Source organism: Prionailurus viverrinus, chromosome B3 (genome assembly GCF_022837055.1).
Source record: "Prionailurus viverrinus isolate Anna chromosome B3, UM_Priviv_1.0, whole genome shotgun sequence".
In the NCBI taxonomy this organism is placed as follows: Eukaryota; Metazoa; Chordata; class Mammalia; order Carnivora; family Felidae; genus Prionailurus; species Prionailurus viverrinus.
In genome coordinates, this window is record NC_062566.1 from 84,117,207 (window position 1) to 84,261,385 (window position 144,179).

At 38.8% G+C, this 144,179-nt stretch overlaps 2 pseudogenes; both read right to left on the bottom strand.

Moving 5' to 3' along the window:
* Nucleotides 1-49,704: 49,704 nt before the first annotated feature.
* On the bottom strand, nucleotides 49,705-80,907 carry LOC125168112 (ferritin light chain-like; annotated as a pseudogene).
* A 9,772-nt stretch (nucleotides 80,908-90,679) lies between these two features.
* Nucleotides 90,680-109,409, bottom strand: LOC125168113 (heterogeneous nuclear ribonucleoprotein A1-like; annotated as a pseudogene).
* Nucleotides 109,410-144,179: the final 34,770 nt, after the last annotated feature.

A 144,179-nucleotide genomic window follows, 5' to 3' on the forward strand; every position in this document is an offset into this window, starting at 1 on the left:
CAAGATGTCTGCCTGATAGATGGCACCTCCCTCCAGAGTTTTATCTCAAATAGGGTTGTATTTCAAAAACCCACACTTCAGAAACCCCTGCGGCTTGGACACCTGCTATCTGGGAGGTCCTGCTGAGCAATGGCCCCATGCCGGCTTGCCCCAGAAAATGTTCATGGGATCGTGCAGTGGCAGAGGTTCAGAGATTATGGCAAATCACAACACATGCCCAGCACCAGTTTTCTCTGCGCTCACATCTTGGTCCCAATACCAGCAAATGTGGCTTCTCCCTGAGGTCTGCTGGGACCTTTGCCTGTGAGGCTATATGGCCTCTACCAAATGCACTCCAAGCAGGGGAACAGCTTCTCCCTGTGTGGCACATGGACCTCTTAGACCCCACTGCCTACTCCTGGGGATTCACCCTGCTTCTTCACCAGAACACGCTGGGCACTAAGCTCCAAAACTTCAGGCTGCATTTCACTGTTTATAAAATCCTGGTGTTATTGAAATCCTCTCCTTTCTTCTCATCAATGGTTTCAGGAAACAGATTTCTTGTTAAGACCCCTGTGAGTTTTTTCGTTCTTTTTCTCTCTTTATCTCCTGCTACTTTCAGAAGGAGTGCTTTTCATGCATGATCCCAATGTACCACACTATCCTTTCTCTGCCCTCTCTCTGCAGAAACAGTTCCCCACCCTCTGCAGCTTTTCTCTCCTTCACATTGTGTACTGAGTTGTATGGCTCAAGTTATGCAGATTATTGTGTTAATCCTCAGATCAACTTACTAGGTGTTCAAAATGGTCTGGTGCTGATCTAGCTGCATTTCAGGGATGAGACAAGCTCATGGTCTCCATGCTTCTCTGCCATCTTAACTCCTCCCTTGCCTATATTATTTTTAATGTTCAGATAATTATATTTGAATATTTTTTTACTTTGCTTTAATGTACCTGGATAAATGTTATTTTATTTTATTTTAATTTTTTAAAGAAAAGTTTCAATACCTTTCCTTCATGCATATTTAGGAATTCCCTGGACATGTCTTATAAATGCTCCCTAAGTCAATATTCCCAGGATCCTGCTGAAACTGCATCTTCTGCTAGTCTACCACTATTCTGTCAGGTCCGTGCTTCTGCCAGGTGTTACTACTTCTTAGTAGAAACCATGGCGTCATGGTATTGGACAGGTAGTGGGGTTCTGTAGCACAGACTAGGCTGCTGGTTGGCAGTCCCCAGTGGCCCCCATAAGTTTGATGGTTTCCTTTGTCATGACCATCACAAAGCTGACCCTCAGGTCAGAGGAAAAGTGGGAGAGATATGTTCTGTCTCCTTTGTCTTATGCTTTCTTAGAGAGTCTTAAAGCAGGGTGGCTTGTGCTTCATTGATTTACAGGGGTTTTAGTGAATTCACTTTTTAAGTTTTTGTTTGGTGTCTGTTCCTAGAATGTGTCTAAGGACTTTCACGGGGCAGAGTACGCCACAGTGTACCCACAGTTACCACTTCCTTCTGGCATTCAGAGTCAGTCTTCCTTTCAATTTGTTCCCTCCCAGGAGACCCTTCTGGTCCCCTAAAAAAAAATGCTTGTCAAGCCATCACTTTAAGTTTACCAGACATTTCCAGATATGTCTCAGACTTATCAGTGTTACAACTTGAGTTGTTTCCCAGGAGACTCCTGGTTCCCTTGCAAATAGGCTTCTCTCAAACCTGTCTTAACAACTAAAGTCTGAATTCCCACAGTGGGCACAGCCCAGACTCAAGTTGAAAGTTCCATTATATAATGAACTTCACAAGTAACAAAATGTTTAGAGCAGTTCTTTACCTTGAGGGCATTCAACAAATATCTATCAAGTATCTACAATAGGGCAGACATAGTGTTCATTGTCAGGTATATAAAGATATATAAGTTAAAGTACTCATGTTCAAGGAATCCAGTTTAGCAGATGGATACATATTAACACATAATTATAATACACTGTGATAAGTTATGTAATAGCAAGATATATGAAACACAGTGATAACATTATAACACAGAGGGGGGTATGCCTATGCACAAAGAGATGAATATATGAAGGTTTCAGGAATGCGGAGGTATGTTTATGGTTGGGGGAGGTGGAGCAGAAGGGTTGAAAGTAATGGTGTAGAATGTAGGTTGAAGGGTGGATATAAGCAAAATGTAAATACTATATTCCATGCTAAAAAACTTCAACAATTTAGAATCACTAGATTTTAAACATGGCAGAGACTTGATCATATGTGTTTTAGAGAAATGACTTATTGTAGGGGTCATGTATGGATTAGATTGCACTTCCTACTTGATTGAATGGAGACAGAAAGATAAATGAAGAGAGTATTTCAATTGTCTAGACAAGAGTTGATTAATAATGCACAATGGAGATAGAGAGGATATTTCAGGAGGATATTTCCATTATTTAGGAGGCAGAATAAAGAGGACTCAGTAACTGGACCTGGGCATTGTGTGTGAGAGAGGTAGTAGTCTGTGAAGACTCCTGAGTTTCTGTTGTGGATGTCCATATGATGACTTACATAAAACTACTTGAAACAGGGAATATAGGATAGGAAGAATTTTAGGGAGAGAAATAATGCATTCTCTGTTATAAATAACTCATTAAAGGAGAGGGCATGGATAGCAAAAGGAGATAAAAATTCAGTGAAAGAAAATGGAAGAGACAGGAGAAGTAAACATGGGCAGAGACAGGTAAAAACAAAACAAAGCAAAAAAGTAAGAGAAAATCATGAACAGTTGCAGAGTGATACCTAGGTTTGTATTTGAGAAGTGATTCTATTTTCAGTTCTTTGTAGTATGCTATCTAAAATCAATGCTTCTTTTAGTTTTGCAACTATAAGCAATGCTGTTGTTTTTCTTATTCATGATTATAAGTTGAATAAGGTAAATATTTGGTCTCTGAATTGGATAAAAGTGAAAAATGGTGTGGGAAAGGAAGAGAAAAGAAAACAGAGACCACAACCGGTTGTCCTTCAGTAAAATCTTTGTCTATCAAGGATGTCAGCTCTTGCAAAGGAATTTGTATCTTTAAGATTAGTAGTCTAGAAAAACCAACAGTTTTTTCAGTGGATTTGTATTCAGTTAAGTAATTGGAAACCAAGGAGCTGGAAGATGAGATACATCTTATGGCTGTTTTTTTAGTTTCTTTCAGGGACTGAATGGGTAGCCAAAGCTACTTATACAGGCAAAAATAAGACATAGAATCATGGAGCTGGAAAGAACTCACATAGGCTGTTTTCCAGCCTCTGCTTCCATAATTGTTTCCACATGAAAATAATCACACACACTTACCTGGCCAAGTGTTCTTACATTAACAGAATTGTTTGGTGGGATGATAAGGTTGATTTTGGAGTGAATATAACAAATCTAAATCAACAAAACAATAAATATTTATGAAGAACTGGGTCTTCCTTTGTTCAGGGAATACATACATTGTCAAACTACTTACCTTACTAAAATAAGAATTTTAAAACTGTCCAAGAAAAGTAAAAATTGGATTTTGGCCTCATAAGATCACACGATGTACCAAAAGTATTCTCTATGAATTTTGTTTTGCAATTACCAAGGGCAGATATATTTTGAAATATGATTTATGTTAGAATATCCAATCAACATCCAATTGATTCTCAGTTTCTGAAATTGTGGCTTCAAATTTGATCAATGCAGAGTAAAGAATCAGTAATTAAACAGTAATGATTTTTTTCAAGTGGAGGTAGTTAATATTATTGTAAATTGCTGTGCTGTGAGTAGGTTCGGGCTCTTAATGATTTTTTAAGTGATTTGGGAACAAAACCAAGCTTTCAATTACATTATTATTTCAGGTCTTAGTATATGGACTTTAGACAAAGGTATATAAACCTATCACAGAAAAGGTGTGTGACAACCTAAGAATTACTTTACTAACTTACAAGATAGCCTCTTCAGATACATAAGGACCCTTCAATTGTTTTGATCATTCACCTGCCAATTTTTATGAGATGTACACAGAAGGCAGACAGTGTGCTGGCCAGAAGAATAAAATCAGACAAGAAATGAGCAAGCCTTCAACCACATTACTCTTCAATACAGTAAATACTGTGGATTTTTATTCTAGAAGCTTGGAAACGCTAGGGAACTATATCCTTAGTTAGAGTCACCGTGGGTAGGGATGGCTTTCTTCATTTTTTAGCTATCCTGGGGTGTTGGCTTGAAATGTATAGCCTATGGTGCTATGAGAAAGGCCTTAATGGTTTGGTGATGGTCAATTTTCTCTTGTGAAAAGACTGAATTAATCAGCTAGTGACACAATATTTTTTCTCACTATGATCCATATACTCTCTGAACCTTGTGTGGGGAAAATTTAAACAAGTCTTGACAATTCAGCACCACTGAACTCTGTTGACCACAAAGACTGATGTGGTGACTAATGGGAAAATCAGTGAAAGGTATGTTCCAGTAGCCTAAACAGAGTATCTCCATGGTCTACACCATGTTTTCAGCCTGCCATTTACAAAGAAAGGATGGGTGCAGTGTGGTAGTTCAGAAGGTTTTCATGCACAAATTTCATGAACTTAACAATTCAGACATATTGGTGTCTGGTATGCCATGTATTATACACAACTAGTGCAGAGCTAGTTATAGCCAGCTGAAATTTAGTGTGAAACATGGAATACCATGAAACGCTTATTTTACCACTGTTCTTTTTCTTGAGTGGTGCTATAAAATCGATATGAATTTTCAAATTCTACTTACTTTGTAATGTAATTTAATATATAAGTAGTGTCTGGATACATCTGGAGGATTTTGTAGAAAATCCCAGACATCAAATAATTTCACATATAAATACTTAAGTATGCTTCTCTAATACATGATACGTTTTAAAAAAAGTAACCACAATAACGTTAACATACCCAACATATTGAACATTTATTTCTCAATATTGTTGAATAACCAGTTCATGTTCTATTTTCCCTTATTATCTCAAAAATATCTTTTTGTATTTTGTTGCAGTCAGGATCTCACATTTGTTTGTTATATCTCCTAAGTTCCCTTAGGGGATCTATATCTATATCTATATCTATATCTATATCTATATCTATATCTATATCATCTATATCATCTATCTATATCTGTCTATATCATACATCTATCTATATAATCTATCTATATCATCTATCTCTATCTATCTCTATCTCTATCTCTATATCTATATCTATATCTATCATCTATCTATATCTATCTGTTGTTTTTTAATTACAAGATTGATAAGTAGGTTGAGGTGGTATCAACCTGATCCCTCCATTACAATCCCCCAAATATCTTTCACCTAATATATTTAGTGACTATTGGTGATTGTTACTAAAATGCATCATCTCATTAGGGCTTAAATTCTAACACTACCATTTCCTCTTGAAACTATTAGTTCTTTTTTTAAATGTTTATTTTTGAGAGAGGGAAAGACAGAGTGTGAGCCAGGGAGGAGCAGAGAGGGAGACAGAATCCAAAGCAGGCTCAGGCTCTGAGCTGTCAGCATGGAACCTGATGTGGGGTTTGAACCCATGAACTGTGAAATCATAACCTGAGCCGAAGTTGGATGCTTAACTGACTGAGCCACCCAAGCACCCCATGAAATTATTAATTCTGATTCTTCTCTAAGGAAGATTTTTACCTAATAGCCATTTGATTACCCTGAAATATGATCCATGTGGGAAGATGGGATAGTGACAGATTGTTTTCATTAATTTATTAATTATCAGCATAAAAAGTTGATGCCCTAGCAACATTTAAAGGTGACTAATTAACTTTTATTATAGTATATCTTATTTATTGTGTATGTATTTATGAACTAATATATAAATATATAAACAAATATAATATTTATAAATATAAATATATAAAATGTTTGATATACTTCAGTCTACTAGAGTCATTATTCTTTTTTGGCTGCTCAAATTGTCCCCATCTTTGGCCAGTGGGAATGATTGCCTATGTTGTTTTAACATGACCCCTGTTGTTTTTCATAGTGTCTTTACTTTCAGGTCCAAACAAGATATTATAGGCTTTTTTTGACATTTTTTTTCCATACGTGAAATTAGCTATTGCTCCAAATTCTCTGGTTTATTTCACTGGTCATGGTATTTAGAAACCACAATTTGGACACTGAAGGTTTTCATTGCCACTGGGTTGTCATTGTTTTTAGGCCTCTTTAGTGGAAAGAGTTAGGAAATAGAAATATTTTGTAAAGAGAAAAATTATGAGTAAACTAATATTAAATTCAAATCTATTTATTTAACATTATTTTTAGTTTGGATGCTTAACCTGTTGAGCCACACAGGTATCCCTCAGCCAATGAGCTCTAAATTATGGTTACTGTATTTTTCAGTTCTAAAATTGCCATGTGGTTATTTACATTTTCATTTGGTTCTTCTTCATATATTCTACTTCTTTGCTGAGAATTTTTATTTTAACATATATTACAAAGAATGTTTGCAGTTGCTTGTATCAGTGTACAATAGCTACTGAAAATATTTGTCAGATAATTCCAGCATTTGTGTTAATAGTGTGGATGTTGCTATCTATTAATGACCTTTCTCTACGTGACTTGAAATTTTGTAGTTCTTCATATGCTGAGTGGTTTTGGATTGCATCCTAAATATTTTGGACCTTATAGTATGAGACTGTGTCTTTTTTAAATTTTATGGAGAATGTTTATATTTTTGTTTTAGTAGGCAACAGACCTGGGTGGGTTTAGACTGCAAGGTCCAATCTGAATTTTATGGGTGGTAATTCCAATGTCAGTTTTCAAAGTCTTTATAGTGTCTTTATATCTGCCTTGGTATGTGCCACTCAGCAGTCAGTCTGTAATCTGGGCATTGGTATATCTTTTAGTTTCCTTGCCAGCATCACTGGTATAATAATTAGTATTAGACCCATGCATCTTTAATCTCCCTCCAGACCTTTCTGATTTCTGAGGCTCCCCCTTTTGTTCTCTTGTCACAAATTTGGGGCTCTAGTTACCGTACCTTGTTGTGTTGTGTTGCTCACTTCTGTAATTGAGTTGGTGTCTTGGTCCAAGCAGAGGTAAGACACACAGAGAAAGGCAGAATGAGACAGGGAAGTGAGAAGCGATTTGGTCTTGCCTTGTGCTTTGAGAATGGCAGCAATACCTGAGAGGAGGAATTGCCTTCTTAGCCCTGTGAATGCTTGTGGTGCTTATGGGTTTTCATAGCTGTTGCTGACTCCCTACTATAGGATTGCCTCAAACAGGGGTGCTAGAGAAGGAGAAAAGGGAAAAACCCGGGGAAGGGGGATTCCACATTTCCTTTAAGGTTAGGAGTACCTTTTCCTGACCCTCAAACTAGAGTTGGTGGGCCTTTTCTGTCTGCATCATAGTGCTCACTTCTGGATTTCTGGACATGGTCGGTTCAAATACAGGGATACCAAAGGGGAAAAATGCTAAACTCACCACTGATTTAGTGATACTTTGAATTCTTGTAACACCTGCTGTTATTTATAAAGTCTTCAAACAGGTGCTTCTGCATTCTGTCCAGGTTTTATAGTTGTATTCAGTGGAAGTAAAAGGATGAAGCCTGCTTATTCTATTTTAGCTGGAACCTGAATCTTTAAAATTTTATATTGTTTTTAGTTGTGTAAAACATTATGTGGTTCCAAATCCAAAACTATGAAGAAAATACACCTAACAGCAGTCAAGCTTTTTTCCTGTTCTTTTTCTCCCTCCAGAGATAACCATATTTTTAAGGTTTTTGATTATCTTTTCATTTTTTAATGTTAAAAGTAAGCATTTATATTTGTATTCTGTCTTCCCCACTTCTTACACAAGTGAAAACATACCACATTTTTCTGTATTCTGTTGGTGTCAACAACAGCTATGGAAACCCATAAGCAACACAAGAACTCACAGGGCTAAGAAGGCAATTCCTCCTCTCAGGTGTTGCTGCCGTTCTGAAAGCAAAAGGCTTTCTACTAGTATTGTCGGAGAGGCAAAGAACTATCAGCTTTTTAGCACTGAACTGGTAACAGAAAAATAGGAAATAGGGCATTTAAGAAATCAAATCCCAGAAGTAATGGTGATTATTAGTAGCAGTGAGGTTGCTCCACAAACTGAGTTTAGTAATATGGATATTGGATGGAAAGAAAACTGAGATCCGTTGAAGAAGTCCCTACATCCAAGAGGCAACATACAGCAGAGGATAGGAAACTAGAAAGTAGACCCTCTGCTGCCATAGTGCCTTTTCAAAAGTCTTTGATCCCACCCCCATGGGCATATTTCAGTTGGTGTTAAAGGGGACAGCCCAACATTTGGTGTTTCCCACCTATGTATCTCTAATTTGAATGCAAGCTGATTTGGAAAATAGATTAATTTTTCTATTTCATCAGTCTGAAGGTGTGGATCAAAAGATAACCCCCTCCAACCCCTTTCTTTTATAACATCAGTGCCTCTAATATAGGAAACTGTATAATCTGGGATTTTCAGGGGCATATGGCTCAGGGTTTTTACATTTCGTGTTGGCCTCTTAAGGTGTTAGACAACATGTAGGAATAATATTTGTACATGACTCAAGCATAACTTACATAATGACATAATTAAGAATGTCATAAGACATCATGAGAAAGAAGGCCCCTAAGAAATTTGTGATCAGCACAAATTTTAAGTACTTAGCAACAGAAGTAGTTATGGGACATCTTGACTCCTATAGTAACTGAAGAGATTCAATGGTCAATTTCTGCTAGATTCTGATCCTTAGGTGACATTATTTTTGAGCAATGTCTATGCCCCTACATTTTGGATGTTTATAGTTAAGAACAATTTTAACCTTAAACTTGATTTTGGGCTTTTACAGTTAGGAACAATTCTAAGCATAAACTTGAAATATTTCTGATAAGATTCTGATTTGTATTAATCATAATGTATCTTGAAAACTAACATCTTTAACTCCTTTCCTTTTTGGAAATGTCTAATGATTTTATTTTCTAGCATAAAGTAATTCAGCCCCTTCTGCCTTTTGCTAAAACAAAGATAATGATAACTTAAGCAGTCTAAGGAAAGCCTGAAATTCCTGCTTTGTTGTTAGAGTATATTATAGATGCATGAATGAAATCTTACTTGGATAAATACTGGTAGTACTAATATGGTGGCACTGACATGTCAAGCTGGTATTTTGCTTTTATTCTGTGGATACATGAATGTTGTTTTTCTGGAAGTTGTCCTCAATTCATCTACTGTTGATCCTATGGTGCCATATTTGTATTCTTAGAAATTCAGGTTATTTTGAAGTGCTGAGAAGTTTAGAGGTGCAGAGAATGTCCAAATTGAAGGTGGTCAACTTGACTAAATGTTAAAATGTGATGATCCTTTGGTAATATCTTTAAGCACCTGGTGTTGGTGGAAGGGTTGGATATTTACTTAACATTCTCTATATGACAGGTAATCTGTTAAGTGCTTCATATACATATCTTATATAATAGAGCTTTATGGGTAGATATTACTATATTAGTTTGTAAACCAGGAAAGGGGAATTCCAAAAGTCTAAATAACTTAGTTTGGATCACACAGACTGTAAGTGGTAGAACAAGTGTTCGAACTCAGGTCTATTGACTTGGGCTTCTCCCACCATTCTTCACCAGATCCCTTACTTACTCAGATAGGATTAATATTTAAAAGACGTTGGCCCCCAGTAGGAATGGTAAGATGCTAATTAATAAGTGCTGGATATGAGTCTTGTGTAAGGGACTTATTAATGTATTTATAGGCGCACTCCTAATATCTATAAATCTCACATTAACCAACACATTTGATGTGTTTATTCAGTACATGTGGCTGATTGAAATACTACGTTTGCTAAAATACTCACTGTTTTTCTTAGAGCAAAATACATAATTTAATTTTCTAGCGAGTTATTACAGTAGCTACATATAGACAGAATAACCCTGGTTTCTTTTCACAAATTGAAATCTTAAGATGTTTTTAATGTAAGCAGAAACTGAGAAATTTTAGAACTCTAATCATGGCATCCTTATGACTTTGATTATCCTATGAGAGAAAAATGTGTCCAAGGGTCCCTTGCTAATCAGACATCAGGAGATTGTGTGGTGGGGAAAGGGCAGGCTTTATGTTAGGTGATAGAATTCTCCAACCCTGGACTAGGGTTTAAATAAGACAAACTACAGGGTGCCTGGGTGGCTCAGTTGGTTAAGCTCCTGGCTTCAGCTCAGGTCATGATCTCACGGTTTGTGGGTTGGAGCCCCACATCAGGCTCCATGCTGACAGCTCAGAGCCTGGAGCCTTCAGATTCTGTGTCTCCTTCTGTCTCTGCCTCTCCCCTGCTTGTGCTCTCTCTCTCAAAACTGAATACATATAAAAAATTAAATAAGACAAACTTGAAGTAGAGGGTTCACGTGATTTATAGATATTAACTCTTCCTAACTCAGGAACTTTTTGTCATCTCTGAACAACAAGAAATAGAGCTTCAAAGCTTAGAGCTCAATGGGAAGCCAGGCAGGTGGAGCTGCTGTGATGGGTTCTTCTGAGATTGCTTTAATATGCCTCAAGTGAATAAATAACTGGACACCCAGGATGCCCAAGTGGCTAAAATTTATATTAAAAGAATTAATTTTATTATATCTTCTCATTCTGAGTCAAGGATGAGGCACCAAAAATACGTAAGACCTAGGAGTGCAAGGAAAGGTCTGAAAGAGGATTATTTATTTTATTCTAAAATATAGATATCTGTCTTCTCTTAAGCACCTGGATGTGCAGAACTTAATGTAATTGACCTCATGCATGTTGTAAAGAAAATTAAAACCCTATATCATGCTGGGGGCTATAAATTTCATCAACAACTTGAACTTGGCCTGAGGGTTAGTTCTTACCACCTGAAAACAGATCTATTTATTTCCCAAAGTGCTACTTAGGACACTAGTCCAATAAGACTTCTGTAGAAAAAAATGTTCCATAGTTAAATTGGAGTTTGGGAAACACTGTATGATATATTTACCTATTAGATAATTATAATGCATATTAGTGTATTAAATAAGGTTTCTGATAATTCAAATAGTAAATGAGAAATAAAAACTATGAAAACTGTGTAACTTAAAAAAATTTCCTATGTTCATTTATTTTTGAGAGAAAGAGTGTGAGCAGGGGAGCAGAGAGAGAGGGAGACACAATCTGAAGCAGGTTCCATGCTCTGAGGTGTCAGCACAGAGCCCACCTCGGGGCTCAAATTCACAAACCATGAGATCATGACCTGAGCTGAAGTTAGACACTCAACTGACTGAGCCACCCAGGCGACCCTGTTTAACTTTTTTAAATAGTTGTTTTAATTGGTATCTCTTCCTATCAAGGTTTCACAGAACTTGTGATTAAAGTAGTGTGTTTTTGTCCTAAGAATAGGCAAATAGACCAGTAGAATAGAATAGAGTCCAGTAATAGACCCTCATTATAACTTATAACAGATGACACTGCAGGGCAGTGGACAAAGTACAATCTTTTCAATAAAAGGTACTGGGTCAATTAGATATGCGTAGGAGGAAAAAAATGAACCTTACTTCACATTTGCATATGAAAGATCAAACAATTTGGCTTTTGGGGGAAAAGGTAGGAGATTATCTTCATGACATGAAGGAAAAGTTTTCTCAGCAGGACACATGAGAAAGAATAGTAAAATGTCCAAATTTAAATTGAGGACTCTCTTCATGAAAAGACACCATTAAGAAACTGAAGAGGAAAGATGGAAACTAGGGCAAGGTATTTGTACTATATATATCTGACAAAAGATTCATGTATGGAATATGTAAAAAAAAATTAAAAAACTGGTACTAATCCCTATCAAAAAGCTGGAATCGAATAGAAAAAATGGACAAAAGATTTGAACAGTCATGTCAGAGGAAAGGGTGTTTAAATGGCCAATAGAGATGACAATATGCTCAAATTCATTAGTTATCAGGAAAATACAAATTAAAACCACAGAGTGATTATAAAGGAATGGCTAAAATAAAAACAGGAAATGCCAAGTGTGTCAAGGATGTAGAGCTGTGGCAAGGGTCAGACACTGTTGGTGGGAGTGTGAATTAGGATGACCACTTGGGAAACCTGGTTGGCAGTAATTACTAAAGCTGAATATATATACTTATCTTATGACCCAGCATTTCCACTCCTAGATTATATATACAACAAAAATTCATATATATGTTCACCAAAAGACATGTACTATATAATGTCTATAGCAGCATTGTTTGTTAGGACCCCTAAACTGGGAACAACTCAAAGTTTACCAATAGTAGAATGAATAAAGTGTGATAAATTCACACAATGGACTATACTCCAGCAATGAGAATAAACAAGCTATAAATACACAGAATAACATGGATAAATCTCACAAATATAATTTTGAGCTATAACAGACACACACAAAAGAGAATGTACTAGATAACCCCATTTATATAAAGGTTTTAAATAGGCAAACTAATCTCTGCTGTTAGATATCAGAACAGTGGTTACTCTGGAAGGGGGCTCAGAAGAATGTGGGGATGCTAATTGTATTTTGATCCCGGTGTTTGTTTCACTTTGTGAAAATTCATTGAGTGGTGTATTTATGATTTGTATATTTTCTTGAATATTTGACATACTAAAGTTAAAAAGGATGCTAAAAATTCAGACCTCTAAAAACACAAATTTACTGAATAAAAGATTCTTAGCTTTAGGCTTCCAAGGAACACACTTTGGGAAATGCTGACCTATCCACACATTGCTATTAATAGATATTGTTCAAGTCTTATTTTTTTATTGAAATAAGATGAGATGAAATGATATTCAAGGGAAAACATAAATGGACATTTTCCTCAATTAATATTCAATTTGTCATTATTTTTGTATTGAAGACAGTGAAGCACTGAGGAGTAGTGTTAAATGATTAAAGAAATCATTTAATGAGTCTCTGAAAAGTAATGAGAGAAATAGATACATTTTATTCTATTTTTTTTAACATTTATTTTTATTTTTGAGACAGAGAGAGACACAGCATGAACGGGGGAGGGGCAGAAAAAGAGGGAGACACAGAATCGGAAGCAGGCTCCAGACTCTGAGCCATCAGCCCACAGCCTGAGGCGGGGCTCGAACTCATGGACCGCGAGATTGTGACCTGAGCTGAAGTCATATGCTTAACCGACTGAGCCACCCAGGTGCCCTGAGAAATAGATACATTTTAGTTATATAATTATTAAAACAAGATTAAACTGAGATTGCTTTTTAGTTTGGAGGAATAGAAAATATAAACTTTAATAAAAAAAAGAAAGTATAAACTTTTAATGACTTCACAAGAAATATATAAAAAGGTTTCCTTCAGCAAACAGCAATTTTGTGGATTTTTTTATAATTAAGTAATTTTTATACTTTAGGTTTCCATTTGTCATTGAAATGTAAGGGTTAATTTGCACTCATACTACTTTATACAATATTATCCCTTTTCCCAGTTCCTTAATATATGTTTTACCATTTCAGAGACACTTTTGATGACAGACTGTGTGCCTGGATCTTTGTATAAATGCTTTTCTCTTACGCTAATTAAATAATTAAATCACTTGCTCCAGAATGTTGAAATGCCAAATGTCCAGTTTCTCTGCCTCCACAGACTTCATACTCTGACAGCCAACAATTGCTTTAAGTGTTTGACATTCAGAAATTGGAGAGAATAGGTCAGGACTGTGGCAAGTTGGTTTGCATTTTAAGCAAGCTGTGAGTTAAGAGAGAGGAAAGAAATGTGTCTAATGGTAATTTCTTTTAGTTATTTTCTGTCGTTGTCTTAAGCTTTTACTTGTTTGTTTTTCAAGAGAAAATAAAAACTTGACTGGTTGTTCTTATCCCAATTTTACTTTTTTTTTTTGGTATTAATCCCTCTGGAAAATGATAGGAATCTGAAAGTCTGGCTATTCAGAAATTAGGTATCATATTTATAGTCAAATGAGATCATTATGCCTATTACTATGATGCACATTTTTAGAGAATTAGACTCACTGAGTATGACATTGAATTTTTCTTTTTTTGTGGCAACAGCTTTACAATAACCTGGTTTAGATTGCTTTTTATACAGCAGACTTATGCTTTGAAAATTTGTTTCACATAAAAAAGTGATATTTATAGTTAGTTCTTTTTAGTCAGGTTTGCAAGAGAAGGATTTCTTAGAATATTCAGATTATTAATCCGATCACAAATCTTATGTTAGCCAATGGTTTTAATTTTTTCTTCAATAGAAATGTTTGACTTATATTTTGATGAATGTATTGGCTGAAGTTTCACCACATGGATTTTCTTCTCTTTACCTGCTGTGGAAAGTGCAAGTGATGCCAATAAAATGACCAAAAGGGAGAGAAGGAAGGAGGAGCAGCAGCAATAATAGTAACAGCAGCAAAGGATTAGGCAAAATTAGCAAATTCCGTCATTTGTGTCCAAATAACCAAGCCACAGGTCAAATCTGATAAGGGACCTCCATGGGAAATTACAGTTTTGTTGCTGTTCTGAAATTTTATGGTAATAAATATTGTTTAAGAAGGGGAAGTTTCTGTCCCTTGCCATTGACTTCCTGAACCAGCAGTAGGTAACTGGTGGAGTCTGAATCTACATGCTGGCAACCTCCTGCAGCACACATGAAAATGTTGTGAAGTGACTACAGAGTAATGTGCATGAGCTGGTCCCATCAGGGGTGCTTAATGGTGCCACCAATTTGGGGTATCATGACAATGTGCAATGGAGGAGGCTGTCTAGGGCTTTTAGGAGGGATGTTGTTTGAGCTTAAATGGCTAAGATTCCTAACAATTTCATAGTACATTTGGATCTTGAAATCAGAACTTTATTTTGGAATGTCATTTAGGGTTATGTATGTATTTGTACTCAGTTAAAACCATTGTCTTAGGAATATACAATATACTTTAAAAGAGATTTGCAAGCAAGCATGTTTGTCATTTTCATAAAGAGGGTTCATAAAGGAGCCCTCTAAGCATTGTTATTTATTTATGAATGATTTGAGTAGACCCTGTTAGAATATTACAATCAAAATTCTAATGTGTGGAATGGGAAAAGTCAGTTAAGTAATTTTTCTTAAGAAACTCCTTTAATGGGGACATCCCTTCTGGCTGAATCTTTGTCACATCATTTTAGTCTATTTGGTAATCTCAAAAGCACAGAGCTTCAAGACCTTGAATCAATGTGAAAAATCTTTATAATCAATTTTTCATAAATAAAAATTTTTAAAAATATATTGTATAAGTTTTCACATCTCAGACTTTTTCTTGGTATTTTGGTTTACATTATACACTGACAATCTGTTAGGCTAATGTATAATATGAACTGGCTCATTGTCAACATTATTTCATTGCTAAAAATAGGTAGATTTTAATATGATATTATAGCCAGCCTTGTCTATGTTAGCCTGTTGTTGGTCATGGTGGGAGTATTTACACCTTGGAATTGCCAGTGTCACAAATCAGGCCTCCCTTGCCCCCAACTCATTGTTAAACATTTATCAGTGCACCATTGGGTACAATAGAGCATGGCTTTGAGGTTGGTTAGACCTAGGATAAAATTCTATTTCTCCCTCTCTCATTCTGGAAAATTATTAAGCTTTCTTAAATTTCCTATTTTCTTAATACAACAACAATAATGTAGTATTGCAAAAATTAAGTTAGCTAATGCACAACACACTTGGCACAGGCTTTTAATGTATTTTAGAATTCTTTTACTTTCTTCACTCTCCTGATAGGATTGGTCCTAGAATCTGGGGTGAGAATGAATTATAATGGAGGTCAAGATTCTACAACTGTGGACAGAAAAGAAGGACCAGAATTTGGGCATCAGGAAAGAAGTTCTATATTAGGGATGGCATATCCAAAATAGTTACTCTCAAGATGTGTCCAGAAGTGAAGAAAAAATCCTTGACAGTAGAAGCCCTTTCATAGTGTTATAATACCTCTGCAGAGGCAGGGATAGCCCCAAGTCTTTCCATTTTAGAGAGCTGTGCTGAGTTGTAGTAATAAGCCTAAGCCTGGTGAAGGGGAAACCCTTGGGTGGTGGACTGAGCCCTGGTACTAGATATTAGAGTGATCAGAGCCTGCGGTCTTCTAGCAAAGATTGCACTTGGTCCTGGTCAAGACAATTCATCCTCCAGTTCCGTGATTTTAGGCAGTAGAGAAGTGGACGGAGCCTGCAAAACACACTGTCTCAGATTTGGTAGGAGATAAATCAGGAAAGTTTCCAAACACATAATGTCAGAGCAAATGGGGTCTGCAAAGAGCTTCTCACATTAAGCAAAATCAAAATAAACACAAAAAGAATTCTAACTATGGCAAACAACCAAAGTCAAACATACAAAAATACATGCATAACAAGGGGAAAGAGAGAAGGAAACTAGTATATAAAACACTAGAAACACTGGAAAGGACCCAGTCTAAAAGAAAATATAACACAGAAAGCACATTCCTGTTAATTTACTCTGTAGAGAAGCTTACTGAAAACAAGAATATATTAAGAGCACAGCTCAGAGATAAGATGATTAAAGAACAGAACGGGATCAAAAGGGAAATTGCTGAAATAAGAATACAAGTTGAGAACCAAAACAGCACTATTGCAGACCTAACACATACAAAGATTTTTCAAAGAAGAGTTCATATTTTTTGAGTTCATGTTTTCCTTCCAAGGAGGAGGCTGATTCCATAGTCACATCATCATTTTCATTTGCCTTTACAAAGACTTGAACAAAATGGAAAAGATGAGGTTGTAGCTCTTCACCAAAGTGACTCCTAACTGCTAATGGCCTCTAGAAATGTCTTTTTCAATGCAGCAGTGAGATTGTTTTATAAATCTCCTGCTTTTATAAAGGAAAATAGTAATTCCGGGATTAGTGCAGCTTGAAAAAAATTCTCATCTTCCTCAAATTTTGGTTAACAGTGTGTAACAGGATGGTGAATGAGACTTTTCTTATTTTGGCATTTTTGCTGAAACTCCAAAATGGAAAACTAATGAGTGCTTCTTTATTCTACAGAGAGCCATCAGTAAGCCCTGAGATCTCTCCTTTGTATTCTATTAAGAGATAACATAGACTAGAAAACAATTTTTAAAGGTACAAAAAATAATTTTAAAACAAATTACATGAAATCACATAAAATGGAGGAAGGAGGTCAAAAGGTACAAACTTCCAGTTTTAAAATCAATAAGTCATGGGGATATGATGTACAATGTGGGGACTATAGTGAATAATACTGCACTGCATGTTTGAAAGTTGCTAAAAGGGCAGATTTTAAAAGTTCTTATCACAAGAAAAAATTTTTAACTGTATGGTGATAAATGTTAACTGGACTGATTATGGTGATCATTTCATGATACAAACAAATATTGAATTATTATTTTGCACACCTGAAATTAATACAATGTTATATGCCAATTATACCTCAATTAAAAAAAGAAAAACAAATCACATGAAAGGAGACAGCTGAATTGGCTCTGCTCCTCCAACCATCACCCCCAGTGGATATCAGCAAAAGTTTTGGGCTTCAAGGATATTCACTGTGGTTTTGAGTTCTTGCTCAGGCAAGGGGTACTGTGGCCTTTCACTCCTCTTTGCCATCCCCCCACAAACCAAGAAAAGTGGCATTAAAGAGAATACCTCACAGGAATTGGAGGCGTCTGGAAGAGGATGACACTGGTAACTCAGTCCTAGAGTAGATGTCTGTTCCTATGGCAGCCTCACGCTGTGCTTGATCATGGGTGTTGGCATTGGAGGCAGGGTTGCAAGCACTGAGCCAGAGCCAGGTGTTCCCCATCAGAAGGCTGCAGGGTGGGGAGGTATCCTCACAGAGACACCAACTGAATTCACCTGTGCTCTCCTCAATAAAACCAGGGGTTCAACACTCACCGCACGGTATGTTTTTCGCTGAGAGGGGACCAGCGTTGCACAAGGTAGGAAACAGTTTTGGGCGGTTTTCTCCATGCTCCACTTTCTGTTTCAACAAAACAAAAGCTAGAACTAGAAAAGGGAGGGGGAAAGAAGTGCAAGGAGGCTGAATTAGGAGAGGGAGATGTTTATTTGATATGAAACTGAAGTCTTAATTTGGGCAGGCTCTGGCTGAGTTTTTTTTTTTTTTTTTTTTTTTTTTTAGGTAGGAAAAGCGATTCAAAGTGTGGTTTTTAAATGCAAGTAAAACGTTCCATGTTTGGACTTCACTGAATTCAGGCTCTTGACATCAACACTTGTTATGCCATGAAATGCTACTCTGGGCTGCTAATTTTATCTTTTGGTATGGTTGATATATTTATGGTTAGAAACCATATGAAGTTTTTAGTAGTCTTAAGTTAAACCTTGGGCCAGAGATGATTGACTATATAATTCTAATGACCCAAGAAAGCATTTAACAATGTCTTTAGTACTAATGACTGTCTTTGAAATGAAAAGTACAAACTTTACTCATAATTCTTTGAGAATTATCACATTATTCATGTTTTTAAATCAAGTTAACTCTGATGTTAAGCCCCCACTTTTCGGGAAAGTATCAGCCATATTTTGGGATTTTTTTAAATGTTTATTTTTGAGAGAGAGGGAGAGACAGAGCGTGAATAGGAGAGGAGCAGAGAGATAGGGAGACAGAATCAGAAGCAGGCTCCAGGCTCCAAGCTCTCAGCACAGAGCACAATGCAGGGCTTTGGCTTACAAGCTGCAGAGATCATGACCTGGGCTGAAGTTGGATGCTTACCTACTGAGCCACTCAGGTGCCCCTGGGATTTTAAAAAATCTACATACCTAGAATTTCCAAAATTCCTATAAAATGTGTCACTGTTCCTCCAAGCACTGTCCTCTCCCCAGAGCCACAGAGTACTTTTGGGTCCTGGGTTTTTGTTTGCTTTAAGCAAGGGGAGACCACTAAAATGTTCGTGTGATTTTTGCTTGATCATGCAGTAGGGCTCGGGCTGTTTAATGGATTACTGGCCTTGTAACTTTTACTGATTTTTTTTTTTCCCCCTCTTTTTAGCTTTGCTGGTAGAAGTGGAGAGTCTGACCCATACACCCCATTTCTTCCGCCACCCCCTTAAGGCTTCTTTTCCATATCCTCTCTTTGTGGGGAAGATTCCACATGTTCCCTCCTAAATAGGCCTTCTTTCCTGTTATAATGAAGGGGATGTGGACACTATCAAATGTTGACAATTGAAATGTTGGGCACTTTTTCTTGTTAACTCACCATGTTACACGAGCAGTGCTTCTGGAATCCTTGACTGATAGAATGAATAGGTAATAGGGAGAAGAAAACAAAGTGGGGGGAAAAAGGATGGCAGTAGAAGTAGAATGAAAAAGGAAAAATAAAACGGGTAAGATAAAAACGGCAAATGAGTGGTAGAGTGATATCGAAGTGCTTTTAATTTCTCTCTGTGGAACTGGCATTTCTGGGCCACCCCACTCTGTGGTTTTCTGGTTTGCATAATTGAATGGATATTACTGAAAGCATATATGAATGGTGTTAGTATGATTATATAACCGAGTCTAAGCAGCTCACTGTTGTGTGAAAGTGAATGAGCACTGCATTTTACTAAACTGTTACCCTGCTTTGACAGCTGTTACACTGTGATAAATGATTGCAGAATTAATTGAAGAGTTTAATATACTATTAAAACCTATTTCCACTGAGCAGTAATAATGAGAATTCATTGTTAGTCAGTGAGTGTCCACCATTTAGTGACGGGAAATTTCTCTTCTAGTGTTCTATGTATTGTTTTTGAACTACATCTTTATTAAACCTCCTATTAGAAGTTAATTTTTGAAGAGGTGCTAACTTTTAAAATGTCCATTGAAGGACCAGATTATCATGAAAGTGTCAAGATCTCCCCATTTTGAGTTTTCCTTTCCTTTCAGTACTCCTATACTATCTCCTTTCCCCCCAGTAAGTTGTCAGCTGATTGAGTTACAGCTGAGTTGAATCTTCCAATTCCTTGCTGGTAAACTTCTTCAGGTATATAGAACAGTTCCTTGTAAAAACCCCATCAGAAACCAATTTCTATTGACAGGAAAGATAATGCCTTCTTTTCTGTAGTTGTTAAAGGAGTAAGTGTTCCTATTAAATGCTGTTCCATCAAGTATGTTTTAAAGATTCACAGGAGCTCACCTCTATTGCAAAATATCTGGAAATTGTAGGAGGAAAACTTTACCTTTGTCTTTGACATATATTCCTTAAATAAGGGAAATTGTGATATGACCAGTGAAATTCATAATGACCCTCGGAACTCCTTTTGAGTAGACAATGAACCAGATTCCTCCACCACCCAATAGGAAGGACTACACCTAAACTTAATATCCCTTGGTATTATTATATAGGCATATTATATATATGTATACATAGGTATATTATTATAGGGTCTGTATCTGAAAACAGTCTCCAGGTGGTGGGTAGCTTGCTTTCCTCAGATAACTCCTGTTAAATAGCTGGCACTCCAAATAGTTTTACTCTATGAGAGATCATATGTACTTGAAACTAATGAAACACTGTCGACTATATTCAAATAAAAAAAAATTAAAAAGATCATAATGGAGTGTAAGGTGTCCTTCCCCTGGAATATGAATGCATTTTACATGTGCAGCAGAGCATGCTGGTTCGTGTTCACTTTTCTGTGGGATGGCAGGATGAGGGAGTGGGGTCTTCTCTTTTTTCGACCGAAGTTTCTCTAGTAAAGCCTGTGTGGTGTTGTAGTATCAAGGGATCTACCTTACAGTGCATAAATCCACTGTATATTGGTTCTTGTGAATTATGTGAGGTACTATTTTACTCTTCTGGTTTCTCAGAGGAGGAATTTCCCCTAAGCATGCCTGGTCTTTTACTCCACTCCTTGCTCTTTCCAGTCATTGTTGATTTACTTGTCTGGCTGACAGGAAACCACATTGATCCAAGTTTATCAGTTGTCAGCAGTGAACCTATCAATAGTCCTAAATGAAAGGAATTGGGACTTTTTTTGACCATTCTCTATCCACTCTGGAAGAGAGGAAATGATGACGTGTGCAAATGTTTTGCTCTACAGACTCAAAATTTCCTTTGGGTAGTCTGTCCCTAGGGCTGGATTTGGAGGGCACGAGATTTTCAGTCCTGGTCAGTTTTCACATTAAACTGTATCTTGCGACTTTGCTTTTGCCAGCAAGGAGCTATTGAAGGATTGAAGCGTCTCATAGAGTGCGGCTCTATTGCCCAGGTGTTCTTTCCAGTGATTGATTGATTTACTCTTAAAGTGTGCCATAGGGAGAGTTCAAATTCCAAATGTTTGCAACTGAGCATTTGGATCTGGTGAATTTGTAGATGATACTCCACTAGAGAAACTTTCCTTCCAGCTCAATAAGCAAACTGATAGATCTTTGCTTACAGCCCAAATGCTTTTTTCAGCCACATTCTCATTGTGGCATAGGTGTCTAACTAGAAACGGAGTAATATTTTCTTTGAAGGACACAGTCCTAGATATTTCATAGTCTGTCATCTTAACTTTATCCTGGCTGTTGAGGAGTGCTTAAATGGCTTTAGAAGGATCTATGAAGATTAACTGTATTTTAAAGAAGCAATCAAGCATGAAAATTCTAGTACTTAAAAGTCTAAGTCAAAATTCTATTACACTATATTCATGCCAAAAATATATGGTATAAGTTGGTTTCCTGGGTGTCGGGAGTTTCGGTAGAAGAATCTTTATAGTTCCCTGAAAGATAGGATGAATTCTAGTTAATATAACTTGATGTTGGAAATAGCCTCACAAGGGCTTTAAATCTAGAGCAGCTATGCCTGTACTAGTCTGGACACAGCTAATTTGTGCGTTATTAGTCTTCAATGGATGATTGTTTACACTCTGATACTTGGGAAATGCATTCTGTTGTTAGAAATAGTGAATAAGCAGGAGCTTAAGTTTTTTGTTCACATTCCAGTAGAACTAGCATACTGTTTATTAGTTTCAAGTGTACAATATAGCGATTCAACAATTGTATACATTACTTCAAGCTCATCATGAGAAGTGTACTCTTAAATTGTTATCACTTACTTCATCCATCCTCCCACCCACCTCCCCTCTGGTAACCACCAGTTCTCTACAGTTAAGAGTCTGTTTCTTGGGTTTTGTTCCTTTGCTTTGTTTTCTTTCTTAAATTCACATTTGAGTGAAATCATAGGAGATTTGTCTTTTTTTCTGACTTATTTCACTTAGCTTTATACACTGTAGTTCCATCCAAGTCATTGCAAATGGCAAGATTTCATTTTCTTTTTTTGTAAGGCTGAATAATAATCCTCTGTGTATGTGTGCGCATGCGCGCGCACACCTTTTATCCATTCATCTATTGATGGATACTTGGATTGCTTCCATAATTTGGCTATTGTCAATGCTGCAATAAACACAGGGGTACCTATAGCCTTTGAAATTAATGTCTTGTATTCTCTGGTAGTGTAATTACTGGATTATAGGGTAGTTCTATTTTTAATTTTTTGAGGAATGTCTGTACTGTTTTCCAGTGGCTGCACCAATTTGCATTCCTACCCATAATGCAAGAGGATTCCTTTTTCTCCACATCTTTTCCAGCCCTTGTTTCTTAGGTTTTTGATTTTAGCCAAAATACCTCATTGTGTGAGGCATTCTCTGTGAGGTGATATCTTATTATAGTTTTGATTTGCGTTTCTCTGACAAATGTTGAGCATTTTTTTTTCATGGGTCTGTTGGCCATTTATGTCATCTTTGGAGGGATGTTCATGTTTTCTGCCCATTAAAAAATATTTTTTGACATTTATTCTTTTTTCTTTTTTAAGCAAGAGAGGGAGCAGAGGAGGGGCAGACACACACACACACACACACACACACACACACACACACACACAGTCCGAAACAGGCTCCAGGCTCTGAGCTATTGGCACAGAGCCCAATATGGGGCTTGAACTCCCGAACTGTAAGATGATGACCTGAGCTGAAGTCAGCCTCTTAACCAACTGAGCTACCCAGGCGCCCCTATTCTGTCCACTTTTAATTGGATTATTTTTTAGGTATTGAGTTGTATTCTTTATATATTTTGGATACTAACCCTTTATCAGATCATTTGCAAATATCTTCTCCCAACAGGAACTTCTTTTTTAAAATTAGAGCAAAGTGTACAATATGTGAATTTAAGCTTAATCAAACTGTTTTGGTGACTGAATTCTGAGTTCATTTTACTGGAATGCTTTTCAGGTAAAAGTAAAATCTTTTTACGACAAACTGTTGGTTTTCTGTGTGAGTTGTTACTATATTTGAATATATTTCTAGAAATCATATTTCCTGTCTAAAGGAAGTGTAGATGGATTAAATTTGTCTGGGCTCTCTCTAGAGGATTAAACAAATTTGAGAAAATGACCTGAGAATAGTAAGAGGAAAGAATCTTCCTCGCGAATTCAGTTCTTATGCCTTGAGATATCTCAAGTTTGCATTACATATTTATGCTTTTCTTCCCTTTTTACCTTTATTATTATACTCCTTTCTTTATTTTACTATTAATGATTTTTATTCTTAACTCTGTTGTGCCACTTTTTTTTCTAGACTGTGACTCCTTGAGGAATTAGAGTAATCCTTGTATCCACTGAACAGTGCCTTCACAAGATAGTACCTAATCTGTATTTATTAACTAAATGAGCTACTAGTACATGATTACATAGTAATTTTGTCCTGTAGATCCTCCTTTGTATTGTTGTGATTTTACATTACAGAAGACTCACATTTATTCTAAAACAGAACAACTTTATCCTGATGTTTCTTCTTCAACAAGATAGGTTTAATTTCAAAATATGCTTTTTTGCAAAGTTCAGTGACAATTCATTGTTCGTTATTCACTGGCATCTAACTGCACACAGTCTGTTGCCCATGCCATCACTACTAATGAAGTACTTTCAAACAGTGGGGTCCTGGACCATGTGTTGTATCTTTTCATCCTAACTGGAGACTGCTAGAAGAAGAGTGACTAGCTATTTCCTGGAAGTTTAGTAGAACTACTTTTTTTTTTCTTGTACCTGGGTATAAATATGGATATGTCTGCTTATCCTTTTAAGGTTCTGGATAAGTGTCTTCCATAAGGAATACAATTTCCATGTCTTGGAAGTGATTCAGCCTAGTATCTATTGAAAGGATTCAGATATATCTGTTGAACAAATAAATGAAACCTCAATCATAGGATTGGTCACAACCAGATAGAAAAGTGGCTTATAATTCCTAGGAGCTGTGGAATCAGGATGTCTGACAAGAATGACAAAGACGCAACTCCAGCATGGACAGATGTCCCTTTGTTAAGCATCCTCTAGGGGTTGATCTGTGCACACCACGTTCTTTGAAAATTCTGTTTTCTAGAATTTTATTACCGTAACCTTGTTTGTGAGAAGACTAAATGATCTGAGAAAGACCTAAGGAGTATATTTGAGTTAAGAGAAAGCTAGATTACCAAAGGTTTTCATTTGGTACATAAATATAACAATTGTATATACATACAGTTCTCAGGAGAATTGATGGACTTTCTTGCTTTGCTTCCTTTTATGTGCTGCCTCATGCAAACTTCCAGTAGTCTGCCTTCCTGGTGTGAGGAAGGCTTAATAAAGATGTGGGAAGAAATATTTTGACATTTAGTATTTTCCATTATTAGCAAACTGACATTTTGGTTTATAAATAAACGGGGTTTTCAACTATCTGATTTTTAACTGGAAAAAACATATTTAAGATTTCTGTTAGGAAAGTATATTGAGAGAATGCCAGATGTATAAATGTCTGTTTTCCCCATTAAGTATATCATTACTGTGATACTCTCTGACCTGCGTGTAAGTATTTCTGCTCGTTCTCAAGGTCTGAAAATGTTACAAAGAGGCTGCCACGGGGCTAAGAGCCTTTGAGTCTTAAGATGCCTCTGTGGAGAAATGCATACCAAGCAGTCTGGCCATGAGGAGTCATGCAGAAATGCTGAATAATTTGTTACTACATATGCATAATTTGGGGCATTGCTATTCTTTGCCCAATGTTTACATTGCTGCTGCTTCTAATGATATTTTAGGTAAGGACTATTTGGAAACTTAAAAAGCTTGGCCACTTTAATCGATAACTTAAAGAATTGGTCCTAAAATTCCTTAGAGAAATGTAAAATTTGTCAGCATGAAATTTACATTCTTTTTGTGAACAGGCCCTTTTTCTGGTAAATGTAGTCAATAAATTTATCTCTGAAAGCACAAATGTGTATGCAAGAACCTTCAAACATCTGGTGAAGTGGTTTCTTTTGAGAAAAGCCAAAATCTAGTGCTTTGAGGTTGGCAAACTATGAGAAATCCTTTGAAATGGAATTGTTTTTTGTCACAGGGGAAAAAAACCCTACCAAACTTTGTTCTTGAAGAACCCAGTATTTCAATAAATCTGCAAAATGGTTCCTTTTTAAACTGGTTAAGTCCATTGCAATTCCTATGTTAAAAGCTGTATAAAGGAAGGATTACATATAATCTAACTAATAAATGTGACAGATTATGGTCCTTAAGATTTTAAGATTAGAGGCAAATGGGAGTTTTTGAATATTACATGTTAGGACTTCTATCAATTTAAGGAGGAAAAATGTCATCAATAAATGTTGCTTGGTAAATGTGTACATACTTTGTCAATAGATGTTAACTATATCTGTATTGAATATTTTTAATAGCCTTTGGTATCTAAAATCGACCCCTTTGCATTTTCTAATCAAACTTTTTGGAGAATTCTGATTAAGTAAAAATTTTTGTGCTACCAAATGAACTATGCTCTGAAGCAAAACAAATTCTTTGCTCCTTTCCCCACCCCTGACCCCCTGCCTTGGTCCTTTTGCACTGCTTTTACCCCTCCTCCCATTCTTTGTCCTTCTTTTTTCCATTTGGCACATAATTTCCACATTTATCATTTGTTAGGCACTGGGGACACACAAGTGAATGTCTTCGGGGAACTTAGACTTCAGCAAGGAAATAACTAATCAAGTATTCACAAATCAGGGTGATAAGTAACCTAATAGTGCATGAAAATCAGAGGGAGAGATAGTGGTGAGTATTAAGACATTTCTCATACTTGGGACAACACAACCTGAAGCTGGAGCACTTTGAGAGATGGAAATTTGTCAGTGACCTGGGGAGGGACAAGAGGCCTTTGGGGGGAAAAGAGCACCAAATATAAAAATTTGGAAACCATAAAGGGAACTTGGAATAGTTCCTTTAGATTCAAACACAGGTGGTGGAGCATGGGGGATTAGGCTGGATATGTAGGCATGAATTAGATTTGAAAGCGTCTTTTTGCATAGTAAGGGATTTAGACTTTATCCTATAGTACAGGGGTTAGCATACTTTCTCCAGGTAGCAATAATCCAGGTAGTAAATACTTCAGACTTCGTGGAATATAAATCTCTGTAGCATGAAAGCAGCTACAGACCATATATGAACAAGCATGGTTGTATTCTAATAAAACTATTGATGAACATGTAAATTTGACTGTTACATCTCCATGTTATAAAATTTTTCTTAATATTGGGGGGGGGGAAATAATTATTAGCTTGCAGACTCTACAAAAACAGACTGCAAGGCTGGATTTGGCCCATGGGTGGTACTTAGTTCATCATCTACCAGTATGAGCAGCAATCTATCTAATCTATATTAGAAGAGTTCTAATCAGGAAGGATATAGGATCTTCTATGCATTCTAGAAAGGTCTCTCCAGTGTAGCATTTTCTAAACCATGCTGTGAGAAACCATATAAGTCCCTCTGGGCAAAATAATCCCAAAAGCAGGTCTTAGGAAATGCTCTGTTACATCGTTCTCTTTCAGATCCACAAAGCATTGGTGTATTAAAGGCTCTGAGAAGGGTTGCAGAGGACCACTGGTTTAATTTTGTTACTGACTCAGTGTTCATTACATTTATTTATGGAAACCTCATTGAAACATTTAGGAAGTGTTATTTTAATGGCCATTATATTAATGAAATGCAACAAAGATCAAGCTCAACTAAACAGGAATCTGTTGTAATACTCCTGGATAAAATGGAACAAACCAGTAAGTAAGGACTGTGTAAAAACTTCACAGGAAACATGGGAAACACAATTTCTAGGGGAGAAAAGGAGTAATTTTAAGTATTTTTCTTTTAAATAGGAAACAACTGAAAAAACAAGTTTCTTACAGTATAAAAACTCATTTTAGAAAACACCAACAAATAAAATGAAGAATATGTGAATACTTAGAAAATCCAGAGCTTGAAATTTATGCAACCAAGGCCAATGGGGTAGAGGCTGTAATTCCCACATGATTAAATTAAGATGCTTGGGGATTGCCTTAATATTACTCCAATGTCCAAGAAAGACCTTATGGAAGGATTTTTAAAAATCATTTTCTAAGACTATGTCAACTAGGGTTCTTGGTTCCCAGTAACAGAAATTGACTGGATAACTTGAAGCTGAAAGGATAATTATTTGAAATATATTAGGAAGCTCAGACTTCAAAGGACGGTGGAGAGCCTAACTCCAGAAAACAGCCTGGGTGGCTCAATTGGTTAAGTGTCTGGACTTCAGCTCAGGTCATGATCTCCTGGGCTCGTGTTTTTGAGCCCCATGTCAGGCTCTGTGCTGACAGCTCAGAGCCTGGAGCCTGCTTTGGATTCTGTGTCTCCCTCCTTGCGTTTATTCTCTCTCTCTGTCTCTCTCTCAAAAATAAATATTAAAAACATTAAAAAAAAACCAGGCAGTGACTACAGACAACAGAAACCAAACCTGGTTCACATTATGCCACTAGTATAGTCGTGTTAAATGATACATACAGCTGGGAGCATGTTCGCTGAAGGACCTCCATGGCTGGGCCCCACTTGTAATGGCCCCTTGCTATGGCAGGCTCCTCTTGACTTGTTTCTGATTTGTCCTGGGTCTTCACGTACCTTCTGCAGGTTCTAATGCCTTGAAAGAGTATCTGATAATCCAGTTGGCTGAGCCTACTTTCCATATCTGTATCCTAGATCCCAAGGATAAATATGTTCTTCTTCCTTAAACTTCCTTGGTTAGAGGTGGAGTACTCTATCCTCAGTATTATAACCACTTGAAAATCCAATACAGATTGGAGTTTGTGTTGCCTATCCCCCAAAATGATAAATATCTATCCCAAAGACCAAGAAAGGGAATCATTTGTAATATCTTAATCTGAAATATAGTACTTGCATTACTATGCTGACTACCTGTATAAGCTGGATTATAGCAGTAAATTAGAGGATAAATAAGCCAACATTAAATGAAACCTCCAGATGTAAATGTGATTTGGTGAACTTGAGCCTTTGGGATGCAGTGGGGTTAGAACTGTTTTAGTTTTTAATGAATAAGGTACAGTGACCTTCTAAATCCCGGAGAATTCAAACGGTGACTATCTAAAATCTTTCTGATCTTAGAATTTTTCTTAAACTTAAGAGTTAAAAGCTAAATGCTACATATTTTTCTGTGGATTAAAAAATGTCTTGTGTTTTAAAGACTTAGGGATTTTGGCAAAATATTATTTGAGATACATTTAAACTATGTGTGTATGTCCATTTGGATCAGATATTGTTTAAGAATAAAGTATTAAGGTTTCAGCCTGTTCACTGGAAATTGTAAGTTAATATTTTTCATTGCTTGCTTAGGGTTTCTTTATTCCCCTCTGGAATCCTGGGGAATTTGGCTATAAAATACCCAAACTGGTAATAAATAATAGGTATATGATATTGAAACGGACTTAGATGAATGAGCTATCTTCCCTAGAGATTTACTTGAGGATGTAATAATGCAAAATCTAGTAATTATTTTTTTCCCTTGACTTTGGATGGTGATAACCATCTGTTTCTATTTGTTGTAAAATAGATTACAGAAGAGGAGATACTTGGTACTTTATAAAACAAATACAGACAGAATTGTCTCAGAGAAGAGGTATATGGATATGCTTCTGTCTTTTCCCACTTGCCGTGACATAGCAAGTTAGAAATATGTGAAGCAGCTAATTTCACACCTATAAGCTTAGTGTATTTCAATAGAGGAATCATTACCTTGGTTAATCAATCCCTGTTGAACATGACATCTGTTACTCACTGATTCTTTAATGCACAGCTCTGATATCTAGAAACTATGTAACAGAAGTTATATGTAATTTTTGAGGGTAGCTTGGTACGCCTGAATTACTTTTAGGATCTGTTATAACCAAATGCTCAGATGACTCACTAACTTATCTGAGTGATTTGCTAGAGCAGAAGAAAGAACCCAAGTTTGAGAAGACTTTAAAAAATTTTTTTTTAAATGTTTATTTACTTGAGAGAGCAGAGGAGGGGCAGAGATAGGGACATACACAGAATCAGAAGCAGGCTCCAGGCTCTGAGCTGTCAGCACAGAGCCTGACGTGGGGCTTGAACTCACCGTGAGATCATGACCTGAACTGAAGTCCCATGCTCAACCCACTGAGCCATCCAGGCACCCCAGATAGGACTTTTAAAGGGGTTTCATGCCATCTTCTAACTGATGAGCTAAAGATAAAAAAAATCATAAAATGTAAGATGTCTGCTTATTAGAATGCATTTGCTGCATAGCTGATGATAGTTTTAGAGACTGTAAATATACATTTCTAGGGTTACATTTTAAGTCATGCAGATATTTAGTATAGAGTATTTGCAGAGCATGTTGCTGGTGTAGATAGATCAGTGTGAATTAGTAGGTACATACTTTGTTCTCAAAAGTCTTATTTGAATGAATAGTGTGTTCAAAAGATAAGCTATCTCACACAGTAGAGTATAAATAATGACTACCTCCCTCTCTCTCTCCCTTCATTCCTCCCTTACGCCTCCCTACTTCCTTGATTTCCTTGTACCAGGCTCTGGAACTAAATCTGTTAGCTCATCATCTAATCCCCAGGTTTCCCTCTCCTGTTCTGCTATTCCCTCTGCTTTAAGAAAGCAGGCCATGAACAATATAAATGTTAGGGAGAAGTGAGAAATGTTCCAGAATGTTTCAAAATCCTTACAAATTCCATTATAAAAGAATAACTAGAAATCTTATTAAATGACTGTTCTTTATTTATATTTCTGAGGAAGGGGACTAAATAGCCCTTATTTCCTTTCTCCCAATTTAGATAACATGTTTCATGACATGTTGTTTAGCTTCCATGTATTTGTTATTTCTAGATTTTTTTTTTCTTGTGATGGACTTCCAGTTATATGCCACTGTGGTCAGAAAGGATACATGACATGACTTCCATCTCTTTGAGTTTGAGACTTGTGGCCTAATATGTGATCTATGCTGGATAATGTTCCATGTACACTATAAAATGTTTATTCTGTTTTTTGATGGAATGCTCTGAATACATTTTTTAGATCCATCTGGCCCAGTGTCTCATTCAAAACTGTGGTCTCCTTGTTGATTTTTTTTTTTGTCTGATTGATTTATTGATGAAAGTGGGGTGCTGGGGCGGCTGGGTGGCTCAGTCGGTTGAGCGTCCGACTTCAGCTCAGGTCACAATCTCACGGTTCGTGAGTTCGAGCCCTGTGTTGGGCTCTGGGCTGATGGCTCAGAGCCTGGAGCCTGCTTCCGATTCTGTGTCTCCCTCTCTCTCTGCCCCTCCCCCATTCATGCTCTGTCTCTCTCTGTCTCAAAAATAAATAAACATTAAAAAAAAATTAAAAAAAAAAGTGGGGTGTTAAAGTCCCCTACTATTGTACTACTGGTAATTTCTTTGTCTTAATAGCTTCATGTATTTAGGAGCTACAATACTGAGCGTGTAAATATTTACGTTTGTTATATTCTCTTGTTCCCTGTATCATTATGTAGTGTCCTTTGTCTGTTGTGATAGTCTTTGTCCAATATAAGGTTTAGTGTTCTAGCTCTTTTTCACTTCCACTTGTATGTTAAGTGTTTTCCTAACCCTTCACTTTCATTCAGTATGTGTCTTTAGGTCTGCAGTGAGTCCTCTGTAGGCAGCAGGACTCTGTTGGGAGTCCGTTTACACGCAAAATATTGGTTTTTTTTTTAAAGTTTGTTTTTGAGAGCGTGCAAGTGGGGGAGGGGCAGAGAGGGAGCGAATCCCAAGAAGTCTCTGCACTGTCAGTACAGAGCTTGATGTGGTGTTCCATGAGATCATGACCTGAGCCAAGATCAAGAGTTGGACACTTAAACTGAGCCACCCAGGTGCCCCCAAATATTGATAGTAGTACTAACTGCTATTTGTTGTTTTTTTTTTAAATTTTTTTAATGCTTATTTATTTTTGAGGGAGGGAGGGAGGGGGAGAGGGAGAGAGGCAGAGCACAAGCAGGAGAGGAGCAGAGAGAGAGAGAGGGAGGGAGGGAGACACAAAATCCAAAGCAGGCTCCAGGCTCTGAGCTGTTGGCAGAGAGCCTGACGCAAGGCTTGAACTCCTAGACCACGAGATCGTGACCTGAGCTGAAGTCAATGCTTAACCTACTGAACCACCCAGGCCCCCCCTGTCTTATGGTTGTTTTTATAGTTCCGTTCTTTCTCTTGTTTGCTCCCCTTGTGGTTTGATAGCTTTCTTTAGTGATATGCTTGGATTCCTTCTCTTTATTTTATCTTTTTCTTGTGTATCTATTACTGGTTTATTTGTGGTTACCATTAGTTTCAAATTATCTTCTCATATAGCATTCTATGTTGATTAAGTTTGAACCCATTCTGAAAGCACAATATTTTTACTCTGCACCCCCTGCTGAAGTTTGATGTATATGATGCCATGCTTTTATTTTGTGTGTCCCTTGACTGATTTTTATAGATATAATTGATTTTACTACCTTTTGTGGTTTAATTTTCATACTGGTTTTATAAGTGATTAATTTGTTTGCATTTATCTGAATTTTTTTCTTTCCTAATTTTTTTTCTTGATTATGGCCTCCCCCCGCCTTCCCCCCAAAGAATTCCCTTTTAACCTCTCTTGCAAGGCTGAGAGGCTCTTAACTTTTGGTGTTCTGGGAAGCGTTTTATCTCTCCTATCCTGAATGCAAATCTTGCTGGGTAGAGTATTCTTGGTTGCAGAACTTTTTCCTTGTAGCACTATGAATATATCCTACCTTCCCTTCTGCCTGCAAAATTTCTGCTTAAAGGACCTTATGGATTTCTCTTGTATATAATGTTTTTTTCTTTTCTCTTGCTTTTAAAATTTTCATACTACTTTTTGCCATTTTAATTATGTGTCTTGGTTTGAACCTCCTTGGTTTCTTGTTTGTTGCTGGGAGTCGGGGGACTCTCTGTCTCTTTGGTCTGGATTTGTTTCCTTCCCTAGATTCTGGAAGTTTTCAGCTATTTTTTTTTTTCAGTAAGTTTTCTGCCCTCCTTGTTTCTTCTGGGATGTTTATAATATGAATGTTATTACACTTGATGTTGTAAAGTTCCCTTAACCTAGTCTCATTTTTATTTTTTTTGCTGTTGAGCTTGGTTGCTTTCCATTACCTTGTCTTCCAGCTCACCAATCCATCTTTATGCCTCTTCTAATATGCTATTGATTACCTCTAGTGTAGTTTTAAATGCAGTTATCCTTTATCTCTGGTTATTTTAAAAATATTTTCTGTCTCTTGAAGTTCTCAGATCCTCCACCCTTTTCTCAAGTCCATCTTTATGACCATTACTTTGAGCTCTCAGGAATATTGCTTATCTATTTCATTTAGCTCCTTTGCTGTGGTTTTGCCCTTTTTTCTTCATTTGGGACCTATAACTGTCTCATCATTTTGTCTGTTTCTAATAGGAAAGTCAGCTACGTCTCCTGATCTTGAAAGTAGTGGCCTTATGCAGAGGAGGACCTGTGATGCCTTGTAGTGCAATGTTCCCTGTTCACCAGAGCCAGGTGCTTCAGGGGTGTCCCCTATATCGGCCGTGTATGCCCTACTATTGTAGCTGAGCCTAGTTTGCTTTCAGTCCAGTTGGATGCAATAGCCCACTTTGCCTATTGTGGGTAGGGTTTGGTCATCAAGCTGTTAAGGTGCAAGTGTGGGGCCACTGTAAGCTTATAGTTGGGCAGTGTCCGCTGTTTGACCCGATAACTTCCTTTAGCCTGTTTTCTGGGGCTGTTGTCAAATGGAACTACAGGGCACTCTTCCTATGTTGTCCCCTGAGAGGCTTTCATTGGTGGGTATAGTCTGTAGTCAAACCAGAGACCATCCCCAGTCTGTCTGGGGCTGCAGTAGTATTGACCTCCAGGGTGCTCTTTGTGCCTTGTCCCCTGAGTTGCTTTTATTGGTAGGTGGGGCTGGCAGTCCAGTCAGATGTCTCCTCCAGCGCATTTCTGGATCAGCAGTGGAACTGGTGTTTGTGGCTCCTCTCCCTAGGGAGGAGTCACTTTGGAGTGGTGCTGGTCCCCACCAGGGTTGTTTGGAGGATGTGCTGCAGCAGGAGCTGTTGTGGAGGCACTCATGCAGAGTGGGGTGGGTTGGAAGGGGTGGATTTATAGGAGAATGTGGGGGCAGAGAGGAGGCAGGGTGCATAGTACTAGCAAAGTTGGTGAAGGATATTTGCACTGGTTGCCACAAAATGTCTCGTGATCTTGGTTGGGTGTGGGGAGGTGGGGGTGATGGCACATGCCAAATCTTCTTTCTTGGAGAAGTCTGAAGATCCCTGCCTCTCTAGTGCATGTTTTGAGATGAGTAAGTAAAATTCCTTCACACCTTGGGAACTTCTCAAACTGCCTTTTTTTTTTTTTTTTTTTTTTTTTTTTTTTTTTCTGTATCTTAGTAGGGTTGCTATGCTGGCTTTTTAAGGATGAGGACTCTGTTTCTTCTCACCCTTTAGCTCTCCCATACTAAAGTCTCGCTGATCATAAAAACATGCCAAAGTTAAGCCCCAGTGGTTTTCAAAGCCACATGTTATGAGCACTTGTCTTTCCAGTGCAGGTCCCAGTATCTGGGGTGAGGTCTGCTCCTTTACCTTCTCTGTGCTTGTGTTCCTCCTGTCTGTGGTTATTCTAACTGGGAGTTGGTTCCCATTCTTCTTGCCCTTTTTGATGTGGCTTCCTCTCTGATTTAACTGTGGAAAGTCTGTTCTGCCGCTTCTTGGGTGTTCAGGGTTGCATCAATGTGACTGTTATCTAGAGGTGTCTGTGAGAAGGAGTAAGCTTAGGATCCTCCTTCTATTCCATCTTCCCAGAAGTCCAGGGAAACACTTCTGGGATGAGGGTAGTGCCTAGGAAAAGTCTCAGCTGTGAGGTATGAGCAGTCAACAGATGAAACTTCCAGCAGCTGGGTAAATAAGTGCCTTGGGTGAGAATGGAGGGATTTGTATAGCCTAGCATGTGCTTCAGCCTTCAAAGACAGGTGGGCGATACTAATTTTTTTTACAAGCAAAATCTGATATAGTATGTCTAGGGCATGGAGAACACAGGCTACTGGAGGTGTTTAGCACCAAGAGACCATTTAATATAATAAATTCTTGTATTATCTCTTGAAAACCTAATTAAAGCCCAAACCTAATTGTCTTGTGTACAACTGAAGTCAGAAAATGCAGCAGTTTGAAATAAAGGATAATTATTAAAAACTTAACCACTGAACTGAGAGTTTACTTGTCCACCATATTGGATAACACTGGTTAAAATGAGTTTAAACAAACTAACTTCAATGTGGAATATAGTTTAGTGAGATGTTTGCAAAAAGGTCAGGTGAAAAAAATCAATAGTCTAGGAGATACACATATTAGTCCTTTACTATTCAGTGAGCTACAAAGTTGAACAGTTCATGCTTACTTTCTTTCTATGAGTTAGAGGGGAAGGAATAAGAATAATGGCTAGGGAAAAGGATGTATTGCTTGCAGGATATTTGGTATGGTGACCTTTGACTTTTTGGGGGGGGATGGGAAGCAAGTGATTCATTAGGTTTTTTAAAAAAAAAACTTAATGTTTTTATTTATTTTTGAAACCGAGAGAGACCGAGCATGAGCAGGGGAGTGGCAGAGAGAGAGGGAGACACAGAATCCAAAGCAGGCTCTAGGCTCTGAGCTGTCAGCACAGAGCCTGATGCGGGGCTGGAACTCACGGACTGTGAGATCATGACCTGAGCCGAAGTCAGACACTTAACTGATTGAGCCACCCAGGTGCCCCAATTCATTAGTTAAACATGTTTTTTGGTCAGAAATACTTTTTGTTCCTGCCAGTGTTTTGAGTCTCTAGCATTTCTTCAGATAGGTGAATCTCTTCTGAACATTCCTGTTTGCCAAGTTTTTCTTGCTGCTACCAAGAAAGGATTATTGGTTATCTCTGCCCTGGGATTCCTAAAATTAGGGTCTCACTGATTGAAGTTTAACTAGTAAAGTAATGTGAGAAAAATATATGGACTCACAAAAACAAGGTCCTGAGATTAACTTGAAAGGGATTCAATTCCAAATACTTGGAAGTGTTTTGCTTCTGAGAGCATACCAATCTGACTTAAGTCATGACATTTTTGTGCTATTATTAATTCAACAAATATTGAAATATTAACCACTGGAGATGTGCATGACAAAGTATTTTTTTTATATTCCCATTTGACCTAAAGTGGACAAAATTTGAAAATCTCAGCATAGATAGATTTATTTTATAACTTTAGAAGTGCATACATGCCTCCAAATATTCTGGTATTAACTCTAGGAGCTAACTTTTGACAGTATTTCCTACCCTATCCAACTTGATGGTTTTTTTGTGAGGCAGCTGACCTTTTTTCATAGCTCTTGTTTAGAACTGACACTGTGCTTTTAATTATTGGAGAAGCCATAGGCAATGAAATGTAATTACAATGAAATGAATTATAGACCCCACGACCATTTTACCTTTTGCCTTCTGGTGAAGATTGTGTAGTCTCCGCATTAAAACATATGATGTTTATTTTTAATGTCCCTATTTGCATGAGGTGAGGAGAAGATCTGATTAAGAAATTATCTGTGCTACCACAAAATGCGTTTTTGAGACTGACCCTGTGTATGCAAGATGTAGTGTGATGTGTTATTTTGCTTCAAAGTGCAGATACCTGCAGAAAAAGAATAGTTCTGCCTGGATTTTAAAGTAGTAATATGGTCTTACTTTTTTGTTATTAAAGAAAATTTAAGAAGAAAGATGTAAATGCCTATATTCTAGTACATAGTTCTGAGTAAATTTATTCCAGCAAACAGTTTTGGAAATTAGCAGTTGATAGTAATGATAAACATTTGGCTGCTACAACATAATTAAGTTTGAAATTTCACGGAATCATCTGGACAAAAATGCAAGTTAAAGGACTAATACATAAAAAATTCTTACTATAAAGAACATTTACCAACTGTTGAAGTAAGTTTGCTTCTTGGGTGAGGGAATTCTGAAAATCCTGCAACTTTCTAGCTTCTTTACAAAATTCTCATACTGCAGGTTTTGGTGAGTGGAATTAGGCAGATGTCCAGCTAATTAACTGCCAAGTCATTTAATAGAACCAATTTGTTCTCCTGATTATTCTTATAGTCACTAATCCATTCTTGAAGGATTAAATTTCATGGCCTCATTTTTTTGGAGGAGCTGTTTAAAAGGTCTTGTCTTGCAAGGACATTGGTGTTCATATACTTAAAATACTTAGGTCTTAGCATTTTACTTTCTCCTTTTGGGATGTATCTCCTGTAATTAAAACACATCAGCAAAGTCAAAAACTTTGTGAGAAGAGACTCCAAGGATGTTGGTGAGGTTTCTCAACTGATGAGATGACAAAATCTCTTACTCCATTGACGGTTTTGGTGAGGAAAATAAGGAAGGTAGGCAAAATGAGGTGTTTTTTTTTTTCTTTTTTAAATCAAAATGAGTAGGAGAAATTAGAGTAGAAAAGGAAAGATGGTCTCTAGGGAGAATGGGAGATGAAGGACATGAAGTTGGAAAAGGAGAAGAGGAGGAGCACAGAAACAGAACAATCACATAAAAGCTATTTCTGGGGTCTTTGAATATTTTGCTTGCTTACCTCTTAAGAAAATTTAAATAGTTTTTTTAATGTTGAGAGACTGAGAGATGGAGAGTGGGAGTACGAGCGAGGGAGGGGCAGAGAGAGAGAAGGAAACACAGAATCCAAAGCAGTCTCCAGGCTCTGAGCTGTCAGCACAGAGTTTGACACAGGGCTCAAACTTCCGAATTGCAAGATCATGACCTGAGCCGAAGTCAGACACTTAACAGACTGAGCCACCCAGGTGTCCCCCTTTTAAGGAAATTTAAAAACAGAAAACTATACTCTCACATATTTTTAGACTTACATCTAAATATTTTACAGTTTTATGTAGCTGCAAATTTAATTCAGAATATTATAAATATTGACTAGTCAAAATTTACATGTATCCAATACACATTTTAAGAGTATCTAAGAAATATAATAACATTGATAGGTCATAATCTGAAAATATGTAAGTGGTTATGTTTTTACTTTGGTAGTCAAAAGTTTTTCATCATTTCCTTTTTTGAACTTGTATTCCATTCATTTTTCCTAGGTGGTGGGATGGTGTTATTATCATTTGTTAAGGTAATGTACTTTTATGCTTGGAAGTCTTTCATTGATATTTTGTTTGCAGTGAATTCCTAAGGAATATACAATTAAAATGAAATTTTCAGTCGTAATAGGATTCTAAATGTTAAATTTTCTTCTTGTCACCATTATTCACAATTGATCAAAGCAGCATAAATAAATGACCAATCTGGTAAATAATGGTTATTCAGAATTTTATTGGAAATGCATCTTCAGGAGTTAATTTCTTTAATTAGTTAATATACCTGTAAATGAATATAACTTAGAGAAAAAAGAATACTAACTTCTGTTTCTATAGGTGTGACACATGGAAACCTTGCTCATATAAAGTAGAATAGTTTTGTTATAGAGTTTACTTACAGCAGCATGTGCTCTTTACGTTCTATTTCTTATTCCTAAACTCACTCTCCTCTTTTTCTGGAGGATCCAAGGGCTGGGGTTCAGAATAGTGAATTTCCCAGACCCCTCTGCCAGCTGGTTTCTAGCCCAATACTAGATGGTAGGAAGAGGGACAAAAGGGGAATTGCCGATTTCTCTGTACTTGTTGGTGTCACCCTAAATGTAATTGCCAGTCTAGTTTTGTTTTTGTTTTTGTTTTGTTTTGTTACTCCAGAACCAGCCCTGCCATGGTTGGTTCCTCCTCAGAGGTACCAACTGGTTGCAGAGTACCCCCTCTTCCCTGAAGATCTATGCACCAGTCCAGTGAGGCCCTTCTTCTGAACCTCTAGGTTTTGGCAAATTCACCTCTTCCCTTTGGTAAATCTACTCTTGAGGTTGTAGCAGCTTCCTGCAGTTTTCTGAGTTATATTAAGTTCTTTTGCTCTAATAGCTTTAATAACAGTGAAACCAATTCCCTATATGAAATAACCTGTTTAAAATAGCTAGTTTGATTTCTGCTTTTTGACTGGCCTCTAGCTGATGTAGAAATTAAAAAAATCAAATGACCTACTTCCAAGTTACATGCTAAAAATCACACTGTGATCCATCATTACAAGTTCCTTCTAAATCAGCAATAGGCTGACAACTGATTTAGGTTTGCTTCAGTTTTTTTTTCTCCCCCATTTTGAGAACCAAGAATGGAGGGGGAGGGAGAAAACCTCAATTCATAAAATTTGTTATTCAGTCATTAGGACTATTCACTTTCCTCAATTTCTGGAAGGTTTTCCAAATATAATTTATCAATACAACATATGTAATTGTGCCTTGTTTGTTATACACCTTAAGAAAGGACTGAGAACTATTGCTAATTTCAATACATCTTTGCCACTACCATATTTTTGATAAAAAGATTTCATCATATGTACTTCATAATTTGACTAGGATGAACAAAATTATAAACCTATAGGAAAATGTTTGCCATTAACCTAATTGAAAAAGTCAAATATATTTATTTTATAATTTTTGGTGAAAAACTTGTTTTCAAAATTTTTTTCTAATAACAGGAAATGCTTGTTTTCTCTATGTGGAATATTTGCTTATTTCCTGTATGTGGAATATTTACTATGGTTTGTTAGGGAAAATTTCCAAAGAACTATAGTGAAAAATAAGTATCTGTTCTATCTTTTTATGTCCCAATTCTTAGATTGGCCCCTAAAAATGTCATGGATGGTAGAAGGAGAAGAAGCAGGAAAACTATTTCAGGTTTTTAAAAATTTATTAAAAAGAGCAAAAATATTCTACATTTTTATGCTTCTAAAATACTTACTGGGAAGAGATTTGTCCTTGAATGGAAGGGTATTTAAAAAATTCTCAAAATAGATTTTCATTTTCCAGTGGTATCCAAGTACCTTATTTAAGAGGAGAAATATACTTAATGAATTTTAAAGTGTGGAAATATAACATGAAGTATGACGGTACAGGTAAAATGTTGCTGCAGTACTAGCTTCTAAAATGTAGCATGGTATCCTGGGAGATAGTGTTGAAATCAGAATCACTGGGTCTACATGGTGATAGCACTATTTGATGAATTCCATAAGTAGTTAAAATTTCAGTGTCTTCATAAAATGAGCTAATAATATCTAAGTTGTAGGGTAGTTTGGAAAAACAAATGAAAAAATGTATATAAAGCACATCAGACTATGTCTGGCATGTGGTAGGCATTCACCAGATGGTGGCTGTTAAAGCCTGCTCCCTACTTGATCTTTCACACTGTGGACTTAGAGTATGGATCACCGTAGTATGGATCACATTCATCTTGACTTTAGGCTGATCAGCTTCTTGGTGTCCCTACTGTTTTTGTCCTGAGCCATTCTCCTTTGGGACATAATTCACTTCCGTTTTACCAGAACAATCTTTATACCATTGATTTTTGTTAGAAGTTTCATTTCTCTCCAACACATCTGCAAATTATCTTTGTCATCCCCCCTGTTATGTGCTTCTGCATGCCTCTCCTGTGACTGTGTTTCTCCCCGGATGCTGTTGTACTTCCTGTGTCTTACAGTTTATCAATTTCAAACCCACTAACCACTATGAAGTCAGAATATCATTTGATTCTCTAATTTTAGGACATGATAGAATGGAGCACAGGTTATGACCTTGATCTAACCATGTTCTTTCCCTTTTAAGTGACTTGTTCATGGTCTCTTCGGTAATAAAACATCAGGATGTTCTATCCGTAGCTTGCCCACATCATCATTCTTTCCAAGCGGACAGAAGGAAAAAAAAAATTAAAGATGTTAACTTGAATATGGAGTGTCTAAAGCTAATTATATTATTTTAGAACAGTTGAAAAATGACAATTTATCAACTCTAGTGGCTTTCCTGTGCCCAGGGCATAGGGTGGTATTGAGCTCCCTTTTAACTGCATCTCAAAAGTTCGTATTTTGAGGGGACCTGGGTGGCTCAGTCAGTTGTGTCCGACTTCAGCTCAGGTCAAGATCTTGCAATTCGTGAGTTCAAGCTCTGTTTCTGGCTCTGTGCTGACAGCTTAGAGCCTGGGGCCTGCTTCAGTTTCTGTGTCTCCTTCTCTCTCTCTGCCCGTCCCCTGCTTATGCTGTCTCCCTCAAAAGTAAACATAAAAAAAATTTAGTGGTTTTCCTGTCTCACATTTAAATCTTTCATCCATTTTCAGTTTATTTTTGTATATGGTATAAGAAAGTGGTCTAGTTTCATTCTTCATGTTGCTGTCCAGTTTTCCCAGCACCATTTGCTAAAGAGACTTTTTTCCATTGGATACTCTTTCCTGCTTTGTCGAAGATTAGTTGGCCATACTTCTGTGGGTCCAGTTCTGGGTTCTCTATTCCATTGGTCTGTGTGTCTGTTTTTATGCCATACCGTATTGTTCTGATGATGACAGCTTTGTAGTGGAGGCTAAAGTCTGGGATTGTGATGCCTCCCATTTTGGTTTTCTTTAAGATTGCTTTGGCTATTTGGGGTCTTCTGTGGTTCCAAACAAATTTTATGACTTTGTTCTAGCTTTGAGAAGAATGCTGGTGCAATTTTGATTGGGATTGCATTGAATGTGTATATTGCTTTGGGTAGTACTGACATTTTAACAACATTTATTCTTCCAATCAATGAGCATGGAAGTTTTTCCATTTCTTTGTGTCTTCTTCAATATCCTTCATAAGTTCAAGAAATTAAAAAAAAGTTGGTATTTTGGGAACTTAAAAAATTAATACACTACTTTCAATCTCTTGACATTAGAGTCACAGGTAACTTTCAATCTCTTGACATTAGAGTCACAGATGAAATTATTCTTTTCCCTCACAGGTACCATTTGTACTCTCCTCCTCATGCTTCTTTTGGACAACAATTTCTTATTTTCTCTCTAGACTTCTTCCAAAACAAACTTGGAGAAAAGACGGTGAAAAGCTTCACTTAATGAGAATGTCTCCCCTTCAAGTTAAAGGAACAGCCACACCAGAGAATAACCCTGGCTTTTGACTGTGACTGTAGTACCCCAGTGGGGTTGGTTGCTTTTAAGGGAAAAAAAAATCCCCACAAGCATCACTAAAAGTAAGGGGGAAAGGGAGAAAATTTTTGAGGAATTAGATCTGTTATGAACCTAACATTTTTAATTTAAACCTTCTCTTTAGAATTACACTTTCTGGGACCTCAAAGAAAACTTATCTCCCAGTTCTTGAAATAGCTCAGGTGAATTTCTGTAACATTTTCAAACTTGCATGCTGATTCCCCTTCTCTCACTTGTTAGGTGTACAGATAATGTACTGCATTTTTGAAGAGAAAACATTAAAAATGAAAATTACTATGAAGGACACTTTCTCTGTTTCAGTAAGATTACAAGATTTCCATCTCTATGGTTTCGATTTCAATTTATCTTTTGAAATCAAATTAAATCTCTTTCTTTGAAATGCCAGGCTCCATTTGTGGAAATAGTTTCTGACAGTTCTAGGCTTTTACCAAAACTTAGTGAAAATGTGTTAGATGAGCTCTTTGTTCTTCATATTGTTATTTAACAATGAAAGACTTTCTCTTTTTACAAGAAAGTTTAACAGAACATTGGCATTTCCTAGTATTGAGAGTATAGTATCTTATCAATTTAATTAAGTTTATAAGACCTAAGTCTAAATCTTCCTAGTTATACTGCAAGAAATAAAATTTGTTTATTACTATAATCACACTGAACTTAAAATGAATACTTAAATGTGAATGATCACTACTAATTATAACCCTCACATATTTTTTTAGAAAGGATTAGAAAGTACTTTCTTAGAACATAACTGCTAGAACCATAAAAATTTATCTTTTTCCCTATATTTATGAAAACATTGGTATGTCTAATATTCTATATGTGTGGGCATATGCACACACAAATACATTCAGTGTTTATATACATTTCTTAAATAACTTGATCAAATGCTATTTTTAATGGGTGTTACAAAATTTAATTGAGGAAAGAGAAATTGTGGATAATCTTATATTCGACTTTGAAGTGCAGTCAGAACTATCTAGACAATTCGTAGATAATTTATTCTTATCTAGTGCTGATTTAGAAATCATGAACATTTGACGCTGGAGAAATTTAGCTGCATTCAGGCAACCAAAATATTTTACCAAACTTTCTTTCTCCTCTAGCCTATGCTTCTTTTTTGCAGCCTAATTGGTGCATGGTGGAACCACATCTGGTTGTGACCTACTTAGCAAGTCTTAGTAAAGGGGACTGAAGACTTCATAAATACACAGCTTATGTCTCATAAGAGAGCCTTTAGTGTTCAAAATTCTCCTTTTAGAGAGAATTTGAAACTTAGAGTGGAATAACTGACTATAATACTTTGTTACTTGTAAAAACATTTTAGATTATATAATGCATGCAAAAATAGTTTTGATCAAAATGTTTTAATAAATGGCAAAATACTAGCACCATCTAAGTCTTGCTCAGACATTTAGAAAGAAATGGAGAAGGGAGTTAGTCTGTATATGCCGGAAAAATTGCAAGCTAAGTTCATGAAAGCTAAAATCAACTTTTCTTGATGATGTGGCTAACAATTCCGAAGGAAGTAAAGTTTCATGCTCTCCAGTTTATTTGATCAGTCCTAGCTGAGGGGTTTGTATGGGAAGATGAGATATCTTAGCAGCTGTACTCCAAACTACCTTCTCCTTGATTGGGTGTAGCTTTTTCAGAACATCAGAAGAGGAATCATTCTCCCATGTGTCACTGTTAAGGAGATCAAAGAATCAGTGGAATCCTCAGTTCACATCATCTATGTGGCTCAATGAGCCAAATTGCTTGAATCAGGACTTATGTGGGACTTAGCATTACCTTTCTTACAGGAAAGATTATATTGAACTTTGCTTCTCATGAGAACATATTGTTCCTTCTCTGACAGGCTAGATTGATAAAGGGCCCAAGGCCTCTAGCTGATGGGTGTTAGGTATTGCCAGTGAACTCCTATATATACATGGCCTCACAAATCCAAACTGCTTGGTACCAAGCAGCTTCTATATTCCACTGACAAGGAGGAAGGACTCGTGGGCAAAGAGCAGTCCCTTCACTGGGGTGCAGAACCTAGGACCAGATCCCAGAATGCCTCAATGTGTGATAAGAGGTTCAGAGGCCCAAGACTTCTTTCTCTGTTGTTTCTTGGCCTATGCTCATATGTTCTTTTGTCCATTATTTGTCTGCTACCCTTTAACCTGTGTGTAGGGAATTTGGGGCCCTAGTTCATGACAGGTGGAGAATCATAAATTACCAACTCATATGATGGTGTTCCTCTCCTCCCACAAAACTTAGAAAACCAAATACCTCGCAGCACAAATTCTAGCAAGCTTCTGATACAGTTGAGCCTATTTTACTTCTAAATTCCCTTAATATATAAGGGAAAGGGGGCAGTTAGGGAGAAATTTATTTTTTCCTGCACAAAGTGCCAGTTGCAACTTTTAAGAATCCATGGTCTGTGAACTCAAACTCCAAGTGGGAGGGAAATAATCTCCATTTAGGGAATTATTTTAACTGGCTTTCGTATTTGGGGTCAGGAGTCACTTTGGGGCCAGAAGGCTCTGTTTTTGTAACCTCTCATTTCCTATTTGAGACCTAATTGCTAATTTTAAGTTTTTATTTGAATTCCTTTTAGTTAACATATAATGTAATAGTTTCAGGTGTTGGTTTCACTCTTATGTGGATCCTGAGAAACTTCACAGGAACCCATGGGGGAGGGGAAGGAAAAAAAAAAAAAAAGAGGTTAGAATGGGAGAGAACCAAAGCATAAGAGACTTAAAAACTGAGGACAAACTGAGGGTTGATGGGGGGTGGGAAGGAGGAGAGGGTGGGTGATGGGTATTGAGGAGGGCACCTTTTGGGATGAGCACTGGGTGTTGTATGGAACCAATTTGTTAATAAATTTCATAAAAAAAAAATTTTTAAGTTTTTATTTGAATTCCTTTTAGTTAACATATAATGTAATAGTTTCAGGTGTACAATATAGTGTTTTAACACTTCTGTATAATACCTGGTGCTCATCACAATAAGTACACTCCTTAATTAGCATTACTTATTTACACCACCCCCACCTGCTTCCCTTCTGGTAACTATCAGGTGATTCTCTATAGTTAAAGAGGTAGGCCAAGGAATAGACCATTTTTCCCCCTTTGTTTTGTTTCTGAAATTCCACATATGAGTGAAATCATATGGTATTTGCCTTTCTCTGGCTTTTTATGCTTAGTGTAATACTCTTTCTGTTAATGTTGTTGCAGATGGAGAGATGACATTATTTTTTATGGCTGGATAATGTATTATATATATATATATATATATATATATATATATATATACACACACACACACCACATTTTTATTCATCTATGGATGGACACTTGGGCTGTTTCCATAATTTGGCTACTGTTGATGATGCTATGAACATCGGGGTGCATGTATCCGTTTGAATAGTGTTTTTGCATTTTGTTAGGTAAATATGTAGTAACACAATTGCTGGATCATAGGTAGTTCTATTTGACCTTTTTGAGGAACCTCTGTACTGTTTTCCAGGGTGGCTCTACCAGTTTGCATTCTTAGCAACAGTGCCAGGGGGTTCCTTCCCCTTCCCCACCCCCCTCCAATATCTTTACCAATGCCTGTTGTTTCTTGTGATGTTCATCTTAGCCTCTCTGACAAGGGTCAGGTGATATCTCATAGTTTTTATTTGTATTTCCCTGATGAGTGATGTGGGAGATCTATTCATGTGTGTGTTAGCCATCTGGATGTCTTCTTTGGAAAAGTGTTCATGTCTTTTCCTCCATTTCTTCACTGGACTATTTGTTTTTGGCTGTTGAGTTTGATAAGTTCTTCCTAGATTTTGGATACTATCCCTTACACATTTGCCACTTGTGAATATCTTTTCCTATTCTGTAGGTTGTCTTTTAGTTCTGTTCATTTTTGGCTGTTAAGAAGCTTTTTATTCTGATGAAGTCTCAATAGTATACTTTTGTTTTCCTTGCCTAAGGAGACTATCTAGAAAAAAGTTTCTACAACTGATGTGAAAGAAGTTATCACCTGTGTTCCTGTCTAGGCTTTCTAAGGTTTCAGGTCTCACATTTAGGTCTTTAATCCATTTTGAGTTTATTTTTGTGTATGGTTTAAGAAAGTGGTCTAGTTTCCTTCTTTTGCATGTTGCTGCCCAATTATCCCAATGCCATTTGTTCAAGAGACTGTATTTTTCCATTGGATACTTTTTTCTGCTTTGTCAAAGATTGACCACATAATTGTGGTTTCATTTCTAGGTTTTCTTTTCTGTTCCGTTGATCTATTGGTATGTTGTACCAGTGCCATACTGTCTTGATCATTTACACCTTTGCAATCTGGAATCTTTGAAGTCTGGAATTAAGATGCCTCCAGCTTTGCTTTTCTTTTTCAGAATTGCTTTGGCTATTTGGGTTCTTTTATAGTTCCATACAAATGTTAGGATTCTTTGTTCTAGCTCTATGAAAGATGTTGGTGTTTTGATCGGGATTGCATTAAATGTGTAGATTGCTTTGGGTAATAGATAGTTTAACAATATTCTTCCATTCCATGAGCATGTGATGTTTCTATTTCTTTGTGTTGTCTTCAATATCTTTCATCAGTGTTCTTTAGTTTTCAGAAATGGGTCTTTCACCATTTCTGGTTAGGCTTATTCTTAAATATCTTAATGTTTTTGGTGCAATTGTAAATGTGATTGATTCCTTGATTTCTCTTTCTGCTGCTTCATTATTGGTATATAGAAATGCAAAAGAATTTCTGTATGGTGATTTTTGTATCCTGTGGCTTTATTGAATTTATCAGTTCTAGCAGTTTTTTACAGGAGTCATTTGGGTTTTCTACCCATAGTATAATGTCATCTGCGAGTATTGAAAGTTTAACTTCTTCCTTGCCAATTTGAATGCCTTTTATTTCTTTTTGTTGTCTGATTGCTGTGGCTGAAACTTCCAGTACCATGTTGGATAAAATTAGTGAGGGTGGATATCTCAGTCCTGTTTCTGTCTGTAGAGGAAAAACTCTCCATTTTTTTCCCCATTGAGAAGGATATTAGCTGCGAAGTCTTTTTTTTTTTTTTTTTTTAATATATGGCCTTTATTATGTTGAGGTATGTTCCCTTTAAGCCTACTTTGTTGAGGTTTTTTTTTTTTTTATCATGAATGGATGTTGTACTTTGTCCAGTGCTTTTGCTGAATCTATTGAAAAGATCATATAGTATTTATCCTATTAATGCAGTATAGCATGTTGACTGCAAGTTTGAACCACCCTGAAGCCTAGTAATAAATCCTACTTGATCATGGTGAATGATTTTTTTAATGTATTTTTGGATTCACTTGGCTAGTATTTTATTGGGCATTTTGCATCCATGTTCATCAGGGATATTGGGCTGTAGTTCTTTTTTAGTGGGGTCATGGTCTGGTTTTGGTTTGAGGGTAATACTAGTTTCATTGACTGAGTTGGAAAGTTTCCTTTACTTTCAATTTTGTGGAATAGGTTGAGAGGGATAGGTATTAACTCTTTAAATGTGTGGGAGAATTTGGCTGTGAACCATTTAGTCTTGTACTTTTGTTGGGAGTTTTTGATTACTGATTCAATTTCTTTGCTGCTAATTGGTCTGTTCAGGTTTTCTATTTCTTCCTGTTTTAGTTTTGGTAATTTATTCCTAGGAACTTAGCCATTTCTTCTATGTTGTCCAATTTGTTGGCATATAGTTTTTCATAATATTCTCTTGTTCACATCCATGGTGTTGGTTGCTATTCTCTCACATTTGTGATTTTATTTATTTGGATCCTTTCTCTTTTCTTTTTGATAAGTCTGGCTAGAAATTTATCATTTAATTTTTTTTCAAAGAATCACATCCTGGTTTCATCTCTCTCTCTTATACATACATATATCTATCTATCTATAGATATATAGATCTATCTATAGATATAGTGTGTGTGTGAGTATATATATGTGTGTGTGTATATATAAAATTTTTTTTTAGTTTCCATATCATTTGTGCTCTAAATGCTGTTATTTCCTTCCTTATGCTGGCTTTTGGTTTTGTTCTTTTTCTAACTTCTTCAGGTATGAGGTTAGATTGTTTGGTATTTTTCTTGCTTCTTGAGCTATGTCTGTATTGCTATATACCTCCTTCTTAGGACTGCTTTTGCTTTATCCCAAAGGTTTTGAACCATTTCATTCTTACTTGTCTCCATGTACTTTTATCATTTCTTCCTTTATTTCCTGGTTGACCCATTCATTGTTTTAGTAGCATGTTGTCACTAAATGTTATTGTTTAACCTCCATGTATTTTTGGACTTTTCAGATTTTTTTTCTTGTGATTGACTTCTGGTTTCATAACATTGTCTTCAGGAAAGGGTCATGATAGGACTTCAGTCTTGTTGTATTTGTTGAGAATGGTTTTGTGGCCTAATATGTGATCTGTTTTGGAGAATGTTCCATGTGCACTTGAGTGCGTATTCTGCTGTTTTAGGATGGAATGTTTTGAATATATCTATTAAGTCCATTTGATCTGGTGTCATTCAATGCCATTGTTTCCTTGCTTATTTTCTGGTTAGATTCTGTTCGTTGATGTAAGTGTGGTGTTAAGCCCCCTACTATTCTTGTATTATCGATTAATTGCTTTGTTAACTGTTTTATATATTTGAGTCATGTTGGGTGCATAAATATTTACAATTGTTCTATCTTCTTCTTAAATTGTCCCCTTGATTATATAGCACCCTTCTTTGTCTCTTGTTAGTCTTTGTTTTAAATTCTAGCTTGTCTGATATAAGTATTGGTACTCTGGCTTTCCTTAGACATTCATTTCCCTGATAAATGTTTCTCCAACCCCTCACTTTTAGTCTACTGGTGTCTTTAGGTCTAAAATGAGTCTCTTGTAGACAGCATATAGATAGATGGGCCTTGTTTACTTGATCCATTCTGACACTCTGTCTTTTGGGGCATTTAGTCCAAGTACCTTCAAAGTAAATATATGTATTTAGTGCCATTCTATTACTAGTTTTACCATTGTTTCTGGAGATTTTCTTTGATCCTTTGTTGTCTTTGTCACTTTTGGTCTCACCTTTGCATGCAGAGTTCTCTTTAATATTTCTTGTGGGGCTGGTTTAGTGGTCATGAACTCTTTTATTCCACTTATTCTTAATGATAACCTTACTGGATAGAGTATTCTTGGCTGTAGATTTTTCCTATTCAGCACTTGGAGTATATCATGCCACTCTACTAGCTGGCCAAATTTCTGTTGAGAAATCTCTAGCTAGCCTTATGGGTTTTCCCTTGTAAATTAAGGACTTCTTTTTTGTTTCTCCTTTTAAGATTTTTTTAATCACCATTAAGCAAGTTTAATTATAATATGTCTTGTTGTTGGCCTGTTTTTGTTGATTTTTTTTAAATTTTTTTTTCAACGTTTATTTATATTTGGGACAGAGAGAGACAGAGCATGAACGGGTGAGGGGCAGAGAGAGAGAGGGAGACACAGAATCGGAAACAGGCTTCAGGCTCTGAGCCATCAGCCCAGATCCTGACGCGGGGCTCGAACTCACGGACCGCGAGATCATGACCTGGCTGAAGTCGGACGCCTAACTGACCGCGCCACCCAGGCGCCCCTGTTTTTGTTGATTTTTGATGGGAGTGCCTTCTGGATCTGGATGTCTGTCTCCTTCCCCAGGTTAGGGAAATTTTCAGCTATTTCCTCAACTAAATTTTCTGCCCCCTTCTTTCTCTGTCTTCTCCAGGACTCCTATGACACAAATATGTTTCGAGTCACTGAGTTCCTGAAATCTATTCTCATGTTGCATAATTCTTTTTTGTCCAGCTTGATTGCTTTCCATTATTTTGTCTTCTAGATCGCTAATTTGTTCCTCTGCTTGTTCTAGCCTGCTGTTCATTACATCAAGCCTATTTCTATCTTGTTTACTGCATTCTTCATATGGTTCTTTTTTTAACTCTTATCTCTGGTGGTAAGGGTCTCTCTGTTTTGTAGTCTTTTCTCAAGCCCAGTGAGTATCCTTATGATTGTATGATTGTTACTTTAAGTTGTCCATCAGGCAGGTTACTTACATCCATTTCCTTTTGGTCTCTGGGGCTGTGGCCTTGTCTTGTTCTTTCATTTAATCCGAATTCCTCCGTGTTAGCATTTTAAGCCTCTGCCGTGTGTGTGTGTGTGTGTGTGTGTGTGTGTGTGTGTGTGTGTGTGTGTGAAAAGCTACTTATCTCTTCTTCTGAAAGTAATAGCCTTATGAAGAAGAGACCATGTAGTGCCCAGGGTCTGGTGCTTCAGGGAGTGTCTCTGGTGTATATTGCATGCACACTGCTAATATACTCTGGCTGCTCTATCCTTCAGGCCAGTCTTCTGCAGAGGCTGTCCTTGGAGTGTTTGTTTCCTGGTCTGAATATGGCCAGGTGTGCTCTGATATGCTTGTGAAAAGAGACTTGTCACACCTCCACCAGGTCTGAGGCCCTGAAGAGCAATCTGGTCAGGAGATGTGGTGTGGGCAGAGGTTTATGCCGGCCTTCTGGGTAGGGGAGCTGCCATGCTGGGACTGAGGCAAGCTTGCTGAGAAGGGCAATCCCAATCCAGTGGGTGTGGAGCTTGGTATAGGCAAGTTAGGCAGCTAATGTTAATGCTGTACTGCTTCTTGCAGGTGACCCTGTATTTATGCTGAGGGGCAGATGGTGGTGGCCAGCTCTTTTGTTCCCAGAGAATGCTGCTCTCAGGGACATGCTCTGAGAAGAGTGAATACTCTCCCCACTGTGTGCCCTCCAGTTTTTGCCCTCCATGCTATCTGCCCTCCAGTTTTTGCCTGTCTTTTCTCCTGGAGCAGGGCACTGCCCTCGGGGTTCTATCCTAGTGCAGCCTGCTGACCTTTAAAATGTCAGACGTTAACTTCCACTTGTTGAAAGAACTCATAAAATGCAGCCCCTCTCATTTTCCAAGCCAATGGCTCTGGGGAAATGTTTGCCGTATGCATTCCCTTGTATGTTCCTTTGCGTTCACCCCCCCCCCCCCCCCCCCCCCGCAACTCCTTCTCCAGACCATGGCTCTTTTCTGCAGCATCTGTGATCCATTTCTCCCCTAAATCACATTGGTTTCCTTCTTTCTTCATTGTGGCCTCTTTTCCTTTAGTTATGCAGTTCTGTCAGTCTTCAGGTCTATTTCTGGGACATTTAGGATTATTTGATACTTATTTAGTTGTGTTCATGGGACAAGGCAAGCCTAGGGTACTCCTACTCTGTTGCCATCTTCTTCTGTATCTTTTCCTAAAATTTTTAGATTTTCATTTCTGGGGTCTCTCCTACAAAATATGAAATTAAAGGGTTTTATGTCTGCCAAAAGGATCTATTCAAACAAACCTCACCACCCTGAGTTGGACCAATCCCATCAAAAGATGGTCTCCCATTAGACCAATATCTAAGTCATACTTGGACCCAATTTATTATCCTCTCTTACTGTTCTTATTATTTCTCCTTGTGTGCCTTTTATTAGACTTCTAAATTCCTGAGCCCCTGTACATTTTCCAAGAGGAAGTTCATAATCTAAAAGCACACCCTATAATTCTTTTAAATATTTTTTTTAAAGTTTGAGAGAGCATGAGCCCAAGTGGGGGAAGAAGACAGAGAATCCAAAATAAGCTCTGCACTGTCAGTGCATAGCCCCATTTGGGGCTCAAACTCACAAACCATGAGATCACGAGAGTTGAAATCAAGAGTCACATACTTAATGGACTGAGCCACCCAAGTGCCCCTCTTTGAAAATTTTATACTGATCCTTTCAATGTTCTTCTTTCAAATGTGTTTATACTTTCTGTAACTTATTTTTTTTTATTATTTTTTTTAGCTCTCACAAACTTGGAGGCGTGTGACTAATCTTTTTGCTGAGCTTCTACCTGTCACCCCCTGATAAATGTTTTTGGTTGTGAGTTACTATCTCTGATATGGAAACAACTAAATCTCCCATTTTTCTTTTTTTATTTTAAGTTAATTTATTTTGAGAGAGAGTGTGTGAGTTGTGGCTGGAAAGAGGGAGAGGGGAGAATCCCAAGCAGACTCTGCACTGTGAGTACAGAGCCGGATGTAGGGGCTCAAACTCCTGAAGCTATGAGATGATGACCTCAGCTGAAATCCAGAGCTAGATGCTTAACTGACTGAGCCACCCAGGCTCCCATTCCCTTTTTCTGATAGCATCTCTTGAGATAGGGTTGGTGCATGTTGATGTTTTATGTCTGCCCGTATGCCTTCAATATTACTTTTCCTTTAGTATCTTTCTAGACTTTTTGCTTTGTTCTAAGGAAATCTTTTTTTCCTCATGTTTAATCAACCAATCTCTCTCCCTTTACCTTTTCTTTTTTCATGCTACTATGGTTCCTGATATGCTAGTAAGACAGAAGTCCATTTTTATAATGCTGTAGTGTTCATTAATTTCTTCATCAACATGACTCCAAAGGAACAGTGCTTTTGAAGTCCAGTAATTGTCCTCTTTAACTACATATTTTTGGGCTATTGAATTTATAGTAGTTTCATCTTTACCCAACAAAGTTGATATACTTTTATAATTGTCATTCCTTATTTATTGATCTATCCACAGTGAAGCTGCCTCTGATATGTAAAGCCAGAGCCAAAAGTTGCCTAATAACCATATTCAGAGTGAATAGGAGACAGAGTCCAGTATTCATTAAAACCCAATATTTAAGCCACATGAATCTAAGAGGCTAGCTTGGGGTGTCTGGCTGGCTCAGTTGGTTAAGTGTCGGACTCTTGATTTCAGCTCAGGTCATGATCTCACATTTCATAGGATCAAGTCCCATATCAGGCTCTGCATTGTCAGCTCAGAGATTGGGATTCCCTCTCTCGCTCTTTCTCTATGTCCCTTTCCTGCTCAAAATAAATGTTAAGGAAAAAAAAAAAAAAGGCTAGCTTGCTGCAGCTTTCATTGACCCTGGGCATGAATAAGAATGGAATTTGGTTATTTATGTGGTTACTAAGGTCTGACACTAACAAAAAAAAATTAATGTGGCAAAATATACATAACATAAAATTTACCATTTTAACCAGTTTTATTGAAGTATAATTAGCATGTACACCTGATATTAGTGTTAAAACATAATTTGACATTTGTATACATTGGGAAATTATTATCAAAATAAGTCTAATTATGATCTATAATCATATATAATTACAATTTTTGTCTGGATGGGAATTTTTATGGTTGACTTTTAGCAGCTTCTAAGTATGCAATACAGTATTGACTGTAGTCACCTTGCAGTACATTACATCCCCATGACTTATTTTGTAACTGGAAGTTGATATCTCTTGACTCCTTGTCACCCATCTCATCCACCCCAAACCCCCTTGACCCCTGGAAGCTACTATTCTGTTTTCTGTATCTGTGAGTTTTTTGTTCTATTTCACTTAAGTGAGACCATACAGTATTTGCCTTTGTATGACTTTACTTCATTTAGCTTCAGTCCATCCATGTTGTCAGAAATAGTGAGATGGTCTTTATGCCTAAGTACTATTAATGTGTATGTTCCACATATTTATCCATTCATCAGTGGGCACTTAGATTCTTTCCATATCTTGGCTGTTCTGAATAATGCTGCAGTGAACATAGGGGTGCCTATATCTTTTCAAATTAGTGTTTTTGTTTTCTTTGGCTAAAAGCTGAGTGGTAGAATTGATAGATCATATGGTAGTTCTAGTTTTTCTTTTGGGGAGAACCTCCATATCATTTTCTACAGTGGCTATACCAATTTACATTCTGCCAACAGTGTATGAGTGTTCCCTTTTCTCAGCATGCTTGCCAACATGTTAGTTCTTATCTTCTTGATAAAAGCCCTTCTAATAGGGTTAAGGTGATGTCCCTTTGTGGTTTTGATTTGCATTTCCCTGATTAGTGATGTTGAATACCTTTTTATGTGACTATTGGCCTTCTGTAGGTCTTCTTTGGAAAATCTCTATGTCCTCTGCCTACTTTTTAAATCAGACTTTTTGTTGTTGAGTTGTAGAAGTTAATATCCAAAATGTATTAAACTCTTATCAGATTAAGTATATTCACATTATTGTGCAGCTATCACAACTGTTCATCTCCAGAACATTTTCATTATCCTAAACTAAAACTCTATACCCATTAGTAACTTCTCATTTCCCCTTTCTTCCAGACTCTGGTAACCACTATTCTACTTTGTCTTTAAGAATTTGATTCTTCTATACATCTCCTAAGTAGTATCCTATAATATTTATCCTTTTGTGTCTGGCTTATTTGTAGTCTTCAAGGTTCATGTTTTAACAGGTGTCAATTTCATTTTTAAGATCCTATGGTAGGTATATCATTTATGTATACATCACATTTTCCTTATCCATCTGTTGATAGACATGGATGGGGTTGTTTCTACTTCTTGGTTTTTGTGAATGTTTCTATGAACACTGGTATACAAATATCTGCCTGAGTCCCTGATTCATTTCTTTGAGATACATGCCCAGAATGAAATTAGTGGATTATATGGTAATTCCAGGCTTTTTTTTTTTTTTTTTTTTTTTAGAATCTCAGTACTGTTTTTTTTAGTGGCCTTGCCATTTTACATCCTTGCCAACAAGAGGGTTATAATTTCTCTACATTCTTATCAACACTTGTTTTGACAATAGCCATTTTAATGGGTGATATTTGATTTGATTTTCAGTGTCCTAATGATCAATGTTTTAAGCATCTTTCCATGTTTTTATTGGCCATTTATATATCATCTTTGGAGAAATATATATCCAAGTCTTTTGCCCTTTTTAAAAATTGGATTGTTTTCCAATTTGAATTGTGGGAGTACTTTATTCTTAATACTCTTTATCAGATATGATTTTTAAATATTCTGTGTATGGCCTTTCCGCTCCCTTGATAGTATCCTTTGAAGCACAAAAAACTTTGAAGTCTAATTTACCTATTTTGCTTGTGCTCCTGGGTGTCATATACAAGATTAATCATTGCCAAATTCAATGTTGGGAAGTTTTCCCTGCTATGTTTTCTTTCTGTATTGAAAACTTTATCAGAATTGTTTCTAATAGTTTGTGGCATAATTTGAAGAACTGGAACTGTCTATATTATGTGCCACTCAAAGACTTTAGGGCTGAGGCCACGGCAGTCACAAAAATACACTCTTGCCCATAAAAGGAGGAGTCAGGGTGGAAGGGGCAAAACCTCTCTCAGAAAAACAAGACTTTTCCAGAAATCCCTAGTGGGCTTCTGCTTTAATCTATTGCCTGGAACTGGTTATATTGCCACTCTTGGCTGGAAGAGTGGGTGGCTAGGAAATACATACAGGTGGTGGTGGTGTCTTTTAAGCTGGCACATCACTATCTAGAGTAAAGATAAAGAATGAACAGGTAGGAAATATATCTGCAACAGGTTTTACATTTCACTTGGTGTATTTGAAACTTTTTCAGTAGAATTGTTTAAAAGTTTATGGCATATAGGCAGAATTCTTCAGAGTCTGGTATTAACATGTTAACTTTCCCTACTTTTATAGTTAAGACTGTTCCTGGAGATGGGAAGTAGGGGCTGGGGTGGGGGCCAATAACACATAGGGCAGGATTGTTACTTATGCCCATATCCTTTCTCTCTTGGGAGTGTATAAAATTGTACCTGTGTACTATATCTCTGAATAAGAAATTTGTGTTTTTTTATTTATTTAAAAAAATTTTTTTTAACGTTTATTCATTCTTGAGACAGAGAGAGACAGAGCATGAATAGGGGAAGGTCAGAGAGAGAGGGAGACACAGAATCTGAAACAGGTTCCAGGCTCCGAGCTGTCAGCACAGAGCCTGATGCGGGGCCTGAACTCACGGACTGCGAGATCAGGACCTGAGCCGAAGTCGGACGCCCAACCGACTGAGCCACCCAGGCGCCCCTGGAAATACGTGTTTTTTAAAGATGAACTTAAATATTCCATTCTTTCAGTTTTCACATATTACAGGTTGAATTGCTGTTATATCCATGAGCACTCTACAGAATGTCAAGTAACTTGCTTATGCTGCAACCAGCACTTAGATTCTGTTCTCTGGATGCTGGCCACCCCTTACGGGGAGGCTCCCACACCAAAGAGGGTGCACTGAATCAGGCCAAGTGTAGAAAACCTCTTCCTACAGTGATAACTCAGATCTTGCTCCCTCTCTGCTTCTCTTGGAAATCCATTCTATTATTCCATAATCTGATTTGGATGCTTGGCTGCCAAATATAGCTGCTCATTTACAAAGTGCTTTTGTCGGGCCATATTTTTCCAAACAGAACCTCTGGATTTGAATTTCCTTTCTGAATCAAAGAACACATATAATAACCTCCTTGTTATTTGTAATAAGAAATCTATAACAAATAATAAAAATAAACCTATTTGTAATAGGTTTTTTTAAATTCAGGGTATTGTAGAAGTTGTGACTTCTTCACATTTAGTCTTTGTAAATCAAGTTATGAAGAAAGTCAAAGAAAACTCCATTCAAAAGGTAGCAATAAGTGGAGGGAACAAACCCAAGTGCTTATTTTCTTGGAAAAACAAGACAAAGTAACTGGTTGTTTTGGATTTTCCTAATATTGAGCCTTAGATAAAATAGTATATTACCTCTGTGTATAAGGAATTCTCATATATTTACAGTGAACCATTTACAGCCTCCAGTTTTGTTCAACTTAATTTTCCCTTAAAGATCCTTTTGGATCTCTTTTTTCTATTTTATAAGACCCTGAAGTTATGGAAATGATAATATGTTGTGTGGTTTCCTATTTTTGCATGGCCCTCACAGGTGGACCACTTACCTTTAAATGGAAATTTCAGTCTCTACATTCTTTAGCCTTGGGAATGATGAGCCCTTAATAAAGAGAAATTCAGGAAATGTAAGTGTAGTAGTTAAGCATTTTTATCTTGGCTTATTTTACTGATTTTATTCCTTAATCCTAAGACCTGGAATTTGACTTTTTTTAAAATATGGAATTTATTGTCAAATTGGTCTCCATACAATACCCAGTGTACATCCCAACAGGTGCCCTCCTCAATGCCCATCAGCTACTTTCCCCACCCTCCCATTCCCCATCAACCCTCAGTTTATTCTCAGTTTTTAAGAGTCTCTTATGGTTTGCCTCCTTCCCTCTCTGTAACTTTTTTTTCCCCTTCCCCTCCCCCATGGTCTTGTAGCTTTCTCAGGATCCACATAAGAGTGAAAACCACACGGAGATAACACCTCATGCCAGTCAGAGTGGATAAAATGAACAAATCAGGAGACTATAGATGCTGGAGAGGATGTGGAGAAATGGGAACCCTCTTGCACTGTTGGCATGCCACTCTGGAAAACAGTGTGGAGGTTCCTCAAAATACAATGTGCCATTTTAAAATCTATTTCAAGAGAATGAGTCCCTGTTTCTCATTTCTGTTCCCAATGCACTGATTTCTCTGAGATTAACTTCCTGTGCTTAATATCTGGGTCTCAACAGCTGATTCCCTGTATTTGGGCAGGTTTTATTCTGTGAGCATTATGGGAACATGGAGTAAGCCTTCTAAAAGTTAACTCTTTGTTGGTTTGAATATTAGACATTCTACATGAAATTGTGATTTGGAAGAGGAGCTCTTTTAATTCAATGGCTCACATTCTGTAATGGCTTGATGGGACAGTACATAGAGTGGTGAGTTATGCAGAGAGGTTTGAAATCAACAAATGACTGTTTTGAAAGTATGCTATTTCTTGCCTGCTTTTTGTGGTATCCCGACAAATATTGACATGTATTCTTTACATACAATGTAGTGAAAAGTTAATGTTGGAGTAATAATCTGTTTTGAGATGGAGTATGATGGAGTCTTCCCTATAAAATAGTTTGCCTTGGGGCACCTGGGTGGCTTAGTTGGTTAAGTGTCTGGTTCCAGCTTAGGTCATGATCTCATGGTTTGTGAATTCTAGCTCCACGATGGGCTCTGTGCTGACACCTCAGAGCCTGGAGCCTGCTTCAGATTCTGTGTCTCCTTCTCTCTCTGCCCCTCCTCTACTCCTCCCCCTCCCTCCCTCTGCCCCCCTCCTCAAAAATAAACATTAAAATATTTTTTTTACATAGTTTGCCTATGCACATGCTTACATACAACTATGAATACTATGCTATGGGGTTTCCACGTCAATATTTTTTTCCACTCAGGAACTTTTAATTAGGGTGGCCAAAAGATTGTTTTGTTTGATCTACAATCCTATCCTGCTCTACAAAGCAATTCAAAGTTTCAGGTCCCAAGCCTTTGTTTCTATATTATAGCATTATGTTTCCTTCAGTATTCTCTACAACTTGACAAGCTGATGCTTTCTTTTTTATATTTAATAGCTATATTTAGTTCTCATGTTCTAAGGTTTTGTTCATTTTTCAAAACTGCAAACATGGAGTCTGTTTTTTGGCCCTAAAACATTGCTGTGGTGAATGGGGTATTCAAATATATCTTGTTGGGAAAGATCGTGTCTACATTATATTCTGAGCTGAAAACAGATTTCCTATTAGAGAAAGATGACAAATGTGATATTTTCTCTGTATATCATCAAGCAAACTGTTTTTAGAGTAGCTTGGGGGTTTTCTGCTCATCCTTTTATTCATTCAGTAAATATTTATGGGATGTCAATTAGTGCCATTGTTCCTAGGCACTTGGGATTCAGCAATGACCAAAAGATTCTGGCTTTTGTAGAACTTAGATTCTTGTTCAGTGGTTCTCAAATTTTTCTGCATATTAGAATCACTGGGGAAATGTTAAAATTCTTAGGGCTTTGCTCCATGCCAGTTAAATCAATTTCTTGGGAATAGACACAGGGGTCAGGATTTTTTCTTTTTTCTCTTTTTTATAACTTCGCTGGTGATTCCAGTGTACATCTAAATATGAGAATCATCAATCTATAGCAGAAGTTATCACATTATAGCATTGATACAAAGGGCTTTCAGAATAGTTTCTGAATCTGTAGTCTGGAACTAGGCCTAGGAATTTGTATTTCTAAGTTAGCAGGTGAAGCTGATGCTGCTGGTTTAGAGACTCAGCTTGAAGAATAACTGACCTAGAGCCTTGACACTTAATGTGTGGTACATCAACCTCAGCTTTTTAGAAGTACAGAATCTCAGGCCTCATCCCAGACATCCCAGGTGATTCAAATGTATGTTAAAATTTGAGAAGATCTGCTTCATTGCACTTTGTCACATGCATGTCATGTAAACTACAGATTTATCTTCTTACTCTTGAACATTGTCTTTTAACATAAGCTGACAATGCACATTTTGGAGAGAAAGCACTCTAGTGGTGATTTACAATGAGATAAGCTGTGATAGGTCTTTTTCTACAAAGGGTTATAGTGGCAAATACAAATGAAAAAGAATAGGCTTAATTCTCCTTGTTTGAAAGTAAGAGCTCTCCCTTCCTCCTTTTCCTAAAATGTTTACTTTAGAAAACTTATAAGTTCATTCTTTATCACTTTGAAGTGTATGTAAAGTTCTACTGAAAACCCTAAATTACCTAGGAATAAATCTAACCAAAGAGATAAAAGATCTATGCACTGAAAATTATAGAAAGCTTATGAAAGAAGTTGAAGACACAAAGAAATGGAAAAACGTTCCATGCTAATGGATTGGAAGAACAAATACTGTTAAAATGTCAATACTACCCAAAGCAATCTACCCAAAACAATCTACGCATTCAATGCAATACCTATCAAAATGACACCAACATTCTTCACAGAGCTAGAACAAAAAATCCTAAAATTTGTATGGAACCACAAAAGACCCCCAATAGCCAAAGTAATCCTTAAAAAGAAAACCAAAGATGGAGGCATCACAATTCTGGACTTCAAGCTGTATTAAAAATTGTAATCATCAAGACAGTATAGTACTGGCATAAAACTGGATAACTAGATCAGTGGAATAGAGAACCCAAAAATGGACCACAAACATATGGCCAACTAATCTTTGACAAAATAGGAAAGGATATCTAATGGAAAAAAGACTGTCTCTTCAGCAAATGGTATTGGGAAAACTGGACAGCAACATGTAGAAGAATGAACCTGGACTACTTCCTTATACCATATACAAAAACAAAATGAATGAAAGACCTAAACATAAGACAAGAAGCCATCAAAATCCTAGAGGAGAAAACCAGCAACAACCTTCCTGACCTCGGCCACAGCAACTTTTTACTTGACAGGACTCTGGAGGCAAGGGAAGCAAACAAAAAGACTGTTGGTAACTCAAAATTAAAAAGCTTCTGCACAGCAAAGGAAATAACCAGTAAAACTAAAAGGCAACCAATGGAATGAGAGAATATTTGCAAATGACATATGTCAAATAAAGGGTTAGTATCCAAAAATCTATAAAGAACTTATCAAACTCTACCCCCTCCACAAAACCCCCCAAATAATCCAGTTAAGAAATGGGAAAAAGACATGAATAGACACTTTTCCAAAGACATCCAGATGGCTAATAGACACATGAAAAAAAATGCTCACCATCACTCATCATCAGGGAAATACAAATCAAAACCACAAAGAGATACCACCTCACACCTGTCAGAATGGTTAACATCAACAACTCAGGAAAAAACATGTTGGCGAAGATGCAGAGAAAGGGAACCCTTTTGCACTGCTGGTGGGAATGTTAAACTGATGCGACCACCTGGGAAAGAATATGGAGTTTCCTCAAAAAATGAGAATTACCCTATGATCCAGCAATTACACTACTAGATATTTATCCAAGGGATACAAAAATGCTGATTTGAAGGGGCACATTCACCCCAGTATTTATAGTAGCAATACCGACAATAGTCAAATTTTATAGATAGAGCCAAATATCCATTCGTCAATCGATGGATAAAGATGTGGTATTCATATACAATGGAATATTACCTGGTGATCAAAAAGAATGAAATCGTGCCATTTGCAACAATGTTGGAACCAGAATGTATGATGCCAAGTGAGATAATTTAATCAGAGAAAGGCAAATATATTGATTTCACTCATGTGGAATTTAAGAAACAGAACACACAAACCTAGGGGAAGAGAAGGAAAAATAAGCTAAAAACAGAGAGGGAAGCAAACCCTGAGACTCAAATATAGAGAACAAACAGCGTTGCTGGAGGGGAGGTGAGTGTGGGATGAGCTAAATGGGTGATGGGCATTAAGGAGGGCACTTGTTGAGATGAGTACTGTGTATTAAATGTATAAGTGATGAATCACTAAATTCTGTTCCTGAAATCATTACTATACTATTTGTTAACTAACTTGGATTTAAATTTAAAAAAGTATGTAAAACTTTTAAAAACTAAGGAGGTGTCCAGCCAAGACCTGGGAATTATCTTTGAAATATAATCAAGGGGGATATTGCTCCTATCTCCCAGGCTCTGTGAGGTAGTAGGAGTAACTTTGGTGGGTCACTTCCTCCAAATTGTAAAACTACATCTTTTCATAAACTAATGAGAAGTTAATTTTTCCTTCAGATAGAGCCAGTTAGCTAATGCAGATGGTCATCCCAATACCAAGTGAACTGGGGATGAACTATGTGTCCAAATGGTTGGGTCAAATCCTTTTGAAGACTAGTTGTTTCTCTTTCAGTGGGTTGTATGTGCTTGACTATATGGAGTGTGAAATTTCTATGTGTCTTTACAATCTTAGTGTATTGCCTGTAATGCATATCACATTCTGGCTTAATGATTATTCAATTTCAATTCCTTTCTTTTTTGCTTTTGGGAGGGATTTTATGGGCGGGAAGGAAATTTTGTTTTTAAGTCTATTTCCCCAACAGACTCTAGTCAGCATTTTATTCACTTACCTGACTACTCTCCTCCACTATACAGCAATGGCAGTCATTCTTCATGTGACATTTTTTGAGGGAAGTAAGGAAGAGAGGTATACTAGTAGAATATAAATCTTATAAAAATAAGAGTCTAATTTAGATATTCTTTTTCCAAGCTTCAAAAAACTCTTAATTATGGAGTTGTTCAATCACACATAAATGTAGAAAGCGTCATGTAATTAACCACTCTGTACTCCTTTTCCATCTTGTTTCATATATATCCACTTTTGGGTTTTTTTGGCTGAGGTATTTTAAAGCAAAATCTAGATATTCTAGAAGTGAACCTGGAAATACTTAAATATGTGTCTCTAACACATTTAAAAAAAATAACAATAGCCAAACAACAGAAACAGCACAAATGTCTATCCGTGGTTAAATAAACAGATGTGGTACACCCATATAATGGAATATTTATAAAATGAAGAAAGTACTGATGCATACTGCAACATGGATGAACCTCCAAAACATGATGCTAAGTGAAAGAAGCTAGGCAAGAGAAGTCACATGTTGTATGATTGTTTTTTATATAAAATATCCAGAATAGGTAGACCCATAGAGACAGACTACAGATTGATTGTAACCAGGAACTAGGGGGAAAGAGGAGAGAGGAGACACTGATGAATGGAAAAGGTGTTCAATACGGAGTGTTGGGACTGTTTGGGAATGAGATTGTGTTCAGCATGTTTAATTTAGTCCTTCAGGATCTCTTCTAGGACAATAAAAAGTGAAGAGGTGAATATCTGAAGCAATTCCAAACTAAAAGGTTACAATGAGAATAAACATTATTCAAAGTGAAAATAATTGGAGAAATTTTTATTTATTTATTTAAAAAAAAATTTTTTTTTAACGTTTATTTTTGAGACAGAGAGCATGAATGGGGGAGGGTCAGAGAGAGAGGGAGACACAGAATCTGAAACAGGCTCCAGGCTCTGAGCTGTCAGCACAGAGCCCGACGCGGGGCTCGAACTCACGGACCGCGAGATCATGACCTGAGCCGAAGTCGGACGCTCAACCGACTGAGCCACCCAGGCGCCTCGAGAAATTCTTTAGGTGGCAAGGTCAGGGAGGACCTTTTCTGAGGCTGCAATATTTAAAGTAAGGTCTAGATGTTGGAGAGGCTTCCAGCAGAGTCAAGGGCCTTCAGGTAAGGAAGAGGTTTCCCAGTTTGAGGAATTGAATGCAAGTGTGGATAATAGATGGGTCTATGCAGACTTTCCCTATAAGTGGATTGGTCATGTGTCTGGCTTACAGTGTAACTTAATAAATGGGACTTAAGTATTCAGTTCATTAAAGAATGATGAGTCACCATCTACTTTTCTCCTAAAGCCTGGTGGGATGAGGATATTTATATCGACTGAGGCAAGGCCAATCTTATTTTTATCACGCTGCTCATCTTTTATGAAGAAAAGAGGTATGAAAAATGCTGATAATACTGGACACACACATACCCCTAGCATAAACACCTGGTATATATCCAACATACATCCAGTATATAATACACTGGGCATATATATGTAGTATATAATGAGGGTATGCACATCTTGCATGTAATGGGGGTATTTACTAGGATAGGATATAACAATACAACAATTTCTTCAGAAGAGAAGGTTGGGGTGTAAAACCAAGGTATTTCAGAGGTAGAGGAATGGGGACAGCAAGGGGGAAGGAATCATCTCTTTTAGTGTGTGATGAATAGAAATGGGTATCATCAACTCTGTCCTTGAGCTGTGTGCCATAAACAAACCATTTTAGCTCTGTAAACATCAGCTGTGAAATAGGAACTATAATAATACTCCCACAGAATTAATGAGATAATGATTGAAACTGGCTCAGCAGATTGCCTGATACAACATAAACCCTTAAATATTTTCTACTATGGATGTTACAAATTTTTTTGTTCCTCAGCTTTCTAGATCTTCTTGAATTCATGTTTTCATATTTTTATACCTTGGGTTCATATTTTGACTTTAGTTTTTGGTGGGTGGTGTTTTAACAAATGCTCCCATAGCAAAATTGTTAAAGTTTCAGAATGGCCTAGATTTTCCCTTCTGCCTCTTAATACATTTTAAATAAGTGAACAACTTTTTTGTTACTAGAACATATGTTATTGACTGTAGTCAGTACATTCATATTGGTAGTTCAAACAAAATGGTAATTGGATTCAACTGTTATTCAAAACATGTAGCTGTTTGATAGAATTAAATAGCTTAGATGCTTTTGTGTGTGGAAATTGGCATGCTTAGAAGCATTTAAGTACCATTTGTAAACTAAGTGTGGTATTAGATGCTTTTGAAGAGGTGGAGATGAATTAGATACAAATAATGTAGGTTTAAGATTTTAGTCCTTTTCTAGCATCTTTAACACTTACTCATTAGACTCAGAGCACATTAAGTTTATTACATTTCATGGATTTTTCTTATATTTGCAGAAACAGAAGTTTAGAAAGGCAAAATGAGTTGCCCATAAGGAGTAAATTATAGTAATAGGATCTGAGTTTGTTTATTGTTTTGACTCCCAAGCCAGCATTCTTTTAACACCTAAAGATACAGGTAGGTAAAGTATATATTCATTTACTTAGTGACTGAGGCTAAGCATAACTTCTCAAGTAACAAATCTAAGCTCTATACAGTAGGGGATATTGAATATAGTACAAGTCCCGCTAGATTTTCTAGTCCAAAAATATGCTCAAATATCAGTTCTGCCACTTACTCTCTTTGGGGCCTTGGATGAATCACTTCACCTTGAGATTTCTCTCCTCTTTTGTGACAATAAAACTATAGGGTATAGTGAAGCCACTGATAAAAGTAAAATGCTCTACAAATAAAACATCCCATTAATTACAAGATATTTATTTGAGATTTATAACATTTTAATTTTTGAGAATTATGATTTTCTACATGCGGCATTTGAAATATTTAAGGAATGGTTTAGCCAACTGTGGAATAGGCTAAACATTTTCACATAGGAAGGTTTTGCTGTGAAATGTTTCTTTAAAAGGAATCCTCAGCATACTTTAGAATATTTATCCCATTGTTTGTTGAAATTCATATAATGAGAAGTCATGTCATAGTTCTGTCATCCCCATGTATTATTCTTTAAGATGTTGAAAAACTATTCTTACTCCCCCTCTATTCTGAATTCTGGAGGCTAATAAGTTCTTTAGTATGCTAAGTACTTTTAAAAACTTTTGCTAGGTCTTCCAGTACTTGTAATAAAAGTGTTCTTCCTTTCTACCATTTGGGCTCTTCAATTGCCAGAAACCATCAATGTACTTTTAAAAATGCCGATTAGGGAATATCTTACTAATTGCTTTTGATCTGCCTTAAAGAGAGCAACTAGCAACTCAAATTTTATCTTTGGGGATATGAACATTCTCGTGACCAAATTTGAGTTTTTGGTCCTAAAAGTTTATCATAGAAAAAATGATGCTTCTAATCACACAAACATGTTCAATGAGTTAGGCTGATGTTTTTCTCCCATCTTTTTTTTCCTTTGAGATACAAAGTTGAGATCTTTCTTCCTTCATGAGGGGTTAGGTTTCACATGTGTTTATATTTAGTACCTGTGGGAGTCTAACCTGATGATTAATGGTTGAGAATCATTTTAAAAAATGTATGGCTGAAGGCAGAAAATAAAGTGCTGATTGGTTCATTAAGCAATTCAATCCCAAACCGTAAAGTTTAAGTTTAATCCTGCCTGAAGCCTGACTGATCCTGTCATAAACACTTTTCATAAACCTTCCACTTAAATCTGGTATTGTGGTTTTATTAATCTACCAATAATTCAAAATGACATGTAGCAATATAAATCTATAAGATGGATATCATAAAACTTACACCATTACAAAACCATGGGTAATTACGTAAAAATGCCATTTCCTTTGGTTAGGTATGTCTTTCTGAATTGCTGTTTTTCCCTTGGTTGAGCAGATGTGTTGACTGTAACACTGTCTCAATGTGTTGGTATGCCTGAAGGAAAAGAAAGAAATTCAGATAGTCACTGATGGTGTTTAAAAAAAAGTTCTGGAGTTCAGAGAGTCTTATTTGCAAAACTCAGGGAGCAATTTAGCAAAGCCCTGTGTTTGTGGAGCTTATGTTCTCTGGGAAGGTTCCTTTTCTGTGTTGCTATGTGGAATTTTTAGCTCTTGGATTTAATGGCTATATTGATATTCTGTGGATGTGCCAGGGCTCATGTGCTTTAGGCACACATTCAGAAACTCGAATGAAATCCCAGCTGTCAGACTTTTTTTTTTTCTTTTAGGAGGAGGGCTTTTTACTTCTGAGTCTAGGGGTTAGATGAACTCTCAAACTAGATCATAGTAGACTTTACAGGATTGGAGTAATACAGTATTTCTGAGGTTATTTGGAACAGAAGACTGCATTTTTATTTTATATGGGGCAGAGAGGCATTTCCAAGAATAAACTTAGAAGGAGCCCATAAGAGCTAGAGAGTATATTTTCATCGCCTGCTATAGTTGCTCAACAGCAGCAATCTGCTCTCAAATAAAAGTGAGGCTTGAAGGAGTGTTCAAATACCTACGATTGAACCCATGGGACATTTATGCTTTTATAAGACAGGTGTTGGAAAATATCTGAAGCCATAAGATTCCCTCCCCCCTCCCCCAGCTGCAGGTGCTTTATGGGTTTAGACTGACTATATATGAGAAAGATCCACATTGTGACAGGGGATGAAACCAAGCATTACACACTGTGTTTTAGCACTGTCACAACTATATTTCAGTAAGATATGTGTGTAATTATTTGAGGATCTTCTTCTCTGCTAGATTTTGAATTCCTCTATAGTGCTTAGTACAGCATGGTAGGTTCTCTGAAGATTAAAATTTGGCGTTCTTACGTGGAAGTTTAAGATCTCCACAATAGCTTCTAGGCATTATGTACTTATAAGATTTGTGTCTCAAAAAGCTTGCATTCCTTTAGTCTTCCAAATATAAGAAAACATAGTAATAATGTGAACTTGAATATCACAGTTGGCAACTGGCACCAATCCTTTGCCCAGCTCCTGACCTCAGACAAGGCAGATAGAGGGTGCGGGTGGTAGGCTAAAGTTACATGGTGGTGGAGGGCGGGGTGGTTGGGGGGAACATGGACAGGAAGGTGAAATCCTGTGGGGAAACCTCAGGCATTCAGCAATCCCCTTCCTCAAAAGTGGTAAAGAAGTTAGGGTCCTAGTAGTCTCTGGACCCATTCTCTGTGGCTCACGCTGAAATTCACCCCCTACTGCCTGGCCCCTAAACTACCATATTCTTGGAATCCCTGCTTCTTTGAAACCCCTCTGATATTTAAATTGCAACAGAAAATTATCAGAGGTGCCAAACTACAGCCAGAACAGATGGATTTAGATAAATCTTGCATTTCATTAGCTTTGTGTTAATGGAGGCCTATATTTTACCCAAGGGTTTTTGTTTTTGTTGTTTGACTCCATTGATAGCCACATGTCAGGGTTTTACTGGAGTACAAGTGGCCTCATCTTATATATCCATCATTATCACTGTATATAGATACGGAGAAAGTAAGTTTTAATAAATATTGACCATGTAGCCTATTCTCCGTTGAACTATGTGGTCTATTGCCATTAGGGAGAAATTTTATGGCAAGTCAAAATGTAAGTTCTGCATAGTACAGTATCCTATTGCTGTATGATCAGATAACAAAACAAACAGGTATTTTCTAACTTTCTTCCATCTTTATGTGATAGAGTGCACATTTTGACTTCAACTTTCAGACTGTGCAAATGATTTTCTTATTTACATCCATTCATCACATTTTAAGGCTCTTCAGCTCAATATCGAAATACTGGAGAACTAGGAAACATCAGAGCCAGAATCACAATTTATTCTATTTTTGCCATCCCAATAGAGATACTTTTAAGATACTTTTATCCAAATAAGATAATTATAATACACAATAGGAAACACTAATTGTAGGAAACACTTTGCAAGCTGTTAGTTGAAGGCAAACAGCTGGATACCTTAAATAATTGATGGTGGCTATCTTCCTTTTAACTTTTAAAATAAGACTGCTTGAATTTGTTTTGTACAAGGAGTCTACATATCTGTCCACTTTGTCCTTTTCATGTCAAGGGAACAGGAGGGTGAAAATGGACTCATCTTTTGAGCAAATGAAACTCACCATTCCTCTTTTTGGTGCTTTTGCTAAAACAGTACTAATTAGGAAAAAAGAGAAAGCAGTTGGGAATTCTTTAGAGCTTTGAATGAATAAGAAGAAAACACTTTCATTCAGAAATAGAGCTGGACTCCTATAAGTTTTTCTTCCAATTCCAGCCTGAAGGTAAGGAGGGTTTTCCTCCTCAATACAAAGTAATTCTCAAACACCAGCTAGGAGTCTGTTAGTATCAGAATTGAGTTGAATTATCTACCAGGAGTTAGCATCAGATTCCACAAGCTAAGGACTCAGTCTTACAAGACTTCCCTCTATCTCCTACCTCAGAAGTTAAAAGCTGCAAGTTGTTATGTGTGCTTTTGACCAACTGGCTGCAAATTGGAGGTTCCAACTTCCTCTTCCTTGGATTCTATTAATTTGCTAGAGCAGCTCACAGAACTTGAAATGCTTACTTACCTTTACCAGTTTATTAAGGGACATAATAAGATATGAATCGACAGCCAGATGAAGGGATACATGGGGCAAGATACGGGGAAAGTGTGTGGAGCTTCCATGCCCTTTCCAGGAATACCACTCTCCCAGCATCTCTGTATGTTCACCAACCTCTGGAAGCTCTTTTGAACCACCTCCTTTCCTGTTTTATGGAGGATTCCTTACATAATCATGATTGACTAAGTCTAATCTCTCTCTGGGGGTAGGGGTAGGGCTAAAAGTTCTACCCCCTAATCACATCGTGGGTCCTCCCAGCAACCAGTTTCTGCCTTTAGGTGAGGTTCGAAAGTCACCTCTGTAACCTAGCAAAAGACAACTTCATGCTCTTATCATAGGAAATTCCAATGGTCATTGGAGCTGTGAACCAGGAACTATGGACAAAGACAAAACATATAGGAGGATTATCTTTTTGTCATCTGAGTGATGAAATACATATTTAAGAACTATATCTGTCAAATAAGTGATCAAATATGTATTTTTTACATATCACAATATCTCAATAGTATTTTTTGTTTTTAACATTATGCTTTTAGATAAGAGCCCAAGAGTTTACAGCTCTAGAATTTGCCACCTGGCTTACCAAATGGAGTTAAGATAGGGAAGAACAGTATTAATCTACAAAATAAAATTGCTGTCAAAACCTAGAAAAGAAAAACCTATTTTATGGGTCTTAATATATTTGTCTTTTCATTAGGTCATAAATATTTAGAGAGCCCAATTGTTGGCATCCTAGTAGTTCCATACTTTACCCATCTTCTGAGAGCAATAGAAAACTCCAGAAATCTTAACTTTAAAATGCTTTTAAAAACTTACTGTAAAAACTAATACACAATAGAGTTAATTCTTTTTGGTATTCGGTTATAAGAATTATAACAAAAGGACAGTCTTTATTACCATCAAGATACAGAAGAATCTTACTACCCCAAATTATTTCTTCATGCCACTCCTATTGACTAAACATTTCTTCCTGCCTCAACCCCTGGCAATAATGATCTGTTCTGTCTGTGCAGTTTTACCTTGTCCAGAATGTTTTGTAAATGAATAGCCTATCGTGTAAGGCTTTTTGATTCGGGCTTCTCTCAATATAGTTCAGATGTATCTATGCTGTTGTGTCCATTTCTTTTTATTGTTGATGTGTTCATTCACCAACTGAAAGATAACAGGGTTGTTTTCAGTTTTGACTGATTGAAGAAAGTTGCTATAAACTTCTTGTATTGTAAATGGGGCAATAAGGCCCCCTCATGTGGCCTTTAAGGGTCATTCTAACATGATCACAGAAATTAAACTCCTGGCATATGAAAATCAAGGGCTTACTTTACTCCTAGGTCCTAGAAGAGGGGATAGAGGGGGCCATACAGAGGAGCTTCTAGGGAATGGGTTGAGCCAATCAAGTGGGAAACTGAGAGTGTTGAGGACCCAGGGACAAATGCCTCTACTGGGGCTCAGGGTGGAATTCCCAGCAAAGGTATGAGGGAATTGATTGGTGCACTTGACTGTCACTAGGTAATAGCCAGGGGAGGGCAAGAAGAGGAACTTGTGGCAGCAAGGACAAGTCTTATCCTGGTGTTACCTGGTTGCCTGGGTGGAATGCTCACAACCTTTTCTGGGGGATGTTGAAGCATCAGGGAAACAGGAAGTCTTAAAATTTTCTGATACATTTCTGAATACAGGTTTTGATGTGACCACTGTTTTAATTTCTCTTGGGTAAATATGTGGAAGAGTAATCACCATGTCATAAAGTTATATATGTTTAACATTATAGGAAATTGACAAACCATTTTCTAAAGTGAAATTACCACTTCGTTTTCACTGAAACTATGTTCTGGTAGCTCTGTATTACACTAACCTTTTTTTTTTTTTTTTTTTTTTTTAAATCTTTCTAGTAGGTATGTAGTCCAGTCTTGTTTTAATTTGCATTTATTTAATGACTAATGTTGAGCTTCTTTCTATGTACTTATTTGCCATCTGTATTTCTTCTTAGGTGGAAGTATCTGTGCAAGTTTTTTGCCCATTTTTTTTTTTCCTTACTGAGTTTGGAAAGTTCTTCAATTCTAGATCCATGGTCAGATGTGACTTGCAAATATTTTCTCCCACTTTCATGGCTTATTCCTATTATTCTCTTGACAGTGTCTTACACAGAGCATAACTTTCAGTTTTGATGAAGTTAAATTTATCCTTTTTTTTTTTTTTTTTTTTTTTTTAAGGAATCACGATTTTAATGTATCTAAGAATACTTCACCTAACTCAAGATCACAAAGAATTTCTGGAAGTTTCACAGTTACAGGTTTTAAATTTTGGTTTACCATGAACTTGGAGTTGTGGATTGAAGTTTTTTTCCTGTTTTTGTTTTCCTGTTTTTTGCCTATATAGATTTATTCTCACCTTATTTATTTTTTGAGAAAGTTATTCCCCCCCCCCCCCCCCCCCATTGAATTGCTTGTGAGCTTCTCTTCAATTTTTATTTGTGTGGGTGAATTTCTAGACTATTAAACTGAACCATGTATGTTTTTGCCAATATAGCACTATTGATCATTGTAGCTTTTCAGTAAGTTTTTAAATTAGTATGTGTTCTCCACCTTTGTTCTCTGTGGAGTTTTGACTGTTCTAGTGTTTTTGCTTTTCTATATAAATTTTTGAATTTACTTGTCAATATCTAAACGTTGTTGTTGTTGTTGTAGTAGGATTTTATTAAATGTAGAAATCAACTTGGTGAATATGGTCTACCCAGAAGTATCAAGTGTTCCAGTTCATGAAGATGATGGCACTGTATTTATTTAGACCTATGGTTTCTTTCATCAGTTTCATAGTTTCCAATATACATACTACTCAGGTTATCTAGTTGGCTTGAATTTGGGGAGTTGTGTATTTCAAGGAGCTTATGTTTTACTGAGTTGTCAAATTTGGTGTATTTTTGTAGTATTTTCTTAGTCTACTTTTACTATACTTTGAATGACTGTAGAATCTATAGTTATGATTCCTTTTTAATTCCTGATATTTGTAATTTTTGTTTCTTTTTTTTTTTTGTATTGATTTGGCTGAATGTCAATTTCCTTTTCCATGAATCAGTTTTAGGTTTCATTTGTCCCCCTTTTTTGTGTTTTCAATTTTATTTTTCCCCTATTTCCTTGTACTTTTATTTTTCTGGTTTATTAAGGTTTTTCTTTGGCAGATTAAGGTAGAACAACTACTTGATACCTTTTTTTTCTTTAATACATAAATTTAATGCTATAAATATCCTTCTAAGCACTGATTTGGCTATATCCCCTGAATTTTAGGATGTTGTATTTTCATTTAATTCAAAATGGTTTTTAATTGAGACTTCCTCTTTGATTCAGGTGTTATTTTGAAGATTTTCAGTTTAATTCTGTTAGAGAACACACTTTCCTAGAACAGTAATTATTCAAATTTATTAAGATTTGTTTTATGGCTTGTTTTTATGATGGTGAATGTTTATGTGTCCTTGAAAATGTGCATTTGGCTGTTTGGTGAAATATTCTATAAAATGTCAATAGGGTCAAGTCAGTGAATAACACTGCTAAAATCTCCTATATCCTTGTTGCTTTTTGTTCTTTTTGCTGTATTTTTTATTGAGAGAGCATTGTTGGATTCTGCACATATAGTTGTGAGTTAATTCTACCACTGCTATCCATTTTTTAAAGATGTATCTTGAAGCTTATTTTTGAGGTAATACACATTTAAGCTAATTATGTCTTTGTGAATAGACTTATTTTCTCATTAAGTCCCCCTTTATTTTTTTATTTTGAACTCTATTTTTATTACTATAATCACCCCAGCTTTTATCTAGGGCTGAATTTTCTCTCCTTTTACTTTTAATCTATTTATATCTTATTTGAAGTGGATTTCTTGTGGAATGGATATAATGTTTTTAATCCAACCAGACACGTCTTTAATTGGTATGTTTAGACCTTTTCTATTTAATGTAGTTAATGATATGGCTAGACTTTAGAAGCATTATTTTAGCATTTCTTCCCTTTGATGTTCCTATTCTGCGTTTCCCCCCTTCTTTTGGTTATTCCAGTATTTTTCAGTGTAGCATTTTTTTTTAAATTTTTTTTTCAACATTTTTTATTTATTTTTGGGTCAGAGAGAGACAGAGCATGAACGGGGGAGGGGCAGAGAGAGAGGGAGACACAGAATCGGAAACAGGCTCCAGGCTCTGAGCCATCAGCCCAGAGCCCGACGCGGGGCTCGAACTCACTGACCGCGAGATCGTGACCTGGCTGAAGTCGGACGCTTAACCGACTGCGCCACCCAGGTGCCCCTCAGTGTAGCATTTTAACCTCTGGCTCTATTGCTTCACATATTTAACCAGTTATGCTAGGAAATAAAATATGCACAACTAATGTTTCAGAGTCTATATAGAGTTAGTATTTTATTTAAATGAAATATAGAATCTTATAGTAGCATAGGCCCCTTTATCCTTCTCTATCTTATTTACTTATTTTTTTAAATTTATTTTGAGAGGATGCACAAGGGAGGGTAGGGAGAGAGAGAATTCCAAGCAGGCTCCCTGCCCAGCACAGAGCCTGATGAGGGGCTTGATCCCATGACTGCAAGATCATGACCTGAGTTGAAACTAAGAGTCAGGGGCTTAACCAGCTGAGCCAGCCACCCCTATCCTTCTCCCTGTATTTTAGAGTGGTCAGCCATATTATAGCTATATACATTGAAAAACCTCACCAGAAAAAGTGTGGGGTTTGTTTTCATCAAAAAAAATCTTTTAAATAACTTAGGATAAAAATATTATGCAAACATGTAACATTTATTTTACTTTTCACTCCTGTATCTGGTAACATTTCACAAGCATAGTTACTAAGGCTGCTTTAAAGTACTTGGTTGATGATTTCAACATCTAGGTCATTTTGGGATTGTAATTGCAGGTCTTTTCCACTGAGAGTTGATCAAATTTTTGTAGTTACATGTTGGGTAACTTTTTATTGTAATATTTTGAATGTCACATCATGAGTTTTTTAGTTCTCCAGATCATGTTGATTTCTACCTCCCCAGCCCAACCATCTTAAATTTTTGAGGCAATCAACCTATAGCCAACATAGGTTTATCGCTTTTTGTGGGCAGGATTTCCAATGTCAGTTCAATTTTCAAAGCCTTCTGTGTTTTGACTAAATTCTGTACATGCCACTCAGGGCTTATTTCAGCAAGTAAATTGTGTTTTGTACTATTCAGCTTTTAACCTTAGCTGTGATCTGGGTTTCTGTTGTGCATGTAACACATGAATCAGGGGTGAGCTGAGAACTTTTGCTAGATCATAGAATTAGAGAATTCCTATTTCCATCTCTCTACAGGAATTCCTCCCTCCCCTCACCTCCTGCTGCCCCCCTGCTACACTCTTTGGCTTCTAGGATCTGCTTTTCTTGTTCTCTTTCCAGAAAGGAATTCCCTGAGATTTTTTCTCTCTGTGCTCACTGAATTTTTCCATAAGTGGGGCCATCCTTTGGTCAAAGCTGAGAGAGAAAAGATGGTATATTAGTTTGTAGAATTTCTATAACAAATAACCATAAAGTAAGTGATTTAAACAGAAATTTGTGTCACAGCTTTGAAGATTAGAATGGAGATCAGGGTGTTGGCAGAACCAGATGCCATATTCCCTCCACACTAGGGTAGGATCTATTTTAGGCCTCTCTCCTAGATTCTGGAAGCTCCTTGGTTGTGGCAGTATAATTCTGATCTTCACATGGCATTCTTACTGTGTGCATGTCTCCGTGATCAAATTTTCTTCTTTTAGAAGGATATCAGTCCTATTGGATTAAGGTCCACCCTAATGACTTCATTTTAACTTGATTACCACTGAAAGGACACTATATTCAAATAAAGTCACATTTAAGTACTAGGGGTTAGGACCCTGACATTTTTTTGGAGGGACACAATTCAATATGTAATAAGTAAAGGAGGGGGGGATTTCCTAGAAACTAGTCACTTGACGTTATCTTTTCCAATGTACTTACTACTTACTTCTCAGAATTTTTAGGTAATTGCCTTTTTGTATTTTGTCCAGACATTTTTTACTATAGTTAATTTACTTCCAACTGGAAGTTGTAACTTTTAAAAATAAAGATCTTTTAAGTTTAGGGCTGTGCAAGTACTTACAAGATTCAAGTACTTGCCACATCAAGGAGATGTGGCAGCCAAAATGAGAACCACAGTTAAAATGGATGGCAGGTTAAAAGTCTATTTGGAGGAGACTTTGGGGTCTAATAAGCATCAAACTAGTTTGGGGTTGAGGTGAAGTTTATTCTAATCTCTGAAATATTATGATTTAGAGCAACTCAGCTTCATACTCCAGTTCTCATTCAGTGGTGCTACTCATGATTGATTTCTTGGGGTAAGAATTTGGCAGTATGATTAGGACTAGAAAAATAAGTTGAATATTATTTCAGTGGTTGCTATTTATGATAAAGGTCCCTTCAATTTATCATATACTCATTAACTGCTTTCTGGGGTTACAAAGGTATATTAGAAATAATTCCTGAGATTAAAGAGTCACAGTATAGGAAGGGAGTGAAAAATGTGGAGAAGTAATTGTTGTATTGATATGCTAACTGCTATGAGGTAAATACAAAGGCACATAGGATAGGGATGGTGTGGGAGGGCGAGAGCTTACTGTGGGGGAAGGGGGCAGAAATGGGGATTGGTGAAGGGCTATTTCAGGCAAAAATCATCTCTTCTAAGAAAACAAAGCTACAATGCAAACAGGCTTTAGGTGTCAAGGGTGCTCAGGTACACATTTTTTTTGAATATTATCAAAAAGTGTTATGTATTGGTCCCCTAACATGTTAGTCTATTTGGTGGCCAAGATAGAAATGAATAACGGCCTAAGGAAAAAACATATTTCAGACAAAATAAAACACTTGCTACTATTTTTGAGATTTTCTTTTAAGCATTGATCTGAGAAACATCACACAGGATAGAAATCTAGAAAGACCTCAGGAGAATGAACTTTTATCCCCACAGGCACATTTCTATTTCTTTGGTTCATTACATTCCGTAATTCAGAATGGTTCATTCACGGTTTGATCTGGTCATAATCAGGCACGGAAGGGGAAGTAATTTGTAAATGCCACCCAAAGTTAGGTTGTGCCCTAAAGTCTTTTATTGGAAATCTTATTTTGTTTTAGAGTTAACTGGAGAACAGTTAATTGGACAAGGCAGTGGAGAAAGGATTAATTTAAGTTTCTATGAAAATTGGCACTGAGGACTCCTGTGAAACATACAGGGCAAAATTTGTATAGTTTGCTCTTGCCAGTTATTATCTAGCACAACTACAGTGATATTTATCATAAAGTGAGCCTACTAATAGAACTGTTTGGGCTGTTCTTTTCTAGCAGGTTCTCTTATACTGTTTGAACAGCTACAATTTCAGATAGCACATCTAAAATTGCACTGAATCGATCATGTTGCAATCATCTTGGACGAAAACAGAAAAGTTGTTCTCTATGGTATCAGTGCAACCCACAGTCTCAGAAGGATGTAATAAGTAAATTTCATCTTGGGATTGGGGATCAGAGCCATATTACCCCATCTGTAGTCCACAAAGCTACTAATCTGTAATTTCTTTTTTTAAAAATTAAACTGAAAACAATTTAAGCACAGAACAAACTCCAGAGTCCTAGAATTATAAGTATCTAAACAGTGCTTGCATTTTCACCTACCACAGCTCCATAGCATGCCCTACAAAGTAACGAATTCAGAACCTCTTACAAGGGGTCCTTGGTGGCCAGCTTGTTGAACGTCCAGTTGAGGTCATGATCTTGCCTGGAGCCTGGTTTGGATTCTGTTGCTCCCTCTTTCTCTGCCCCACCCCTGCTCATGTTCTGTCTCTCAAAACAAAACAAACAAAAAAACATCTCTTAACAATCCCTGCAAAAAATATGCCTGCCTTTTCACACAGCCCTGCCTAGTACATGTTGTCCCTTCTGTTAGAAATACATTCCCTGATTTGCCAGCCACCCTGCCTAGAAAATCTTCTATTCATACTTCATAACTTCATTCAAATATCACTTCCTCTCTAATGCCTTTTGGTTTTCCTAAGCAGAGTTACTCTTCTCCCTTGTAAACTTATAGGAATTGAGTCATACTTATGTTATAGTCCTAATTAAGTTGCACTTCAGTTTACATAGTTACTTTTCTCTCATGACTTGTGGCTGTCCGCTCCTTCAGGATCTTTGTTTTCCTATTGTAGTAGACGCTTAGTAAATATTGATAGGCAAATGTTTCAACAAAATAATCTTTGGGGGGGGGGGAAACCTAATATGATACCTGGAAGGAAAACCTATTAGACCTCAGATACAGTATTACTGTGCTGGGTCTTTGCCCATCCAGATCTATTATTTACCTTTTTATATCCTCTGTGCACAAGGAGGCTAAACTTTATAGACAGAATTAATGTGGTCCCTTACTCCCCAGCTTTGGTTGTGTTTGGCCAAGGGGACCAAAGATAGGTGATCAGAGTGAGAAAAGCATAGATCTGGGTATTTCGCCACCCCCCCCCCCCCCAGCTGCCTTTTACTATATCTTACTGGGTTGGCTAGGTACCTCTGTCAAACTCACAAATGGTGAGATCATGACTTAAGCTGAAGTTGGATGCCCAACCGACTGAGCCACCCAGACGCACCTTTGGACAGATTCTTAAGGAATGTTTCATGGAATAACTTTCCTTAGGTTATTACTGAATATGTGACAAAACAAGTATCTTTCTATTTGTGAGTTTAGGAAATATGGAGTTCAATAAGTTCAATTAGTATTGTAGTACTTTTCAGAGCTCTAACCTAATATTCTGAGTGTGAGATAGCATATAGTGTTCCCTAAATATATTACTACTGGAAAGTATGCTATGGTGATAGTATTTTGTTTTGTAGCATTGCCATTAGTGTCTCACAAAACTAGGTGTTTTTGTTTTTTGCAAAGTTCCAAAAACTCTGCTGTAGCTTACCAAGGACAGACCATTGTGAAATGTCAACTTAAACTCCTTATTACCATCAGTTTTCCTATTCAGAATATTTGTTTTATTATAGTACCAATCTAGGAGCTTAAATCACTATTTGGATACTGAATTGACTATCTGGTTTTGTCTTTAGCTCTAAAGAGTGTCTTGAACTACTTTCTACTACATAACTCTAAGTGCCAGAGAAAATGATCACAAGTAAGAATTAGAGGGATGTAAATATAGTCTCTCATAAGTTACTCCTTTTTGAAAGCAAAATAAATTGAGAACTATAAACTCCTTGTTAGCAGATGTGAACTGAGAGACTCTGCTAATTTGTTTTACTGCCAAGCTCATAACTATATATATCAAGACTGACAATATTTGTAAGGGCATTTTTTACTTAGATTTTCTCAGCAGGAATTAAAAATTCACCTACATAGTAAATTACCTCTTCTTGGATTGATAAAGTAATTTATTCTATAATAGATACTTATCAAAAATAGATCATAAATTACAGATCTTGATGAAAGTCAAATTGTTCTGTTTGATAAACTAAATGGCCATTAAGCCATTTAATTTAGACACTTTAACATACTGAGAACAAATAGTAAATCTTCTATTTATCCAAAATTACTAAATGAACACCTAGTAAACTTGCTTCCAAGTCCAAGATTTTCAATTACTTGATAATTATTTTGACATTATAATGCTTATATTCTAGCACTTCTAAATTTTTAACATTAGAGCTGGAACTCTATTTTTTTTCCTTTTTTTTTAAGGTTGGTTATTTTGAGGAGAGCTAGTGGGGTAGGGACAGAGTGAGAATCCCAAGCAGACTCTGCTCAACACAAAGCCCAATGTGCAGCTCGGTCCCATGACTGTGAGATCATGACCTGAGCCCATATCAAGCATTGACAGCTCAGAGCCTGGAGCCTGATTCAGATTCTGTGTCTCCCTCTCTCTCTGCCCTTCCTCCACTCATACTCTGTCTCTGTATCTCTCAAAGATAAATAAATGTTAAAAAAATTAAAAAACCATAATGGAAGAAAACTTTTCTCAGCCAAAAAATAGTTGAATAAAACAAATATGTCTTCCATATTGGAAGTGCTCTTTATATCTTAGGCAAAAATCTAAGTGATTGATTAGTAATATTCTAGGAAAATATTTGAGTTACAAGTTTGAAGACCTCTCACAACTACTAAGAAATGGACAATGGAGTTTTATACTCATTCAGGGGCTCAGAAAAGAAATTAGTCAAGAAATATTTCTAAGGAAAGTACAATAAAACCTTGGATTGTAAGTAACTTGTTCAGTGAGTGTTTGCAAGATGAGCAAACATGTCTAATAAATTCTCACCTGATAAATGAGTGGCGTCTTATAATATGAGTAGTATGTGACCTGAATGGTTCTTGAGATTCTCTTTGATATACAAGTGCTTTGGATTACAAGCATGTTTCTGGAACGAATTATGCTTGCAAACCAAGGTTTTACTTACTGTAAATTTTTCATTCAAGTTAGAGATAACTCAAAATTAAAAATCAATGGGGCACCTGCATGGCTCAGTTGTTTAAGCATCTGACTTTGGCTCAGGTCATACGGTTCGTGGGTCCAAGCCCTGCTTTGGGCTCTGAGCTGATAGCTTGGAACCTGGAGTATTGTTCAGATTGTCTCCCCCACTCTCTCTCTCTCTATGCCCCTCCCCTGCTTGTTCTTTCTTTCTCTCTCTCAAAAATAAACATTAAAAAAAGAATCAAGATGAGAGAGATCTAAAGTTTGTGACCACAAGTGCCATATTCTGCACATATTTGGTAATAACCATATGGCCCAGTTGAGCATTTCAGAAGATAGGTAGCACAGAATTGAGTGAATGACTCCATTACTTTTGAGTTAACTGTCAGTGTTGACACACTGTATCACAAGGCTTGGACTGTGCCCTTGGAGATTACATGCCTAACTCTACAAGAAAAAGGAAATCCTAAGGAGCTGAACTAGACTGCTGTGTTCTAGTATAGAAATCAAATCAGCAATAGCCTCCAAATTGAGCTGAAATCAGTACCTCAGTTTTATCATGAGATTTATTGGGCATTAGTCTGAATTTGATCTGTTTAGCACCCAAAGTAAGTTAGAGGTTCTAAGTGTGCCATCTCCTTTCAGATGATATGCATTATAAAATAGAATCACTTTCAGACATTTGTATACAGACTCTACCTCTACAATATGTGGGCAGTGTAGCAAATACTGAGGTATGAGGTGGGTGTGGGTGACCTCCAGAAGGAACATGTCTTGGACAGAAACATGAACTACTAAATCTCTAAAAGAAATAACTTCTCTCCTGAGAAATTCAGGCATGAGTGAAAAGGCTGGTGAGAAGTCTCAAGATGAAAATAAAATAGGCAGCAGAAGCAACTAGAAAAAATTAAAGCATTTAGGTGGAAGCCAACTAAACTTGAAATTGTTCTGGAAGCTGAGGTAAGACATTATAGGAGTGCCTGGATGGCTCAGTTGGTAAGCATCCAACTTGACTCTCGCTCTCTCGCTCTCTCGCTCTCTCGCTCTCTCGCTCTCTCGCTCTCTCGCTCTCTCGCTCTCTCGCTCTCTCGCTCTCTCGCTCTCTCGCTCTCTCGCTCTCTCGCTCTCTCGCTCTCTCGCTCTCTCGCTCTCTCGCTCTCTCGCTCTCTCGCTCTCTCGCTCTCTCGCTCTCTCGCTCTCTCAAATCTTAAAAAAAAACTGTACTAGGAGGAATGCAGTACTGTTTCCCTACCTTGTAAGTACCTCAGGTGGAAACAGTCAACTAATTCATTTTCTCCCCCATGGCCTTAGTTAGAAAATCCCCCTAAGCTAATCCTGCATAAGCCTTGCTCTAATACCCCTAAGTATGATTCAAAATAAGTGACCGAGAAAATGAAGGATGTAAATAAATCTGTTACTGGTTATAGGTAGATGAGGCAAATTAAGCTATATTACAAAGGGGCAACAGTGCTCACATTTTTGTAGAGCAGAAAAATCAGTTGGGGTGCTGACTGAATTTATTTTCTGAGATTTTGATTCAGAAGGTTTGGAGTAGATTTCAATAAGCGCACTAGTTCTACAAAATGTTTTTAAAACGTTAGCAGGATGTCATAATTTCCCTACTTTTAGAATTAGGGCAATTACCTTAATTTATAAAATTATGATTACCTTAAAATGTGGCTGTGATGATCAAATTAACCACTTATGTGACTCTTAGCACAGAACCTAGAACACTGTAAATGTTATAATAAAGTTATACTCAAAATGGGGTGATACTTATGCTGTAATTTTTAGTAAAAGGTTCTAGACCTGGATATATAGCACAGTGAATTGTATAAAAGTATTTATTGAAAAAAGACTAGTAAACTAATCACATGCACTCCTGAATACAGGTTTGAACTGGGCAGGTTCACCTATATCTGCCCCACCCCTGCCCCCAACCAAAAAGCTTTATTGTTTCCCTTTGGGAAGGGGCCTCAGGATAGTTCTTTAAAAAAAAAAAAAGTTGTCTAGCAGCTGCAGGCAGATACTGAAAGAAGCCCTGGAACCAGGGGGATGCCAGGGAGAGCCCCACAATTGCTTTTGGGCTCCAGAGGCTCCTACCTGTGCTTGAGGGTGTGCTGTTAGAAGAGATACTTGTTCAGCCCCACTTGGGGGACCAACTATCCTGGGGAGGTTAGTCAGGTGCCTTCCTGACAAGTTTCACCTTATCTAGGAAGTGGTTCTCCAGGAAGTCACAGAGGTGGGTGTCTGCAGGGGCAGAACCTAGAGTATGCAAATCAAAAGAGCCTGGTTCAGGTTCTTCTCCAGGACCATGGCAGCTTCCATGATGTCCAGTGTTTTGCCCCACTGGTTTTGGGATAGCCTCTGCACATCTTGGAAGAGGGTGTGACCACAGCATTGATTTTTGCATCTTAGATATGCTTGATACCCTGCAGGTCCTAAAAGAAGTGATCTATACCCTTAAAAGCTGCATGATTGCAGTTGAAATAAGAGCCCAGAAAGGTAGGTATAAGAGGCCTGTAGATTCATGTTGACCAGGTTGTTGATGGCCTCCATTTAGGTGGAATAATTCTAACTAATTTGGGAGCTCATCATTGATTAGCAATAAGAAGCTAAGCTCAAAAACTGGTGCTGGATTGTTGCAGAGGTGGAGGATGGCTGGAAGATGGTTCTTAGGGTTGCGACTAGAAAGGAAGTAGAAGAGTAGCTGGAGGCTAGAAGGAGGGGTGTCCCTGGGTCTGTTGCATCCACAGGCTGTTGAAGCAAGAAATGGAAATAGAAGGTATATTGCCTACACATGGATTTTTTTTAAACAATACTGTTAATGTATTTTCTCCTATAATGTCCTTCACATCATTTCTCTAGCTTGCTTTAAGAATAATGTATATAATAAAACAATATAACATAAAAATGTGGGTTAATTGACTATTACTGGTAACAGTAGGCTATGAATATTTGTTTTGGGGAGTCAGAAGTTATTAAATGTAGATTTTCAACTGCACAGGGGTTGGCACCCCTGGACCCTGGAAGTTCAAGGGTCAACCATAGTAATGTTAGTAGTTGTCATTAGCCTTTCTAATTTTTTTAATGTTTATTTTTGAGAGAGAGAGACTGAGCATGAATGGGGGAGGAGCAGAGAGAGTGGGAGACAAAGAATCCTAAACAGGCTCCAGGCTCTGAGCTGTCAGCACAAGCCAGACCTGGGGCTCGAACTCACAAACTGCAAGATCATGACCTGAGCTGAAGCCGTATGCTCAACCGACTGAGCCACCCAGGTGCCCCGCTTCTTTAAGGTTTTTATTTTAATTCCAGTATAATGAATATATAGTGTTATTAGTTTCAGGTTTACAAGTAATTGAACAATCCTATATATCATTACTCATGAGTGTACTCTCAATTCCCTTCACCTATTTCACCTGTCTCCCCACTAACTTCCTCTCTGATATGCTTTATTTTAAATGCTCACTGTCAAAGTTATTGAATATTTGTTTTTAATCTTTATTTTTGAGAGAGAGAGTGCAAGCAGGGGAGCAACAGAGAGAGGGAAGCACAGAATCTGAAGCAGGCTCCAGGCTCCGAGCTGTCAGCACAGAGCCTGATGTGGGGCTCAAGCCCAGAAACTGAGATAATGACCTGAGCTGAAGTCAACCACTTAACCAACTGAGCCACCCAGGCACCCCTCGAAGTCATTTTCTTTTAACAAGAACATTTTTTTACTTGAAGCATACTTCAGAATACATGGTTCTAAAAGACATATATACATATATATATGTGTGTGTGTGTGTGTGTGTGTGTGTGTGTATCCCATCTAAGAAAAATAGAATACACACATTTTCTTCAGGTACACAGACAAATCGCCTGGTTAAATCACATAAAAGGAGACATAACAAATATTACAAATTTAGGAAGACTAAAATCATACCACTTATATTTTCCAGCTACAATGGTACATAACTAAAGATCAACAATAGAAGTTGGAAAACACACTACTGCAATGGCAATGGGCCAAATAAGAAATAGCAAATCAAAATATGTATCAAAACAGAAGAAAAACAAAACAGTATTCCAAAACCTGTGGGATAGAACAAAAGCACATGTTAGAGTGAAATTTATGCTACAAATGCTTACATTTGCAAAATAAACATTATACCACAAGGAACTAGAAAAAGAAGAAAGCTAAAATTTAGCAGAGGAAGGAAATAACAAAGGAAAATCAGACATAAGTATAATAGAGACCAGAACAAACAGTAACAAAACATCGAAAGTAAGGGCCGTTTTTTTTTTTTCAAAAAAATTACTGTAAACAATTATATAACAGATCAGATAATTTAGGGGGAAAAATCAGATAATCACTAAAAATGTTACCAAGATTGAATCATGGATCTTGAATTCAAGAAGTAGGAAATCTTAGACCAATAACGGTAACAGAAAGTTGAATTAGGAATCAAAAATCTCCCAGCACAGAAAAGCCCAAGACCACATGGTTTCATTGGCAAATTTTATCATTAAAAAAAAAAAATCACAATCTTTATCAAAATCTGACAAATAGCGTACTGGAGGGAACACATTCAAGATCATTCCATGAGGCCCGTACTACCCTGATACCAATGCAGGATAAAAACAAAAGTCGGGGCGCCTGGGTGCCTCAGTCGGTTGAGCTGCTGACTTCAGCTCAGGTCACGATCTCGCGGTCCGTGAGTTCGAGCCCCGCGTCGGGCTCTGTGCTGGCAGCTCAGAGCCTGGAGCCTGTTTCAGATTCTGTGTCTCCCTCTCTCTGACCCTCCCCGTTCATGCTTTGTCTCTCTCTGTCTCAAAAATAAATAAACGTTAAAAAAAATTAAAAAAAAACAACAAAAGTCTAGTTTGTCCAATATAAGTATTCCTACTTATACTTCTTTTGACATTCATTTGCATGATAAATGTTTCTCCACCCCTTTACTTTCAATCTACAGGTGTCTTTAGGTCTAAAATGAATCTCTTATAGATGAGTTAAGTTTTTTGTTCCATTCTGCTACCGTAAGTCTTTGGTGTTTAGGCCATTTGCATTCAGAGTAGTTATATGTATTTTAGTGCCATTTTACTATTTGTTTTGTCATTGTTTCTAGAGATTTGCTCTGATCTTTTGTTGTCTTTGTCACTTTTGGTCTCACCTTTGCACTCAGAGTCCTCTTTAATATTTCTTGCAGGGCTGGTTTAGTGGTAATGAACTCCTTTAGTTTTTGTTTGGAAAACTGTATCTCTCCTATTCTGAATGATAGCTTTGCTGGATAGAGCGTTCTTGACTGCAGATTTTTCCCATTCAGCACTTTGAATATATCATGCCACTTCCTTCTGGCTGCCAAGTTTCTGTTGATAAATCTCCAGCTAGCCTTATGAGCTTTTCTTTGTTAAGGACTTCTTTTGTCTTTCTGTTTTTAAGATTATTTCTTTATCGCTTAGATCTTTTTTGCTTAGATCTCTTACCTTGTTCTTTTATTTGAGATGAATTCTTCCATCTTGACATTTTGTCTAAGTCTCTGCCTTCTTCTGTGTGTTACAAAAGCCAGTTTTGTCTCCTGCTCCTGAATGTAATGGCCTTAAGAAAAAAAGGTCATGTAGTGTCCAGGGCCTGGCACTTCAGGGAGTGTGTCTGGTACGTGCTGCATGTGCTCTGCTGTTGTGTCCTGGGTGCTCTATCCTTGGCTGCTATGGGCAGTGTTTAGTCCCTCCCCTGAATGTGGTGTGCTCTGGTCTGCTTGTGAAATGAGACCTGACACCAACTCCACCAGAACTGAAGTCCTTCAGAGCTCCCTGGTTGGGAGACATAGTGTGGGCAGGGATTTGTGCTGGTATTCTGAGGGAGGTGCCCACCATGCGGGGACTGAGGCAAGCTTGACCAAGAAGGGCAGTCCTGTAAGAGCACAGTGGTGTGCGGCTTGGTGTAAGCAAGCCAGGCAGCCAGCATCTGCCCTGAGCTGCCTCCTGTTGGTGGCTCTGTGTTCATGCTGAGGGGTGGGGGTAGGAAATGGCACTGTCAGCTTCCTTGTTCTATGAACACTGCCTCCTAAGGATACTCTCTGAGATGAGCTAATAATCTCCCCTTTCTGCCCCAGGCATTCTCTGAGTACTGTCTCCATACTGTCTACCCCAGGGCTGTTTGCCTGCTTTCTCTTCAAGAGCAAGGCAGTGGCCTCCAGGCTCCATCCCAGCAAGCCCACTGACCTTTAAAACATTAGGCTTTAAACTTTGCTGCTTGCAAGAACTCAGCAAGTTCAGCCCCTCTTGTTTTCCAAGCCAGTGGCTTTGAGGAATCACTCTCCTTGTGCATCCCCCTATGTGTTCCTCTTTTCCCCCGCCCCCCCAAAACACCACCCCCCCCCGGCTCCTACGCGCGCCCCCCCCCCCCGTCTCCTACGCGCGCCCCCCCCCGTCTCCTACGCGCGCCCCCCCCCCGTCTCCTACGCGCGCCCCCCCCCCGTCTCCTACGCGCGCCCCCCCCCGTCTCCTACGCGCGCCCCCCCCGTCTCCTACGCGCGCCCCCCCCCGTCTCCTACGCGCGCCCCACCCCCCCCGTCTCCTACGCGCGCCCCACCCCCCCCCGTCTCCTACGCGCGCCCCACCCCCCCCCGTCTCCTACGCGCGCCCCACCCCCCCCCCGTCTCCTACGCGCGCCCCACCCCCCCCCCGTCTCCTACGCGCGCCCCACCCCCCCGCCTCCTACGCGCGCCCCCCCCGCCTCCTACGCGCGCCCCCCCCGTCGCCTACGCGCGCCCCCCCCGTCGCCTACGCGCGCCCCCCCCGTCGCCTACGCGCGCCCCCCCCGTCGCCTACGCGCGCCCCCCCCGTCGCCTACGCGCGCCCCCCCCGTCGCCTACGCGCGCCCCCTCCCCGTCTCCTCCCTCACACACAACCTCCCCCCCCCCGTCTCCTCCCTCACACACAACCTCCCCCCCCCCGTCTCCTCCCTCACACACAACCTCCCCCCCCCCCCGTCTCCTCCCTCACACACAACCTCCCCCCCCCCCGTCTCCTCCCTCACACACAACCTCCCCCCCCCCGTCTCCTCCCTCACACACAACCTCCCCCCCCCCCCGTCTCCTCCCTCACACACAACCTCCCCCCCCCCGTCTCCTCCCTCGCGCACACAACCTTCCCCCCCGTCCCCTCCCTCGCGCACACACCCCCCCGTCCCCTCCCTCGCGCACACACCCCCCCCGTCCCCTCCCTCGCGCACACACCCCCCCCGTCCCCTCCCTCGCGCACACACACCCCCCGTCCCCTCCCTCGCGCACACACACCCCCCGTCCCCTCCCTCGCGCACGCGCACACCCCCCCCCGTCCCCTCCCTCGCGCACACACCCCCCCGTCCCCTCCCTCGCGCACACACCCCCCCGCCCCCTCCCTCGCGCACACACCCCCCCCCCGCGTCCCCTCCCTCGCGCACACACCCCCCCCCGCGTCCCCTCCCTCGCGCACCCCCCGCCCCCCCGCGTCTCCTCCCTCGCGCACCGGCCCCCCCCCCGCGTCTCCTCCCTCGCGCACCGGCCCCCCCCCCCGCGTCTCCTCCCTCGCGCACGCCCCCCCCCCGCGTCTCCTCCCTCGCGCACGCCCCCCCCCCCGCGTCTCCTCCCTCGCGCACGCCCCCCCCCCGCGTCTCCTCCCTCGCGCACGCCCCCCCCCGCGTCTCCTCCCTCGCGCACGCCCCCCCCGCGTCTCCTCCCTCGCGCACGCCCCCCCCCCCCGCGTCTCCTCCCTCGCGCACGCCCCCCCCCCGCGTCTCCTCCCTCGCGCACGCCCCCCCCCCCGCGTCTCCTCCCTCGCGCACGCCCCCCCCCCCGCGTCTCCTCCCTCGCGCACGCCCCCCCCCCCGCGTCTCCTCCCTCGCCCACACCCCCCCCCGCGTCTCCTCCCTCGCCCACACCCCCCCCCGCGTCTCCTCCCTCGCCCACGCCCCCCCCGCGTCTCCTCCCTCGCCCACGCCCCCCCCGCGTCTCCTCCCTCGCGCACGCCCCCCCCCGTCTCCTCCCTCGCGCACGCCCCCCCCCCGTCTCCTCCCTCACACACAACCCCCCCCCCCGTCTCCTTCCTCACACACAACCCCCCCCCGTCTCCACCCTCACACACAACCCCCCCCGTCTCCTCCCTCACACACAACCCCCCCCGTCTCCTCCCTCACACACAACCCCCCCCCGTCTCCTCCCTCACACAAACCCCCCCCGTCTCCTCCCTCACACACAACCCTCCCGTCTCCTCCCTCACACACAACCCCCCCCCCGTCTCCACCCTCACACACAAAACCCCCCCCCCGTCTCCACCCTCACACACAACCCCCCCCCCGTCTCCACCCTCACACACAACCCCCCCCCGTCTCCACCCTCACACACAACCCCCCCCCGTCTCCACCCTCACACACACCCCCCCCCGTCTCCACCCTCACACACACCCTCCCCCCGTCTCCTCCCTCACACACAACCTCCCCCCCGTCTCCACCCTCACACACAAACCCCCCCGTCTCCTCCCTCACACACAAACCCCCCCCGACTCCTCCCTCACACACAACCCCCCCCCGTCTCCTCCCTCACACACAACCCCCCCCCCGTCTCCTCCCTCACACACAACCCCCCTCGTCTCCACCCTCACACACAACCCCCCCCCGTCTCCACCCTCACACACAAACCCCCCCCCCGTCTCCACCCTCACACACAAACCCTCCCCCGTCTCCTCTCTCACACACAACCCCCCCGTCTCCTCCCTCACACGCACAACCCCCCCACTCCTCCCTCACACGCACAACCCCCCCCGACTCCTCCCTCACACGCACACCCCCCGTCTCCTCCCTCACACGCACACCCCCCGTCTCCTCCCTCACACGCACAACCCCCGTCTCCTCCCTCACACGCACACCCCCCCGTCTCCTCCCTCATACGCACACCCCCCCGTCTCCTCCCTCACACGCACACCTCCTCGTCTCCTCCCTTGCCCCCTCCCCCCCGCGTCTCCTCCCTCGCCCCCTCCCCCCCGCGTCTCCTCCCTCGCCCCCTCCCCCCCGCGTCTCCTCCCTCGCCCCCTCCCCCCCGCGCCTCCTCCCTCGCCCCCTCCCCCCCGCGCCTCCTCCCTCGCGTCTCCTCCCTCGCACCCCCCCCCGCGTCTCCTCCCTCGCACCCCCCCGCGTCTCCTCCCTCGCACCCCCCCGCGTCTCCTCCCTCGCACCCCCCCCGCGTCTCCTCCCTCGCACCCCCCCCCGCGTCTCCTCCCTCGCACCCCCCCCCGGGTCTCCTCCCTCGCCCCCTCCCCCCCCGCGTCTCCTCCCTCGCCCCCTCCCCCCTGCGCCTCCTCCCTCGCCCCCTCCCCCCCGCGCCTCCTCCCTCGCGTCTCCTCCCTCGCACCCCCCCCCGCGTCTCCTCCCTCGCACCCCCCCCCCCGCGTCTCCTCCCTCGCACCCCCCCCCCGCGTCTCCTCCCTCGCACCCCCCCCGCGTCTCCTCCCTCACACCCCCCCCCCGCGTCTCCTCCCTCGCACCCCCCCCCCGCGTCTCCTCCCTCGCCCCCTCCCCCCCCGCGTCTCCTCCCTCGCACCCCCCCCCGCGTCTCCTCCCTCGCACCCCCCCCGCGTCTCCTCCCTCGCACCCCCCCCGCGTCTCCTCCCTCGCACCCCCCCCGCGTCTCCTCCCTCGCCCCCTCCCCCCGCGTCTCCTCCCTCGCCCCCTCCCCCCCGCGCCTCCTCCCTCGCCCCCTCCCCCCCGCGCCTCCTCCCTCGCCCCCTCCCCCCCGCGCCTCCTCCCTCGCCCCCTCCCCCCCGCGCCTCCTCCCTCGCGTCTCCTCCCTCGCACCCCCCCCCCGCGTCTCCTCCCTCGCACCCCCCCCCCGCGTCTCCTCCCTCGCACCCCCCCCCGCGTCTCCTCCCTCGCACCCCCCCCGCGTCTCCTCCCTCGCACCCCCCCCGCGTCTCCTCCCTCGCACCCCCCCCGCGTCTCCTCCCTCGCACCCCCCCCCGCGTCTCCTCCCTCGCACCCCCCCCCGCGTCTCCTCCCTCGCACCCCCCCCCGCGTCTCCTCCCTCGCCCCCTCCCCCCCGCGTCTCCTCCCTCCCCTCCTCCCCCTTCTCCATGACCACGGATCCCTCTCCTCCATAGCATCCATGATCCATTTCTTCCCTAAAACATGTCTCCACAATTCCTACCGTCCTCAACGTGGCCTTTTCTCTCCCTTTATTTGTGGAGTTCTGTCAGTCTTAAGGTCTATTTCTAGGGTATTTAGGACGATTTGATAGCTATCTATTTGTGTTCATGGGAGGAGACAAACGTAGGGTTCTCCTACTCTGCCATCTTGTTATTCTTTCATTAGCCTTTTTGATCTTCTTCTCCTCCCAACTTTTTCTGTATTGTGAATATAGAAGAATATATATTACTTTCATAACAAAAACTAAAACAAAAAAATAAAGGCAGGCAATAACTATGCTATATTTTTTGTATTATTGATCCCTATCTCTGTATCATGATCTTAATTGTGAATAAGGTTGATTACTATATTTTTAACTTGTAAAGAATGTTTCTGGGTCTTGCAAACTTTAATTTTTTTTACTACTTTGTAGGCTCCAATATAGAGCAAAAATTGACTTTGAAGACAATGAAGTCTGAATTTAAAAGTTTTTATCCCTTTTTAAGAAGGAAATTTAAAAAAAAAACCCTTTAAAAAAAGCTTAATCCATGAGAAGGTACATAAAGGGAGCCCATTCCTCATGGGAGAAATGTGTGCTGTATTGCTTGTGTCGTTTGTATCGCTTGCTACCATGAGAGATGCAGGTACTTTGAAAGGGATGGGTGGTAAATTATCCAAGACTTAGAAAGTAATAAAAGAAACTATAGTCTGGAAAAAAAATATGTTCTATACATGATTCACAGATTTATTATAGTCATTTTGGAAGCATTGAAACAGACCAAATGTGTGGAGAAATTATTTCTGATTGCATACTGAAATTTTAAAGGCACTCAGATGGCTAAGGTTTGTGTTCCATGTAGAAACTGACTTTGAATGCTAGGTTTGGGAATTGGCTAGGAAAAGGAGGAGATTCACATTTTGAGCAAACTTGATTGGCAGACAGGCAGGAGAAACTTATAAACAGACGAGGAAAAAATCTAATATTAAAGTGAGCATTGGCCTGGGTAGCAGAGTGAAATAGAGATGAAATTGAAAAAGATCTGCCTGAGAATAGAAAGGGCTCACAAAACGTTCGTTATGATTTAGGTAAAGGCTAAGTGGTTATTTTCTAAAACTAAAAGAATCTCATGGCTAAGTGTAGAGCATTGAAGCAAGAGGCAGGCATGGGTATATAATGGCGGGGAAGGGGGGGAGTGTGTGGAAATCACTGAAGACCTTAGTTCTGTTTTCGGTTTTGATTTGTTCACTAAGAACCTTGGAAGTCACATAGTCTGACTTTCCTGTAAATCTATAAATCTTAGGGTGTTCTATATAGGTATACATAGGGCTTTACATTGGTTTCAGTCATTCATGTCCTGCTTGTCCAGAGACCAAAGGTTGTCTTCTAAATTTGCTGGCAGCAGTGATGGCAGGCTACTGTAAACAAAAAGTGCCCTGCAGTTCCAAATACTTTACTTCTCCTTCCCAATAGAACCCTAGGAAAGGAGATTTGAAATGGAACTTAGAAGTTGTCATCCCCATTCACTTAAGTGTCTCCATACCATCTCCAAAATAGCCCTCTGACTTCTGCTTGAATTAGGGTCTACTATGTCTATGTTATCAACTCTTTTAACATATAAAAAATAAAAGCAAGGCTAATTGGACATCAAATAGTCTTAGAGAACTTAATAGCTTTCCAGAATTTTTGGGGGGAGGATACTAATATAATATTTAATAAATCATAGTTTTTAAAATCTACATTTTCCATTAAATATTTTTCATAGCTTGGGATGCCTGGGTGGCTCAGTTGGTTGAGCTTCCAACTTCAGCTCAGGTCATGGTCTCGCAGTTCGTGAGTTTGAGCCCCACATCGGGCTCTGTGCTAACAAACAGCTCAGAGCCCAGAGCTTGCTTCGGATTCTGTGTGTGTCTCTCTCTCCTCCTCCCCTGCTTATGCTCTGTCTCTCTCTGTCTCTCTGTCTCTCAAAAATAAATAAGTGTTAAAAAAATTTTTTTAAATATTTTTCATAGCTCTTAATTCTCTTATTTAGCAGTGATTCAGCAGTGGGAACTCTGACGTCAAATTCTTTTCATCTCCAGTTGCCACTCTAGGCATGCCCCACTCTGATCCCTCTGTCACTTGCTGCCAGAATAGTTTTTCTTAAAACTCTTCCTAAATGTCTCTTGCTAACAGTTATTCAGTGATTCTTCATTAGGTTCAAAATAAAAGTTCAAACTCCTAGTCATGGTTTATAATGATATCCCATAATCTGGGTATTTCTGTGTCTGGATACTGCAGTTATCTATTGCTGCAAGAATGCTGCAAGAACAAGCCAAAATTCAGTGACTTAAAACAACAAATATTTATTTTCTACTAGGTCAGCAGGGGGGTGTTTGTTGATCTTGCTCAGGCCTAGCTCACCTCACCTAGATCTTGTGCATCTGTGGTTAGTTGGCAGGTGCCCAGTGGCTGGCTCTTGGCTGGTGTGACAAAGTGATCAGGTCACTAGTCTCCTTATCCAAAAGGTCAGTCAAAGCTTGTTTTCTGGCTGTTGAGCAAAATTCCAGAAGAGGAAGTAGAAACTGACAAGCTTTCTGATACTTAGGCTTAGTCCTGGCAAACTGCTACTTCTGTTGGCTTACACTAGCCAAAGTAAGTCACAGTGTTAGCCCAGTTACAAGGAATAGACTTTCAGTGTAAGGGATTACAAATACACCTAGCAAAATATGTGGATACAATGGGGAGGGGCAAAAACTGGAGAGTTTTTGCCTCTAGTCCACTACTCTTACCTATCTCTCCATCTTTGATATTTGCTAAACCCCAACTTACTCATTATGCCCAGCAATAGTGAACTTTGGGTAGTTCTTTAAAAATGGTATGTCATTGCTTCCTTTGATTGTTGCACCCAATATTCCCTTTGCCTGGAATTACCTTCTGTATTTGACTGACGTCTATACTTCCACAAAAAAACCACAATGATAAAGTTTTAAGGACCCACTATGTACTGGCCATCTATCTAATGTTTTTACTTGTAACTAATTCAATTTCTATTTTGAGATAAATGATATTTTTTATTTTATAGATAAGAAAACTGAGGATAGCAGGGTTCTGTAACTCATCCAAAGATACTGCTAGTTCATATGATGAAGTCAGAATTTGACTGAGTTCTGAGTTCCCAGAACCTAGCACCATCTGGCACAGAGTCAGGTTCTTTGGCTTATATTTCTTGAATGAATGAATTGGGTTTCTTAGCCTTGGCACTATGGACATTTTTGATCTGATAATTCTTTGTGGGAGCTGTCTTGTGCATTATAGGATGTTCACCAACATTTCTGGCCTCTACTCAATGGTTGCAAGTAGCACTCTCCCAGAGTAACAATCAAAAATATCTTCAGACATTGCCAGATGTCCCCCAGGGAGTAGGGAACAAAATCACCCCTGGTTGAGAACCACTGAAATAAATGAAGGACCTAGAGTAATTGTTTTTAACATTGTCTAAATAGTAAAATAACCTTGGGAAACGTAAGTCTTCAATCTCCTAGGTTAATCAGTTAAGATTTCTGGGCATAGGGCCTAGACTGCAGTATTTTTTGAGTTCTCCAGATGATTCCAATGTGCAGCCATTTGAGATCTTGTCTAGAGGCTTATACTCTTAAAAAGTAAATGTATTACTAATTCTTCACCTGTGAAACCTTTCCTCAGTGTTGGAGCTGGAAGTCAAATCTTTGTATTGTAAAATTGGGGACTACTTTTGATATTTCATTGAATTTTTCTAGGAGACTAACATAGTGCTTTATATAGTTGGATTTTTTTTTGTACATTTCAGGTGAGATTGAATTAGATAAAAGGCAAATCAAAGTTAGCCATCCCCAAAGCCAAGGGAAAGAGGGGGCATAATAGACTGAAGGGCATTTTTGTCTGTGGCAATTATTTGAATAATAATGCTTACTCAAATTTCTGAGTTGATATTCACCAAACTAACAAAGTGTGCTGTGCACAACACCTCTGTCCCCACATACTGTTTGCATGGTACATGGTGTGACAATGTTGCTGTTGCCTGATTTTTGCATTTCTCAGCATTCTAAATGTTTCTCTTAGGTTGAAAGGGATCTTTGTTACAGATAACACTTCAAAAGTAGTCTCAAATGCATTCAGACAGAGAAGTGTGTACATAGGCCACATTATATTTCTCTGTGCCTCAGCATAATTTAAGTCTTTTTCATGTTACTAAAAGTCCTTTGTTCCCAAGCATCATTTCAAGTATATTTATTGGTAAATTTGTATTATGAACTGAATAATTACATCCTGGGAGTTGGGGTTCTATAGTTCCTTATACAATGGAATATTGATTAGTCCCATATTATAAAATCGCTTCCAAGGAAGCCATAATGTATAAAAAATAGAATTCCTGGAAGAAATTTATGATCATCTGAATTTATTACAATGACTCCATGACTATCAGTCTTAAAAGGAACATAAAGTGTAGTAAACTGAAATCAGTCTTTTTTATGGAGTACCAGAAAATCATACAGTTGCAAATGTTGACCATCCACAACATATAAAAAAGCAACAGATTTTTTAAAAAACCACCAAGATATGCTTATTGTTTTAGGCCCAAATGCTACTTTAAACTTGGTTTAATTAAAAATCTCAATGCTTTATTGGATAAAATCTTTTTAGAAGTACTAAAATACTATGCTACTACCTAGATATAATAAAGCTGGTTTTTAGAATTAATTGTGTCTCAGTGAATGGTTTTAAGGTCTTGCTTATGTTAAAAGGCACCTTGGACTTTTGTTCTTCGATAAATTGTATTTTTGACTTTAACTCTATAAGAGTGCCATTACCCTCACTGTAGACTTTTAAATTTGATGTTTTCATCAGAAAAATACATCAGTAATCCTGGTGTTCAGTAAAGTTGAGGTGAGTTTTTTACTATAAATGACTTTGCCATAATTAGGCCACATAAATACAGATTTCATTCAATAGTAAATGTCTAGATTCCCTGCTTATATTTGATAACTCTATTGATCTAGGATTGTTTTCTTGGGAAATATACTACAGTCACAATTTTCACTGAAATCTATCAGAAAAAAATTATCTTCATAATTTTATATCTTTTATATTAATGAAGGTATAAACATATTCCAGCAAATCAGATCTTTGTTAGGCTTGTGTGACATTTATGGGCAGTGTGGCTCTGAAGTCTGAAGAACACTTTTAATCTGAAACTGATGAGATTGAGATGATCAGAAATAGAGCTTTTTCAAACAGGGACAATTAGAGTACAATCACCTGATTCAGATATAGGTCTGTAGAATGATTGGAAATTAGTGCCCATAAATCAACCTATGGCAGAAAAGTGATTTAATCAATGGGCAGATGGCTAGTTCTCAAGCTTTGGATGCCCACTGGGTAGTCACTTCTGGAATCCTTTTAGCACTCAGTTGGAAAGATCTACCAACTTCAACTATAAGACAAGCTTTTCTTTTGAACAAAATGTTCTGCTTTAGAAATGATAGTTATACTTAATTGCAAGGTGGCAAGTCAAGCTCTAAAACAATTGATAACCACCAAAATACAGAAATAAAACTGCTCTACTCTTAATTGTTACCACTTTCCTCATGTCATTTTAGCCATCCTTTACTGATGACAACCTTTCTATAGAGCACAAATTGGTCCATAATGAGCCGCAGAAAACATTCCATCACCACATCTCAAGCACTTTAGCAAATATTTAACTTTTTTTTTTTTTACATGGAATGAATTATTTAAACGAATAAGCGTGTGTGTGGAAGCGTGCATGCGTGCAGAAATTTTTAGGGCAATTTTATTTTAATGCTTCCAGTAAGAGTTCAGAATTAACCATCTTACAAATCTTATAAACAGGAAAACCACAGTAGATGAGCCATCCTTGGGGTATCACACGACTCATCTTTCTTCATAAGCTTTAACAAAGATGTAAATAATTTATTTCTACTTAACAAAAGGACAGAAAAGGTTAAGATAGAAATATTCATAGAAGGATCCAAATCTGCACTTTATTTCTGCCACAGAGTAGAACATTAAAAATACTCCCACACCTGCACAAATTGTCTGTATCATCAGCCTGCCTTTCCATTTTTGAACAATCACTGAATAATTGGACATGTCCAGACTTGCTCTTTCCATGTAGACTTGCTCTCAAATTGATTTTTAAATTGCTTTAAAAGATCTAATATTTTGAAGATGTCAAGATTTGGATTAAAATGTTAAAATTAAAATAAGTTGGCTTCAAATTCCTTATCCAACAGAACATATGAATAGGGTAATAAACAATTGGGGTACAGTGAGAATCCTGAGTTCATTAGTCATCTTCATGAATTGCTAAAAGATGACGTTTTCACAGTGCAACTGGCTGCTGCAAGAAGGAAAAGCACCAAGAAACAAGACCTTTTTTAAGCCTTATACTCTCAGGAAATATGCAGATAACCTGGCTGAAATAATGATTAGTTTAGTTTATTATGTGAATAGAATGCACTCGAGGGGATTCTTCCATTTTGCAGTATCTTTGATAACTCCAAATATCAAATTTCTAAGAAGATACCTTTTTCAAAAGATATTTTCCCCATGAGCAAGGGGCACAGAAAAAAAAAAGGTTTATAATTGTCTACTATACCTATTATAGTACAGAAGAATATATCTTCAGACAATTGTTTTTAGCTATATTTATCTTCAAAGATTTAATGAACCTATTGATGGTTACAAAAGTCTGTCTTTTAAAATTTGCCCTCTGGACTGTTGACTCATTGTTTATAGTCTTTTGTTACCATCTCTGAGGGTGGGACAGAGCAGGAATATAATGTGGTGGGCCATTTCTCTGATTATTAGTAGCTCTGCTGTGTCTGGATGAAATTATCCATTCCACCATTGCCAACTATATATTAAATGTTTAATTCTCACAAGGCATCATGCTAGGTGGTATATATCTGTTCTCTATGGTCCTTAAAAGAATCCCTGCAAAATAGGTACTGGTATACTCTTTTTTTTTTTTCTCTCCAGAAAAAATAAATGAACATTATGAAGTTGGTATAATTTTCTCAATGCTCACTGATAGTAAGTGGAAAATCCAAGTCTATTCTAAAGTCCCTACTTTTCCAGTATGGCACTTAATGTCTTTGAGTGTAATTGGAGGTGACTATACCATGGAGTTGACTCTACCATCGAATTTAGTCATTGGAATTAAATTGGACTATGAAGGGGAACAGATGACAAAAAGCCTTTGGAGTCAAATGATGGGTTAAATCTCAAAACCTTATTTGACCTCACTGATCTTCAATTTTATAGTAGAAATATAATACCTAGTGGAAACTTTACAGGACTGTTGAAATAAAAGATAATAATTATAGCACTTGACAAATTTGGTTTGCTATGACAAAGAAATTTGGAAATGTTGAGCAGTTTAATAGTTCTTTAGGGATTTCCTTTCACTCCTTTTCTCTTTCCATAAATTGTTTAACCATATATATTAAGCACCTATATAATTTTTTAAAATTTTATTTAAAAAATTTTTAGAAAGTTTTTATTTTTGAGAGAGAGAGAAAGAGACAGAGTGCAAGTGGGGAAGGGGCAGAGAGAGAAGGAGACACAAAATCTGAAGCAGGCTCCAGGCTCTGAGCTTTCTGCACAGAATCCCATGCGGGGCTCAAACTCAGATTGCAAGATCATGACCTGAGCCAAAGTTGGACACTGAACATACTGAGCCACCTAGGTGCCCCCTATACTGATACTTTTCTAGGTGTAGAGAATATATGGATGAATAATAAACCTTGAAGCTTTTGCTCCAAAGTGAGTAAGTGCCCTGAAGAAACTTGGTGTTTTGGAGGCTCGAGATACAAATATTTAAAATGTAAAGTAGAAATTGCATGGGTTTTATGTGAACTTAGAGTATACATATGACCCAGTGTGGTCAGGGAAAGTTTACTAGATTAAATCATGCTTGAGCTGAATCTTAAAGAATGAACATTTAGAAATGAGCCAGGAATGGAGAAATGAGAGGAATACTAGGCAGAAGGAAAAATTAGAGCATAAGACATGGAGGTGCAAAACAACATTTAATGTCTCTGGATCATGAAGACTGGAGACCATGCTGGAGACAAGGCAGAAGTCCTAGGCTGTGGGGATCTTATATACCCTGGTAAGAATGTGTGTGAATATTTCTCTGGCAAACCTATGTGTTGGGTGGATTCGGGGGGAATAAAATGAATAAAGGAGTTAGAATTTGTTGCAGTAGAGAATGAAAATTTGAACAGGATTAATTGGAGTTGGGGATGGAGAAGAGAAGATGGATTTGAGAAATGCTTAAAAAGCAAATTTATGAATTTGGGAGGTAGGAGAGGAATTAAATGGTTACTGGTTCCTAATTAGGGTAAATTGGAAGGATGGTAGGACCACAAGGTAAAAGAAAATAAATGTGAAGACAAGGGAGATGCATCATTCCATGTCCCTTTAAGAGTACCTGTTACAAGGTACATAGTGACTGACGGCTCCAACTATGTAGCACCTTTTGGATTGGCTGTGCAAAGGATAACTAAGCCCCTACTAGCCAATGCCTGGTGACTATGTTTGTGTTGGAGCCGGGCCCTTCCTGCCTGTGTGGGACTTTTCTACCAGTAATTTTTGCTCAAGGAATTGCCTTTTGCCTGGTTAAGACTCTCAGAACTGCACTGCAGTGTGTGGCTTTTTCTGTTTGATTTTTTCTCCATCCTTTCCTTTCACATTTTCAGACCTACACTGTGGTCTGAAGGGTCTTCTGTCTACTCTGGGCCCATCTTTTCTTAACAGGGGTTTCCAGTAAAGCTCTTGCATCTCTAATCCCTATGTAGCATCTGCTTCTTGGAGAACCCAAACTAATATTAAGGAGCATTTAGATATGGGCAGGGTGAAAGTGATGAGATCAGGTACAGAAATACTGTTTGATATGACAGAGAAATGATGAATATATTGAACAGCTGGCTAAACAAGTTAGAAAATGAGACATAAAACAGGCTTGACATGTAGGTTTGGGAGGCTTCAGCATATGGTATGTAGTCAAAACTGTAGATGAAATCACACAGAATAGGAAACATGAAACCATAGAAATTTCTATATTCATGCAATTTCAGATGCATTAGAGCATACCAATCAGCCTGTGGCCTTCACTTTGGGAAGACTACTGTATTCCATTCTATTTGTGCCCTCTTTTTCTGGCTGGATGTGTTACCTCATGCCACTCAGCTTTTATGAGCACTTTGCACACTTAAGGCTCTTCACTGTCAGGATTAGTACCCATTCCTATGTTGGTTGTGCCTTACACCTCCATCTTTTCCAGAAGAGTGATGACTCTTAGTAATCCTCTTGAGGTCACAGCTCAAGAGCTCAAGTTCCAGGCCATTTGAGGTCTGATGCTCTTACCCTCACAGACCGTTGAAGACTCAGTTCAGTGCCCTAGGGTAGCAAATGTCTACTGTAAGATTTCTGATTTTGCTTCCTACTTCTTATTCTGTATATTTTTAGAAATTCTTACCATGTCCGGTAAAAAGCAAAGTTAGAAATTCGTTTTTTTTCACTTTTGGTAATTACAGTAGTTTTATAATAAGTCTTTTCTGGAAGGGAAATTCCTCTAGAGTGCTAAGCTCTACTCTGAAGTTCCAGCTTCTCTTACCTGGGGAGGCTTTGATTTTTCCTTCATCCAGGTGACACTGCTTTGTGGCTTTCCATGTTTTCAGAAGGTTCTGGCATGCCTGAGTTTCAGCTCATCAAGCAGCAGTAAAGGTGAAATGAGTCTTGTAGTCTTGTGGTGGCATTATAGGCATTCAGAAAAACATAGGTCTGGATCCACTTGTCTATTGAACTGGCCTCATGGTTTTGGCATATTTTACAGCATGACTGAAGAGTGGATAAGGGTGGCAGTGAAAGAGTGGAATAGAAAGATGCAGTGTCCTTCTCTATGAACTTGTACAACTTCCTTTCAAACGTTCACCTTGAACAAAATAGATTCTGGCATGGAATAAAGAAAGTAAAGATAACATTCCTGCAATACTCTTGATGTGGCTGCCTATAAGTGGGTGAGGCTTGGGCACTGCTGAATAATTACTTAGTCCCTCATGAGATAGTACAAATGTATATTTGGTGCCCAGAGTCAGGAGTAACCTACATACCAGTTCCAGAGGTCTAAGGCTCACTACTCTCTCCAGGTGAACTGATTTAACTGGCAATAGATTCAGTTGTACACATCTGGCCCCAACCTCCATTTCATCTGAGGCCAGTAGAATCTGTTCTATACATTTCTTAGGTCAAAATCACCATGTGCAGTTGTCCCAGTTTAAGTGCTTCCAAACTTGCAGAATTTTATGAACTCTCCCTCATATCTATACAATTTTCATGGAACATGGATGAGAGGTCTTTATTTCTCACAAAGACATCTAGCAGTGTTTTAAATACAAGGGGAGCACCCATACCACAATGTTTTTGAGAATGCTAATTAATAGAACTACCACATTTCTGTCAAGAATTAGCTTAGGTAGCCAGTGAAAGATGTAAGAAAGAGGTGAGAAGATGAGAGGGAGCAGGATGAAGTGGAGGAAGTAGAAGACCTAGAATTATACTGAATGAGGATCAGCTGAGGTAGTTTGAAGAAACTGAAGTTTTAAACTGTGATAAAGATCTGGAAACCAGTCTGAGGTGAACAACTGACATTCAGTCATCACTAATGGTGTGACACAGGCTGCCTCAGGTCAACACAGTTTTACAAACAAGAAGATATTTTGCAAATTTTGGTGAAAATATAGGACTATACATTTTTAATGTATCTATATACATAAGTAAAGGTCGTAATAAATAGTGTTATTTATGGAGCTGATAAATAGTAATTAGAAACCCCCCTAGACCAAAATCCAACAAAATTTGGGGATAATTTTACCTGTGCTGAGAGTTAGGTTTTAAGCTTAATTGTTTATTTAGCTGATGGTTACCATTCTTAGGTCTCCAGTTAGTACATTAGAATACTCTGTCCAGGGGCGCCTAGGTGGCTCAGTTGGTTAAGCGTCCGACTTCAGCTCAGGTCATGATCTCACAGTCCGTGAGTTCGAGCCCCACGTCGAGCTCTGTGCTGACAACGCAGAGCCTGGAGCCTGCTTCGGATTCTGTGTCTCCCTCTCTCTCTGACCCTCCCCCATTCATGCTCTGCTTCTCTCTGTCTCAAAAATAAACATTAAAAAAAAAATACTCTGTCCACATGAGAAATTGCTGTTGTATTTGTTTCCATTTAACTTCTTTCTTCCCCTTTCCTGCTTTCTCTGAAGATAATGGCTAGGTTTCTAAATATCCTACTGGTGAAATATTATTAATCAATGGAAATAGTTAAATAGAACTTTAGGTTAGGAAAAGAAATGTTAGCATATGCGTAATCTAATTTGCTCACTGGTCATTAGATTATCAACTTTACATTATATACTAGAAGTATATAATTATTTTTGAATTATCTAAATGTTCACCTACTTTCCGATTTTTTTTTCCTGTGGGAACGAGGCTCTATGACTCATAATTAAATCACCTTCTTTCAACCTGGATTAGTTTAATCATCTCTTTGTCCCAAATCACCTTTCGGTAAATTAAGCTAATAGAAAATGACTTAGAGAATTGAAAGAATGTGAATTTAAGCATGAGAGGCGAAAGGATTAAACACACCTGTTCTGATGGTCCTTTTTAAATACTTTTCTGTAATTGTAATAGCTTTGGTATAAGCAACTGTTGAAGCTATGAACCACAGAGTATGGAAAGTGGGGCAACATTTGAATTCTCTGGAATATAGCTATGACCTTGGGTTTAAACCTCTGAGTATTGTTTTCTCCATGAAACGAAATGAGTATCAGCTTAGGGTTGAGTGTGTATCTCTCTTACAACTGTTCGAAATCATCTTTTATATATCCACTTCTGGAGTCATAGCTGGAAGACAAGCTCTTCAGACATAGATAATGAAGCTCTACTTTCCAAGGGGGTAACATGGGGATTTCACATATATGACCCTGGGATTTGCTGAAGTAATCTTGTTGATAAGGTTTTTTTTTTTTTTCATGCCTGCAAGCTAGTTATTTCTCAAGTAGCTAGTAATTTATCTTGTTAAACTCTACAGCCAGGTGTGATTTTTCTGCATGGATAACATAAATCTAGATACTACTACTTCCTATCAATACAAACTCATTGAAAACTTGGGAAAAGGATTCTCATAAACATTCCCTAAAATTATATGAAACATGGTGGTATGTATTCATATGTATGTGTTTGTTTTGTGTATTTTTAAAGGGAATGTCTATAGCCTTCCTCTGATATTTAGATTTCATCATCATCCCAGATATTTAGAATTGCTACTGTAGAATATAAGAAATACAATTGACCCTTGAATGATGGCGGGGGGGAGGGGGGTGACTGTGGCACTGACCTCCTGCACAGTTGAAAATCCATGTATAATTTTTGACCCCTCACCTCCCAAATTGAATAACTGAGTATTGATTGGAAGCCTTACTGATAACAGTTTATTAATATGTATTTTGTGGACTTTTATGCATTATTTGCTGTATTCTTAAAATAAGTTAGAGAAAAAGTGTTGAGAAAATACATTCACAGTACTTTTCTATATTTATAAAAAGTGTATAAATGGACACATACAATTCAAATCTGTGTTGAAAGGTCAACTGTATTAAGGGAAAGAATGAAAACCGTGAAAAAATACAGTGAAAATTAGTTCTTTAATCAGTAGTACTATTGATGAATTCCAGTGTTTAAGCTGAGTTTTATTTTATTTTATTCTAAATTTGTTTCCATTCATATGTGTTACATTGAATGGCATCTTACAATTCTGTTACATAACGTTCCAAAACAAATAATGATACTCAAGGTTGCTGTGTAAAGAATATCAATTTTACATATTCAAGTTGAATAAATAGCATTTTGTTGAAATGCTGGGGGAAAAACCAATAGCAGGAAATTGCAGAATTGAACACTGCCTTTCTCCTGCAAATAAAGAATGTACATCATTTAATCATACTGGTTCCAAAAACCATGTAAATTCTATAAGTGAGTAAAATATTGACTTACAGTTTTTAATTATACAGGATTAGATACTTGGGTAAAAGTTTTAGAATATTGTCTTAATCTAATAAAATATGGTCTTTGGAATCTATTAGTCTAAAATTCCAGCTTCAGTATTTATTGATAATGTTACCCTTAGCCAAATAACATATATTCTCTTTCCACCATAAATGAGGCAATGAACACAAAGTCTCTGTTTAGTTCGTGGTAAATGAAAATGCCTCAGGGTGCCTAAGTGGCTCAATTGGTTAAGCTGCCAACTCCTGATTTCAGTTGAGAATTGAACCAAGTTATGATCTCATGCCTGAGTTTGAGCCTGCATTGGGCTCCATGCTGAGAGTGCAAGGTGTGCTTAGGATTCTCTCTCTGCCCCTGCCCTGCTCATGCGCACTCATTCGCTCTGTCTCTCTCAAAATAAATAAATTTAAAAAAGAAAAAAAAAGTTCCTCATAAGAAGCAGTAGGAGCAGTAGTCCTTCTGGGGCCAGGGGGAGATGGGGTACACAGAGAGTCTAAATGTATCCAGTGAGAGGTTTTTGAGGGAAGTTAGAAATAGGCTGAGGAGGGTTAGCCATGCAGAAGTAGGGTTCAGGCTCTATTTAGTCTAGTAAATTAACAGACACTATCCCAAGAATAAGTCCTGTTTAAAGGTAGTTATATCACAGTTTCTGTATTTGATATCATTATAGGCCTGAATAAAGAACATAGGCTAAAATACTGAAATGACAGAAATGGTGGCAGTTGATTGTTTGAATTTAAGTTAAAGACAAATTACTGGTTAACAGCTATGAAAAGATCCAAGGTATGGCAGAGAATCTCCTAGAAATAAGATTGTGAGACATGCCAAGTATAAAACCTTGAAGATAATACAATTGATAATCCACACAGGCACAGATTTTATGAGACCAGTCAAAGTTGCCAGTATTGTGTAATGAATGTTAGGTTGACTGTGCTGTGTCTAAACTGTTGTTTTATGTGTGGGAAAATTTCACCTATAAAATCTTTATGCTTGTGCACCAGGGAATAGTGGTGTTTATGTGCTCTATTTGGTTATGTTTGGTTGTGCATGTTGAAGAAGTAGCTTTATTTTAAAGGTAATTATAATTCGATAATACCTCAAAAGATGGTATCTTTTCGTTTTCCCCATTTTTGTGTCCAAGTATAGAGAGACCCCAGTTAAATACTTGGGTCCATCTAATGTAGCTTCTGGGGAGCTATTATTAATTACAGCAAATGTATGTTTAGTGTTTTTTATGTGTAGGCACTAGGAGCTCTGTCTGTATATATTTAGTAGAATTCTTGTTGATAGTCCTAGAAGACAGGAACTACAATTATCTCTATACCACAAATAAGAAAATGGGCTCTTAAAGGTAATTGTTTTGCTTAAGATCACATAGTGAGTAGTAAAGCCAGAATTCAAACCACCTGTGATTCCAGAACTCATATGCTACAACATATTAACCAGCATTTCAGGAGGGAAGGTGAGGTGAACCATAGACTATAATACCTGTTATCAGTAATTAAATAAAATAAATAAACAAATAATTTTATTTATCACCTCACCTGTGTGCCCTGGAGCCACTTGTAGGATAATTTTTCCGAAAGTTGAGAGAATACTGTCTCATCCTTGTGTTTGTAATATGCCATGTGCTTTACCTCCAAACTCTTGAATATTTATAAGCACATCAGTGTACTTTCACTCACGGAAATAGGATTCATTCACTGGTAGAGCCAGGCAATGCTCTAGGCACTTGGGATTTATTTATCCCTGAACAAAACACACAAAACAAAGATTCTTTAATTTCTTAGAGTAATTTTGTGGGTTTCAACATAAAGGAAACTGAAAGCACATAAGAAAAAGTAAGAAATTCTAACAATTAAACAAAAACTGGGTACATGGTTAGTGGGGCTTAAGTTAGCTCATTAAAAAAAAAATTGAGTGTTGTTGACACAGAGTCAATTTCTTAAACATCAAGTTGTCTGAAGTCAAATATGGCTGGAGTAGAATTTTTTTGGTCTTACAGATTAGACTACTGTAATTCTCATTCCTTCATTTTCATATGGGTTTATAAGGGAAACTGTTTTCTTCTTTCTTAAAATATGTAGTCTCTATCTTTCCCATATTCTGACATGTTGTCTCAGAGAAATAATATTGTTGGTTTCAAGATGTCAAGTAAAGCTTTCTTCCACCTGGACACTGTTCTTTGTTCATGCATGAGTGCTAGATGCTACAAGATACTGGAAGCAAGAAGGCAAGCAGGTCTTCCAAGGCCTGAATGTCATGGAAGAAGGGTATGGTTTCTTAGTATTCTTTCTCATGGTGATATCCCTCCTATTTGCCATAGTATGAGTTTTGTCATTGATGAGAATGGAGGATTAAAACATGAAGAGGATTATGAACCTTTTTAATGGGAGGTCTTCTTTCTCCAATGTAGCCAAGATGTACAGCTTTTATAGATGTTTAGAGTCTTCTATAATTTCATAGGAATGTACAGGATACACATTAGTACAGTTGCCTAAATGTAGGCAAAGCAAAATGGTTCTGTCTTTACTAGGGTCTCTAGAACTCCCAAAGGTTTCAGCCTAAAAAGGAAGGTGACTATACAGTGACATGTTGAAGGGCAATGATCTTTCATGAGTTTGTGGAGGACAAAAACAAATAATCAAGCTTGAATAACTTGATATTTCTTTCTGTGGAGCTCCAGTCTGGAGACTTTTCTGGTGATACACCTGAACTTGTGAAGAATTACTATGCATTTATAAAATGCCTCCTTCTGCTTTAAGCTCTTAAATGTTTGGTTATGAGCACAGTTAAAGCCCATGACTATATTTGGTATCATTAGGAACCTGGAATAATGAGTAATTTCTGTCTTCTTTTTAATGAAATCTTTGCCTTGATGAGGCTGTATGAACTGAGGTTTTAAATTCAAAAGAATTTTAATATGGAAGTCTGGAAGCTAAGGGAAAATACAAGAAAGTAAGCTGTTGGGATACTAGAAAAGCCAGAAGAAAAGTTTTAGGATAGAACACTATCGAGTTTGCAATGAGTAAGATATTAACTGATGTAGGTTTATATTCTATTAAACTTCACTGTGTATTAAAATGCTGTCACAATTTTAGAAACATTACTTAACACACTCAGCACTTACTATTAGGTAGTATAGTGTGCACTCGATACATATTAACTCATTGACTTTAATCCTTATAACTCTGAGTTAGGTACTATTACTGTCTTCAGTTTATAGTTGGGGAAACTGAGGCACAGAAGTGCAGTAGCTTTGTCATTGTCATAGATATAATGAGTAGTTGCTATGTATGGTCTGAAAATTTGTGCCCTCTCCCCTCTTGGTTTTCCCCCTCCCAAAAAAGGTTGTATGTTGAAATCCTAACCACCTAAGATGATGATATTAGTAGGTGGGGACTTTGGTAGATGATTAAGTAATGAGGGTGTAGTCCTCATTCCTGGGATTAGTGCTTTTATAAAGGAGACCCCACAGAACTACCTTGCCCCAAAAGGGCATGTGGGGTTACAAGGAGAATTCGGTAGCTTGGAAGAGGGCTCTTACCTGACCGTGCTGGCCCACTCATCATGACTTTCAGCCATGAATATCATTTTTTTCTCAATTGTGAGAAATAAATTTATGTTGCTTATAAGTCACTGGCTGGCATTTTGTGGTAGTGGTCTATAAATACTCGAACTAAGTTGTGTAGTCAAAACTTGAATCCAGGCAGCCTTGCTCCAGAGTTCATAATCTTAACTACTAAGCTATACCCTGTCTCTCAATAAGTAAACCATTTCTATTTGTATATTATTTTTTTCTATTAAAAAAAATTTTTTTTTTCAACGTTTATTTATTTTTGGGCCAGAGAGAGACAGAGCATGAACGGGGGAGGGGCAGAGAGAGAGGGAAACACAGAATCGGAAACAGGCTCCAGGCTCTGAGCCATCAGCCCAGAGCCTGACACAGGGCTCGAACTCACGGACCGCAAGATCGTGACCTGGCTGAAGTCGGACACTTAACCGACTGCGCCACCCAGGCGCCCCTCTATTTGTATATTAAATGTTATTAATAGGTTATGTCAATGTCTACCTGTTGTACAGTGTACATGTGTACATTGTCACATTGTAAAATGCTGTTTTATATTTTTTGGTAAAATCCAGGAAAAGCTGGCAGGTTAATTATTTGTGTTTAGGTTTAGAGCAGTAGGTAAGGATTTGGGAAATAGCTGTGCCTTTTAACTAGAAACCAAACACCCAATTTTAAGATTACTAGCTACTTTCTGTGCTATAAGTTATTTTGGAAAATAGTTCCTTTAGGAGGAAATACAGTCTAATGGTTTAATGTGGAAACTTCAGGACACATTTTTAATGGGGTAAGGGAGAAACATTTTGAGTAGTTCTTGATCAGAACATGGTATTTAAGAAGGGTATACAAGAAAACTGAAGTTTTGGTCCACTCAGATACACATTGAAGATCTTCCAGTCTAGCGATGAGACTTGGATTCGAGTGTCATCATCATCTACTGGAAACATGATGGTATGCAAAGGAGAGAGGAGAGAACTTGCCTTAACTTTCATTTTGGTCTAAGTATGATCTGGCAGTATTGGCATCACCAAGGAGCTCATTAGAAACATAGCATCTTGTATAAAGAAATGGAAAAAACTTCCGTGCTCATGGATTGGAAGAATAAATATTGTCAAAATGTCAATACTACCCAAAGCTATCTACATATTCAATGCAATCCCAATCAAAATTGTACCAGCATTCTTCTCGAAGCTAGAACAAGCAATCCTAAAATTTGTATGGAACCACAAAAGACCCCGAATAGCCAAAGTAATTTCAAAGAAGACCACCAAAGTAGGAGGCATCACAATCCCAGACTTTAGCCTCTACTACAAAGCTGTCATCATCAAGACAGCATGGTATTGGCACAAAAACAGACACATGGACCAATGGAATAGAATAGAAACCCCAGAACTAGACCCACAAACGTATGGCCAACTCATCTTTGACAAAGCAGGAAAGAACATTCAACGGAAAAAAGACAGTCTCTTTAACAAATGGTGCTGGGAGAACTGGACAGCAACATGTAGAAGATTGAAACTAGACCACTTTCTCACACCATTCACAAAAATAAACTCAAAATGGATAAAGGACCTGAATATGAGACAGGAAATCATCAAAACACTAGAGGAGAAAACAGGAGAAGACCTCTCTGACCTCAGCCATAGCAATTTCTTACTTGACACATCCCCAAAGGCAAGGGAATTAAAAGCAAAAATGAACTATTGGGACCTCATGAAGATAAAAACGTTCTGCACAATAAAGGAAACAATCAACAAAACTAAAAGGCAACCAACGGAATGGGAAAAGATATTTGCAAATGACATATCGGACAAAGGGCTAGTATCCAAAATCTATAAAGAGCTCACCAAACTCCACACCCGAAAAACAAATAATCCAGTGAAGAATTGGGCAGAAAACATGAATAGACACTTCTCTAAAGAAGACATCCAGATGGCCAACAGGCACATGAAAAGATGCTCAACGTCACTCCTCATCAGGGAAATACAAATCAAAACCACACTCAGATATCACCTCATGCCAGTCAGATTGGCCAAAATGAACAAATCAGGAGACTATAGATGCTGGCGAGGATGTGGAGAAACAGGAACCTTCTTGCACTGTTGGTGGGAATGCAAAGTGGTGCGGCCGCTCTGGAAAACAGTGTGGAGGTTCCTCAAAAAATTAAAAGTAGACCTACCCTATGACCCAGCAGTAGCACTGCTAGGAATTTATCCAAGGGATACAGGAGTACTGATGCATAGGGGCACTTGTATCCCAATGTTTATAGCAGCACTCTCAACAATAGCCAAATTATGGAAAGAGCCTAAATGTCCATCAACTGATGAATGCATAAATAAATTGTGGTTTATATATACAATGGAGTACTACGTGGCAATGAGAAAGAATGAAATATGGCCCTTTGTAGCAACGTGGCTGGAACTGGAGAGTGTGATGCTAAGTGAAATAAGCCATACAGAGAAAGACAGATACCATATGTTTTCACTCTTATGTGGATCCTGAGAAACTTAACAGAAACCCATGGGGGAGGGGAAGGGAAAAAAAAGAGGTTAGAGTGGGAGAGAGCCAAAGCATAAGAGACTCTTAAAAACAGAACAAACTGAGGGTTGATGGGGATGGGAAGAAGGGGATGGTGAGTGATGGGTATTGAAGAGCATATCTTTTGGCTGGCTGTTGTATGGAAACCAGTTTGACAATAAATCTCATATTAAAAATATAAAATGAAAAATGAAATAAAAAATATAGCATCTTGGGGCACCTCTTGCACTCCTTCTCCTTTGATTATCTCACTTACTCTTCGGAATTTACAAAAGGAGTTGGTATTTTTTTTTTAAAGTTTATTTTTGAGAGAGAGTGGGGGAAGGGCAGAGAGAGAGAGAGAGAGGAGACCCACTCCTTGCACTGACAGCAGCAAGCCTAATATGGGGGTCAAACTCATGAACCATGAGACTGTGACTTGAGCTGAGGTCCAATGCTTAATTGAGCCACCCAGGTGCGCTGGAGTTTTTGTTTTAGATGAGGAACTGAGGCCTGGAAAGGCTAAGTAACTTGTTTAAAGTCCTACAGCTAGCACAATTCAAACCCAAATCCAAAGTGGCATCATTTGCAGCCTGAATGGTCTTTGATATTCTGTTCTTCATACAATAACTTAATTTCTTATATGAGCCTCCTGTTAAAAAGGCAAATGTAGATGATGGGGGGTGGGAGGGAGGGGAGGGTGGGTGATGGGTATTGAGGAGGGCACCTTTTGGGATGAGCACTGGGTGTTGTATGGAAACCAATTTGACAATAAATTTCATATATTGAAAAAAACACATTTTACTAAGTGAAAAAAAACAAAACCTGCTACTGCCATAGCTACTGCTGCTGCTGGAACTGCCATAGCCACCTTGGTTTCGTGGTTTGGCAAAATATTGGCCTCCACCACCAGAGGGACCAGAGCTTCTCCCTCCAAAATTTCCTCCTTTCAATGGATCCAAAATTTGAAGTTTGATTGTTGTGATTACCAAAATTATTATGGCTTCTGCCACCTCCAAAGTTGCTTCCATCATTACCAAATCCATTATGGTCATCCCTACTGCCACCAAAGCCACCTTGTCCACCGAAACTGAAGTTTCCTCCATGACCAAAGCTGTCATTCACATCAAAAACACCTCCATGACCCATCGTCAAAGTTTCTAGAACCACTTTGACCTCTTCAGCTGGATGAAGCACTGGCTATATCTTGCTTAGATAGAGCTCTCCTTACTTCACTGTTGCAGCCATTCACAGTATGGTATTTTTGAATGACAGCCTTGTCTATGGAGTCACGGTCATCAAATGTTACAAAAGCAAAGCCTCTCTTTTTGACACTGCCTCAGTCAGTCATGATTTCAATTACTTCAATTTTCTCATATTGTTCAAAATCATCTCTTAGATGTTCTTCAGTGTCTTCTCTAATGCCACCAACAAAAGTCTTTTTCACAGTTAAGTGGGCACCAGGTCTTTGAGAATCTTCTCTCGAGACAGCCCTCTTTGGTTCTACAACTCTTCCACCCACCTTCTGTGGCCTTGCATTCATGGCTGCATCCATCTCCTCCACAGTGACACGCATCACAAACCCAAAGTCTCTGAGCCGCTTGCTGTTTGGATCTCTCATTTTACCACATCATCCATAAGACTTCCCCATTGCTCAAAATGGCACCCCCCCCCCCCCCCAGACTCTCATTCATTGTTTGAAACTTCAAACCTCCAATGAAGAACTTCTGCAACTGTTCAGACTCTTTAGGAGACTCTGACTTAGTCATGACAGCAGTGGGAGGAGACACTTTAACAATGCTTACTCTGCAGCATCAGTGGGCAGAAAGCGAATCATAGAAAGTTTTTAAAGTGAACTTCAAGACTATGATGATGGAACGTCTGATGCCAAGATTCTAATGGGTCAGATATTGGTGTTGATAGTGTTTAAAACTTTGAAAGCCAAATTTGAGCATTTTGAGAAAAGAAAGACTTTGAAAGTGTGCAACAAAGGCTGTACGGCAACATATTCCTAAAAAGTCTGAAAAATCTATATTATTCACTTATTCACTTTCCTCCAAATATCTGCTAAATACAAACATTTCTTCTTCAATATTTCAACATGTGCTAAAATCACCTGTGGCTATAAAACTCTTTACTGCATAAGCCTTCCAAGCTTGGACATTATCTAATTTAGAATATCATTCTTTATCTTTGCCTTCCTGAAATTGTGATTCATTGTCTATTTGTCAGCACTCTGCAAATTAAATGGAATAAGCTAAAAAAAAAAGGCAAATGTAGAGAGAGCTTGTAAGACATCCATCCCCAATAAACTGGGGGCAGCATTTAGTCATCCAAACCTTCTGAACAGTACAAGAATTCCTCCAATGAAACTCTTCAAAAAAAAAAAAAAAACAAAAACAACAACCATGTCTCCGTGGTAAACAACTGGTATTTGTTCAGCATATATGTAGATACACATCTGCATCCTAGAACATAGTTTTTTAAAAATGACTTTTACACCAAACCCCAGACATTGATACTTTGTTTCAGCATTTAGAAGGTATTACTTTTTTTTTTTTTTACTTTTTTATTCCTTTAATCTAATTTGGACCATCTGAACTATAGCAGCACTGACCTGGAGTGCCAGTGGAGGCTTCTTAGTGAAGTATGTTAAGAACTCGATGAGAAATAGAAAGATCATTGTGAATGAAACAAAACAGGTCTTACCTGTTAACCTTGGAGCATGAATCTGTTGAACCTTTGAAGGAAGGCATCCTAGAGGACACCACGTGTGATTCATCCCAGGGAGGCTACGATGGAAAATATTTCCCAGATGTCTTTCCATATATGCTTTGACTTGAAGCTTCAATCACAGATAAGTGAATGTTTTCTAAACCATTGCATTGCTTTAGTTCAGTGAGAGACATTTCTGTTGTTAGGTAGGGTGATTTTTTTTTTTTTCCAAAGGCAAGGTAACGATCACAATTTGTTAGCAACTGTTCTCCTTTTCTCATTTTATTAGTTTTCCCTATTCAGTGATGAACCATTTTATGTTTTTTACTTGTAAGTTCCTAACTCAATTAAAATGCTCAATTGGTTTAGCCTTGTATATTAAAGACTGTCATAAATAAATTCAAATGAGGTTAACCTTGGAGTGACATCCTCATTTCTATGATGATGTGCAGTCTGTGACTCCTTTCTTATCATTGGCCACAACATGATCAGACTCTAATATGTAAAGACCTTGGAACTTTAAGTTACTTCATCTCCAGCCACTTGGATTCATTTATTTATAAATGGTTATTTCAAGTTTTCTTTCATTTGGCTCAAGCTATTGATTGATGTTTCATGTGAGTGTTTTCCTCATCAAAAAGCAGGAAGATAGCTGGGACATAACTTTCCAATAGCCTTTTTAATATGAAAGCCTATTTTGTATATGGCTCTTTCTGTAATCACTTGTGCATGACTGAACTTAAATAGTTTGCAGACCTTGCTGATGGATTACAGAAGAAGCAATGAACTGGCAATTCTTTTTTAAGGGATTAGGTGACTTTGCACTGTAGTGAATTGTGCATTTTCCCCCTTGTTTCACTTTCTTAGGTGCTGTTTGGTGATCAATTTTATGGTATATAATGAGAAATTCCATAGATGAGTGCACATGGTGGATAGTACCTTCTGGTAAAAATGACATTCTTGTCTAGTAATAATGGGCATGGGATAGGAGCTGATGGTCTGTTCATGTGTATTTCCAAAGGGAGGTTGAGGAACTCAGTTAAGGAAGTAGTAGTCCCAGGCCCTTCTGACCCAAAACTGGCCCATTTGCTGTTCATGGAATTATAGAGACCCCCAGGCTGCCATGATGCTTACCAGCCAAGTTATGTCACGCCCTCAGCAACCTTCACCTTTTGCTTCACCTACTCATCTTACAGTATTTTTTTGCTTTGTGTCTGGCAGACCTATTAGGGCAAAGATACTGCTAGAAGTTTAACACAAATATTGATTATTATTCAAGTCAGTTATCTCAGAAATATGTGCTATCAGTTACTAAGGGGCAGCAGAAAGCAATTTAAAACCTCTTGTTGTCAAATATATATATTATATATATATTATATAAATACATAAAAATCTGTATTAATACATATATTAGACTTATATTTACATATTATATTATATGTATTAGATTTATATATTAAATATGATTTTTTTCAAAAGGGCAAATATTTGACTTTGAAACTCTTTCAGCTTTTTAAAATATATTAGAAAGGAAAAAAAGGTAATAGAGATAGCAACTGGCAATATAGTAATAAACAAAATTAGCTTTAATTTATTTGTTGTGGAGGCAGTATATTCAGTCTCCAGAGTCTGGAAACCTTAAAACTGAGGCAAGTTACAAGATCTTTGAAAGCCTTGCAAAATGGAGACAATAATGTACCTGCCTCATAATCTTAAGGAACTTGTGGTGAGGTTTGAATGAAATGATCCATGTATAATTGCTAAACAATTACATAGTAAGTTTTCTAGAAATGTTTGTTACTATTATATGTTCCTGACACCATGCCAAAATGAGCTTATTTCCCAATTTTCCAAATAATGAAACGTACTTTGAAAAGTTAAGTAAAATTCATAAGGCCACAGCTAATGGACTCCTGCCTCATACTACAATGTGTTAACTATAATTCTATATTTAATGTTTTACGTAGTTTTTAGGTGATTTTTTTTTCCCACAACTTTATCAGAAAACTGAGAATCAGGGTTTTTTTTATATTAAAAAAATTTCTTTTTAACATTTATTCATTTTTTGAGAGATGGAGAGAGACAGAGTATGAGCAGGGAGGGGCAGAGAGGAGACACAGAATCCGAAGCAGGCTCCAGGCTCTGAGCTGTCAGCACAGAGCCCAAAGTGGGGCTCAAACCCATAAATCCTTAGATCATGACTTGAGCTGAAGTCGGCCACTTAACTGAGCCATCCAGGCACCCAAGAATCAGTTTTTCCTATGTTAAAGATCTCCAAGTTACCAAGTTACAAAACTGGGATTTGAACATTCTTCTGCCTAGTTCTCTCCTCCCACCCTGTTCCTCTGAATACCGTGTGTAATTATGGTGTTTGGGGAGAGAGCTTGTGTGTGTAAGCAGCACTTTTCCATTAGTTTTGCTATTGTTATCTATAGTCACTAAACATTCCAGTGAAAGTTGAAAGAAACAGACTTTATGATGAGCAAAAATATTAATAACTTACTGCACAATTACCAGAATGGCTACACAATAAAAGACTTGACAGTACTAAATGTTGGTAAGGATGTGGAGAATGAGAACTCACACACTGTTGGTAGGAGAGAGATGGTGTAAACTGCTTTGGAAAAAGGTCTGCCAATTTCTTTTTTTTTTTTTTTTTTTTTTTTTTTTTTTTTTTTAACGTTTATTTATTTTTTGGGACAGAGAGAGAGCATGAACGGGGGAGGGGCAGAGAGAGAGGGAGACAGAATCAGAAACAGGCTCCAGGCTCTGAGCCATCAGCCCAGAGCCCGACGCGGGGCTCGAACTCACAGACCGCGAGATCGTGACCTGGCTGAAGTCGGACGCCCAACCGACTGCGCCACCCAGGCGCCCCTGCCAATTTCTTTTAAACTAAACATACACCTGCTTAACACCTGGCAATTCTACTCCTAGGTATTTACCCAGGAGAAATAAAAACTTCGATTCATAAAAAGACTTAAAGCTACTACGAACATTTTAGTATGTATAATGGCCAGAAACTGGAAAAAGCATAGATGTCCATGAAGAGACTAGATGAACTGAAGCATAATCCTCCAATGGAATACTAATTAGCCATAAAAAATAACAAGCTACACTTATACATGATAGTATGGATGCATCTCAGAAACATTATGCTGAGTGAAAGAAACTTTACACAAAAGATGATTTCACTGTGATGTTCTAGGACAAGTAAAACAAATCTGTGATGGTGTTTTCCTTCCCAAACACTGTCTTTTTCAGGAAGAGTGGTCTCTCTTGAATGAAACTAAAGTTGGTTACTTTGGGGAGATATGTAAGCAATATCTGACTTACTGTTTATACATTGTCATGGGAGGTTTCCTCTGCAACTTTAGTTATCCAATTAAAGCTGTTAAGAAATTTGTTTGATCTCTTCAGCTAATGTCAAAGATACCACCTTGGCCCTGGAAGGCATTCAGACCAACCTGAACTCACAGGTCTGGGTTGTTTGGGATGATAAAATTGCCCTTGACCTCTTCCTTATGGGGCTAAGGCAGAGTCTGGGTAAACATTAATACATCCTGCTGTACACGGATTAGTGCCTTGGGGCAAGCATAAAGGTCAATACAGAGACTTTAAAAGGAAACTAAGGTACACTCTGGTGTTTTATTAGACTCTTTTTTCTTTTTTTCTTTTCTCTTTTTTTTTTTTTTTTAAGCTGACTGGGTCTGGAACCCTGAGCGGGGCATGGTCAAGATTGGTACTTGTTGAAGTTCTGTTGATAGTAGATTTCATTAAATGCAGAGTTTAACTGAATGGATTTGGTTTCAGCCACTAATTAGTGACTGGCGAAGTGGTGTCCTAATGTGACAGAAGCCACCAGTAGTGTAGAAATAAGTGGAGACTGCTGTAAGACAACTTTCTGTGTATCTCTGGTATTTTGGCATACATGAAGAGTGAAACACCAAGTTTTTGTTCCATATCATCTTTTCAAGGATGTAACCCACCATTCGTACTGGCCATTGTAAGTGATTCAGGATTCCTAAGGAACCAGTATAAATTTTGATACTAGCTGTTACAGGGGGGCAGAACTAAGGCTGATTGTTTGCAAGGAAGTCCTCCTACCCAAAGGACAGCAACAACAAGGGCACCATTCAGGCAGCTGTCTTTGAACCTTTATAAACAATGTATTAGAGGACTGTTTGTCCAATAGACTATACAGTTTGGTGAACAAGTTTACTATAAATTCCCATAGACTTTCCTTAGATTTTGTTAAATACCCTTATCCTTCCCCTTCCAAAGATCTGTGTTTGTCAGCATTCTATCCTCACTGTCAAAACTATCAAGAATGGAAAGGGATTGAGATTCTACCCTCCTTGTAAGCTACAAGTTAATGTGATACAGTTTCATGGTTGTTGATAAAAGACATGAAACTATGGAGTCAGAAATAAGGACTGTTTTTACAGTAATAGTAATAGCCAGACTATCAGTATTTTCCCCAATTTCTGTAGTAAAGAGAACCAGATGGTGCCTGGATATGTAGTAAGTTCCATTTTTGGAGAGAAACCCTTAGCTTTAAGGTGCCTGAATTTTTTATAATGGGCTGTTCCCAATCTTGCCCTCTACTCCAGAGGGAAATACTAGATCTGTCTTCCAAGATTGTTCATAATGAAGAAGTTCTCAAAAAGATAGTCCAGAATAAAGAGTAGTTAGTACATAAGTCATATATATGCAGAAATGTGAGAATGCTTCCAGCAATAACCAGCTTACATATGACATGGCCTCATAGTTCTGTGACCTTTGACATCAGTGACCTTCACTGTCTTTGTCTTACTTTCCCTTCTCTAGCACTTCACTTGACTTTACCTTCCTCTAGAAGTGTTCTTTCTGTATGATCTTAAGACTCTGAAATGTCAAACTCTGACCAAAACCTCTCCATCTCTCTTACTTACTCACTGACTAAATATTCTGAAATTTTATCAAGCTTTACCTCCCTTCAACCACCCTGCATTTTCTTCACCTTGCTTTCCTTCCTGGCATTTTACTCCCTTTCTCAGGTTAAGCCCAAGCTACTTTATTTAACCAGTGTCCTCCATGCCAGTGCCCCTATTCCTTCAGTTACACTTGTTTGGATACTTTACAACCCTCGATTATCCACTACGTGCTTTCTCTGTTTCTGATACCAAACTTGCAAACCAATGTGGAGAAAATGGAATGACCTTTTTTTTGATGAAAGCATTAAAGATGATGATTTCCAATTTCAGCAGCTTCAGCTCATCTCTCTAGTTCAGACTTCTTGTAAAATATTTTGGAGAGATGGTAAGCACCACAGCAATGAAAACTGGAATGGGCCTGAGATAATGGGCACAATAAAATGTTTATTATAATGCCACCAGTAAATAGAAGAGGCACTTTGCTGTCTTACATCTACCTGGGTAATGGACCAAAAGTATTTTAAGTTTACTAAAGTGAAAACAATTAATCCTTTCTGAAGGTAGATTAAATATAGCCCCAAATAACATACTTGATCTATATTGTGGTTATCTTTACTGAATTCCAGTCCAAGTTCAGGGAAGTAACTTTGCAAGGTGACTTGTGAATTTTCCTGTTTTTCATTTTGTTATTTTCCATTAGACAGCTAAACACATTGCTGAGTGTCAAAAGCTTTTGCCATTAAAGGAGGTGAAGAAAATATGATAGTGAATACTCTGATGGTTTTAGTTTATGATGCATTTCAAGCTGTGCCTCTCTAACAGTTAAATCCTTCAGCATTTTTAGTGGGGTGAACCATCATGTAATTTGAGAAGCTTAAGCACTTTTGTTTGAAAGAAAAAAAGAGTCAAATTTTATGTCATTTGGCAAAGTCCTACAGTGTGATGGATTTTAGAAAGTAGACCTGAGGGGCGCCTGGGTGGCGCAGTCGGTTAAGCGTCCGGCTTCAGCCAGGTCACGATCTTGCGGTCCGTGAGTTCGAGCCCCGCGTCAGGCTCTGGGCTGATGGCTCAGAGCCTGGAGGCTGTTTCCAATTCTGTGTCTCCCTCTCTCTCTGCCCCTCCCCCATTCATGCTCTGTCTCTCTCTGTCCCAAAAATAAATAAACGTTAAAAAAAAAAAAGAAAGTAGACCTGAAATTGTACAGTGTATAGCATATTGATATTCTTCATGTTGTCTCTCCCTCAGGACAATTATTAACATCAAATTTGTGCTGACACTATTTAACAGGCATCTGATGTTTACATTCAGGATAATTATTGAGCAGGAAAGTAAAAGGTAATAAAATAGAGACTGTATCAAACAGGGGCAAAAAAAAGTTACTAGCCAGAGGAACATAAGAAAATCTGTATGATTAACACTCACAAATGAAACTAAAAAATGGGATATGATAATGAGGTTTTGTTAGTAAGCATTCTTGAAATTTAGAATTTTATTTTATTTTTTTTTTTTAAAGAGAAGCACTGTTAGAAATGGTAGATTCCTAGTCTTGGAAACAAAAAGTTATTTAACTTGTTATGAATACTACATATGGAGCCATGGAAACTACAATACTATCAATACAATGAGAGATCTTAAAATAATTGTGGATCTCTTTCCATAGTGAGAATTTTAGACTTGATTGCTATTCCTGGATCCTCCATTAACTTTGGTGAGCTGCTTCATCTCTGTAGGTATTCTTGAAATAAAAGGGGGTGGTTTGATAATCTTTAAAATTCACTTCTAGTTCTAAAAGTCTTTTGTATTCCTGTCCTTATTCCCTATTTTCCTCCCATTTTAGAAACATGAAGACCTTACAGAATTCTTCAGAGGCAATTCTTTTGTCTTCATGTTGGCATTAGGAAAAAAGTTAGGAAGTCTCTCTTTTATCAGAATAGATTGTAGGCTCTCATTTTGTGGGCTATTATGTATTTGGGTGGCATCTACCTTCTTTATGCTTCCGAAATAATAGTGATGCCATGTTTGTGCTCAAATAGTGTCCTTTGATAAAGATAAAAGCAGACTGCAGGAAGCTGTGATCATCTCAGTGAAGTCTCTTGGGTTTTTCTACAGTAACTTATTTTAGAAAAGCTCAATGATTTAATGTACATTAACTCACTGATGCTCACATGGGCCTGTCTGAAAAGTGGGAAGGGCTGGTATTTCACCATTATGTGTTCTTACAGACAGGCACAGAGGAACTACTGAAGTGGAATGGAGTGAATTTAATCTAAAAGGCATCACAGGTTTTAACCCCCTCCTCTGTGGAAAGAACACCCAGTGCATATCCCCACATTGCACTTAGTGCATTGCATTGCATGCATTTTTTATGGGTCTTTCTCACACACTAGGCTGTGAGCATTTCAAGGACACTGCCTAGCACATAACAAGCCCTGCAGTGTTTCCTGAAATGACATGGAACCTATCCTGGGTGACTCAGGTTCATTATTGGACCTGGGCCTTAGCTGCAGACCCAGTTTTTCTGGATCCTTGATATATTTACCAGGGGTAGATCCCTGAGACCCTTCCCCTGACCAAATCCTTAAATTTTAGAACATAGGAATATTTGTACAAATAATAGACTTTATCTAGATTCATATACCTGTGTATCCAGTGTTATTAACCATCTTTTCAAGTTTGATTAGGCACCAAGAGAGAAAGCTTTATTTTTCCCAAAATCACAATTTTTTTTATTACATGTAGTCATTCTCATAAAGTAGGAAAAAATGTTCTGTTGAGATTCAGATTACATACATCAAAATTTTAAATTCCTGGGATGAAGACAATATTGAAAATGCTTGCTGCTTTTTCCTTTGTGCCAGGCACCATTGTGTGCTATTTATACTTATTTACTTCTCAAAATAACCTAGTGAGGTGGATGTCTTCCCCATTGAGAAACAGATTTAATTAAACCACACAAAATCAACAACTAGAGGTAGTAGGCTTCAAACCTGTATATTCTTCACTAAGTCTATGCTTTTAACTGTATTTAACTGCCTCTTGGATGGGAATTAATTTTGATTTTTTTCACTTTAAACAATTTGGAAGGAAAACAGTAAAAAACTTAGCCATCAGGGATTTTGGTAGTTGCTGAATCCTTTGGGACACCCTATTAAGTAGGCCAAAGTTTAGTTGTAGATAATTTCTAAAGAGATGCCACCAATGACTTACTGTAGATTTTTACCATTTGAAATTTTAATATATACAACTTTTTTTTTTGATTACTTGTACATATACTCCTAGGTCCCTGACAGGTAATTATTTGTCACTTGGTTGAGGCAAGAATTTGAATTCCATGGGCTTTGATGCGTTATGTGGGAAGAAGTCAATTGCGTGGTAAATATTTACTGAGTTGGCTGCTGGGCATTTTATTCTGATTTTTGGTAAAGAAGTCTGGGCTTCAGTGGAACCATTCCTGCTTCACTTTCGGCTCTTGTAATTTCAATGAAGCAGCTCAACACCCCCTTATTCCATGGTTGGAACATGTAACCTGAGGTTATTCCGATCAGTCATTCCCACTCCTCTTGTCACAGTTACTGTTTCACAGGCCGGCAGTGTAATCCCTACTGGGAGTCTTCAGCTAAACACGTTAACTCACTTGCTTATATCACCTCTAACACTAGACTACTCAGAAGGTTGTAGGAGAGGAAACACAGCTTTCCTGTGGCCTTAGACATTCCTTCTCTGCAAGGGTCCTTGCAGCATTCTAATATAGCAGTACGGCTCAGGTGCAAGAAAACAAGAGCCACGCTGCATAAGTGATGAAATAATGCTTCCTGTAAGAGCAACATATTTTGTAACAAATCCATAGACTTAGCTTCCAGGGCCTCTGCAAGGCAAATATTGGCTCTAAGAGTCACTGAATTCGGGGAAGCCCAAAGCATGGCAACCTCATCAGCTATTTTGTTCATGTACAGTTCCTCTAAGCCCAGGCAGTTTACTAATCAAGGATCACTTTCATTGTAGGCAATGTTGTCTAGCAATATAGTAGACCCTTGACTATTATCAGATGGTCAGGGTAGTAGAGTTAGACAGTTGACCAATGGTCAGATTTGCATGCATTGGGGGAAATTATTTTGTTAACCTTTTATCCATAGACACTAAGTTATGGGACTTAAACTGTTACCAAGGAAGCAGGCTCTATATTGTCTCTAGACTTTGACTTGAAAGGATATGTAACAGGATACTTTGTAGCCATATCCCTGCTATAAGAGAGGAGGCTGTCTGAGAATGGACCTAAGCCAGAAACAGAGCTTGGCAAGTGGGGAGGAATAACCTGGTCCTGGTGGTTTTAATAAATAAGGACTAAAAGCTATACTATCAAGGCCTTTTCTGTCATTTAAGTCAATAACTTTGTTTTAAGCCACTTAGTAGTTGTTACTACTCACATTTGGTAGTAAAACTCAAAGTAAAGTTGAATAAAAGAAGAGCTAGAAAATCTTCAGTGGTATTAGAACTGGATACCATTTGATTACATGTATTCACTTATTGCTTTATTCAACAACTAGGTACTAAATATTGTGTGCCGAAGAAAAAAAGCCTTTGAATTTTAGAATGCAGAAATGATCAGGATGGGGCACCTGGATGGTTCAGTCTGTTAAGCATCTAACTCTTGATTCCAGCTCAGGTCATGATCTCACAGATGATGAGTTTGAGCCCTATGTTGGGCTCCCTGCTGACAGTGCAGAGCCTGTTTGAGATTCTCTCTCTGTGCCCCTCTCATGCTTGTGGTCTCTCTCTCAAAATAATTAAAATAAAAACTTTAAAAAATCATTAAAATGACCAGGTTAAAGTAACTTGACAAAATACTTCTGTGAGAAGCAGGAGACCCAGTGCTTAGTCTCTGTGAGTTGTTGAATGAGGACATTAGCTTTGTGCTCTTTAACCCATCACAGATTGAGAGATCATGTCTGCAAAGGTCTTGGCATCAGGGCTGTTCCACTGACCAACTCCAGGAGTGGCTTTCACATTTTGTCTCAGTGTGTAGACCTCCTGAAATTCTGTTGTACGGTGACCCTGCCTAGCACAACCTCTGCTTACCACAGGATCTACTAATTAGTGTAAGTGTTACTTTGAGCAAGTACAATTCATGCAATAGAATCAGAAAGCAATTGTCTTACTCTATTTGGGCTCCTATAACACACTATCATAGACTGGGAGGCTTAAAACCACAGAAGTCTATTTCTCATGTTTCTGGAGGCTGGGAATTACAAAATTAAGATGCTGGCAGGTTTGCAAGTGAGCTGTTGCATCCTGGTTCACAGACCTTTTCACTGTGTTCTCATATGACAGAAGGGGTGAGGGATCATTGGGGCCTTCTTTCATAAGGGTACTAATCCCATTCATGGGGGATGTATCCTTATGACCTAATTGCATTCCAAAGTCGCCTACCTCCTAATGTCAGCACTTCAGGGATTAGTTATCAATACATGATGGGGGTGGGGGACACAAAAATTCAATCTATTGTAGAAATTTTACTTTTATCTTCCTTTCTCTTTTAAATTTCATTCCCTGGGAATATTTTCCTTCAACTCTTGAGAAAGTCAGGAAGATGCTCAACTTTTCTGGTTATTAGTATGTGACATAAATTGTACTGGTCGAGAAATTAAATTGCCTAATTCTATACTGTTGTCAAAACTTCACCCTTGACTTAAAAGTCAAAACTGCCCTTGAGCTCAAACTTTGTATTGGCTGGCTGCATGTAGTTGTTAAGGGACTGTATGGACAGATTCTTATCTTTCTCCATGCATCATATTTTCTATCTTTCTGCCTGTTAACCATGATTTCTGATTCCTCTGGGATTGGAGTGGAATGGAGGGCTTATGATGATGTAAGAAATGGCAGTAAAGTTTTCCTTTCTCTGGTACTACAGAAACTGCCTTCATGTTCTCTGAACTTGGTGAGTGTTAAAGTGTGACTGTGGGACTTGTGAGTTCTTCAGAGACTCTGCATTTTCTGGAGACCTCTTACCTAGAGTTATCTTGACAAGGGAAGGTGCCCCTTTATTGTAGCTTGCCTCTTAACCAATACCTTTTCCAGCCGCTGATAATTCAACCATTCCCATCTGGCTACTTTTCTGCCAAGGATCCTTTATCTTTCCGGTCTCCTCTCTTAGACATGAACTAAAATGTCCTCACTCTAGTGCTCTTTACATAGCCCCCAGAAAACCCTCCAGAGTCATTCATTCCGATGCATTCTAGGTGGTAGGATAAATCCCCTATTTGCTACCTCACCTTTGCTCTGCCATCAAAATTTCTGGCCTTAGATTTCTCAAGTGTGAGTCAGACATCAAATCCATTTACCTCCCATTCTGAGATAGCAGTTATTAGATTTTCTGAGAGGTTCTTTGGAAGCTTTTTCACTAGATTTAAGACCAGGAAAGACACACTTTCCCTACATGTATTTTTAAGGAAGATTATGGTCTACAACATTCAAATTGTTAAACTTTTTTTGATAGCATTATCTTCTCTCTTGGCTTTTTATACCCTGAATGGGTAAGGGGTTTAAGAGCTGTCTGGCTGGTTTTCTGATTCCTTTTTTTTTTTTTTAAATCAACTTTAATGAGTTATAATTTGGATGATAAAACGCACTTTAAGTATACAGTTTAGTGAATTTTGACAAATGGATCCACTCCTGTAACTTCCTTCATAATACATAGAATATTTAAATCACCCCCAAACATTCTCTCATGCCCTGGTGAAGTTAATTCATCTTCCTAACTCTGAACTTAGGCAACCAGTGATCCACTTTTGACACTATAGTTTAGCCCTTTCTGCATTTCCCTATAATTGGAATTCTACAATATCTTCTCTTGCTGGAGATATTTTTGAGATTCAACCACATGAGTTCATTTTTTTTTCTCCTGAATAGTATTGCATTGTAAGGTTATACCAGTTTTTGTTCATCCACTCCTGTTTAATGGCCTTGTGGGTTGCTTCTAGTTTGGGCTATTGCAAAGTTGCTATGGCACAAAGGTAGACCTCCTCAGTATGGGGTGCATTCTAGTTTATTTAAGTTTTTGTTTAAAGTTTTGCAATTTTTACATTGTCACAGAAAATGTAAGTTAATAAGGCATTTAAATGGTTAATATTTCGTTGATTCATGTGCTGTCATGTTTTATACCCTTTGCAGCCCAGGCAATTATATATTTGTCACCCTTGTGATATTGGGCTATTAGCTATGAAAGGTACCTTTATAACCTTCTGGGAACACCCTGGGATGTGTACCTTTTTAACTTGCGTGCAGATTGTGATGTAGCCCTTCAAACAACAACTACTTGATAAAGATGAACCACCAACCCTTGAAAGCATTGAACACTTGAATGCATGGGTATTTCCAGTCTGTTCCTATAGCTGCCTGGCTATGATTCTTAATCCTCCTGCAATTCTGGAGTTGTCATTGGTATTGGTTATCTTGGACTAAGCTTCTTAGTTCTCCTTCAAGGATTTGACTCAGAACTGCCCTACACATAGCCATTTAGGGTAGGTTACTATCCTCTGGCTCAGTCCAGATTCTAAATCTTACTTGGTCTCCAAAGAGGTGGGTGTTCAGATGTAGACACTAGCAATCATATCAGAAAAAAATGGAAGGAAATGGACAGTTAGCATAATAGTATTAAATATACATAAGATTGCTGTCTTCAACTACTTGAAAACCTGATGAGAAAGAATAAGTTAAGTTCCCCTACCCTTTAGGGGAGAATTCCCAAGTGTAGAAACTAGGGTCACTGGATAGAAGATATAGGAATTGCATTTTCCCAGCTAAAAATTGGATGAGCTATGATTAAAAAGTCATCATGTATGTCATTGCAAGTGTTTTGAAGTTTGATACCTGGTCAGGGTGATTAAAGGGGATGGGTTACATAAGCTTAAATTTCATTTCATTCCTGACATTTTTGTCAACCTATGAAACATTTTTCTTTATGAATGTCTTTTGGGAAACTATTCAGACCTATTACTTGCTATTATCTTTAATTTCTCAACTTCTAGGAAGAGAATGGTAGAACGCTGGCAGAACCAAAAAGGTGAAGAGTTGGGGTACCTGATGGGAATGTTATAAGAAAAGGAAATGCACGAACTTTAAGAGTAAAAGTGGCTATGAGTAGATGGTTTCCTGTCTTAGAGTGATGAGGTGGGCAGGTCAAAAAAACAACCAACCAACTACACAAACTTTAGAATATGTTGCATGATTTCTTACCTTAGATCTGTGGAACAGTTAGCTATCTGGAGTACTACTAATGCAGCCTGCTGGCTTTCACCAAAAGACATCAGATTGGTATCTCTCCTAATTTTTATCTTATATTGGTAAACCAAGGGCATCCTTTTCATTAAAATGCAGAGTTGAAATCTCTTATTAGCTATCCTATAAAATTTTGATAGCAAGAGTGAAAAATTTCATGTTCTTACCTAAAGAGCTCCAGGCTAATCAGATTCTAGGGAAAAGTGTACTAACTTTGACTTGATAATCAAGATACAGTCACTAAATTGCTTTAGTAGAATAAAACAGCTTTATTTTCTTTCCTATGATATTCCCAGATCAATTTTTTTGAAGCTTCATTAACTGGTTTTACATTGTTACAGTAACTTGACAGAGTTGGTATACAAATGCTTATTTAACAATAGAACACAGTTCAGTATAATTCTTAAAAAGTCACTTTTCAGGATCTACATGTGGTACTTGACTTTTCTTTAAAAAAAATTAGTGTATTTTCCCGATTACAGTGATATCTATTTTCTAGTTAACCCAATTGTGCTTGCTGTTCTAAGTGCTGCTTTATGGGTACTTATTTTTTTGTTTTAAAGGATAACATTTTCCTAATCAGCTGAGTTTGGAATTTCATAGTTAGTATGCACCTCAGCACAATTTTGTAGACATAGCTAATTAATAAAATTAGTGGTTGGTCTTTCTAATTCTGATATTTTACATGAGGGTGAATTTCATTAGCAGGATATCTTCAAGCATGGTACATAAAGAACTCTGCCAAATGATGCATTAGAGAATCAAGTAATAGCTAACAAATCAACCTTTGGGCCAGAGCATCATGTAATGATCCCTCCTGGACTTCATCAATGGTGCAAAGACACACTGGGGCGGTGAGCACATGGGGAAAGTGAGATGTTTTCAATAGAAAAAAGGTAAACATTCATTCTGTTGAGCACCACAGACAGGTTGGACAATAGGATGAAAGCTGTTCCTGGGCTTTCACCCAAAGTGGTATCAGGTAAAGAATTACAACAGTGGCACTATATGTGTTCATGGTAAACCACACACACACACACACACACACACACACACACACACACACACACAAAATTCATCTCAGATGATTGTAATAAAATTTGGCCAATTTACATGTCAGTTTGAAAAAAAAACATTAAAGAATAAAAGCTGGTCATAAACAGAAGCTTACATTAGCCTAAAGATGTTTTAGTTGCTAACACTACTCATTTTTCCCAAAATCACCTTAGTAATTAAATAATAAACTCTACTGAAAGGATGGATATCTCTCCTATAGGATTAGGATTTCATGTAGGTAGGGGCTGTGTCTCATTTGCCTTTCCAGTTTCTTGGGAGGGAGGCAGGGCAGAAGCTTGCATTTCACAGGTTATAAAATGAATCCCAGGTTGTGACTCAAGAGCTACTACTGCTGTGGTAGGTGTAGATGGGAATACAGGGGAGAGCCCAGATCCTTACCAGAGGTGGAACTCAGGTTTGGGTACTTGGTTCATCTGGTTCTGGAATAGAACTGAATATAGCCAAGTGTATTTTAAATTCCTAGATGACAGTTTTAAAAAATGTTTATTTACTTTGAGAAAGAGAGTGAGAATGTGTGAGTGGGTGGGAAAGGGGTGTATAGAGACAGAGGGAGAAAGAATCCCAAGCTGGCTCTGCACTGTCAGCACATAGCCCAGTGTGAGGCTTGATCTCATGAACAGGGAGATCATGACCTGAGCCCATATCAAGAGTGGGACACTTAACTGAGCCACCCAGGCGCCCCACCTCTAGATGATACTTCTATCCAGTATGAAAATTATTTATTGAATCTTTGTTTTAGAGATAAAGAATTAGATTGGGCTTATACTGGGCTTGTTTTAGGGGTATGTGTGTATATGTGTATGGTAGAAACATACAAAACAAAAGGAAAAATAAAAGGATGTATTATGTGTGTTTTAAAAAGCATTTTCTCCTGGGGCACCTGGGTGGATCAGTCAGTTGAGTGTCCAACTTCCTCTCAGGTCATGATCTCATGGTTCATGGGTTCGAGCCCCACTTTGGGCTCTGTGCTGACAGCTCAGAGCCTGGAGCCTGCTTTAGATTCTGTGTCTCCCTCCCTCCCTCTCTCTCCCCCTCCCCCACTCATTCTCTGTCTCTGTCTTTCAAAAATAAATAAATGTTAAAAAATAAAAAACATTTTCTCCTAATTTTCAACTGATAAATGTACCAATATGCATTGTAATCCAAAAGCTAGAATCCAGTGTTCTGTTTGTTGTTTCAATGAAAAGGTTCATATTTCAAAGGGAATTTTCTCCTTCCTTACTCCATAATACCTTCTGAGGCACTCATTCTTTGAACAAAATGTCTTTTTGAATCTTCTCACTGAATATTAATTCTTCTTAACAAAAAGTAAATTTCAATTTTAAGAGTCATTTAACTGGAATCCCTAACAAGTTGTAACTCTGATGGGCTTTAAGCATATTACATTTCACATGAGACATTATCTCAGAAATAACCCCATGAACCTTAAATTAGATATTTTTAATTATGTGGGATAGGATTTGTGTCTAATTTATCTGAGGATGTCTACAAGATCATTTGGGATAAAGGCCCTTTTCAATTTGATAGCTTGTTTAGGGATTCTATCAATGCAAGGAATGTGAATGTTAAGACTATTTTCCTAGAATTTATTCCTTTATGCATAAAGGACTGTGATTTAATACCAAAAAATGGTAGAAAAAAACCTGATATGTTTAATAGCTTGCTCTTATTCAACAATAGACCACTTTTTAAAAGGTGTTTGGTATAACAAAGGCCTGTTCTTTGGGAAACCTTTGTATCAATGAGGTTAGTGGGAGAACTAATTACCTCCTTCGTTGTGGCCTTACCAATTATCAAAAATGCAGCATGTACTGAGGGGCACCTGGGTGGTGTAGGCGGTAAGCGACTGACTCTTGATCTCTGCTCAGGTCATGAGTTCAAGTGCTGCATTCAGCTCTGTGTTGATGGTGCAGAGCCTGTTTGGGATTCATTCTGTCTCTCCTTCTCCCTCCCTGTCCCCTGCTTGTGCTCATTTTCTCTCTTTTTCTCAAAATAAATAAATAAACTTTAAAAAATACAGTGTGTACCAAGAGAGCCTCAGATAGCTGCACCTTGAAACTGTATTCATGTCAATGGCTGAAGTGATATTTCAACTTGTGTTATTATCAGCTGTGAGGCAATCTTTGCAGCTCCTCCTATCCTCCTCTTTTCAACTTTGTCAGATTTAGAACTAATCTGCATTATGTTAGATATAGGAGCACAAGACCACAGGGCTAGGAGAATGCTACCAGATACCCTAAGAACTCTTGACCTGTTTTTCCTGTAGTAGACAAAAGACCACATACAGTTGCTAAAGATATTTGCTGTGAAGTAATCCTAACTTCTTCCTGGTTTAAGGTGAGGCTCCCTGGGCATTTTAGCAGGCTTGGCTTGGGGCCAATGTACAGGAGGGAAAGAATAGGAGAGTCGGCCTGATTCACAGGGAATGCTAGAAAGGATGCCTTTGGCTCTTGCAGCTAATGGATCTCGAGGGAGAAGATAAAGTTTTGAAGAGACGCAGCAGTTTCATTATTTAGTGTTGTTGGAGCATGGGAAAGTTCTGATTTACATATTTTGAATACCAAGAACTGAAAGAGTAAAAGAGATACAGCATAGTAAGAAGAGACTTATGTCATTCCAGCATTAGTTTGATCTTTAGCTTTGTAATCTTGGGGAAGTACAAGCTCTAAGCTCTATTTCCTTGTCTGTTAAATGAGTGCTGGTCTGTGTCAGTGTTTTTGATGTCCTAGGGGTATTTTAGAAATCTCTGGGGATGTTAGTTAATTGTCAAAATGATTGGGGGAACTCAACTCAAATTTATTAGATGGAAATCAGATAGACCTAAAGTTCTGAAATGCATAAAAAGATCCTTGCACAACAAAAAATTGTCCTGTATCCAGTATGACTTCTGAATGTCACAGGGAACATTCATATAGGTAAATAAAACTGGCTTATAATTTTCTGAGTCTATAAATTAACTCATTTTATGTGTATAATGAATTATTTTCTGTTTGGTTTTAAGAAATACAAAAGTTAACAGATGTTACATTTTGCAGGAATCAGTGTGTGTATATTAGGAGAGAATTTTAATTCATTTTCTTTGGGATTTTCAGAGGGTTGTTCACCATCTAGGAAATGATGTTCCTACAGGATGCTCCTCATGGAATTTCAGTTGCTAATAACTGTTAGGTCAGTCTGCATTTGTAGCAGTGACAGTCACAGTGATTTATGTAGTTTGTGTCTACATTTGTTGTGTTTCCTATTGCAGTTGTACTGAAGTATCTACACTTTGGAATACATGCTTAATTTTAAATTTCCTTATTCTCCTTTTTATTACATTTCAATTGTAGAATAATAAAGGGGCTATCACTAAATAGTTGATACAATAGGTGTTAGATCAGATGGGATTAAGAAGCACTGGATTAGCTCACCTTCCAAATTGCTTCCGTTGTTACCAACCTGTATCCCTAAATAATCTGACTATAGCATGTGCTTCTGATCAATAGATGTCTAAACTTATTTGTCCTATTCTAGTGGGAAAAGATAGTTTCATGGAAAGGACCAAGAGAATAATGAAGGAAATGACTTTGGAACTTGGGGTAGAACTTGTTCTCCTTTCCTTGTATTACATAAATTTTAAAATTACTGTGATATGCCTGCTACCTGTTGCTAGAGTTTAAGATAAAGTAATATGTGGTATTTGAATATGATTATTGAATATATCACTAGGAAAATACCAAAGTTTTTACGTTTCTTAGGCATCTATCTTATTCACACACACATGACAAGTTCAGCCTTCTAAATATATTCTAATCTGGTAAGCTGTCACTTCAAGCCTAATACAATTATTGGAATAATTATCTGAAACTTAAAATGTTAATGTCACGTATGAATATAAATTATTTTTTTGGAATTACAGAAGAAATATTCTATTAAAGCTATTTCAGATTGGAGAAGTTAATATTTTCTCATGCTTCATGTCTGTTTAAACATCATTTTCTAGGGGAGGTCTTCTCTAACCATTCTATCTAAATTAGGTTTTTCATGCCATTATTTTTTAGAATTTTTTATTTTGAACTAATTCTAGATGTAACAGTTTAACAGATAAAACAGATTTTGCACTTGTCCTTCAATTAGCTTCTCCCAATATTAAGGTTTAATGTAACCATGGTGCATTGATTAAAATAATAAATTGATGTGCTAATCAGTAAACTATAGACACATTTGGATTTCCCATTTTTCCACTAATGTCTTTATTCTGTTTTAGATTTCAGTTCAGGATCACATATTGCATTTAGTTGTCATAACTCTAGTTGCTTTGGACCTGTGACAGTTTGTCTTTCCTTGTTTTTCATAGTCTTGACACTTTATTTTTAATATAATTTATTATCAAATTGGCTAACATAGAGTGTGTAAAGTTTGCTCTTGGTTTTGGGGTAGATTCCTGTGTTTCATTGCTTACATACAATACCCAGTGCTCATTCCAACATGTGCCCTCCTCAATGGCCATCACCCATTTTCCCCTCACCCCAATCCCCCATCAACCCTCAATTTGTTCTCTGCTTCTAAGAGTCTCTTATGGTTTGCCTTCCTCCCTCTCTGTAACTATTTTTTTCCCCTTCCTTTCTCTCATGGTCTTTGAGCAACATGTTAAGTTGCTCAAGATCCACATATGAGTGAAAACATAGGATATCTGTCTTTCTCTGACTGGCCTATTTCACTCAGTATAATACCTTCCAGCTCTATCCGCATTGCTGCAAATGGCCGTATTTCATTCTTTCTCATTGCCAAGTAGTATTCCATTATACACACACACACACACACACACACCACATCTTCTTTATCCATTCATCAGTTGATGGACATTTAGGCTCTTTCCATAATTTGGCTATTGTTGGAAGTGCTGCTGTAAACACTGGGGTACATGTACCCCTGTGAATCAGCACTCCTGTATCCTTTGGATAAATTCCTAGTAGTCCTATTGCTGGGTCGTAGGGTACTTTTTTTTTTTTCTTGAGGAACGTCCACTCTGTTTTCCAGAGTGGCTGCACCAGTTTGCATTCCCTCCAACAGGGCAAGAGGGTTCCCATTTCTCCACATCCTTGCCAACATCTGTTGTTTCCTGAGTTGTTAATTTAGCCACTCTGACTGGTGTGAGGTGCTATCTCAGTATGGTTTTGATTTGTATTTCCCTGATGATGAGTGATGTTGAGCATCTTTTCATGTGTCTGTTGGCCATCTGGATGTCTTCTTTGGAAAAATGTCTATTCACGTCTTTTGCCCATTTCTTCACTGGATTATTTTTCAGATGTTGAGTTTGGTAAATTCTTTGTAGATTTTGGATACTAACCCTTTATCTAATGTCATTTGCAAATATCTTTTCCCTTCCATTGGTTGCCTTTTAGTTTTGTTGACTGTTTCCTTTGCAGTACAGAAGCTTTTTATCTTCATGAGGTCCCAATAGTTCATTTTTGCTTAATTCCCTTGCCTTTGGAGATGTGTTGAGTAAGAGATTGCTGCAGCTGAGGTCACAGAGGTTGTTGCCTGCTTTCTCCACTAGGGCTGTGATGGTTTCCTGTCTCACATTTAGTTCTTTCATTCATTTTGAGTTTATTTGTGTGAATGGTGTAAGAAAGTGGTCTAGTTTCATTCTTCTGCATGTTGCTGTCCAGTTCTCCCAGCACCATTTGCTAAAGAGACTTTTTTCCATTGGATATTCTTTCCTGCTTTGTCAAAGATGAGTTGGCCATACGTTTGTGGGTCTAGTTCTCGGGTTTCTATTCTATTCCATTGGTCTATGTGTCTGTTTTTGTGCCAATACCATGCTGTCTTGATGATTTAAGGCTATGCAAATATCATGCTTCCCCTTAATCTTTCACCAACTAATTTTAGCATTCATCAGTGGATCTTGCCTGCAGCAATTTTTATAATTTTTGTGGTGTTGTAATGGTACATTATTTTGAGTACACTTATTAATTGGAATTGTTCTTAACCAATAGCTGTCCATTCATTTACTCATTTATTTAAATCAATTTGGACTTGTGACTACTCATTCTTTAGATTCAGTATTATTATTATTTACATTTTTGCTCAAATTGTTCCAACATTGGCCATTGTGACCTTTCAGGTCAGCTCTTGTACCTTCTTGACATTTCCCCATTTTTTCCCACCCTTTAACCATTTCCTTATGTTCAGGTATCAGAAGATGCTCTAGGCTCATTTTATACTTTTTCCTGCCCCAGCTCTGGTTTCAACCACTTCTTTAAGGAGCCCTATTTTAAAGGAATACTTTTATCTACAGAAGTGTCATAACTTGAAGGCATTCAAGAAGCATGTATTTTTATCAATAACCACTTATTTTGGATTTGACAGTTTTTTCTGCAGTGAAAAAATGATTTGCTCTGCACATACAGGAAGTTTATAGATTGCTAGATGATTGCCTGCCTCATTAAACATCTAGTAGTTTATATTCAGTTCCTACTCTCCTCTTTTTTGTAATTACTTTTGTTTCCCCATATTTGAATTGTTATTTGGAATTTTATCTACTCATTCAGTGAGTACCAATGTTCTAGGCACTGGGGATAATAAATATGTGCCACAGAAATGTATCTGCTCCCATAGAACTCTCATTAAAGTAAATGGATTTCTTCAAAACCAAAACTCTTTCTGGAAAGTACATACATGATCATATCTTACAGCTGTCCTGAAAGTACCAGAATTTGTGTATCATGAAAGCCCCTTAAATAGACCATTGAAAAGAATCTGCTTATTCATATCTCAAGAATAAAGTAGACGTAGGAAATCTAAACCCTATTACCTAGTTTTAAATCTAAGGCTTCATGGCTGACTTCCACAGCTCCTCTGGATGTCCACACCCAGGCCTGTCTTCAACAGGCTTGTCTGTGAGGTGCATGGGCACCATGGAATTCATATTTATTTGAAGACCTAGCTAGGCTGTTAGCTGTGTGACTTGAGATCACTTAATTTTTTTTTTACTCCATTTGTTTATTCCAAATGTGAACCTAATTCTCATATTGGTTATGAGGATTAATGAAATAAAATTCATAGATATTCTCTAGAGGAACAAAAATTCTTAACATTAGTAGAATCTATATGTATGACATGTAAGTCTTTTAAAAAGTAAATCTAATAGTATTGTTCTGTGAAATGGGAGATCTTTTAGTAATTTCCCAACTTAGAACATGAGCATTGAGTCCATCTTTACCCAAAGGTGATTCTCCAGTGCTTTCATAACCTGTTATCTTCAGTTACAACTTCAAATGGGTCCTTGTAATAGTAAAGCAGGAATCATGTCTTATTTTTTTAATCTTCAGTACCATTAATGTCTGGCTCATGATATTTTATTAAGCAAATGTTAAGGCTTTTCCTTTTTTTTTTTTTTTTTTTTTTTGCAAAAGGTAATTTGTATTTCCATAATCCTGCAGTGAATTTCCATAATCATAGAGTGAATCATAGAGTATCAGTATGTTTACATAAAGGAGGCAATAGGAATAAAGGGTGGTCTCTGTCTTCCCCACCAAATTTCCAAAAGAGGAAAAAAAAAAAAAGTGTTGAGATTTGACACGCCTTTCACAAATACAGGAGATTAACAAGTTATGAAACCATTTTAGTTATGTCATGCTTGTGCATCTTATTGTATGTAAATTGTAGCATTTTCTGTTTTATAGTTTAAGAAATTACTTACCTGTGTTAAATACATATATTCTATGATATAATGTATTTAAATTATTTATCTTTTAAAGTTTATTGATTTATTTTGAGAGAGACCGAGAGCATACAGAAGTGTGAGTAGGGAAGGGTAAGACAGAGGGAGAGAGAGAATCCTAAGCAGACTCCATGCTGTCAATGCAGAGCCTGATGTGGGGCTTGAACTCACAAACCATGCAATCATGACCTGAGCCAAAATCAAGAGTTGGATGCTTAACTGAGCCACACACACCCTCAGATTATTTATTTAGAAGAACATATTGATATATATTATAAATAAGTTGATGCCCCTTTTCATATCTTGCTAATTATGTGACTTTATAATCAATTTCTAAGTGTTCCTTTATTCATCTGAGCAAATTGTGGGCTGCATTGAGAAAACAAGTAATGATTAGCTTTTTTTTATGATGCCACAAAAGTAGTTTATTTTTACTGAAATAAAACTCTATTCACTCCTAGATCCTATTGATTTAATAAAGAAATTAGAAAGGCAGTGGTAAGCAAATAACAAAGTAGCCTAAACAAAGCCATGTGATTATAATTTGCTTTTTAAATTCTAAGGCATTCATGGCTTACAATGTGGGAAGATTTTCTGGAAAGTGAATAAGTCTATACTTAAAATCTGGCTCTGTGAGTCAGTGTTCAGAGCATGTTGGGCTGAAAAAAGGCAATGTTTAGATACAGGGCCCTGTTACTTCATTCTAGAGCTCTTTCTCTTGATTTGCTTAACATTTCAATTGAAGAAAGCCTTCTAGGAAGAAGGGGGTTTAGAAATCACTTCTTTAAGTATTCTTGTATTTAATCAATAGGGCTTTTGAACAGGCAATATTCACTGTTTTAAAAGAACAATCCAAGGGGGCTGAAAGTATATTCTACATGTCTCTTGAGAATCGTTCAGCAAGGTGCAAATAAACTGTCAAATGGCAGTTGAGGAATTCAGTGATAGACCTGGAAGATTACTCTGAGCAATAGTCATTGAAAATGTAATGAGTAAAATATGGTCTTCTGCTTGGTATCTATATTTGTCTAAAGTTGTGCTTGTCAGTGATTTTCTCATGGCCTTATATTCAGTATCCTTCTTGTCCTTCAGTGTAACCCAGTGATAAAATGCAAAGATGCTGACAGGGGTAAAACAAGGCTTACCTTGTTCTGGTATAATGGGAAGGACAGAGTGTTAGAAAGCATGGTCATGCACTAAAAAACTGTACTCTCTTGGGTCCCTGGTTATCTAGGTCTAAAATAGTGCATTGGACAGAATGATGTCTTTGCTTTCTCCTGGCTTTAAGTTTCTTCAATTTTTTTTTATTTTTTTAATGTTTTATTTATTATGAGAGACAGAGACAGCGTGAGCAGGGGAGGGGCAGAGAGAGGAGGAGGCACAGAACCCGAAGCAGGCTCCAGGCTCCAAGCTGTCAGCACAGAGCCTGACGGGGGCACTTGAACTCATGAACTGTGAGATCATGACCTGAGCCGAAGTCGGACGCTTAACCGACTGAGCCACCCAGGCACCCCAAGTCTCCTCAATTTCTAGTTTTGAATAATATTATATAATGCATAGTCACCATATTCAAACCACCAACCTTACTTTATATCTGCTTTAAGGATTTCACTAATGTTTTTCCCATAGGAAATAAACTGGAATTATGTGGTACTAAAGAAAATGAAAGAGGGGGCGCCTGGGTGGCGCAGTCGGTTAAGCGTCCGACTTCAGCCAGGTCACGATCTCGCGGTCCGGGAGTTCGAGCCCCGCGTCAGGCTCTGGGCTGATGGCTCAGAGCCTGGAGCCTGTTTCCGATTCTGTGTCTCCCTGTCTCTCTGCCCCTCCCCCGTTCATGCTCTGTCTCTCTCTGTCCCAAAAATAAATAAACGTTGAAAAAAAAATTAAAAAAAAAAAAATGAAAGAGGGTATTGGGAGACTGCTGACCTCTGGACTCCTCTCAGGTCACTTGAGAGACGAAAGTCCAAAAGTCAACACTAAGTGAGGTAAATGGCCAGTGGGAAAAAGAACCTAAAGTCTATGACATTTTCTGGTATCCAGGTCTCCCAGGGCCAAGGAATGTTAAAGTTCTCTTTCCCTTGGTCATTTAGGTCAAAGGCACTGGTTGCATTACTCAATATCAGGGCACCTTCTGCCAATAGCTCTCCCATTAGCATGTCTTTGCCTCAAGCCTCATAACTGGTCACCTTCAGGCCTAAGAGGGTAGATAGCAACCTGCTGTACTAGTCCTTGGGCATTGCATTCTGTCTTGTAATTCTCTGCTCCCTGCCATACCTTCATGAATAGTCCTTTTGTTAAACTTTCCTCAAATTTTCCTATTTGAGTGTGTTGTCTGTTTCTCCTGGTAATATTATTAAAGTGAAATTGAAAAAGGATGACTGTTACTTTGAGGATCCAGATCCTCAAATGATATGTTGATTTAGGTAAGAATGACACAATTAGTGGTATTATCAGGTACGGTAGGCTGAATAATGGCCCCTAATGATGTCCAGTACTAATCTTCAGAATTTGGAAAATGTTGTAAAAGAGCTTGAAGATGTGATTAAGTTAATAATCTTGAGATGGGAACATTATCCTGAATTATCAAGGTGGGCCCAGTATAATCACAGGAGTTCTCATAAGAGGGAAGTGGGAAGGTTGGAGTTTGAGAAGGGGAGGTGACAATGGAAGTAAAGGACAGAGCCATACCACGGCAGGAACCAGAGCATGAACCAGGGAATACAGGGTAGGCTCTAGAAGCTGGAAATGGATTCTCCCCTAAAGCCTACAGAAGGAATGCTAACACCTTGACTTTAGAACTTCTGACCTCCAGAATAAGGTAATAAGTTTGTGTTGTTCTAAGCCACTAATACACTAGAGAATAGGATCAATGGTTGGTTCGTTGCCATGGATTTATGTATTTCCATTTTTACAAACTTTTGAATGTAGGTAAAAATAGAATGGTATAATGACCTCTTCTGTTGTGATTTAAAAACACTCCTAGGACCCAGCTTCTTTTCACCTTTAGTGTGTAATCTGTTCCCCCCCCCCAACCTTCTTCCCAGCATCTGAACCTCTTTGCTGTGTTTCAAGGAATTTAGCATCTTATGTATTCTTGATGGGGGCAAAACCTACCTCATATCAAAGCTGAAAAGTCCCAGTTAGTTGCCTTCCAAACATTTCTTTCTGCTGGGCTACAGTCCTAAGCCCTAGACTTGGCTAAGTAGATGCAACATGCCTTTTTTTTGTTGTTGTTGTTTGTTTACTTTTGAGAGAGAGAAAGACAGAGTGTGAGAAGGGGAGGGGCAGAGAGAGAGAGAGAGAGAGAGAGGGAGACACAGAATCTGAAGCAGGCTCCAGGCTCTGTGCTGTCAGCACTGAGGCTGACGTGGAGCTGGGAATCATGAACCATGAAATCATGACCTGAGCTGAAGTTGGATGCTTAACCAACTGCACCACCCAGGTGCCCCATCCATGTCTTTCTTTAGAATCTGTGATAGAAGCCAGGGGTAGCGGTTGCAGATGGAGGGCCAGCCTGGCAGTGGTGATAACTGCAGCCAGAGCTTCTGGGTGACAGCAGCAGCAGCAGCAGCAGCAGCAGCAGCAGCAGCAGCAGCTTACTCACGCACCAGTTCTGCTGTGTAGGATTTGGTACTTTGTTGCTAGTTGTATAGCTATGAGCCTAATTTTCCAGACTGTGAATGATTTTGACAAATTATCTTTGTCCTTAAATGAGCCAGAGTTGGTTCATTTGTTTATGTTGCTTGAAACAAAGAACCTGGTTAATAACACACTTTTCCATCCTGCCATCCTTCTTGTGTGAACTTTGCCTTCAGGCACTCTTTCCTCTTGACCTCCTGATAGCTGTGGCTGTTATAGGTAGACATGATAACCTTCCGAGGGAGAACAAATCACCTATATTTGTTTCTTTCTTAAGGGGGGAAGCCCCTTGGGGCGCCTGGGTGGCGCAGTCGGTTAAGCGTTCGACTTCAGCCAGGTCACGATCTTGCGGTCTGTGAGTTCGAGCCCCGCGTCGGGCTCTGGGCTGATGGCTCAGAGCCTGGAGCCTGTTTCCGATTCTGTGTCTCCCTCTGTCTCTGCCCCTCCCCCGTTCATGCTCTGTCTCTCTCTGTCTCAAAAATAAATAAAACGTTAAAAAAAAAGGGGGGGGGGAAGCCCCTTTACCTCAAGACTCTTAGCTGATTTGCATCTCAAAAATCAGAACAACATATTCAGTTAGTATATAACATCAATCACATGGGGAATGGCAACCCCATGACGATCAGCTAGATCAGTGAGAACCCTACTATATGGCTCTGGAGGTGGGTGAATACCTGTGCAAAATCAGCTTTTCTTGAAAAAAAGGGTGGAAAATGCATCTTGTGTAATAAATCAACATCCTCACCCACAAAGTTTCTGTGAAGAATAAGTAAGGACAAGGTGTATAAAGCTTTTCACTGTACCTTGCATACTTGAAGCATTCAAATACAAACATCCAACACTTATAACAAATCCCTTGGGAAGCTTTGTAGACTACGTACAACTCAGACTTCAAGACCCACTGAAATAAAATATTTAGACGTAGGCCCTAGTTATCAACATTTTAAAAACATCCTTAGGAGGGGCATTTGGCTGGTTCAGTCAGAAGAGCCTGTGACTCTCGATCTTGGGGTCATGAGTTTGAGTCCCACGCTGGGTATAGAGATTACTTAAAAAAATAAAAATAAACTCACATCCTTTAAAACAACAACAAACAAACAACAATTTAGGAGATTCTCCATATATCCCTGGTTTAAGAGTCACCAAACAGGAATGATGGTAATATTTTAAATAAGATGGGCTAGTATTTCTTGAAAGCTTATTTTTTTTATTTTTAAAAAAATTTTTTAATGTTTATTTTTGAGAGAGAGAGTGAGAACATGTGAACATGGGAGGGGCAGAGAGAGAGAGAGAGAGAGAGAGAGAGATACAGATACACAATCCGAAGGAGGCTCTACGCCCTGAGCTGTCAGCACAGAGCCTGACATAGAGCTTGTATTCACAAACTGTGAGATCATGACCTGAGCCAAACTTGGATGCTTAACCGACTGAGCTACCCAGGTGCCCCTATGTTTGTTTATTTATTTTGAAAAAGAGAATGCTAGCAGGGGAGAGGGGCAGAGAGGAGGAGAGAGAATCTTAAGCAGGCTCCATGCTCAGTGCAGAGCCCAATGTGGGGCTCAGTCCCAGGTCTCTGAGATTATGACCTGAGCCAAAATCAAGAATTGAACACTTAACTGACTGAGCCACCCAGGTGCCCCTGGACTAGTGTTTCTGTTAGGGTAGTTCCTTCGAGCAGAATGAGAGACTAATTCATTGCACATGGTATTATACTGTAGAGGGCTGGTGACAAAGGGAATCCAGAAAAAGTGACTCTAGTAATACCTCATCTTAATAATGAGAGTTTTAGAGCTATTTAACAAAGGGGAATTTTTTTCCAGGGGGCCTTCTACTTAGGAGAAATTTCCTACTGCTACTTTCACTTAGGTCATTGGTTAATGTTAAATACCTGGCAAATTTAAGACTAAATAGTAAAAGAGGTCTGTCATCATAAAGAGCTGTTGAAACTAGAGAAAAAAAATCTTGAAAAAAAATCTAGCCTTTAGGCTAGGCTTATCACTATTCTGGGAAAGATGGATTTGTTTTCTGGTTCTTCAGAGTTACTCAGCTCAGTGGTTTTTTATTTAACTGGCACCTTTTTCATTGGCTGGAATTGTTCAGGGTTTCACCTAGAGATCTAGTACAGGAGACTCGCAGCAGAAATTGCAACACTGGCTGGAAAAAATGCCTTTAACTTTGTTTTCTTTGGACATGGGTAACCCTGTACTTGCTGCTGATCATTAGATAAGTAAAAGTTAAAGAAGTGATAAAATTATACATTTAGTGAAAAATACAATACAATGAAAATGGACATGGTGACAAAACCAATCAGATCAAAGGATCTCAAGTTTGAAGATAACATACCCATGTGGAGGGCAGCAAGTGTTCATACAGTGTTTTAGAGTGTTCAGGACATAAGCCAGGTTGTGGGTTAGAAATTGATAGGAGAAATGGATATAGCAACTCTAAACAGTGAATATAATTTTTCAAATTAAAAATGAAGAAACAGGGACACTTGGGTGGCTAAGTTGGTTCAGCGTCCAACTCTTGATTTTGGCTCAGGTCATGATCTCATGGTTTGTGAGTTCGAGCCCCACACTGGACTCTGTGCTGACAGCAGGGAGTTTGCTTGGGATTGTGTGTCTGTCTGTCTGTCTGTCTGTCTGTCTGTCTCTCTCTCTCTCTCTCTCTCTGCCTCCCTCCTGCTTATAATAATGTGCTCTCTCTCTCAAAATAAATACATGAACTAAAACAAGTAATCTGAATACATTATACCATGGAATATGTGTACTTAATAAACACAGATAAGCAATTTGTTAAACAATAAAACAGAAAACACCACAATTACATGCAATAAGAAGGTGCACAAGCTTGACATAACTAAAATGGTATCTCCTGTATTTGTGACAGGCATGTCACATCTCCATATGTTTGGCTCTGCACCAACAGCACAGAGCCTACTTGGGATTCTTTCTCTGCCCCTCCCCTGTGCACTTTCTCTCTCTCTTTCTCTCTCTCAAAATATATAAATGGAAACTTAAAAGGGGAAAAAATGAAGAAATAAAGATGATTATTTGAGAATTAAGAGGAAGGGTTTTAAGGGTTTTAAGATGTGAGGAACTTGATACTTAAGGCACCTGACAGGTTGATTAGAAAGGCATAGAGGGCTGATATAGAACATCAAAGGAAGTATTTATAGTATGAGTTCTGGAAAAGGTTGGAGGAGCAAGAGTATATGTGGAGGGGTGGGTCTTATCTGGGAGGAACAGAGCGTCTCTCCTCTGGTCACTGTGTGTGAATGTTCTTAGGTTTTGTTTTATGATGTGAAGTCAAGGGAGTGTCTATATGGCCATAATTTTTCTGTGAAGAAGAGCAGGAGATCATTTGAGAATGAAGGGTGAGGTAGGGAAACTTGGGATTTCAAGACACTGGAGAGAGTTTGAAATATCTCTAGGACAATGGGGAAAATATTACCTAAAGACAGTAGTCCTATTTAAAGGCAACATTGAGGGCTCAGGTGAGTTGATGGCCACAAATTTATAGAGCCATCAATCTGCCCTATGATTAGTTCAGTGGTTTCTGCCCATAGTACACAGGTTCCTTGGGGCTGGCAGCAAGAGGCCCATATTTGGGCTCATGAAGGTGTGAGTTTTCACAAGACAGGTTTGAGGAAGGAAAAAGTTGAGGGTAGGGGCATTGAAATGATGGCATATAAGCAGGATAAGGAAGGGGATGAGAAGTGGAGAAGGCAGAACAAGAAAGAAGTGCTAATGTGATCAAGGGGAGAGGTAGCTTTGCAGAAAGAAATGTAGAAAACTGTAGTTGGAAAGTAAAATATTTAATGCATTATTTCTCAGGTGATAGCCAGATTCACGGTGTGCTTATGAGAATGAGTTGCTGCGATATTGTTAAAGATGAGGTGGTCAAGAAACCAAGTGGTCATAGTGCTATACCTTAAAGTCTCTCAGGATCATATGAGCTGGGATGGAAATGAGATTTGCTAAATAACACCTACCTGAAAACTCTTCAGTAAATGAGGGGGAGGTCTAGGAGGTGAGGTAGATGATAGCAATGAGGAGAAATAAGGTATGTTAAAATAAAAAAATGTGAGCCTCAAGAGAACAAAAGTTTTAATAAAATAGTCTAAAAGTGGAAATAAGGCACATGGGTGATTCTGAATCACTGTTGGACCTCAAGGAATAAAGGATGTATGAGAATAAACAGCTTCCCCTTGAAGTCACTACGAAGGAAAAATACTGCCTTGACGGACAGTCGGGTTTCAGTTCTCATGAGGAGGTGGTATGTCTTTTTTTCTCCTCCTCTATATCCTGTCTGTAGAAAATCCTATCTACTCCCATTGTTTCAATTACAATGTAAACAATTCCCAATACTAGATCTCTAGCTCAAGACAATCTTCTGAGCTCCTCCAGACCTGATAACCTGCTTGCTGAACATCTTCATTTGATGTTCCCTAGTCATCTCAAAATTAACATTTCTAAATGTGAAATCATGCTTGGCTTTTCTCTCCTTCACTATTCTATAATTATATAATCCTACCATCAACCCAGTTGCACACACCAAATCCACGGTAAAATCCTTGGCATTTATTTTACTCCTGTATCCAGTTTTTCATCAATTCCTGTCAGTTCGGTTTCGTGAATCTAATCTCACTGCCACCACTCTTAATCCAGGACAAAATTCTTTCCTCCCTCCCTCCCTCCCTTCCTCTTTTCCTTCCTTTTCTTCCTCTTCCCTCCCTTCCCGCCCCCTCTTCCCGCCCTCCCTTCCTCCCTGCCTCTCTTCCTTCCTTCCTGCCTCTCTTCCTTCCTTCCTGCCTCCCTTCCTTCCTTCCTGCCTCTCTTCCTTCCTTCCTGCCTCTCTTCCTTCCTTCCTGCCTCTCTTCCTTCCTTCCTGCCTCTCTTCCTTCCTTCCTGCCTCTCTTCCTTCCTTCCTCTCTTCCTTTCTTCCTCTCTTCCTTTCTTCCTCTCTTCCTTTCTTCCTCTCTTCCTCTCTTCCTTCCTTCCTCTCTTCCTTCCTTCCTCTCTTCCTCTCTTCCTCTCTTCCTCCCTTCCTCCCTTCCTCCCTTCCTCTCTTCCTTCCTCTCTTCCTCCCTTCCTTCCTTCCTCTCTTCCTTCCTTCCTCTCTTCCTCTCTTCCTTCCTTCCTCTCTTCCTCTCTTCCTTCCTCTCTTCCTCTCTTCCTTCCTTCCTTCCTTCCTCTCTTCCTTCCTTCCTTCCTCCCTTCCTTCCTCCCTTCCTTCCTCTCTTCCTTCCTTCCTCTCTTCCTTCCTTCCTCTCTTCCTCTCTTCCTCTCTTCCTTCCTTCCTGCCTCTCTTCCTTCCTGCCTCTCTTCCTTCCTTCCTCTCTTCCTTCCTCTCTTCCTTTCTTCCTCTCTTCCTCTCTTCCTTCCTTCCTCTCTTCCTTCCTTCCTTCCTCTCTTCCTTCCTTCCTCTCTTCCTCTCTTCCTCTCTTCCTCCCTTCCTCCCTTCCTCTCTTCCTTCCTCTCTTCCTCCCTTCCTTCCTTCCTCTCTTCCTTCCTTCCTCTCTTCCTCTCTTCCTTCCTCTCTTCCTTCCTCTCTTCCTCTCTTCCTTCCTCTCTTCCTCTCTTCCTTCCTTCCTTCCTTCCTCTCTTCCTTCCTTCCTCTCTTCCTTCCTTCCTTCCTCCCTTCCTTCCTCTCTTCCTTCCTTCCTCTCTTCCTCTCTTCCTCTCTTTCTCTCTTCCTTCCTCTCTTCCTTCCTCTCTTCCTTCCTCTCTTCCTTCCTCTCTTCCTTCCTCTCTTCCTCTCTTCCTTCCTCTCTTCCTTCCTCTCTTCCTTCCTCCCTCTCTTCCTCCCTTCCCGCCCTCCCTTCCCGCCTCTCTTCCTCCCCGCCTCTCTTCCTCCCCGCCTCTCTTCCTCCCCGCCTCTCTTCCTCCCTTCCTGCCTCTCTTCCTTCCTGCCTCTCTTCCTTCCTGCCTCTCTTCCTTCCTTCCTCTCTTCCTCTCTTCTTTCCTTTCTCTCTTCCTTCCTTCCTCTCTTCCTTCCTTCCTCTCTTCCTTCCTTCCTCTCTTCCTCTCTTCCTTCCTTCCTGCCTCTCTTCCTTCCTTCCTGCCTCTCTTCCTTCCTTCCTCTCTTCCTTCCTTCCTCTCTTCCTTCCTCTCTTCCTTCCTTCCTCTCTTCCTTCCTTCCTCTCTTTCTTCCTTCCTCTCTTCCTTCCTCTCTTCCTTCCTCTCTTCCTTCCTTCCTCTCTTTCTTCCTTCCTCTCTTCCTTCCTTCCTCCCTCTCTTCCTCCCTTCCCGCCTCTCTTCCTCCCCGCCTCTCTTCCTCCCCGCCTCTCTTCCTCCCGCCTCTCTTCCTCCCCGCCTCTCTTCCTCCCCGCCTCTCTTCCTCCCCGCCTCTTTTCCTCCCCGCCTCTCTTCCTCCCTTCCTGCCTCTCTTCCTCCCTTCCTGCCTCTCTTTCTCCCTTCCTGCCTCTCTTTCTCCCTTCCTGCCTCTCTTCCTCCCTTCCTGCCTCTCTTCCTCTCTTCTTTCCTTTCTCTCTTCCTTCCTTCCTCTCTTCCTTCCTTCCTCTCTTCCTTCCTTCCTCTCTTCCTCTCTTCCTTCCTTCCTGCCTCTCTTCCTTCCTTCCTGCCTCTCTTCCTTCCTTCCTCTCTTCCTTCCTCTCTTCCTTCCTCTCTTCCTTCCTTCCTCTCTTCCTTCCTTCCTCTCTTCCTTCCTCTCTTCCTTCCTCTCTTCCTTCCTTCCTCTCTTCCTTCCTCTCTTCCTTCCTTCCTCTCTTCCTTCCTCTCTTCCTTCCTCCCTCTCTTCCTCTCTTCCTTCCTCCCTCTCTTCCTCCCTTCCCGCCCTCCCTTCCCGCCTCTCTTCCTCCCCGCCTCTCTTCCTCCCCGCCTCTCTTCCTCCCCGCCTCTCTTCCTCCCCGCCTCTCTTCCTCCCCGCCTCTCTTCCTCCCCGCCTCTCTTCCTCCCCGCCTCTCTTCCTCCCCGCCTCTCTTCCTCCCTCCCTGCCTCTCTTCCTCCCTCTCTTCCTCTCTTCTTTCCTTTCTCTCTTCCTTCCTTCCTCTCTTCCTTCCTTCCTCTCTTCCTCTCTTCCTCTCTTCCTTCCTTCCTGCCTCTCTTCCTTCCTTCCTGCCTCTCTTCCTTCCTGCCTCTCTTCCTTCCTGCCTCTCTTCCTTCCTTTCTCTCTTCCTTTCTTCCTCTCTTCCTCCCTTCCTTCCTTCCTCTCTTCCTCTCTTCCTCTCTTCCTCTCTTCCTCTCTTCCTCTCTTCCTCCCTTCCTCTCTTCCTCCCTTCCTCTCTTCCTCTCTTACTCCCTTCCTTCCTTCCTGCCTCTCTTCCTTCCTTCCTCTCTTCCTTCCTTCCTCTCTTCCTCTCTTCCTCTCTTTCTCCCTTCCTCCCTCTCTTCCTCTCTTCCTTCCTTCCTCTCTTCCTCTCTTCCTTCCTTCCTCTCTTCCTTCCTCTCTTCGTCTCTTCGTCTCTTCGTCTGTTCCTCTCTTCGTCTGTTCCTCTCTTCCTCTCTTCCTCTCTTCCTCCCTTCCTTCCTCTCTTCCTCTCTTCCTTCCTTCCTCTCTTCCTCTCTTCCTTCCTCTCTTCCTCTCTTCCTTCCTCTCTTCGTCTCTTCCTTCCTCTCTTCGTCTCTTCCTTCCTCTCTTCCTCTCTTCCTTCCTCCCTTCCTCTCTTCCATTCTTCCTTCCCTCCCTCCTTCCCTTCTTCTGAATTATTTTGCAGTCTTCTCACTGGTCTCTGCATCTAGATTTTTCCCCAATTCATTCTTTGTACTATAGCCAGAGTGATATTGCAAAAAGACAAATCTTTAATTATGTTACTACCCTACTTAAATCTATCTGTGGCATTCCATTTTCCTTAAGAAATGGAACCAGCACTAAACCAGCACTGTCCAATAGAAATAGGAGAACCACATATGTAACTTAAAATTTCTAGTGGCCACATCTAAAAACTAAAAAACAGGTAGAATTTTAATATTTCAGATATAATGGATTAAATAAAACTTATTACCAATTTGATCAGTAACCAATGTCAAAAATTAAGATAGTACAAACTTGTTTTAGTAAGTCTTTGAAATCCTGTGTGTATTTTACACATACAAGTAATGTCAGTTTGGACTAACCACACTTCAAGTACCCGATAGCCACACGTAGTTGAAGGCTACCATATTGGATAGTGTATGCCTATACTCTTTCAGCCAACATATCAGCTCTTTCTGTGTCTGACTCCTCAAATAGTTGCTTAGTCACCTTTTTCTTCT